This window comes from Heterodontus francisci, chromosome 47 (assembly GCF_036365525.1).
Source record: "Heterodontus francisci isolate sHetFra1 chromosome 47, sHetFra1.hap1, whole genome shotgun sequence".
Lineage (NCBI taxonomy): Eukaryota > Metazoa > Chordata > Chondrichthyes > Heterodontiformes > Heterodontidae > Heterodontus > Heterodontus francisci.
This window is the reverse complement of record NC_090417.1, coordinates 14,456,921-14,601,099: the sequence shown is the minus strand read 5'-3', so window position 1 is coordinate 14,601,099 and position 144,179 is coordinate 14,456,921. Positions and strand designations below refer to the sequence as shown.

Here is a 144,179-nt window from a genome sequence, read left to right as displayed (position 1 = left end):
GCAGGTTCTCCCCCCTGGTGTTGTCAGGGCTCCCCAAATTCGCCAATCCTTAATAAGCCAATCTGGAGAGATCACAGTGCAAAACCCAACACAAGGGGTTGAATTTTCATTGCAGGGTACCTGATGCCTGGAACTCTGCTGGCTTTCGACCTCGCACGGTATCAGTGTGAGTGATGCAATGCAATTTTCTAAGTGCTGCCATTCGAACAGATCATGGCTGATCCCCCACAATGCCCATATCCCATGATGTCATGAGTATTCAGATATCTATCGACTTCTCTCTTGAACATGCTTAATGACTGAGCTTCCACAGCCCACTAATATACAGAATTCCACAGATTCAGTTTCTGCAATCTCTCCTCCTAAGCCAATCCCGTCATCCCAGGGATTAGTCTAGTGAAGGTCCATGGCATTCCCTCTATGGAAGTATATCCTTCCTTAGATAACGAGACCAAAACTGTACACAATACTCCAGGTGCGATCTCACCAAAGCTTTCGACAATTGCAGCAAGACACCTTTACTGAAAACCTCTTGCAATGAAGGCCAGCATACCACTTGTCTTCTTAAATGCTTACTGCACCTGCCTCCTGGCTTTCAGAACACCCAGGTCTCTGAGGACATCAACATCTCCCAACTTCCCACCATTGAAGAAATACTCTGCCTGTTTCTTCTGCCAAAGTGGATCACTTCACACTTATCCACATCATATTCCATTATTGTCTTGCCCACTCACTCAGCCTGTCCAAATCCCCTTGAAACCTCCTTGCATCCTCCTCACAACTTGCATTCGCTCCTAGTTTTGTGTGATTGGCAAATTTAGAAATATTACAATTGCAAATATTACATCCAAATCATTTCTATAATTGTGAACAGTTGTGGCCCCAGGAATGATTCTCGTGGTACCCCACGAGTAACAGCCTGACATCCTGAGAATGACTCGTTTATTCCTACTCTCTGTTTTCTGTCTGTTAACCAATTCTCAATCCATTGCAGTATATTACCCCCAATCCCATGAGCTTTAATTTTGTTTACTAACTTGTGTGGGACCTTATCAACAGCCTTCTAAAAATCCAAATACATCACATCCACTGGTTCTCCTTCATCTCTGCTACAACAAACATCCTCAAACAACTCCAACAGGTTTGTCAAACATGATTTCCCTTCCATAAATCCAGGTTGACTCTGCCCAGTCATATCATTGTTATCCAAGTATCCAGGCCAGAGCTGGCCACGGACGCCAGCAGCCTTACGTTCCTCTCAAGAGTCCTCACGCTGTCTGCTCACAAGATCAAGCCTCTCAGCTCTCGTGATGGCAACTCTGTGCCACTGCATGAGCAATTAAATCTTCCCTTTTACTCAACTATTTCACACTGCAGTCAAGAGCACCAATGGCTCCCCACTCTGTTCCTGACAGCTATGCTTCAACATGTCCCAGACCCTCCGTGTTGCCCTTGCTTGCCATTTGAAAATTGCTAACTGTTACTCCCCATACTCTTAACAGCTCAACAAACAAGTGCAATGAAGGTTCACCAAACTCATTCCCGGGATGGAGGGATTGTCCTGTGAGGAAAGATTAATTAGACTGGGCCTTTATTCTCTGGAGTTTTTAAGAATGAATGGCGTTCTCATTCAAACACGTAAAATTCTTACAAGGCTCGACAGGGTTGATGCAGGAAGGATGTTTCCCCTGGCTGGTGAGTTCAGAAACAGGGGACACAGTCTCAGAATAAGGGGCAGGCCATGAAGGACTGAGTTGAAAAGGAAATTCTTCACTCAGAGGGCGGTGAATCTTTGGAATTCTCTGCCCCAGAGGGCTGTGCGGGCTCAGTCATTGAGTGTGTTCAAGACTGAGATCGATAGATTGCTACATATTAAAAACATCAAGGGATACAGGGATAGTGCAGGCAAATGGTCTTGAAGTATAAGATCAGCCATGATCTCATTGAATGACGGAGCAGGCTCGAAGGGCTGAATGGCCCACTCCTGCTCCTATTTCTTATGTTCTTAGGTGGAGGCATGGGGATTCCCGGCTCCCCCCCACCACTCCCTTTGAAAATCTAATGCCGTCATTGAGGTGTCTGGAACGAGTGACACTTTCCAAGTGTGATTTTCCGGGTCTGCCCACACCAGGACTCACCCCCATGGCCAAGGAATCTCTTGATTGCAGCTACATCTGTACCATTAATCTGTTTTCTTATGAAAGGTCACAGACATGAAAGGTTAAGGCGGTTTCTCTCTCCACAGATGCTACCAGACCTGAGTAGTTCTGGCACTTTCTGTTTTCATTTTAGTTTGTACCACTGTCAGTCAGCATCAAACCTCTGTACATCAAAGGGCTGGCCTTTCTGGCCACACAAAGTTGTGTTCTGAAGAAGCTTTCGGAATGGGCAGACCATGCAGTTGTTTTATTTCTCAAAGTCAAGTTCCCAAACTGAAGGAAGCAAAACTACTAAAAGGATTGCTTGCTATTTCACTATCGATCATTGTCTTGAGAGCCACAATTTGATTGTCAAATCTTGGCTATTAGTACACAGTCCCATCAGCTTCAAATTCTCTAATGAAGGCGATATTTCAGATTCATGGACCAGCCAGCAGATTGTACAAGCGTACTAAAGCTTTTAAAAATAATTGCTTGACATTTCAGCCTGGCCTAATTCACCTTGGAAATTGCAAAGGAAAATTCACATCAAGATATTTGTACAGGCCAAAATAAAACAAGGCGCCATTATATCACAGAGTATCGATCGGTCCTTTGTGTGAAATGACTGGTGTGAGATGGGGATAGTGCGCCATGCTATGCTGACTGATGGTCCTTACTTGGAAGGTTTAAATTAGCTTGCAACAATATTGAGTCTATTTGTAAACTTGACACCTGTCACAGTGTCACTGGGATAACATGAGGCACCAAATAACTTCGCTGCACTAATTCTTGATTTTAAAATCTTAAATGATAGCACTTAATGCCACTTTGGAGTCCTGCCCATTCCGATTGCATCAATGGTCCCCAGGTCTTTCACTCAGAACCTCGTTCCTGGGTCGCAGAGTTCCAGGTAAACGACTTCACCCAAATGCAGCTCCTGGTATCAAACTGTTGGCTATACTTTTCATGGAGCAGAGGTCAGTCTAGCTGAAAAGATATTAACTATTTTAATGGCATGGACCAAGAGAAAACATTAACCTTTTTAAGACGGTTCTCCTGAGCTCGATTCCTTTAACATCTTCATCTATCCCATGAAATTCTTTGAACATTTGGAATACCTCAATCAAATCACCCCTCAATCATCTAAAGGCACGTTTCTGCAGCCTGCCCTCATGGTTTAATCCTTTTAGTCCTGATATCATTGTGGCTCCCGCACCCCATCTTTCCTGAGATGTGGTGACCAGAACTCAATGCAATACTTCAGCTAGAGTTTTACCAAGGCTCTGCACAACACTTTTTAAAAAAATTATTTCATGAGATGTGGGCATCGCTGGCCGGGCCAGCATTTATTGCCCATCCCTAATTGCCCTTGAGAAGGTGCTGGTGAGCTGCCTTCTTGAACCGCTGCAGTCCATGTTGGGTAGGTACACCCACAGTGCTGCTGTTAGGGAGGGAGTTCCAGGATTTTGACCCAGCGACAGTGAAGTAACGGCGATATAGTTCCAAGTAAGGATGGTGTGTGGCTTGGAGGGGGAACTTGCAGGTGGTGATGGTGTTCCAATGCATCTGCTGCCCTTGTCCTTCTAGTTGGTAGAGGTTGCGGGTTTGGAAGGTGCTGTCGAAGGAGCCTTGGTGAGTTGCTGCAGTGCATCTTGCAGATGGTACACACTGCTGCCACTGTGCGTCGGTGGTGGAGGGAATGAACGTTGAAGGTGGTGGATGGGGTGCTGATCAAGCGGGCTGCTTTGTCCTGGATGATGTCGAACTTCTTGAGTGTTGGAGCTGCACCCATCCAGGCAAGTGGGGAGTATTCCATCACATTCCTAACTTGTGCCTTGTAGATGGTTGACAGGCTTTGAGGAGCCGGGGGTGAGTTACTTGCCAAAGAATTCCCAGCCTCTGAGCTGCTCTTGTAGCCACAGTATTTATATGGCTACTCCAGTTCAGTTTCTGGTCAATAGTAACCCCCAGGATGTAGATAGTGGGGGATTCAGCGATGGGAATGTTTGAGAGAATGAGAGAACTCATGCATAACTTTGGACCTTAGTATTCCAGACAAAGGCCAACATTCCATTTGCCTTTTTGATCCATTGTTGAACCTGTACACTACCTTTTAGTCATTCGTTGAAATGGTCTCCCAAATCTCTTGGTTCTTTCTCAGTGACTAACACCTTGAATGCAGCATAAACACGTGAGGGACCCAGAGGATTCATGAACCTTCCTTTCTCTTTCAGATTGTTATGGACTTGTCCGATGGCCGAGTGCTTGTGGTGATGGGCCGGTGCCTGGGAGAGCGGGGAGACATGGTGTCGGGGACAGGGGGGAAGCTTCACTGGTGATGGGCTTGTCGGTGCCGCTCACACGGGAGCTCATGATGATTGTGGTGAGATGTGGAGAACCTGCTTCATTGCTTTGCAGATGTTCGAGTGTCTCCAAGTCCGAAGGTTGTGGTCTGAAGTTGCACTTCTGGGACTTGAGCACAGCATCTAGACGGACACCTCAACACTGAGGAGTGCTGCCTTTCAGATAAGGCACTGAAGCAAGGCCCCGTCTGCACTGTCAAGATGCCACAGCAATATTTTGTAGAAGAGCAGGAGAGTTCTCCTCAGTGCTCTGGTCAATATTTATCCCTCAAACCAAGATTAAAAACAGAATTTGCCACTCATTCTCACATTGCTGTTTGTGGGAGCTTGCTGTGCACAAATTGGCTGCCGTGTTTCCCACATTACAACAGTGACTGCACTTCAAAAGTACTTCATTGGCTAAAAGTGCTTTGGCATGTCCTGAGGTCATGAAAGGTGCTCCAGAAATCCAAGTGCTTCATCTTCTCTGTGGTTTGTGAAGAGTCCAAGTCACCAAGCAGTCTGACTGACCTTACACTCTTTATCCTCTCGGTGAGACCATTAGCTTTCTGCACTCCGGCCAAGGAAGAGACAATTTATTTTATTATTTTTCACTGTGTACTCTTAACAATAAAAAAAGTTTTAAAAATACATTGAGTTGACTTGCCTCTCAATGGAAAGAAAGGGTCTTAGAAGATGGTGTGAAACCTCCATACACATGTTCTGCCTGTTATGCCATCCTCGGGTCCTAGTGTTAGCGGGTTGAAAGGCCAACCAAACAGAAGATGACAAGGGGGCAACATGAGTCATAGCACATCCTTCCCTCCTCAAGTCTTGACTTAAGGCCTAGCCTTTGTCCGACATGGCCACAGCAAAACGCTGGGTTTTCTTTCAGGACAATGGACCTTAAGCAGATCCTTGAAGCTAACTCTGAGCTATTGATTGAGGGGCCTCGGGGTAGGTCAGTTAGCCCTCTCCCCTCACTGGTTCATATGACATCAAATTTACAGCACACAAATAGGCCATTCAGCCCATCAGCTTCACACGAGACCCATCCCACCGGATCAGCATTTCCTTCAATTTCTTTCTCCCTCGTGTTTATCCAGCTTCTCTTCAAATCCATCCATACAATTCACCTCAACCACTCCTGTGGTCGCGAGTCCAGAATTCCCTGCCAGATAGTTACATATTCCATAAAGCAGGGCATTAATTCTTGAGTTGAATGAGATGAAAATACTTTCACAGAAACATACAAAAAAATCCCATCACAGTAAATATGTTACCAAAGAACTTCGATACACCAGTGACCACTGATCTACCGAGACTGGAGATCCCCCAACATGTCTGAGCAGTGAGCTCTGGTTCGAGAGTTTCGCACATTTTGAAGTAGTTAAAAAAAAAGATGAGCAGGATTAAATTTCCCAGGGCCAACAGCAGTGGCCCAGCCTTTGAATTTCAACAAACTCATTTCAAGATGAATTACCAGCTATCGAGAGCTTTGTTTCCTTCCTCACCGCCAGCCCACCTGCATTGCAATCAACGTTACATGACGTTAAGACGCCACTCATGACTGCACAAAGCAAATCCAGAGTCAGCACTGAAGCAAAAGATTATTAATCTCCAAACCGGGTTCTCACATCAACAATTCGTTCATTTGGCGTATTTTTTTTAAACTGTGCGGCCTGTGCGATCTAGGCCAAGAGGGTGGGACAGAAGCCTGAGCTTGGGCCTCTGCCAATGCTGTCCTGAGACTGGACACCAAGGCAGACCATCATCGGTCAAATGTCTGACCTCTGACCCGCACCTGCCCATGGTGAAGGGTACCAACTCTGATTTGTTGCATTTCTCCTTCCAACCGCCCTGTCAAGTCAAACTTTTTTTTTAACCATTTCCCAAGACTTCTGTAACTCATGAAGGCAAATGGTCAAAGAAAATTGATTGTATACAAAATTTTTTTTTTTGAAAAGGCCCAGTATTTTCCTCCCAAACTTGCTCGCAGCTGTGTCCATACAATTGATTTTCCATTCCTGGAGGCTCCAGGATATTCCTGGAGGACTGCCATCATGACTATGGTGGTATGGTTAGACTGCTGTGCCCTGCACAGTTCAACCCTGCAGCGCTGGGCCAATCCTTTCCCACTGGAAATAAAATTGGATTTCGAGGGGACGAGGTTAGAATTCCTCTCTTGGCCAAAGAAAAAAGGAGAACTTCCCTTTGCCGTAATGAGTGATTAAAATGATGTTGTCTGGAAGTCATGCAAATCTGGCACCAGGCCCTGAGCTAAAGAGAAGCAAATTTATATGAGCAACGTACTTCCCTGCCTCATATACAAACACTTGCTGAACTCAAATGTGAAAGGACAGACTGCATGAGGTTTGCTTGCAAGGATAAAACTGCAGCAAGGTGATCCAAGTCTCCACCAATCACGCAGAGGATGGTATTTCTGAGAAATTGCACTTTATTTACCTATCCCAGGAGCAATGTAACAAGAGAAGGCCATTCAGTCCATCAAGCTTTCTATGCCATTTTATCAGATCATGGCTAATCTATACCCTAAACCCTCCATGGCTCCATATCCTTGCCTAGCAAACATCTATCCATCTCCATTTGGAATTCGACAATTGACCCCTTGTCTCAACAGCTTTGTGGAGAGAGAGTTCCCGATTTCCACTACCCTTTATGTGAATAAGTGCTTCCTGACATCACCCCTGAATGGCTTGGCTCCATTTTTAATTTTCTGCCCCACGTTGTGGGCTCGTCCACCAGAGGAAACAGTTTCTCGCTGTCTACCTGAACGAATCCTGAACTGATCTCAAACATCTCAGTTAGGTCACCCCTGAACACTCCAGCCAACACAAACTGAGTCTTGCAACCTGCCCTCTCAATTTCACCCTCTGAAATGGCTGAGCAACACACACAACTGTACCAAACTGCTAGAGAAAAGTCAGCAATGAATGCACCCGAACGGACCACCGAGCATCGACCTCGGCACCGGAAACGACAAACCCAGCCCTGTCGACCCTGCAAAGTCCTCCTTACTCACATCTGGGGGCTTGTGCCAAAATTCCCAGACTAGTCAAGCATCATAGTCATACTCACGGAATCGGACTTTGTCACAGATAATATCATAGACACCACCATCACGATCCCTGGCGATGTCCTGTCCCACCGGCAGGACAGACCCAGCAGAAGTGGCAGAACAGTGGTACAGTCAGGAGGGAGTTGCCCCAGGAATCCTCAATATCGACTCTAGGCCCCATGAAGTCTCATGGCATCAAGTCAAACATGGGCAAGGAAACCTCCTGCTGATGAGCACCCACCGCCCACCCTCGGCTGATGAATCAGTGCTTCTCCATGTTAAACACCAATTGGAAGAAGCACTGAGGGTGGCTGTTAAGACCAGATGAGAAAGGGGTCTAGGGTTCCCTCTCAGTCTTCACCTGGTCTTAGTGTAACAGGGTTTAATTTTTAAATGCACCATTTTATTTTTAGCTCCCCCTTCGTGAATCCTTGTTTGCTAACTTCCAATTATAAAGCAAAAAAACTAGCCAACCAGGTTTTCTTCGGTTTAAAGAGAAAAGGTTAAACTTTATTAAACTTAAACTCTAATTCGGTTAACGCCTACTGATCTGCGACACACTCATGCCAGCATGCGTACGTGATAAACACACGTGCAGATAGAGACAGAAAAGAGTGGAAGAAATAAAGTGGAAAAGTTTGAGACAATATCTGAAGATGGTTTTGGTTACTGTTCTTCGAGCTCGCTTTAAAGTCCTTGATTAAGTTAGGTCTTGCTTTTCATTGGGGCCCACTATTCTTCTTAAGCCTTGTTCAAAATAGCAGACTTTTCTCTCTTGGGGTTCATGTGTCTTCAGTGGATTCAGAGGCTTGTGAGAAAGAGATAGGAGCAGACAGGAGAGGTCTTCTCACTCCAGGAGTAAACGGTCTTTCTCTGTTCAAACTCTTTGTACAATTCAGAAAAACTCAGGTTGCCAAGCAGGTTAGTCATGTGACTAGCTGGTCTGACCACGTCTGTTTGTGGATTCTCTTGCCTTAGCCAACCCTGGAATGTCTCTTCTTACACACAATACCTGGTGCTCAAAGTCCATTGTGGGTTAAATTGGAGCAGGGAATAGCCCCTTTGTCCTGCCAGGCACTGTCTGTTAGTATGCAAAAATGTTTTTCCAGCCAAGTGTCTGGTGATTTTTTTTAACAAGTCCTTTCTTCACTCCAGTAACAGATTAAAATCAATATTCATATGACAACATTAATATCATTCTTGGCAGGTGGGGGCCTGCATGACAGTAGCAAGGTCACATACTGTACTTTGGGTTGGGATTTCAACATCCATCACCAAGAGTGGCTCGGTAGCACCACTACTGACTGAGCTGGCTGAGTCCTAAAGGACATAGCTGCTAGACTGGGTATGTGGCAGGTGGTGAGGGAACCAAAAAGAGGGAAAAATATACTTGACCTCATCCTCACCAGTTTGCCTGCCGCAGATGCATCTGTCCATGACAGTATTGGTAGGAGTGACCACCGCACAGTCCTTGTGGAGACGAAGTCCTGTCTTCACATTAAGGATACCCTCCATCGTGCTGTGTGGCACTACCACCGTGCTAAATAGGATAGCCTTCGAACAGATCTAGCAACGCAAAACTGGGCATCCATGAGGCACTGTGGGCCATCAACAGAAGCAGAATTGTACTCAATCACAATCAGTAACCTCATAGCCCAGCATATCCCCCACTCTACCATTACCCATTATTCCGGGGGACCAATCCTCATTCAATGAAGAGTGCAGGAGGGCATGCCAGGAGCAGCACCAGGCATACCTCAAAATGAGGTGTCAACCTGATGAAGCTACAACCCAGGACGACTTGCATGCCAAACTGCATAAGCAGCATGCGATAGACAGAACTAAGCGATCCCATAACCAATGGATCAGATCTAAGCTCTGCAGCCCTGCCACATCCAGTCGTGAATGGTGGTGGACAATTAATTGAAGGAGGTGGCTCCACAAATATCCCCATTCTCAATGATGGGGGAGCCCAGCACATCAGTGCAAAAGATAAGGCAGAAGCATTTGCAACAATCTTCAGCCAGAAGTGTCAAGTGTATGATCCATCTTGGCCTCCTCCTGAAGTCCCCAGCATCAGAAATGACAGTCTTCAGGCATTTGAATTCAATCCACATGATATCAAGAAACAACTGAAGGCACTGGATACTGCAAAGGTTATGGGCCCTGACAATATTCCGGCAACAGTACTGAAGACCTGTGCTCCAGAACTAGCCGTGCCCCAAGCCAAGCTGTTCCAGTACAGCTACAACACTGGCATCTACCCTGCAATGTGGAAAATTGCCCAGGTATGTCCTGTCCACAAAAAGCAGGACAATTACCATCCTGTCAGACTACTCGTGAACATCAGTAAAGTGATGGAAGGTGTTGACGACAGTTCTATCAATCGGCACTTGCTTAGCAAAATTCTGCTCACAGATGCTCAGTTTGGGTTCCGCCAGGGCCACTTTACACCTGACCTCATTATAGCCTTTGTCCAAACATGGATGGACAAAAGAGCTGAACTCAAGAGGTGAGGTGAGAGTGACTGCCTTGGACATCAAGGCAGCATTTGACCGAGTATGGCATCAAGGAGACGCAGCAAAACTGAGGTCAATGGGAATCTGGGGGAAAACTCTCCATTGGTTGGAGTCATACCTAGCGCAAAGGAAGATGGTTGTGGTTGTTGGAGGTCAATCATCTGAGCTCCAGGACATCACTGCAGGAGTTCCTCAGGGTAGTGTCCTAGGCCCAACCATCTTCAGCTGCTTCATCAATGACCTTCCTTCAATCATAAGGTCAGAAGTGGGGATGTTGCACAATGTTCAGTACCATTCGTGACTCCTCAGATATTGAAGCAGTCCATTCCAAGATGCTGCAAGACGTGGACAACATTCAGGCCAAGTAAGGCTCATATATGGCAAGCAATAATTGCGCCACTAATGTGGCAGGCAATGACCATGTCCATCAAGAGAGAATCCAACCATCTACCCTTGATGTCCAATGCCATTACCATCGCTGAATGACACACCACCAAAATGCTGCATGTGATCATTTTGATCAGAAACTGCATTGGACCAGCCATAAAAATACTGCGGCTACAAGAGCAGGTCAGATGCTGGGAAGTCTGTGGTGAGTAACTCACCTCTTGACTCCCCAAAGCCCGTCCACCATCTACAAGTCAGGAGTGTGATGGAATACTCTCCACTTAACTGGGTGAGTGCAGCTCCAACAACATTCAAGAAGCTCAACACCATCCAGGAACCCCATCCACAAACATTCACTCCCTCCACCACCGACGCACAATGGCAACAGTGTTTACCATCCACAAGATGCACTGCAGCAATGCACCAAGGCTCCTTCGACAGCACTTTCCAAACTCACGACCTCTACCACCTAGAAGGACAAGGACAGCAAATACATGGGAACACCACCACCTGCAAGTTCCCCTCCAAGTCACACACCATCCTGACTTGGAACGATATCGCCGTTCCTTCACTGTCACTGGGTCAAAATCCTGGAACTCTGAACCAGATGGGTTTTTATGACCATTGATGATATTTTCATGGTACCATTACTGAGACTAGCTTTTAATTCCCTATTTTTTTAAATTAATTAATCGATTTTAAATTCCACAGCTGCCAAGGTGGGATTTGAACCCATGTCTCCAAGGCATTGTCCTGGGCCTCTGGATTACTAGTTCAATGACATTACCATGACATCATCGACTCCCATAAAGTCAGGGATATACATTGTCACAGAACTTCCTGGGTGTTGAAATCCTTGTTAAAAGATGCCTGAGCATGGAGACATTATTTTATTCTGTCAGTAGCACACGAGGCTGGTCTAATTTTATAATAGGAGAGCAATTGGCAAATTTTTAACCATGAATGACCCCAGCAGCTTCTGCTTGTAAACTCAGTGGTGAAATGCATTAATGCAGAGAGGTCAGAGGCTGATATTATTTGAGCTCTATTTGCCAAAACCAGTGACATCAGCTAAAGAGCTTGTTCTTCACACCAAACAGTTGCATTCAAGCCCTTTCACTGGCAGATCGGTTCTGTGCAGCATCACCAGGTACGGTGTGAAACACAAATAGGATCAAGACGATTGGGCTGGCTGTAGCAGGTGGAGTCCTGACTACACTTCACATGGACAATCACTTACTCACAATCATGGAGTAACATTCATCAGTGCCAGATCGCACAGGGTCATAGGTCATGAGTTAGGTCCTGCAGGATGGTGTAAAATGTCATAAAATGTGGGCGGGCTGCTCAGTTGCCATGGAAACAGATCCAAGATTCCCTCCCTTTGTGGACTGGAAAAAAAACAATGACCGGACTTGACCATTGCAGCCCCCGCAAACTCCCAGACAATGGGGCCACGTCACAGGGCTGGCTCACCAGGGAGAAGCTCAAACCTCACAGATGTTCTAACATTACGGGGCCTGCCCTCGAGAAAAGGTGTGAACAATTTATTTGCTGCGACAGCAGCGAGTCAGTCTTAAGTTGGCCGACCTCCCTGAATGCACAGTGACAGGCATTGTTGTGATAAACTGACTCGATACCATGACCCTGGGACAAAATACTGAGTTCTGATGTCTTGCATGCTGTGGTAAGACCTTTGCAGCCACAGTAATAGAGTTTTTGTGAAGAGCTCTGACCAATGAGGCTCGCAAACCAACTGTCAATCTGTATTGGTTTATGCTTGGGGGGGGGAAAAAAAATCAACTCATGGTTGTTACACCAAATCTCTTGCGTTTTTAGAGTTGTCTGTTGATGGATGAGATGGTGGAGCATATCGGTATAAGATTGCAGATTTCTGTGCAGACAGCCAGTCAAGTTATGGCTGGAACCATTCATCAGGGGAAATTCAATCCCTTTGTTCCTGCAGGCCATAATTTAATCTCGCCCTCTCCTTCCCCTCCCGCCTCATCACTCCTGCAGGTCTGCCTCTCTCCCTAAGGGTTGATCTGAATACAAATGGATGTGGGGGTGGGGAGGTACAAGCTTGTCGTACTGTCGTACTCCACAGCGACAGAGCAGCAAGCGAAGGGACAAAGCAGGGACATCCCCATCATTTTGGCAGAGGCATCTATATTTTGATATGTGTAGGTGTGTGTGTGTATTTGCAAGGAATCTACATAAACAGAAAGCAATTACCCCTGCCATTGCCTCTGGTTTCAGTCAGTATTGATGCCATTACCATCAATCCTGACGAGAGGACAGGAACAGCACGGTGCTAAATCATTTTAGAACATTTTGCAGGGAGGAGGAGTTAAACTACGGACCGGCCATGATCTAACCGAATTGTGGAAGAGGCTCAGAAAACTGGATGGCCTCCTCCTGTTCCTGTGTAACAGACAGGCAATGTGACTCTATGACATGTAGACGACACGGCTATTTGCCAGAATCCTCTTATGCGACTCACTTGTTCCTTGACCAGGCCACTCCTTATTGGTTCCCCCTTTGGTGGGCGTTTCTGTGATCCAGACCCACTCAGCTTCCCCTCGGGTGGAGAGGGCCACACACTCGCTGCATTAAAAGCAAACAAGGACTTGCATCTCAGGACATCCCTCAGAGCCGAACAGCCATTGAAGTCCTTTTGAAGTGTAGTCACTGTGGTAATGTAGGAAATGACGCAGCTAATTTGCCCACAGTAAGATCCCACAAACAGCGATGTGATGATGACCGGATCATCTGTTTCTTAGTGCTGTTAATTGAGGAATAAATATTACCTCGGGCACAGGGAAAAACTCCCCTCATCTCCCTCAAAAATAGTGCCATGGGTTCTTTTCCATTCATTTTAGAGGAAGACTGTACCTTGCATTACCATCTCATCCAAAAGGCAGCACATCTGACAGTGCAGCAATCCCTCAGTACTGCAGTGGAGCATCAGTCTGGATTTTTTTTATCCCCAAGTGTCTCAACACCTTGAAGCCGCAGCCTCCTGACTCAGAGATGAGAAGGCCACTCACTGAGCCATGGCTCACATCCATGTCGGCAGGTGAAAGCAAGACAAATGAGACACAACAAAAGCCTGATCCTTCTGGGAGCCTGTCATTGAAAGCCATTCTCAAAGGCCCTCATTCAGGCCAACACGTCCTGTCCGCAGCCAGACCCACTTTCAATTGGCTTTCCCATTGAGAAGTTGATCTCCGCCTGCTGGCTGTCTAACTTATGGTGCAGACAGGTCTGAGTCAGTGAAGGGGTGAGTCATGGTGACTCTTGGGCAGCTTGGCTGGGTTTGAGCAGGGCTGAGCATACAGGTGAACTGGGACAACAGCCCATTTGAGTTAAATTACAAAACCTGGAAAAGAAACAGCCATTGTGCCTGAGCACATCACCTGCAATGGCCAACTCCAGAGTCTCATTGACAATACACCATTGCACGTTATGTGAAATCGATGATCGGAGGCTGAGCTGAAACAGAGCAAAAAAAAAACATCTCAACTGTGCTGTTTTACAACGGACATAAAAGGTGCAACAAAAAAAAAAATTGCCTCATTCTGCAAGTTTAGGAGGATATTTCTTCAAGTCATAGCCTTTCCAAAGTCAACAACTGGGCAGGGATTTCAGTCTGGGAAATGCAGCAAGATTAACTGAACTGACTCTCAAGAGTGAGCATCACTCAGGCAAAGGGGGAGGCCAGGTAGAGGGGGTAGAGTGACAATATTCCTGTTGGTATTGCAGGCCACGTGCCAGGATCTTCCTGCACAGATTGGGCCAGTGGGCTCACCGTGCTTGTGCTGCCTCTCTGACACACTTATCCAATTAGTTCCACTCCCCACGTTCTGGCCTCACACCCCTGCAATTTTCTCCCCTTCAAGTATTTATCCAGTTCCCTTTTTGAAAGTTACTACTGAATCTGCTTCCACAGCCTGTTCAGGCAGTGCATTCCAGATCACAACAACTCACTGCAGAAAATCATTCTCATCTGCCCCACTATCTTCCTTGCCAACGACCTTTAATCTGTGTCATCGGGTTATTGACCCTCCGACCAATCGAAACAGTTTCTCCCCAACTACTCTGTTCACAAACTGGTCCAAGTCAAAATCCTTCCCCTGAGAAATGGTTCCCTCACTCTTCAGTCCATTCTTTGAATCCTGAATTCAGTAGAAAGTGGTGGGAGGGTCACTTGGCAGAGCACATAGATTGAAGGTCATTGACAAAAAGAGCAAGAGGTGAGAATGGCAGTGCCATTGGAATAATCTGATGAAGGTGATACAGCCTTCCTGCAATGGCTAAGCCCACATCCAGATTGATGGATAAACCAAGCTGGAATTCGAGTCACTGTAAGGAAGGTCAACGTTCGACGGTTGGCAGCATCAGTATTCAGATCTACTTCAAAGGACTCATTTCCACCTCCCCATTGCTGCAGTGTACAGCTGACGCTGCTATGTCCAGACTGGCCAAGAGTGTGTGGGAAAATGGCGCACTGACACGGAAAACAAAAGTCCGACTGTTTCAAGCCTGTGTCCTCAGTACCTTGCTCTACGGCAGCGAGGCCTGGACAACCTATGCCAGCCAAGAGCGACGTCTCAACTCATCCCATCTTCGCTGCCTCCAGAGAATCCTTGGCATCAGGTGGCAGGACCGTATCTCCAACACAGAAGTCCTCGAGGCAGCCAACATCCCCAGCATATAAACCCTACTGAGCCAGGGGTGCTTGAGATGGCTTGGCCATGTGAGCCGTAGGGAAGATGGCAGGGTCTCCAAGGACGCATTGTACAGCGAACTCGTCATTGGTATCTATACCCACCAGCCGTCCATGCCTCCGCTTTAAAGACGTCTGCAAACGCGACATGAAGTCCTGTGACATTGATCACAAGTCGTGGGAGTCAGTTGCCAGTGATTGCCAGAGCTGGCGGGCAGCCATAAAGGCGGGGCTAAAGCGTGGCGAGTCAAAGAGACTTAGCAGTTGGCAGGAAAAAAGACAGAAGCGCAAGGAGAGAGCCAACTGTGTAACAGCCCCGACAAACAAATGTTTCTGCAGCACCTGTGGAAGAGTCTGTCACTCTAGAATTGGCCTTTACAGCCACTCCAGGCGCTGCTCCACAAACCACTGACCACCTCCAGGCGCTTACCCATTGTCTCTCAAGACAAGGAGGCCAAAGAAGACAGCTGAGGACGGCGATCATCTGAAACGGCCCTCGGGTCTGTAGACAGAACCGCAGTCACAGCACAGGCGAGTCATGGAGCTTATTTGTAGTTTTGGAGTGTTACTTGAACGTGCCAGTATAAAAAGCCACATTGCACCCCACCTCCTGTTGAGACTCTTCATGCCACAACACATGGCCTGGTGTTCCCACTACTCAGTGCCTCCCAAATAAGAAGTGATCATCTTCACTTTCTTGCCAGCACATTCATCCTGTTACTAAAGGAGCACAAATACATTAATTTTAAGATCATTCTCTGTATTTACTGAATCACCATGATGACATTAATCTGAATCGGATTACCTATATTTATGGGCGAGCCAGTGGAATGAAACTTCTGTGCATTTCCTGGACTGCCCAATTGACACTGCCACTTGTGGACGTCAAGATCAGAAAAAAAAGACAGAATGAACTCTCCACATTGCTGGTTGAGACATCCCGTTTGATCCCACTGGCAACTCAAACTGTGAAAGCAATAGGCTGGAAAATCCTCTGAGCATTACATTATTGCCAGGAACTTTGTGGAGAGGAGAGTTTAGTGGCCTTCACAAATCATGGGCAAATCAGTTTGAATCACATATCAGATAGAATTACTTTGAATTGACAACACAGATATAGGCCATTTCTTCCAGCAGCTATCTGCCAGTATTCATCCACTAGCGTTTGCTTTAACTAACCCGATCGGCTACGTACACAACTAGATTTCCCTTAAATGCATCTCTGCAATTCACCTCAACCACTCCCTGTGGTACTGAGTTCTACATTCTCACCACTCTCTGGGCAAAAACATTCCTCATTCAAGTACCAAAGATAGCCACTAATAACTCCAATCATATCACACACGACTTTGGATATGAAAAATATTTTCATACATTGAAGGTTATTCTGTTAGCGTCAGAGCCACACAATAGAATGGTGTATAACATGCAGTGTCCGGAGAACTGCAGTCCAGGTAAAAGTGTCTGCTCAACTCCAGAGGTTCTTAATCCTCATTCTCCTTAACCTCCTGCCGTGTAATCCACACAACCATTTCAAAAACAAACCTTCAATAAACTATTGAGCAATTGGATTTTAGAAATGGTTTCAACAATTTCCCAAGAACAGTGTCAATACCAGACTCTGCATCACTAAATGAAATGCTCATTCATCTTTCATCCAGTTTAATTCATTCATGTCAGCTGGTAGCCTGTTGCTATTTTGGAGGCCGGAGCATCAGTGGCCTGAGGGTCTGCGGAGCAGTGGACTGGCCTTGTGCTGGATGCTTAGGCAGCAGACTCATGTCAGAACCCTACCAGTAGTCTGGTTAAGTGTTTGAACCTGTGACAGATTCTGCCGCAATGTATAAATCTGTCCTTGTGTTGGCCAGTGATGGGACAAATGACCTCCTTGTGCCTTGTTTTGAACGTTGGACTTTGGAGTATGGTTATAGTTTACAAACTGTGATCTTTAATGCAGCGTAAAATGACCATTCTGAGGAAACATGTGACCTCACATAAAATCTGCCCAGAGACAAGCCACAGGTCTTGATTACCATGAGAACAAGGAACCCAGATCAAAGACCCTTACGAAAGCTGGTTGCAAGGTTGTAACACCTAAAGGACAATGGGTTTCGCTCTCCCAGACTCTCAGATTGTAAACAGGGAGCGAGGGGCTCTAAAATGCACACTTAAGTTGCAAACCAGGTGCTTTGGCTATGGTCAGACTTATGGTCTCTGAGAATTATAAAAGGCAAACAACTAGTGACTTTTCATCTGGAGAAATTTGGAAGGGTTTTCTCGGTCTGAAAGGAAGACAAACACCAGCGGTCTGCGGCGCAGCCTAAAGAGAGGGCGAGAAAAAGAGAGAGAGAGAGAAAGAGAGAGCCAGTGAGCTGTTTCTGGGGAAACAGCTGCTCTCAGATCACTGATACACCAAAAGGCTGCGAAGATTTGAACATGGCTCGAAGGCTCGATGTTTGTGGAAAAGATCAATGGGGTGACCAGAGAATGCCTTAGTGATGGAAATCCAGTGGAATGTGCTCGGAAGAAGTGAGCCAAGAGGACATTGGCTTTGAGAAGGACACTGGGAGATCCAGCCCATTGCAGCTGGGAGGAGTTTGAGACTGTTAACTGCAAGGATACTTTATCGATGAGAACACTGTGCAAGGTATAAATGTGGTGTGGGGTTTTCAAGTGTGATCATAAGATAATCTGTAATTTAGTGTATTAGCTACCTCCTAAGTACTGTTTGGTTCATCTTGATCTTCAGTTTAGTTGCTGTGGTAAAAGTCTAAAAGCATGAAATTTTGTCATGTAATTCTTGAATAAAGTCTGGGAAGTTCATATCTCTTGTTTTAAAGTTTTCAGTCTCTGCTGAGGTTGTGACAATTGTAGGATTCTCTGAATATTGTCCCAGCCAAGCAGCCCATTGTGGTAGGCAGGTCCTCAGAGTAGAGCTTCCATGGTCACTGACAAGAGGCTCAGTGCTGTTTTCCGTGGAACTCCAAAAAATTGCACATCGAGCAGTGCTAGAGGTGGCGCTGGAAATCTCCTTGATGTAACTGAAGAGAACACCACAGGCAGAACAAAGAACAAAGAAAATTACAGCACAGGAACAGGCCCTTCGGCCCTCCAAGCCTGCGCCGATCCAGATCCTCTATCTAAACATGACGCCTATTTTCTAAGAGTCTGTATCTCTTTACTTCCTGCCCATTCATGTATCTGTCTAGATACACCTTAAAAGACGCTATCGTGCCCGCGTCTACCACCTCCGCTGGCAACGCATTCCAGGCACCCACCACCCTCTGCCTAAAGAACTTTCCACGCATATCCCCCCTAAACCTTTCCCCTTTCACTTTGAACTCGTGACCCCTAGTAATTGAATCCCCCACTCTGGGAAAAAGCTTCTTGCTATCCACCCTGTCTATACCTCTCATGATTTTGTACACCTCAATCAGGTCCCCCCTCAACCTCCGCCTTTCTAATGAAAATAATCCTAATCTACTCAACCTCTCTTCATAGCTGGCGCCCTCCATACCAGGCAACATCCTGGTGAACCTCCTCTGCACCCTCTCCAAAACATCCACATCCTTTTGGTAATGTGGCGACCAGAACTGCACGCAGTATTCCAAATGTGGCCGAACCAAAGTCCTATACAACTGTAACATGACCTGCCAACTTTTGCACTCAATACTCCGTCCGATGAAGGAAAGCATGCCGTATGCCTTCTTGACCACTCTATTGACCTGCGTTGCCACCTTCAGGGAACAATGGACCTGAACACCCAAATCTCTCTGTGCATCAATTTTCCCCAGGACTTTTCCATTTACTGCATAGTTCACTCTTGAATTGGATCTTCCAAAATGCATCACCTCGCATTTGCCCGGATTGAACTCCATCTGCCATTTCTCTGCCCAACTCTCCAATCTATCTATATTCTGCTGTATTCTCTGACAGTCCCCTTCACTATCTGCTACTCCACCAATCTTAGTGTCGTCTGCAAACTTGCTAATCAGACCACCTATACTTTCCTCCAAATCATTTATGTATATCACAAACAACAGTGGTCCCAGCACGGATCCCTGTGGAACACCACTGGTCACACGTCTCCATTTTGAGAAACTCCCTTCCACTGCTACTCTCTGTCTCCTGTTGCCCAGCCAGTTCTTTATCCATCTCGCTAGTACACCTTGGACCGCATGCGCCTTCACTTTCTCCATCAGCCTACCATGGGGAACCCTTTCAAACGCCTTACTGAAGTCCATGTATCTGACATCTACAGCCTTTCCCTCATCAATCAACTTTGTCACTTCCTCAAAGAATTCTATTAAGTTGGTAAGACATGACCTTCCCTGCACAAAACCATGTTGCCTATCACTGATAAGCCCATTTTCTTCCAAATGAGAATAGATCCTATCCCTCAGTAACTTCTCCAGCAGCTTCCCTACCACTGACGTCAGGCTCACCAGTCTATAATTACCTGGATTATCCCTGCTACCCTTCTTAAACAAGAGGACAACATTAGCAATTCTCCAGTCCTCTGGGACCTCACCTGTGTTTAAGGATGCTGCAAAGATATCTGTTAAGGCCCCAGCTATTTCCTCTCTTGCTTCCCACAGTAACCTGGGATAGATCCCATCCGGACCTGGGGACTTGTCCACCTTAATGCCTTTTAGAATACCCAACACTTCTTCCCTCCTTATGCCGACTTGACCTAGAGTAATCAAACATCTGTTCCTAACCTCAACATCCGTCATGTCCTTCTCCTCGGTGAATACCGATGCAAAGTACTCATTTAGAATCTCACCCATTTTCTCTGACTCCACGCATAACTTTCCTCCTTTGTCCTTGAGTGGGCCAATCCTTTCTCTAGTTACCCTCTTGCTCCTTATATATGAATAAAAGGCTTTGGGATTTTCCTTAACCCTGTTTGCTAAAGATATTTCATGACCCCTTTTAGCCCTCTTAATTCCTCATTTCAGATTGGTCCTACATTCTTTCAAAGCTTCGTCTTTCTTCAGCCACCGAGACCTTATGGGCTTATCAGTGATAGGACCTTTTTCCTCTTAGTTCGTCTCACAATTTCACCTGTCATCCATGGTTCCCTAATCTTGCCATTTCTATCCCTCATTTTCACAGGAACATGTCTCTCCTGCACGCTAATCAACCTCTCTTTATAAGCCTCCCACATATCAAATGTGGATTTACCTTCAAACAGCTGCTCCCAATCTACATTCCCCAGCTCCTGCCGAATTTTGGTATAGTTGGCCTTCCCCCAATTTAGCACTCTTCCTTTCGGACCACTCTCGTCTTTGTCCATGAGTATTTTAAAGCTGACGGAATTGTGATCACTATTCCCAAAGTAGTCCCCTACTGAAACTTCTACCACCTGGTCGGGTTCATTCCCCAACACCAGGTCCAGTATGGCCCCTTCCCGAGTTGGACTATTTACATACTGCTCTAGAAAACCCTCCTGGATGCTCCTGACAAATTCTGCTCCATCTAGACCTCTAACACTAAGTGAGTCCCAGACAATGTTGGGAAAATTAAAATCTCCTATCACCACCACCCTGTTGCTCCTACATCTTTCCATAATCTGTTTTCATATTTGTACCTCTATCTCACGCTCGCTGTTGGGAGGCCTGTAGTGCAGCCCCAACATCGTTACCGCACCCTTCCTATTTCTGAGTTCTGCCCATATTGCCTCACTATGCTCGAGTCCTCCATAGTGCCCTCCTTCAGCACAGCTGTGATATCCTCTTTGACCAGAAATGCAACTCCTCCACCCCTTTTACCTCCCTCTCTATCCCGCCTGAAGCACCGATATCCTGGGATATTTAGTTGCCAATCATGCCCTTCCCTCAACCAAGTCTCAGTAATAGCAATAACATCATACTCCCAGGTACTAATCCAAGCCCTAAGTTCATCTGCCTTACCTACTACACTTCTTGCATTAAAACAAATGCACCTCAGACCACCACTCCCTTTGCGTTCACCATCTGCTCCCTGCCTACTCTTCCCCTTAGTCACACTGACTTCATTATCTAGTTCCTTCCAGACTTTCGTTACTGCCTCCTTACTGTCCACTGACCTCCTCATTTGGTTCCCATCCCCCTGCCACATTAGCTTAAACCCTCCCCAACAGCGTTAGCAAAAGCACTCCCAAGGACATTGGTTCCAGTCCGGCCCAGGTGTAGACCATACAATTTGTAATAGAAGGAGGCCATTCAGCCCCTTGAGCCTGCTCTCCCATTCAACTCGAGCCTGGCTGATCAGCACTTCAACTCCATTTACCCAACAAAAATCAATCAAGTCTTCAATTGACCCCCAGCACCCATACAACACGGTGCGGAGAGTTTCAGATGCCCAATACCCTTTGTGTAAAAGAGTGCGACCTGATTTCACACAGCAGCAAGGTTAAAAATCAGTCATGCAAGAGAACAAAGGAATGTGAAGATCCAGGAAGGAGAGAGCGATAACTCAACCCTGAAGACAGGTTTGAATGCTGCACACAAAGCATAATCTAATGAAGATAAGACAGAAAATAAAACCACACAGCAGTGATAAAGAGAATCTGGCCACAGACAGAAATCATTGTTCTTTACAGTCTTTTGAGAAATGTTGAAGCACGCAACATTCCTCCCCACAGTTATTAAGTCATAAACACTGTGCTTCGTGCTTGCTGGCTTGTTCAGTCGTGGAGAGTTGATTCCTTTTTTATTTTTCCACTGTGTTTCATTTAACTGGGCATTCTCCAAAAATGCTTTCAGAGCGTTTTGACAAACAGTCTGGCCGCAAAATCCAATCAGCCTCTGAAATGCTCTTGTGGGGTTTGCTGCAGATCAATGTGAAGTAATGATTTGGAGAGTATCTCTTTATTAATCTGAGCTGTTTTATGTTTCATCCTTTCTTCCTCATGACTCTTACTTTCCACCTTCACTTTTTAAGATTTAAGAGATTTGCTGTGCTCTTTTGTTATTTGATATTCATTCCCGGGATGTGGCCGTTAATGGCAATGCCATCATTTGTTGCCAATGCCAAGTTGCCCTCCAGAAGGTGAGAGTGAGCTGCCTTCTTGAACCACTGTACTCCCAGAGTGCAAGGAGTCTCAGGATTTTAACAGAATGGCGATGAAGGAACAGTGATAAGCGTCCAAGTCCCCACAACCCTTCGGGAACTCTGCATTCCGCCAATTGTGACCTCTCGCATATCCCCCATTTTAATCTCTCCATTATTGGTGGCTGTGCTGCCTGGGAATACCCTCCTTAAACCTCTCTGCATCTCTACCTCCCTCTCCTCCTTGAAATCTACCTCTTCGGCCACTTCCACGATTACCTCAGACTCATGAGACTTGGTGGTTAATGATGCTCCTCTAAGCACCTTGAGATGTTGTAAACATGAAAGGCTCGATATAAATGCAGTATTTGAGGATTCCCACCAACATGTCGCTATCTCCAGGTATCCCAGATGAAACTCACCATTTTTAAAATCCAGGAGCTCTGTCAAATCTTCTCACATTGGCTGATAGAGAGATAGAAAGCATTTCGTTCACCATTGGATTTCCATACAATGGAATAGATCGAAAAGCAGGTTGTAACTCCATGGAAGGGAAGCCAATTAGTCTTCTGGAATGAAAATAATTGAAAGAGATTGGAATTCACAGCACTGGGAATGACTGGGAAGGGAATCAGACCTTGATAATTAATAACGGGAGTCATTGAGAAAGGGTTTGGTCCCCTGGAATTCACAGCAATGGGAATGACTGGGAAGGGAATTGAACCTTTGGACTTCAATAGAAGGGGAGCAAATGGAAAGGAAGTTTCACTCATTGGATTCGGAGGAAAATGTAAAGAATATTTTGTTCCTTGGAATTGAAACAATGATAGGCAGGAGACGGATGCCTGTTGGTATTTGGATCACAAATTGATTATTAAATGGAAACACATGCATTCCCAGCTCCACATCCCCTTCACTTCAGTGAACACAATGAAACAGAAAGGCAGCCACAATTGAAGAGATGGGAAGTGGAAGCTCTGAGCAGCTCCCTGTATAGATCGTGCGCCCTCTCTCCTTGCCAATCAGATATATCGTTAAAGGCAGTGCTTGCCTGCAAGGCAGCAACAGAACAAAACCTTTCCCAAAACATAAAATCATTCAGAAATTGTTGAATTTACAACAGGAATGAAATACGTTCCTGCTTCTGGGAATGAGGAACCATTACTCAACACCAACGACATAGCAGCACACAGCCAAGATGTTGCAAGTTTCAGCATCTTGTGGGTTGACTTTACTTCCTGGTTATTGAATAGGGAAAGTTCACCTTTGAACTCAATTCACAAGTAACGTTGGTCACATTCCCAGCTCTGGGCAGTCTTGTCCTCTAGGCCAGATTTTCCATGCTTCCCTTCTTGTCTGCTACTCTAGATTCATGTCTTCTACGCTTGGGAAATTGGAGTTTCTCCAAATCTCTGCTGTCCATATCCTAACTCATGTACGTCCAGTTCACCCATCAGGCCTCTGCTCGCTGACCTAAATGGCCTCTCAGTCAGGCAATGCCTGGATTCCAAAATTCGCATCCTTGACCTCACACCTCCATCCCTCTGTAATCTCCTCCAATTCCAGCCCCTTAAGCATCTCCGATTTTAATCATTTCACCATTGGCGGCCGTGCCTTCAGCTGCCTGGGCCCTGAGCTCCGGAATTCCTTCGCTAAACCTCCACCCCTCCCTCTCCTCCTTTAAGATGCTCCCTAAAGGCTCCTTCTTCAACCAAACTTTTGGTCACCTGTCATAACATTTCCTTGTGTGGCTCAGGGTCAAATTCTTTCTGATAACACTCCTTTGAAGTGCCTTATTACATGAAATGGAAATGACTGTTGCTCTTTTAATCATTTACAGCTCCTCTGGTCCCAACCTTTGTTTTTTTTTTACTTGTCCCATGACCATCTCCCTTTGCCTTGCATCATCATCCCTTTTGTCATTTAATGTGTCCTGCCTTTCATCCTGTCACAGACCTTCCCTATCTTCTTTCCTCCCCACCCACACTCCTTTTTCCTGGCTTTGTACTTGCTTATAAACTGTTAAGTCTCAAACATCTTCCAGTCCTGAAGAAAGTTTGACTCTTGTTTTGCAGGTTTACCAAACCATCAGTAGCATCCTGGAGTTGACAAGAATCTGATGTGAATTTTTTGGTGAGCAACACCCTGAAAGTAGTACTTTTTCTTAAAAAAAAACTAAATCCTTCTTTGAATGCTTTTATTGCTTCAGTCCAAAAATATTGGAGATGAGGGAAGTTGGCTGTTCGACTGGGTGAGGCAGTTGGAGATGGGAGGTCATGTGATGAAACCTCCAGAGTGCCAACTGTCCTCTTCACAGATGCTGCCCGAGCTGCTGAGCATTTCCAGCAATTATCTGCTTCTATCACCGGACTGCCCAACATACGGCCCCGCAGGCCAGGATCTGGCCCGCAGATGCAAACTGTACCCGGGGCCATTCCACATCCTCCCCAGGGCTCCGTGACTGGAGATTGGAAATTTCCCTTCGTCGTCTTGCAGAGCAACCTTTTTAAAAACATGGCTCTGTCAGTTTCACAGCTGACAGCTGCTGAAGCAAGAACGTGCTTCCCAACTCTGACAGATTCGGGGTTTTCCAACTTTTTTTTTTACAAGCTCGCAGGAAAACACCGAATCTGTCCGATGTTGGAAAGCAGGTTTCCGCTTCAGCAGCTGTCAGCTGTGAAACTGACAGTGCGTGTTTTCAAACCAACTGACCAACCACAAAGCTGCTGTGCTGAGTGCTCCTGCTCCCTGCAACTGTCAGAGCGAGAGGGCAACACACAGAGAGGGAGGGGAACAGGGTAAGAATGGGACAGACAAGTGGGGGGGGGGGGCGGGGAAGAACACAGAGGGAGGGAACAACACTGAGGGGAGGGGGAGAACACAGAAATGGGGGGGAACAGAGAGTGGGAGAGACAGAGACCGTGACAGAGAGAGAGATCAAGATCACTCCTGACAGATGGATATCTATCCAGAATACTCTGCATCGCTACAAGAAGTGTGTGGGCAGAGATTGATTACTTGTGTCAGCAAAAGCAATGCCAGATATGTCACTCAATCCATTTTCAATATGGTGACGAGAAAGTAAGTCAATAAATTAGTCTGATCATTTAAAGCTTCTTCACAAAAGTTCACTGTTGTCGTTTTCATTAGTAACTTTATCTTTTAATGCCGTTATTTTTCAAAATGTTCTCACCGGCCGCTCGGGCTGAACAAAAATCGCAATGCAGCTCTCCACCTGAAAAGGTTGGACAACCCTGCTCTGTCACAAACAGCCCTGACTGTCAACTTCAACGTGACCCACAGGATGATACAGCACAGAAAGAGGCCATTCAGCCCATCCTGTCTGTGCTGCAACTGCTGCCCAATTGATGCCACTTTGTTGCTCAGCAGATCTTTTCCCCTTGCAGTACTTTTGAAAGTTAGACTTTAACTACAACCACCGCCCTTTCAGGCAATGAACTGCAGATCACCCTTTGCTGCAGAAAGAAAGGTTTCTGATATCACCTCTGGTTCTTTTACCCATTCCTCTAAAACTGTCTCCTCAAGTTATTGATCGTCCACTTGTCCCTCTGTGTGCTATCTCTGGGGAAGAGAACTATAATATATCTTTCTACATTCATCTGCAGTGAAACAGGAGACAAAAGCTAATTACAGCAACAAATAAAAGGCCTGAATATTTGGAGTTGTGACAAACATTTATTGGTTTTGCTGTTCGATGTAAAGTGAAGATAGTTGGGCGCGAGTTGGTGGTAACAGCATTCTGATAAAGAGGGAGTGAGTGCAAGACCTTTCTGGCTCTGTTCACCTGGCAGGGTACTTGTCAGTGTACATCGGCCTCAATGCGACAGGGGACGAACAAGGGGCACAAACTGCAGAGAGTTGGGATTCAGCCACGAGCACCAGGGGTTTGAATCAACTCTCACTGGGGAACGGTTTCAACCGCCACCAGTTGCTTTCTGTCACCTTGCCCACTCTCAGTGTGCCAGCTTGAACTGTTAGCGGGCTATTGGACCTTGGTGGGCAGACAGCTGAGGCGAATCCTTGCAAGCAGCCACTGGATTACCATCGGGAGCCGCTCATTTCCTCTCTCTGACTTTAGCACAGAGGCACCGAGAGCCAAAAAGAAAAGTTCTTCCTCGAGATGAACGAATAATGCAGAGAATGAGGGAACAGCAGTGTTCTCAACCCCGCCTCATCCGTCAATAATGTTAGACGTTAATGTTCAAAAGACACCAGGCTCTTAAAACACAACATAGAGGGGTCTGAAACTAGGAAAGATTTAGATAGAGCGATGAAATACAAATTGTTTCCGATTGCAGAAAGATTGATAACCAGAGGGCACAGATTTAACACAATTGGCAAAAGAATCAGAGGCGACAGAAGGAGAATTTTTTTTTTTTTTTTACACAATGTGATCAGGATTTCAAAGGAGAAAAAATTTCAGAAAATGGGGAAAGAGATGAGGGAGCGGGAGTTACCAGATGGACTGAGTGGCCTCCTTCTGTACTGCAGTGTTCTCTTACACTATAGTGCTTCACTCTCAAAAGAAATAAAGATCGACCAATTCCCAAACACCATGATACTAGCAGAAAACCCCAAATCGATCACAGCACCAGCCAAACACACGCCAAGACAACATCCTCCACTCACTAAGATCGCAACATTCCCCATCGTTCAGCTTCTCCACCTTGAAGTATTCCAGCAGGTCGACAAGCCAAAATTGATGGCGGGGAGTTAGGATTGAAGCACAAAAATTAGTAGGCGGCCATTCGGCCCAATGTGCCTGCGCTAGCTCTCTGAAAGTGCTGTCCCCTTGATCTCATTCCCCAGCCCCTTCTTTAACAAAGCCAAGCGTGACTGCCATTCACAGTTCTTACTTTACTGAGACAAGAGCCCGTGAGTAGAAAGCTCAGGGGTTATGTCGAAAAACCTTCCAAGCTCTTCTCCTTTGAAGTACAATGTCCTGGCAACCATCTAACGACGCTGGAGCTGAATCAATCACTGTCTACCATCCAGTCGGTACGAATACCTGCCTCCAGCACCTCTGACAGTGCAGTGACCGAGGGAGTGCTGCAATGTCAGAGGAGCCATCTTTCAAACAAGACCTGCACTCTCAGATGGGTGTAAAAGATCTCACTGCCAATGTTTCAAAGAGGAACTGGGGAACTCTCCCCTGTGTCTTGACCACTATCCATCCCAAAACAACAGATTACTTGGACATTATCACATGTCTGTTTGTGGGATCTTGCTGTCCACAAATTTGCTGCCACGTTTCCGACATTGCAACAGTGACCACACTTCAAAAGCACTTAATTGGCTGTGAAGCACTTTGGGATGTCCTGAGGTTCTGTTTCCAAGATGCTATACAAATGCAAACTCTTTCTTTCTCACTGCACAAGCTCCTCTCTGAGTGCCCTCCCACTTCTTGGGGGCAAAGGTCATGGCCTTTTCAGTGACTGCTGGTCAGAGGTGGGGGCAGCTGCTCCACTGTGGGTGGCGCCACACCGTCAGTCAGGTTGAATGGAGGATGAGGCAGTCTGCAATGCATCAGCAAGTCTTGGCATTCCTGGATGGCCCAGGAACTGCTACGCCCCCTCCCCTCCTGTCCCTTCAATCTCTTCCCCTCCTCACTCTCTCCAGCAGCAACCAGTCTAACCACAGCTCGCCAGAAACGTCAGCCTTTACAGGAAAAGGAAATCAAAGGCTGCCCAGCTTTGAATTTCTTGTGGGAAGATGGAGTGGTGGAAATGTGATACTGAGAATGCCCTTGGACTGTGCAGAATGAGTCTGTGATCTCGCGCAGAACAAGCAGACATACAGGCAAATTCATGGCTAAAAATCCCTTTGCTATTGATTGACATTTCAAAGAATGAACAAGGTTTTTTGTGTTCTGCTGTGTGGCTGCAGTCAGGAAGCCTCTTTAGCACCAGGTCCACAAGGCAAGGAATCAGATACTGAGCCAATTATAGCAAGGGCAACAGAATCCATTCGGTTTAAGATCTTGGGACCAATTCATCACACATCCCCATCCCCCCTTGCAACTCTCCCGCACATACCAGCAAGTTTGTTTAACTCTCTCAGCACTGGCCACTTTGCTGCGAAGTGGAGTGTTCCAGAGTCTGGGAGTCACATCTCAAGAAGGTGTGTGTATGCGAGAGTGCCTTGGGGCGGGGGGGAGGGGAGTTTGATTTTTGTCGAGAGGTGTGGCATTGATTCCGAGGCCCCTTAGTGCTCCTGGTTGCTGTATTAAAGGGTAGATGGTGGCGTAGTGGTAATGTCACTGAGCTGGTAATCCAGATGCCCAGGCTAATGACACGGGAACTCAGGTTCAAATCCCACCCTGGCAGCTGGCAGAATTTAATTTCCATTAATTAATTCATGTAAGGAAAGAAAAAAAATTCCGGAACTGAAAGCTAATTTCACAAACAGTGCCATGAAACTATCGACTGTTGTAAAAACCCATCTGGTTCCGTAATGTCCTTCAGGGAAGGAAATCTGCCGTCCTTACCTGGTCTGGCCGAGATGTGACTCCAGACCCACAGCAATGTGGTTAACTCTTACATGCCCTCTGAAATGGCCTAGCAAGTCAGTCAGTTGTCAAGGGCAACGAGGAATGGGCAAAACAATGCTGCCCTTGCCAGCGATGGCCACATCCCATGAAAGAATAAACAAAATTAATGAGTGGAAATCCTTTCTCCAAGTCTGAGATGCTGAGCACTGCTCAGGCCTCACTGCTCTCCACCCCGTTTGCCCATCGAGTGGCCATCCCCTGCTCTCTCCACTGAGCTCAGCACCACTGGGTTTTGCTCCCTGGGTGACCGTCTCCCTGACGACTTCGCATTGCCCCAATATGGCTGTGAGATCCTTCACATGCAGCTGAGAGCGCAGACAGGGCTTCGGTTTCACTATGACATCCAAAGAAACGACCCTTCTGACACTGCAGCACTCCCTCACGACTGCACTCAGAGTGTCAGCCTAGATTTTGTGCCTGACTGAGCCCTGACTTTGTAACTTTGAGGCAAGAGTGTTCCCCAGTGAGCCACACTTCCGTGCGCCCACAGAAATATGTACAACTGCACGGGCACAATGCCAAGCCTCCGAGCCAATGAGGATCCCCAGGGAAACTAAGCAGGATCCCAGTTGGAAGGATCAACTGACCGGGTTCAGGAGCTCTGAACTGTGCCCGACTTTCCAACTCACTGAAGTGCATCAGATTGGCCAACTGGCTAAGGGACGAGGGAACACATCGACGATCACCAAGACAGTCACGGTTTTTAGAAAAACTCAGGCAGCATTAGTAAAGGCAAATAAATCCTGCTACTTGACTCCAGAAGCCCTTCCCAATTCCAGCAACACCTCAGAGCAGATCAGGAGCGATCGAGGATACCTTCTGAAGGGAACAGCCATGAGGTTTATGATTGAATGGGGAAGGCAAGCCCTGCACTGCAGTGCTGAAGTCTGAGCACAGCTGGAGTTCAGGGAAGAGCTGCGTTCAGTGGGAACTTCCCCCACCTCCTCTTTCCGGGTCATTTCTTCAACCAGAATCCATTTCAGAAATGGGCTGCAAATCCCCCAACTCCTCAGCTCTCCTTCCTGTCTCTGATATGATTGATGAAATCAGACTGCACATTTTCCTGCTTCTCAGTGGCGATTGGCCACTGAGCAGAATCAAATTACTCTCATGCGACTTATGAGACTTCTGCAGCTCCTTCTGACTGAGGGATGCCTGCTTTAAATAAGCCTTTGTGACGCGGACATGTACAAATGCAAGCAGACACTGCCACACAGACAGGCAGAGACGCACACACACATACAGACACACAAATAGGAAGATGAACACACAGACACACATGTAGATGGCCACTAACACACAGGTATGCACAGTCACGTTGTTCCCAAAGTACTTCAATTTTTAATTAAATTTTGAGGACTTTGCGTGCCTTTTTAAAAAATGGCCTTCGTAAGGTCTTTTGGACTTGGTTTGTTCACAACATGTACTGGAAGTCACCTGCTTTCAGATAAATACCCAGCAGGGGGCTTTTTTTTTTTGACTTGGAGAAGATGCTGATCGATAAGTGACAGGTCAAGATTTATAGGGGATAGGAGACTTGACTCTTGAGATTGTCCAAAGCAAAACCAAAAAGTCGGTTGGAGTTTTTAAAACAACCTGAAGGACAAAACCCTAGGTCAGCCTATTCATTTCTTTGAAAAGCCTGCCAGTTTTTCCATCTCTTTCAAAAGCTCTTAAAAGCGAGTGTAGGAAATACAGAAATACATGATGCATTCCTCCTGAAAGGCCTGCCTGAACCCTCAGTTACCGCATTTCTCCTGAGACACTGGAAAAACCTCGACGCCACCAGAACTGCTCCAGAAAAGGATCTCGGCGACCGCCGCCTGCACGTATTTGGGATGCCAAACCAAATAAAAGGACATCTGATGTCTTTCCATACCTTCTCTTTTTTTTTCTTCAAGAATTAGCAAGTATTTGGCCAAAGTATTTTGGTTTTGTAACAGAGCTCTAAAAAGAAAATCTCTGTTTTTTTCCAGTTAACCAGTGGGTGGGTGTGCTTCTGTGAGGGTAAGGTAAGAGGGAACTTTCATATTTCAATCAGTGTGTTAATGCTTTGCTTCATTACTGGTTATGTCTTATTTTATGATAAACTGATAATTTTGTTGTATCTTCAAGAAACCTGGTTGGTGTATTTTATTCTGGGATGACGAGGAGAGTATATGATTGACTGTCTCGGTAATTGGGTACACATTTAAATATTTTTGTTGGCTAAGGGTATAAAAGGTTAGCTAAAAGGTATAAAAGGCGGGTAGATGGAGATCAGACGTGCACGAACAATGGTGGAGCAGGCTCCGGGGGCTGTGAATGGCCTCCTCCTGTTCCTGTAACCAACAGAATACTGACGTTTTAGACAGAAAAACATTCAGGTCGAACAAAGCTAAGCTTCTGCCTGAGACGGAAGCAATGAAGTTCAAAGATGGGTATTTAGTGAAAGGCTTTCACAATGTCCCAAAGCACTTTGCAGCCAGAGAACTAATTGTGGATATTCCCCTTCAGTTTGGAGACAGCCCCTTCAAGGTGCCCCAACAGTGTAAGAGCCGTTAGCGCTGATCCAGACCCGGGAGAGGGTCGGGAACACTTCGTTCATGGAGGATGACATGGTATTAAAGCCAGAATCAGGTTTATTCCATATTATAAATCACAACAAGGTCCTGGAACAAGCTAGAAATTCAACACATCAGCACCAACATATCCTGTCCAAAGATTTAAGTGTTAATTGGGAGTTTTTAAAGCAACGTTAGTTGATCAAGGCAATGTCACTGGCCCCCTCCCAATTTATCATGCTGATGAAAAGCCAGACAGATGGAAAATTCAATTCATCCCCTCAATACAAATGAGTGATGGACGTTAAATTTGCAGCATATTGCACCGTTGTCAAGTCTACGATAGAAGCTGACAGAAATTGTTCTTCACACACAGATAGATGGATCGAATCAACTCTTGCCTGCAAAGGAGATTGCAGAGGGTATTTTGGCCAAGATGTCAGTCTGTTTTCCTCCGTGTGACAAACATTCCTTCGTGGTTTCTAATTGGACTTTGCCATCTTGCTGGACAGGCTACTGGAGTCTGTTTTGAGAGATGCTTTTTAAAAAAAAAGACTTGCAGTGAGATAACAATATTAAAATCCCAATCGCGTGGAGGCACACTTGCCACTTCAGTGACCGTGAGGTTGTCAGGATACATCCCACGTGGGTCTCCTTTCATCCCCCTCACCTCTGGTTAGACTCATATCTGGAGGCTCCCGATCGTGCTCCCTCTGACCACATGGCTCTTGCCCACAGGTTATTACAATGACTGGAGAAAAAGTTGGGTGCCCTCAGACCGAGAACTTGCCTCATCAGATGCCTGGTGAACACATTTAAGACAGAGATGAGGAGAAATCTTTTCTCTCTGAGGGTTGCGAGTCTTTGGAATCCTCTTCCTCAAAAGGCGGTGGAAGCAGAGTCTGTGAATATTTTTAAGGCAGAGGTAGATAGATTCTTGATAAGCGAGGGGGTGAAAGGTTATCGGGGGTTAGGTGGGAATGTGGAGTTGAGGTTCCAATCAGATCAGCCATGATCTTGTTGAATAGTGGAGCAGGCTCGAGGGGCCGAGTGGCCTACTCCTGCTCCTAATTCCTATGTTCTTATATAAGTGCGCCAACTGCCAACACAAAGGTCAAACTCCACATTACATCAGTGACCCCACTTCAAAAGCACTTCATTGGCTGAAAAGCAATCTGGGACATGCTGAGCTTGCAAAAAGCATGATATCAATGCAGTCTTATTCTTTTCACTCCTTTGAATTAAACCATGGTGTGCTCTGGATGTCAATTCAGATTTGACTATTTTAATTCAGTCATCATGACTGGCCCTCGTTGAATTTTGAGCACCACAGAGATCTGCTGCCTGTGGAGAGTATAAGCTCTCACTGAAAGCCAAGTGGCTCAGGCCAAACCTACAAGTCAAAATCTTTCACAATTAACCTGCTCATAATTCTCTAAATATTCTAACACCCAGTGAACATGAGGTCCAAACGTGGACTGTGAAATCATACAAACAGGTGCTCTATTTACATTGCAGTTTTTCTTTCTTCCTCTCTGTCTATTTCTCTGAATCAATTCTCAGGGCCCAGCTTTCACTGGCCTGTCTCAGTTCAGTGTTGTGCCCTTATTGCCAATATTTCCTATTTCCTGATTAAAGCAGTGCATCCATGAGCAGAGTTTGGCCAGCTCAAACTCTGTTCAGTGCTGACAATCAGCAACTCACGTTCACCAAACAAACTGTGTGCAGTCCTTCCTGCACTGAGGCTGACACAGAGGCCTCATCATCTCAACAGGACTGGCAAAGGACACAGAGAAAATATCCGATAGACATGGAGAGAGAGAAATAAGGAAGGAGATGGTGGGTGGAAGAGACAGTCAGGGAGAGAGAGATAGAGAGAAATAAGTAAAGAGAGGGTAAGAGATAGAGAGGGTAAGAGACAGAGATGGAGAGAGCCAGTGAGAGGGAGAGAGGGAGAAATAAGAAGAGGGCAGAGAGACAGACGATCAACCAGTGAGAAAGAACAGGTGAGAACTGGTGAGACAGAGAAACAGAAAAGAGAGAGAGTCAGGGAGAGAGAGGAATAGGTAAACAGATGGTCAGAGAGGGGAACAGTGATAGAAAGAGGATGTGCGAGAGAGAGAGAGAATAACGAAAGACAGGGCAAGTAAGAGGGGAACAAATAGGGATGTAGAGAGTCCGTGAGAAGAAGAAACAAGAAAGAGAGGACACCAGAGAGAGAGAGACCGATGATCAGCAAGTGAAAAAGAACAAGTGAAAATGAGTGAGAGAGACAGAGAATGAGAGACAGAGAATGTAACAGATGAAGCAGTTGGGGGAATGGAGCTGCTCCTGAAGCTGTTATTGACACAACAGCCCCTGAAAGCTCTCGATGTCCTGTTCCTGGAGTAGGAAGATGTCAGACTGTGCGCGAGCAGACAGTGCAGTTGGAGGACACACACTGCAGCACTCCGTGAACAGCAGCAAGAGCCCACTAGTGCTACAGCCAGCTCCTTCAGTCTGTCCCTCCTCAAACTAAATTCCTGGACACAGACCAAACACCTCAGCGGGTGAAAAATCTGTAATGTAACATAACAATCCCTCACCACCAGGCAACCATCCAATGAGGGACAGAACCCCCAGAGGAAGTGCAGACAAGATCATTCCAAGGTGGACAGGAGAGGTGGGGGGGAGAAAGACGGGGGGGGGGGGGCAGAGAGACGGGCGAGCGCAGAGAGACGGGGGGGCGCAGAGAGACGGGGGGAGTGCAGAGAGACGGGGGGAGTGCAGAGAGACGGAGGGAGTGCAGAGAGACGGGGGGAGTGCAGAGAGACGGGGGGAGTGCAGAGAGACGGGGGGAGTGCAGAGAGACGGGGGGAGTGCCAGAGAGAGGGGAGGTTTTGGGTGTGGATTCTGAACCTGAGCAGTAAGCACAACTCATTGAGTCGGAGACTGTGATCATGTGTTCTGTAACATCACCTATCTCCACCCGACCTCAGCTGAAACCCCCATCCATGTATTTGTTGCCACTCAACTTCACTATTCTCTGGCACTCTTGGCTGGTGTTAGAGTCATTTACGGCACAGAAAGAGGCCATCTGGCCCATTGAGTCCATGCTGGCCCTACAGTTAGTCCCACTCCCCCTACTCGATCCCCGTAGTCCCGCAAGTTTATTTCCCTCAAGGGCCCATCCAATTTCCTTTTGAAATCACTGATTGTCTCCGCTTCCACCACCCTTGTGGGCTGTGAGTTCCAGGTCATTACCACTCACTGTGTTAAAAAGTTCTTCCTCACATTCCCCCTGCATCTCTTACCCAAAACCTTCAATCTGTGTCCCCTAGTCCTTGTACCATTAGTTAATGGGAATAGTTTTTCCTTGATTAACTTATGTAAACCAGTCATAATCTTGTACACCTCTATCAAATCTCCCCTGAATCTCATTTGCTCCAGGGAGAACAAACGTAACTTTTCCAACTTATCCTTATAACTAAAATCCCTCATCTCTGGAACCATTCTGGTAAATCTCATCTGCACCCATTCAAGGACCCTCACATCCTTCCTCAAGTGTTGTGACCAGAAATGGACACAATACTCAAGTTGGGGCCTAACCAGAGCTTTATAAAGCTTCAGCACAACTTCCCTGCTTTTGTCTCTATTTATGAAGTCCAAGATCCCATATGCTTTGCTAACCATTCAATATGTGCTGTCACTTTTAAAGATGAATACATATGCACCCCCAGGTCCCTCTGTTCCTGTACACACTTTCGAACTGCACCATTAAGTCTATATTGCCTCACCCTATCCCTTCTACAAAAATGCAACACCTCACACTTGTCTGTATTAAATTCCATCTGCTCCTTGTCTCCCCATTCTGCAAGTCTATATATGTCCTGTTATAGGCGATTCATCTCATCCTCACTGTCTGTCACACCTGGTATCATCGGAAATTGTTGAAAATCTACTCTGTATTCCAAGATCCAAGTCATTGAGATATAGCAAAAAAAGCAGCTGCCCCAGCACTGATGTTTGAGGAACACCACTATCTACCATCTTCCTGTCTGACAAACTCCGACTCACTGTTGTCTGTCCTTCAACTAATTTTTTATCCAATTGGACACTGACCCTCCTATTCCATGAGCCTCAATTTTGTAAACCAGCCTTTTAGGTGGTACCTTGTCAAAGACTTTCTTAAATTCCATATCAACAACATCCACCACATTCCCTTCATCAACCTTCTCTGTTACTTCATCAAAAAATTCAGTTAGATGAGTCAAGCATGATTTGCCTTTTACAAATCAGTGTTGGCTGTCCTTAATTAACTCAAACTTCTCCAAATACCTGTTTACTTTTTCCCTGATTATAGTTTCTCAAACATTACTCACCACTGGTGTTAAACGAACTGGCCTGTAGTTGCTTGGACTATCCTTACACCCTTTTTTGAATAAGGGTGTCACATTTGCCAATTTCCAATCATCTGGCACCTCCCCCATATCGAGGGAAGTTTGGAAGCTTATGGCGCTGTCTCCACCTCCACTTCCTTGAGCATCCTGGGTTGCAAGCCATCTGGACCAGGAGCCTTATCTACCCGAAGCATATCCAGCCTTTCCAGTACCTCCTCCCTCTCAATTTTTACCCTATCCATTGCCTCTAATCTCTTCACGTCTGCTGATATTTTGTCAGATTCCTCTTTCTTAATAAACACCAATACAAAATATTATTAAGTATTCTAGCCTTGCCCTGTGCCCCTAAGCAGACATTACCCTCTTTGTCCCTGATAGGTGCCACTCCGCCTCTTAGGACCTGCTTACTATTTACATGCCAGTAGAAGATTTTTGGGTGCTCTTTTATATTGTCTGCCATTCTATTCTCATATTCTCTCTTGGCCAATCTTATTTTCCTCTTCATCTCCCCTCTCAACTTAGTGTATTGGCCAGGTTTTCACCTGAAGAATTCACCTGACATGCATCATACACCTGTTTTTTGTTTTTGTTTCACATAATCTCTACCTCCCTCATCATCCAAGGAGTCCTGTTTTTGTTTCTCCTATCTTTCACCCTTGCTGGAATGTACCTAGCCTGTGCCCAATGCATCCTTAAAGATAACCCATTGTTCTGATACAGCTCTTCCTGCCAATCTTTGCTTCCATCTGATCCGAGCTCGATCCCTTCTCATTGCATTGAAATTAGTCCTCTTCCAATTTTGCCATTTCCTGTGTTCCAGCCTCCGTAAACCCCAGGTCATGCAAAACTCTGCTGCCTGCGTCCCATCTCACACCAGATCCCAGGCACCCATCACCCCTGTGCTCAATGACCTACCTTGGCTCCTGGTCTGCCAATAAATCAAGTGTAAAATTCTCATCTTTGTTTTCCAATCTCTCCATGGACACGCCCCTCCCTACCTCTGTAGCCTCCTCCGGCCTCAGAACCCTACTCCAATTTGGACCTCTTGAACCTCCTGCATTTTCAATCACTCTGCCTTTGGTGCCTTCAGCTGCCTGGGCCCTAAGCTCTGGAATTCCCTCCCTAAACCTCTCTGCCTCGTGTTCCTCATTAAGTCTCTCCTCAAACCTACTCCTTCCACCAAGCTTTTGGTCATCTGACCTAACATCCCCTGATGTGGCTCAGAGTCATATTTTGTTTGATAATGTGCCTGTGAGGCATTATTACATTCAAGATGACAGAAATATAAATAGCTATTGATGTAGATTTCGAAAGTGAATGCTACTGAAATCGGGTTGTCAGCTGTGGCTGGGTGATTTAGGGGTTTCAGTAAAACCAGAGTTGGGAGGAGCAGGGAGCGACATCAAGTCCTTGACACTCAAGTTTTGCTTCAGCAGTGATGAAAACTAATTTTAAATGTGAGTAAGTGATGACACAGAGATAATGACACATCAATACCTCGTTCCAGTCCAGTTTACATTTTACAATATTTAAACTTGTTCAAAAATCCAGATGCTGGGGGCCTGGGCGACTTCTTGTGACAAGTTCATGACAAACCTCACCCTCGTCCCCTGCCTGCTGTGGATGGCTGCGTACTGAGTGTTCTGTCAAAACCTGCACCCCCAACAGGCCCTTTGTCCTTGGGTTGACTGTGGAGATCGAAGATACTACCACCCAAGCTCGTCCCAGAGAAAAGAAATTCCATAAGCAATCATAAACAGCACAAATAAGGAAATGAAAAAAGCTCAGATTCGAGCCTGGACATTTATACCGTTAACGATTGGAGACCGTGGTCACTCTGGAGTGAGAAGGAACACCGCTGTACGGCACACTCAGATCGCACACTTACATCCTAAAACCCGACTCCAGCCATCAGCCCTTGATCCACCAAGGCCAGAAAGCCTAAGCAACAGGCGCCCATTGGGGTGCCTTTGTCCCATTTTGTGGCTGCATCGAACGTCAATCTGTGCTCAGACAGTGACTTGAATTAAAAGAGGTGGAGAAGACCTTTGTTGTGTGGAGGGGACCCCCCCCCCCGCACCCCCTCATTAACCCAGCCAGCAACCCACCGCCCAGAGCATTGCAGAGGCATCTGGGCAGACATGCCACCCCCTCACACTAGACAGAAAGCTTGGACACTGTGCTATGAAAGGTTTCTGGGCTTGAGACAGATTGATACCCCTCACCTGCTCAGCTCAGCAATTTTCAATCTTTTAAATCAAGCCGACACACACTGATCAATAACTCCCAGCAGGGATCACCATCAAAATCCATTTTATGCCTGGCCCATCAATAAATGTCTTCTCAACACAATCAGATGCAAATTGCTTCTCGATGCCTGAGGCTGCCAGATTTGATGGCGTTGCACTCGTGATGGGGGTGGGAGGAGGGCGGGGGGTGAATTCAGACTCCAAGTCCCTGATGAAGGGGGCAATGGCATCATTTCAGAAACCGGTCCCGGCACCCAATCGCCCTTATTCTCATCAACAGTTTCCAGAGCCGCATTTACGGCTAAGTGTTTTCCCGATGGGGCACTGGCTGACCGCTGCACGAACACGCCTGACCGTAGACCGAAGCGGCCTGGACTAGATTCGTGCCTCTCCCGCTGACCCCCCCCACATCAAAGCAGGCCACAAGGGTGAAAGGTCAGCGACGGACCTGTTGCACCATCTAGTGCTGCAAAGCTACAGCTGGCATTTGTACTGAGCCTTTCGTGAACTACCACGTCCCGGCGATACTTCTTTGGAGCACAGACAAAAACTGACACCGAGCCAAAAACTGGGCTCAGTTTTTGTCAGGCAATAGAATCTTCCAATTGTACAACACAGCAAGAGGTAATTCAGCCCATCAAGTCTGTGCTGGCTCTTTTGAACAACAATACAGTTCGTCCCACTCCCCCACGTTTTTCTGACAATTTTTTTCTCCTTCAAGCATTTATCCAATTCCCTTTTGAAAGCGACTATTGACTCTATCCACCGTCCTATCAAGCAGTGCATTCTCAAGGAAAGAACTTCAGCTATCACCTTGTGTGACATGAGCTGTTTATGGCCAAGTAAGTACATTTGAAGTGAAGACACTTATTTTACAGGAAACACAGCAGCCAATGTCCAGACAACAAGCTCCCACAAACAGTGACATGACAGTGAGCCGATAATGGCGATGTTGGTTGATCCAGGAGCTCAGGGAGAATTCCCCTGCTCTTTGGAATAGTGCTATGGGATCTTTTAGGTCAACCTGTGAGGGGAGATGGGGCCTCATCGCAAAGACGGCACCTCTGACAGTGCAGCTCTCCCTCAGTCCTGCAATGGAAGCGGAAGCCTGGACTGTTGTGCTCAAGCCTCTGGACCCCACGGCCTCCTGAGTCAGAGATGAAAGTGCTACCCACTCTGAGCCACGACTGACACCGTCAAGGGCGGGACAGGCTCGGGCTCGGGCCGGGGGAGGGGCAGAGGCTGAAATGTTAACCCAGCTCCTATATCCCTCATCACTCCAACACTTCCCTCCCTCTCAGGAGGGAGGTCACGACTGCAGCATTCTCGCTGGCCGCGGCAGCGTCGACTGTTGGCTTTTGAATGCCACCAAACCTGAGAAGCTGAACCTGTCACCGTGCCTTTTTTTTGGCAGGCCCGTTCCGCCACAGGAGATTTGATATCGGAGTGGTGAGGAGCGGCCGATAATTGTGTTTCACAGCCTGCAAGCTACCATCCCCCGAGAGATGAAATAGCTGTGTTGACAGAAAGCCAAGATTACCATCAAGGCAGTGAGGTTGAAACACTGATGTCAAGCTGCATGAATTAAACATCACGGCAGAAGGCTGGGTTCCCAACAGTCATTTTTTATTCAGGTAATTAAATCAGAGCAGGTTGTGCATTGACTGGACAGGCAAATGCAGATCAGGTTGAGAGCTGCTGGAATGGTGCATTTCCCATGCAGACGATTGCAAGCTTTGCTGCAAAGGGCACCTAGTTATTGATGAGAGAGTGGGAGGTGCGGGCACTGAGACAGCATGTCACTGTTTGTCTGAGTGGCCCATTAACCACTGGCTCACATACATGGACAGGCAGGAGCAGAGACCTTGAGAATTGAGACACAGAACTGCCAGTAACTGAGAAAACAAGCTGGAACTTTTCATGTGATTTCAGAATCATAGGAGGTTTATCACAACAGCATGCATGAGGCTGCTATTCCAGGGAGTGTAGAAGATTCAAGGGTGAGCGAATTGAGGTGTTTCAAATGATAAAAGGATTTGATACGGTATAGAAAGAAATAGCTTCTTGGACAGGACCAGTCCTGGGATGGTTTACTGTGTTGCAGTTGCTAGATAAATGCAAGTTGTTGTGACAGTAGCTGTCATACCAAGCTGAAGTGGTACAGGGGATGTGAAGCCTCTGGTTGAGGCCTGGATCCCAGTTGTTGGTGAGTGAGCTATGGTGGCAGCTCCAGACTCATCCGCTGCAGCGAAACAAGACTCCTCTTTCTCCGAGCCTTCCAAGTAAAGAAAATAAAATGTTTGAGCCTACCTTTCGCATCTCCCTGCCCCCAATGAACCATGCAGGAAGCTCACCGTCTCTCTTCCCAATGGAGCTCCCCAATTCAAAACAAGATGGCAGCTAGGCCCCAATGATGTCATCAAACTCCAACACACATCTGGTTAAAAAGGACCCCACCAGGTTTAGGTAGCTGTCTTTGCTACCTGCTCAGGAGAGCAGGTTTAAACCAAGTAACCTGGGTGATTTTAATCAATCACTCCCCCTGTCTCATAACTCCTGCTTTGCTGCATTCCGTAAAGAGTTGCCAACTCTGAACGGATGTATTCCTGGAGGTTTTGTCACATGACCACCTCACTGCTCAAGCAGCCTTTCACACACACACACACCTACCTCTCTACCACCTCCAGTATTCTAATAACTATTGGCAGAAGGGTTCAAAGCAAATGAAAAATGTCCTGGACGTGAACATGCCGTTCAGGGCAATGGTGCAGGGAGTGGCAACTCCTCCAATCGTCCTTACCTCAATCAGCAGAAAGATACTCATTCAGCTTCAATTGGAGACGCGAGATCAACTTTGAGCACCACATTTTCTGAAAGATGTGAAGGCATTAGAGAGGGTTTAGAGAAGATTTATGAGAATGGAACCAGGGATGAAGGACTTCAGTGATGTGGAGAGATTGGAGAAAGTGGGGCTGTTCTCTTTGGAGGAGAAAGCTAAAAGGGGATTTGATCGAGGTGTCCAAAATCACGACAGGATCTGGACAGAGTAGATAGGGAGAAACTGCTCCCGTTGGTGGAAGGATCGAGAATGAGGGGACACAGATTTAAAGTGATTGGCCAAAGCGACATGAGGAAAAACGTGTTCATGCAGCGAGTGGTTTGGATCTGGATAGCACTGCCCAACAGTGCGGTAGAGACTGGTTCAAGCGAGGTCTTCAAAAAGGATTTGGATTATCTGAAAAAAAAAATTACAGGGCTGCAGGGAAAAGGTGGGGAAGTGAGATAAAGTGAGTTGCTCTTGCAAAGAGTTAGCACAGAAGCGATGGGCCAAATGGCTTCCTTCTGGGCTGTAACCAGTCTACAATTCTATTCTCTGTTCTTCGTTACGTCAGCCCCTCTTGTGCGTTTTCTGGAACAAAGTCGCTTTGAATTATAAACTAAGCATCGCCTCTCGGGAGCAAGGAAAGCTTGAGCTCTCAGTTCCTCATGACAGCTGATCTGATGATTGGACAAATGGATTTCTTATTCCTGGAAGAGACCATACTCAGTCTGTGTGACAGATTTCTGTTCATCAATCAATAATCTCTGTCCTCACCTCCGGGCAATTTTACATCTCCCATAAATAAGGAAGGAACGAGTTGGGAAATCTGCCCTGGTCTCCTGGCTCCACAATATTCCCACTCTCCTGACTCCACAATGCTTATTCCTCTTTCCTGACTCCACAATATTCCAATAAAAGCAAAATACTGCGGATGCTGGAAATCTGAAATAAAAACAAGAAATGCTGGAAATACTCAGCAGGTCTGGCAGCATCTGTGGAAAGAGGAGCAGAGTTAACGTTTTGGGTCAGTGACCCTTCTTCGGAACTAGCAAATATTAGAAATGTCAAAGGTTATAAGCAAGTAAAGCGGGGGTGGGGCAAGAGATAACAAAGGAGAAGGTGTAGATAGGACAAGGTCACAGAATATCTGACCAGAAGGTCGTGGAGCAAAGGCAAACAATATGTTAATGGTGTGTTGAAAGACAAAGCATTAGTACAGATAGGGTGTTAACGGACTGAAGATTGAACAGCAGCAACTGCAAACATGAGAAAAAAACAGTGGGGAAGCAAACTGAACAAACTAAGATGAAATGAAATAAACATACAAAAAAAAAATTGTAAAAAATGTAAAAAAGAAAAAATAACTAAAAATAAAAGTAAAATGGGGGGCCCGTCATGCTCTGAAATTATTGAACTCAATGTTCAGTCCGGCAGGCTGTAGCGTGCCTAATCGGTAAATGAGATGCTGTTCCGCGAGCCTGCGTTGATGTTCCACAATATTCCCGCTCTCCTGACTCCATCATGCTTATTCCCGCTCTCCTGACTCCACAACATTCCCGCTTTCCTGACTCCACAACATTCCCGCTTTCCTGACTCCACAACATTCCCGCTCTCCTGACTCCACAATATTCCCGCTCTCCTGACTCCACGATGCCTGTTACCTGAGAATGAATAAAAAAAACTGCACCATCTTCCAGTGAAATTCCTCTTCATTAACAGGAGGAAATCTTGTATAGAATGGTCTTGCCGTTTGAATATGTGGAATTCCATGAATCCAAAGCAAGGCCTTGCTTTGCTTTGAAGACAGTTGTAAAGTTTGCCCAAGTCTGGAGTAGATTTGTGCACTGGTGTTTCCTGGCTATAGGTGAGGAATCAAATGGAAAGCCAAGAGAAGACAAAGAGAGAAAGCAAACTGTCTGACACATGGAGTGAGGATTGACGAGGAATTGGTCTCCAATCTTCATTGTCACCTGCTGTACTGTTGGGTTGATGAATGAATATATTTGCTGAAAAGAGTATCCTGGAAGACAGCGATGCAGAATGCAACCAGTCCCAGGCACCTGGGTATTGTTTGGAGTCTGATTCTGATGTTTGATGTGAAAGTTGGGTGCTGGCACCCATCAGCACTCTCCCACACTAGGAGCTGCAAACCATGAAAGCTACAAGCACCTCTTTGAGTCGAAGAGGCTCTTCTCCGGGCATCCCTGGGAACAGCCTGTCGACCAGTGAGCCATGCGTTATGGAGCTGCTCGGAATGAACCATCAATTCAGTGAAAGACACTCTTTGGTCTGCCCGAAACTTGCTGGTCTTCCAGTGCAAAGAGTTGTCCACGACCGAGTGTTGCAGACTGGCACATTCCAAGATCCAGGACTACGTGCTGAGGGACGCACTAAAGCTTGGGGCAGCCACGGCAAAAGCTCAATGGGGAAAGACCACAGTGTAAGGTCCTCCTGCCAGAGTGAACTGAGGGGCTGGAACCTGTGTAGAACTCCTCAGGCTGCACAGACCAGAGAATGTTTGACATGAAATGTAAACTTACATTGTAAATATAACCTGCAATAGCAAGTGGAGTGAGTAAAACATATTTTGGGGAATAAAACAGCCTCTACTCTCAGCTCTGCTTGTTTTTTTTTACCTTGCAGGGATAAAAGGGAAGCTGCAAATCTCAGGAAATGGTAGAAATTAGCTGCAGCTGTCCATCAAGGGAAAGAATAAGGTAAGAATTCAGGTGGACAATTCTCATCAGACAGACCGAGAGAAAGAGAGTGAGAGTGATAGAGATACTGAGCGTGTGAGAGACACAGAGAAAGATAAAGGATCAAAGACAAACAGAGACACAGAACCATATGACAGAGACAGACAGAGTCAGAAGGAAAGAGAGAGAGAGAGAGTCAGAGAGGGACAGACACACAAATGTCGATCTGAAACACAAGAAAAAAAGAACCGAAGAAAGAGGGAAAGAGAGAATGATAATGAGAGAGAGAATGATAGTGAGAGACAGAATGATAATGAGAGACAGATGCACACAGGTATAAATATGGAACAGGAAAAAGTGAGAGGGATGCATACTCTCTAGGGTTCAATGCAAACAAATGAACTCTTGTAGCACAGGAACAATCTAATTGTATTTCTTTGGAGAGTCACAATGGGACTTGATTCTTTCCTGAAATTTGTGCAGCTGAAGATAGGAGGCCATGTGACCTTCTGTAACACTGCAGTGCACCCAAGCCTAACATTGGAAAATCAATCCTGCAATCTCTTTCTGCAGCCTGAGGCAGCAAGATAGTAAGTCCTGGAATAGCCAGCAACAACACACTCAGTGTCGGCATAGCTCACCACAGGACAACACTCTGGTTGGTACAGCACGAGAAAAAAATAACATGAAGAAGTTGATTTACAAATCTCTGTGTGTGCTTGACGATTTTTTTTTTGTAACACATTCTTGGGATGTGGGCGTCGCTGGCCAGGCCAGCATTTATTGCCCATCCCTAATTGCCCTTGAGAAGGCGGTGGTGAGCTGCTCCCACATTCTACCCTTCCGAAACTGAGGTCATCCAAAATTCTGCTGCCCATGTCTTAACTCGCACCAAGTCCCATTTCCCTATCACCCCTGTGCTCGCTGACCAACACTGGCTCCCCTTTGTAATCACCTCCAGCCCCACAACCCTCAGATATCTCCACACCTCTAATTCTGGCCTCTTGTTCCTCCCTGATTTTAATCTCTGTGCCTTCAGTTGCCTCAGCCGGAAGCTCTGGAATATCCTTTCTAAACCTCTCCGCCTCACTTTCCTCCTTTAAGACTCTCCATAAAACCCAGCTCTTGGATCACGTGACCTAATATCTCTTTATGTGGCTCGGTGTCAAACTTTGTTTTCTCATGCTCCTGTGACATGCCTTGGGATGTTTTGTTATGTTAAAGATGCTTTATTAATATAAATTGTTGTTGTTGTTGAGAACTCTTTCCAAGTGCAATCTAGTCAGTCCCTCTGCCCTGCTCTTTCCCCAAATCCTTGCAACTTTTCACCTTCAAGTGTTTCTCCAATTCCCTTTGCAAAGCTCTGACTGAATTTGTCTCCACTGCCCTATCAGACAGTGCATTCCAGATGCTAACCACTCGTTCCACACTTATGTCACCTCTGGTTCTTTTGCCAATCATGTTATACCTGCGCCCTCTGGCTCTCGACCCTTCGCCCACTGGCAACAGTTTCTTGGTCAAAACCCTTCACGATTTCAAACACCTCGGTCAAATATCCTTTTCTCTGCCCCAAGGAGAATTTGGAAAAAAGAAAGAGGTGCACTCTGTATGTTTGTGGAAAAGGCAATTATGCGATAGCAACACCCCCCCCCACCTCCCCCCCGCAACCAAGTATGACTTGAAAGATTAAACTCTCCCTTGTCGTGACTGTGTAGCTGAATGCTGTCATATCGCGTGCTTGTGTCTTGTTGGGCACAAGATGATATAAAGCAGCAGAAAGCTTTAACATTTAATAAGTGCAGTCCATTCGACTGGAGGTGATGAAAAACGACTTAAACAAGGGAGCAGAAACAACAGACAGACTTGGTTTTTCAAGGCAAGTTTGCAAACCTCAAGTCAAAAGAGATATTTCTCAACATTTATGGCCTCATAAGACACAACGGCAACAACAACGAGACAGCACAATACCTTCCCGCAGAATCTCCAAGGATTTTATCCGTCAAGATTTTAGACTGGCTGGCTCAACTGAAGCACAATCGGAAATCAAGACAGAAAATGCTGGAAATACTCAGCAGATCAGGCAGCCTCTGTGGAGAGAGAAACGGAGTTAACGTTTCAGGTCTGTGACCTTACATCAGAACAACAGAAACAATAATGGACTCTGCCTCTCCTCTGCCAAAACTGCACACTAGCCCAAGCTCATCATAGAATGCAAACATTAACCTTGGTTTCTCTTGTCCACTCCCCTTAAATCCCTCTCCTCTGCCCTCTACAGCCTCATCTTCAACAAGTGTGAGAAGCAGCTCATGGATTCCTTTGTCACTGAGATGAAGGCCCTGTCTCCAGTTGCCTCTGCTACTTCCATTTTTCCCGAGCCCACGACACCACACTTCACCCCCCCTACCCCCACCTTCCCCGCTACCCTAGCCCTGAGCTTCGATCTGCTCCTGTGAGCCCTCCAAGCTCATCTTTCCAGGAGATTCAACTCCAAATCCTTGGACTGTCTCACTCGCACTAATATTGCTGACCAACCAATTGACCTTCCTGAGCTGATATTGCAAACAGTTCCCTTCTCCTCTATTACTGTCCCACTTCCTTTCAAATTCTCCTCCCGACCCCTTGGTCATTGCAAACAACCAGACAATCTGCAACCTCTCTTTCCTTCCAAATTGCTTGACCATGTTGTTTTACAGTACTCCGTACTGGAGTCTCTCCGAATCAGGTTTCCACCCCTGCCACTGCAGTAAGACAGGATCTTCTCGTTGAGCTGTTGGCCGTCTTTGACACGGCCGGCTGCACCATCCTCCTCCAGCACCTCTCCTCTGTTCCTTGGATGAGTGGGACGGGCCTTGCCTGGGGTTTCACCCTGACTGTGCCAATTGTCATATCCCACACCAGCCATCCAAATGGCACCCTAACTGCGACCTGAGTGAAGTCTAGCCAGCTCTCTGCTGTAAATAGGTCCCCGTTTGGGGAATAGCCAAACGCAGTTTAACCAGAACCTTCCATGTCAACCGTGGCTCAGTTCGTATCACTCTTGCCTCTCAGCTAGAGGATTGCGGGTTATGTCATGTTTTGAAATTGCATTGTGCATTTTTTCCACTTGAGGCTACCGTATACACACTCCTCAGCCAGCAAAGGGAAAGTGAAAGTAAAAAGGAACAATGGAGAGTGCACTGTTGTTTCAACAGGCATGCTGTCGCTCTCTTTGTCTCACATCTCTGACTAAACTTGGGTAAAACCTTACTGCAGTCCCGAGATCACAGGTTCAAGTCCCACTCCAGAGGCTTGACCACTGAAATCTGGACTGACACGCCAATGCAGTGCTGCACTGTCGCAGGTGCCATCTTTTGCTTCAATGGTAGATCGAGTCCCCATCTAGCCGGTGGGGTGGAGATGAGAAATCCCATGGCACACGGAAGGGGAGTTATCCTCAGTGCCCTGGCCAATATTTATCCATCAACCAACATAATGAAAGAAACAGATTAGCTTGGAATTTATCTCATTGCTGTGTGCAAAGTGACAGCCACATTTCCTGCAATGCAACAGTGATTCCACTGCAAAAGGCACTTCACTTGCTATGAAGCACTTAAGGATGTCCTGAGGTTGTGACATGTGCTAGAGAAAAGCAAGTCCTTGCCTTACAGCTTAGCAGAGAGAAGGAAGTGTCTATCAGCCTGTGTTTGTGGCCAACAGGTGAGAAGCTTGGGTCATAACCAATGTGCCAACCCATCCCTGAAACCTTGCTCAGAGATTTGAAGTCTGATTGGTCGAAGTAGATTTGTCCTCAGTGCCCTGGTATTCAATTTGTAGTGGAGTCGTCCAACAGCAGGGAAGCATTCATCACCTTCCCATGTACTGTTCATATTAAGAGCTCCCTTTCTTGTTTCCTCGCTGCTGTTTCTGGTCTATTGTAATAAATATTCTATATTTCTATTTATACATCCAGTCCCAGGCTGCTGCAATCCAATTCTCATTACATATTTATATGCAACAGAATTGTCTGACCCATGATCTGATTCTACAGTTCTTTTTGCAGCAGCTCAGAGCAGATGCAATAAAAGCCTCTTGTTACAGCACAAAAGGAGGCCATTCAGCCCATCGAGACCCTGCTCAGTTTCTGCACTTTTCCACTGTAGATGGTGGACACAGTTAAGAATCCCAGAATCCATGGTATGCAGGTCCGGATGGATCCGAATCAAGTTCGACTTCAACTTGGTTTAACTTGGATCAAGGATTCCATCTCTTTGCCTTCCACCTGTCTCAGGCTGAATCAGACTATCAGCAACTTGGTGTCGTGTGTGACTCTGAGGTGAGCATTTGCCCACATATCCACACCATCACCAAGACCCCCGCCTACTTCCACCTCCGACACATTGCCCCAATCTCAGCTCATCTGTACCTGAAACCCTCGTCCATATCATTGTAAGCTCCAGACTTAACCATCACAATCCTCTGCTAACTGGCCTCCCACCCTCCAAGACGCTGCGCTGTCGGAGGTGCCGTCTTTCAGACGAGACAGTAAAGCCAGTCTCGTCTGCTCTCACAAGTGAAGGCCAGGGTGGGACTTGAATCCAGAACCTTCCGATTGTAATGTGAGGGTGCTACTCTCTCAGCCATTCTTGATGCTGGCTGTCATAGTTTCCATTCTGCACAGCACAGGTTCAGAGGGGAAGTGCAGCTTTCTGGAAAAGCCATTGAAAAGCACCAGTCCAAGAGCACAGCCTCCACTGCAAACACAGCTAAAAGGAACAGGCTGTCTATTATACCAGAAGCAGCAGACACAAACAGGTACTCTCACGAGCTGACTCTCCCAGGGTACGGAGAATGCAGGCTGACAAGATTCCACAGCTGAATGACCTTTCTGGACGAATCATTGCCAACTCACTGATAACTGGCTCACTGCCAAAGGGTGAGGACCATTAACTAACGGTACAGGGACTAAGGGATATAGATTGAAGGTTTTAGGCAAGAGATGCAGGGCGAGTATGAGGAAGACGTTTCTTTTGCGCAGCGAGTGTTAATGTCCTGGAACTGACTGCCCACGAGGGTGGTGGAAGCGAAGACAATCAATGATTTCACAAGGAAATGTGATGAGCACTTGAAAGGAGATAGATGTGCAGGGCTACGGGGAGCGAGCAGGGGAGGTGGGATTGACTGGATTGCTCTGTGGCAAGCATGCATGAATGCGATGGGCCCAATGGCCTCCTTCTGTACGGTAAATGACTCAATGATACTGGAAGGACAAGCTTTAAGAGAGCACCCGAGCCCTGATCCCAGCATCACACTGCAAAAGGCTCTAGTTACCGTGCCTTTGTTACAGTCAGACTCAATTACTCCAACGCTCTCCTAATCAGCCTCCTGTCTTCCGTCCTCCATCACCTTCAGCTCTTCCAAAAACCCTCACACCAATTCCTGTTCACCCATCGGTCAGTGCTCGCTGACCAACACTGGCTCCCAGTCCAGCAACACCTCACTGTTCAAATTCTCATTCTCTTATTTCCAATCCCTCCATGGTCTCACCCCTCCCTATCTCTGGAATCTCCTCCAGTCCCACAACCCTCTGAGATCGCTGTGCTCTTCCAATTCCAGCCACTCGTGCACCCTCGATTTTAAGGGCTCCCACATTGGAATCGGTCTCGAGTAGTCAGGGGAGGGATGGAAGGTAAGGGGTGAGATGGAGATCCTGAATACTGAGGAAAAGGTTTACATCTGCTTGGATGCAAAGCGATTTAATTGGCAGTGAGAGTAACTTACTTAGATACAACCAAAGCAACAGCTTCATTTATCTCACCTCTTTAATCTACTAAAATGTCCCAAGGTGATTCACAGGAGGGCTGTCAGACAAAACTTGACATCTACCAACACAAGGCGATATCAGGTCAGGTGACCAAACACTTAGTCAAGGTGGTAGGTTTTAAGGAGCATCTTAAAGGAGGAGAGAGACATAGAGAGGCAGAGATGTTTAGGGCAGGAATTCCAGAAAACTGGGGATGTACAAGAGGCTAGAATTCGAGGAGCACGGATATCTTGCAGGATTGTAGGGCTGGAGGAGATTACAGCGAGAGGGAGGGGATGAGGCCATGGAGGGGGTGATTGTCAGGGTGAATCAAGGCAATGGAGGCATGTCTTTTGTACCAGTAACTCACTGCTGTCTGTTAATGGGTCAGCAGCTAATATTTTACTTTTAAGAGCTCATGGTGGTTTCTGGCTGCAGATTGACCTTCCTTCAAATCAATAAGTCCGTGATTATTCTCTGTGCCTGAATCTCTCAATCCATTGGGAATAGTCACGAGGAAGATTTAACCTCTGCACAGCCAGAGAGGAGAGCCATCCTGTTACATAGTGTGGTACAGGCTGCTTGGTATGTGGCACTGCATGCATCAAGACCTTCTCTTAGTCGATTAGCCCATTCCTCTGCCGGATTTGAATACTGTGGAGATCTCAACACTCAGTCAATATTCTTCAGCCCTCTCCATTCGATTGGCAGTTCCAGCTCTGACAGAGCACCGCTCCGTCTTCCCAGATCTCATTTAGGAAGCTGCTCGACTAGAAGTTTGATCAGGAATGAGGCCAATCACGGAGGCAGTGCTGACCCCACCCCACTTTTCCTCTTGCGGAGGAGGAACAGGCTCGAGGGACTGAACGGCCTACCCCTGTTTCAAGATTCCTGAGAACACGAGTGAACTAAGCCAGGATCTCCTGACTGCCAGTTTGGAGGACAACTGACGGGATCTATCCGGGCTGAGCTTCCAGAACAACGCTGTTCACAGGAGCTCATCTGTCCGTTTCTCCGCACCAGTTCTCAGGCCCGGGTCAACCCTGGAAGAGAACAGGCCTCCGCCTGGGCTGCCATGGCTCGGGTGCCATTTGGAGTCAGTGCAACCCGTTGTGAGTGAATCAAGGTCTGCCTCCAACTGAAACACAAGCAGTTGGAATGTGGATGGATTCTGTGTTGACAGTTTTTTTTTAGCTAAAAGACCCCGTGAGATGCAAGCATTGCAGGTCAGGCTGCGATCTCCATTCACGCTTCAAAAGGACCTCAAGAGAAACAGTGTCCTGCAAAACATATTTGTTCTTCATTTGAAAAGGTTATCCTAATAATAAGAGTCAGTCGGGGACTGAAAAGCCCTTTACAATAGCCCACGCATCAACACTGGCATTACGTCCCAACATGGGGGAAACATGGCATGGTTTTGCCTGGCCCATGAGTCCCTGCTATAACATTCCCCATTCGGAATTCGGGGCCTTGTTACCGCACACAGAATGTGCCAATTTCTGAAGCGACAGAGGGACTGAGAAAGACTGCTTGGGGACAGAGGGCACAGAAGGAAGAAACCTGGCACCAAAGTAAAATGTCAACTGTCCAGACAGCTGGGAAAGCAGCCAGTCAGAGGTAAAAACAACGGCAACAGAATGTGCGAAGAAGGGACAGCTGGCAAGTGCACTTTGGCTGATTGCAGGCCAATTCAGCATTTGCCTTTAAGGCATCAATTAGGATCTGTCAAAAAGTCATGCGATGAGGGTCAACGATCAGCAGGTTTGCTGGCACCGACTTTCAGTGAGTTCCGTGCAGAGAATGGGAGTTTCACCGCTCACCAGCTGCCTGGGGCCAAGCTACTCTCCACTCTTACTGAGGCTCAGCAACAAAACTGACAGGCCTCTTGTCTTTCAATCTGTATCACCCTCTCTGACTGTTTCAGTTTTCCCGATGCCAGTGACTCCCTCCCTTTCCAGCTTCATTGTCCCTGACTGAAGCAGCGGTGAGGAAAAGGCTCCTTCAGGAGAGTCCTGCTATCTTCCCATTGTTTCAGCTGCCTACCCTGACACTGAGCAGCTCCAACCGTCTGATAATGCACAGGCCCGTGACACAACAACAACCTGCACTGACATAGAGCCTTGAGTGTCGTAAAATGACCCAAGGCGTCTCACAAGAGCACTGCCAAGCAAAACCTTACACCGAGCCGTGTAGGGAGATATGAAGACAGGGGACCAAAAAGCTCGGTCAAAGGTTTTAAGGAGTGTCTTCAAGGAGGAGAGCGAGGTGGAGAGATGGAGAGGTGTCGGTGGGTATTCCAGAGCTTAGAGCTGAGACAACTGAAGACGCAGCCACCAAAGGTGCAGAATTACAGGCGCGCAGAGATCTCAGAGGGTTGTGGGGCTGGAGGAGATTACAGAGATAGGGAGGGGAGAGGTCATGGAGGGATTTGAAAACAAGGATGTAAATTTTTAAATCAAGGCATTGCTTGACCGGGAGCCAACGTTGGTCAGCGAACACAGGGGTGATAGGGGAACGAGACTTGGTGTGAGTAAAGACAAGGGCAGCAGAGTTTTGGTTGACCTCAAGTTTACAGAGGGTAGAATGTGGGAGACCAGCCAGGAGTGCATTGGAATAGTCAAGTCTAGAGGTAACTAAGGCAGGAATGAGGGTTCCAGCAGCAGATGAGCTGAGACAGGGTGAAGTCAGGCGATTTTACAGAGGTGGAAATAGGCGGTCTGAGTGATGGTATGGATGTGTGGTGATAGTTAAAAGATGAAGGCACCAGTGAAATCTCCCACCCAATTGGAGGAAAAGACCACAATAGTTTGTATTCGTGGATCTTCAAGAGTTGGGATGGCATTTAGAAAAAAAAGTATTCGTGGCCCTGCAGCCAAAGAGGTTTTATTGATACATCATGGCTAGAATTTCTAAAATAAAGTGTTTTCTCCTTATTAACTTTCTCTTTACATCCATTCAGATCGAGCCGCAAGCTCAGTCTCAGGCCTCCCAAACAAAAGAATCATTAAGGCACCCAGTATAAAACTGGCCCATTAAACACTAACATTTGCAGTGTTAGATTTTCAGTAAAAGCAGAGAATCGAGACTGGTGCTTGTGGGAGAGAGAGGTTTGAGTATTGATTTCATGCGGACTACGAGTTCAACGGTTGCTGTGTCTTTCTGCAAAGGATGCAGGCTATTCCCTTCCTTGACATGTCATGTGTGGGGGTCAATGCACTTTTAAAAAAAATTCATTCATGGGATGTGGGTGTCACTGGCTGGGCCAGGGTTTATTGTCCATTCCTAATTGCCCTTGAGAAGGTGGTGGTGAGCTGCCTTCTTGAACCGCTGCAGTCCATGTGGGGTAGGTACACCCACAGTGCTGTTAGGGAGGGAGTTCCAGGATTTTGACCCAGCGACAGTGAAGGAACAATGATATAGTTCCAAATCAGGATGGTGTGTGACTTGGAGGGGAACTTGTAGGTGGTGGTGTTCCCATGCATCTGCTGCCCTTGTCCTTCTAGGTGGTCGAGGTTGCGGGTTTGGAAGGTACTGAGGAGCCTTGGTGAGTTGCTTCCCCCAGGGAGCGTGAGGAAATGAACAGAGTGTCATGAGGCTGAGTCAGGCTCAGCACTCCAGGTATAAAACTGGCAGAGGCCTGTGCACAGTACTGTCCGGAAATACCAGCGTTCGATCAGAACCTTCAGCTTGCTTCCTCAGAGGGTTGGAGCGCTCCCAACTGAGCGAGACTGACAGTGCACCCCAGGGCATGAAATGGAAGAGGAATCAGCAGCCACTGTCCCTCTTCCTAACTGCCGTCCCATTCCCCCCTATAACCTGTTCCCGCTGCAAGATTCACAATTCGGGTGAGAAGAAGACTGGCAATACTTTGATGACAGTCAGTAACTGTTGTCCAAACCCTTGCATGAAGAAGGAACATTTGGTTGGGAGACAGCAGCTGGCTTATTAAGGACTCGGGACAGGGTGCGGCAATTGGGAAAGGTAGAGAGATCAGAAAGAGGAATATCTGGGGTAGGGTGGGGGTGGGTAGTCTGGGAGAGAGGAAAGGCTGTTGGTTAAGTGGCAAGGCTCCAGCTGTGAATTGTCATGTTTCCTGAGCCCATGACTGCTGTCTGGCCGTCCCAGCTAATTATAGAGTCCAGGCAGGGGAAGCTGCCAGCCTTAATTATTTCTGACTGAACACAAAATAAATCTCTCCAGAAGAGGCGCAGCGAGGGGCACGAGGAGCAGACAGTGTCTCATTCACAGCCACTGCACTGCGGAGAGCTGCTCAAGTCAAGGGGAAGGGAAGGACAGAGGGGGTTTCCTCCTGGGACAGCAGTCAAGCTCACTGATGCTGTTCACAATCGTGAAACCAAACAGCTCAAACCTTACTTTCTCTCCTTCAATTCCCGTTAACCAGCTCTGCACAAAAACGTTTCAAAGAAAAAAAAAACAGGATTTTTCTTTCAATATAGAGCTCTGAATGCTGAGGAATGAAAAACATATGCACAGATTTAGCATCAAATGCACCCCAGGGTCAGCATTAACCACATCCCAGGGTCAGTATTAACCATATCTCATAGAACCATAAAACAATTACTGCACAGAAGGAGGCCATTCAGCCCATCGTGTCCGTGTTGGCTGAAAAAACTAGCATCCCAATCTAATCCCACCTTCCAGCACTTGGTCCGTGGCCTTTCAGGTTACAGCACTTCAGGTGCATGTCCAGTAACCTTTTAAAGAATTGAGGGTTTCTGCCTCCACCAACATTCCTGGCAGTGAATTCCAGACACCCACCACCCTCTGGGTGAAAAAGTTTTCCTCATGTCCCCTCAAATCCTTCTACCAATCACCTTAAATCTGTGCCCCCTGGTAATTGACCTCTCCGCTAAGGGAAACAGGTCCTTCCTGTCTACTCTATCAAGGTCCCTCATAATTTTATGCACCTCAATTAAGTCACCCCTCAGCCTCCTCTGTTCTAAGGATAACAACCCTAGCAGATCCCAACTTTCCTCATAGCTGCAACTTTCAAACCCTGGCAACATTCTTGTAAATCTCCTCTGTACTCTCTCCAGAGCAATTATGTCCTTCCTGTAATGTGGTGACCAGAACTGTACACAATACTCCAGCTGTGGCCTAACCAGCGTTTTATACAGTTCCAGCATTACATCCCTGCTTTTGTATTCTATACCTCAGCCAATAAAGGAAAGGATTCCATATGCCTTCTTCACCACTCTATCTACCTGTCCTGTCACCTTCAGGGACCTGTGGACATTCACTCTAAGGTCTCTCACTTTTTCCACTCCTCTCAATATGTTCCCCTTTATTGTGTATTCCCTCACTTTATTTTCCCTCCCCAAATGTGCTACCTCACACTTCTCTGGATTGAATGCTATTTGCTACTTTTCCGCCCACTCAGCCAAACCATTGATATCATTCTGGAGTCCACAAACATCCTCTTCACTGTCAACTACACGACTAATTTTTGTGTCATCAGCAAATTTCCCAATCATGCCTCCCAAGTTTCAGTCCAAATCATTAATATATACCACAAACAGCAAGGGTCCCAACACTGAGCCCTGTGGAACACCACTGGAAACAGCTTTCCATTCAGAAAAACATTCATCAACTACTTCCCTTTGTTTCCTGTCTCTGAGCCAATTCTGGATCCAACCTACCACATTACCCTGTATCCCCTGGGCTTTCATTTTACTGCCCAGTCTGCCATGCTGGACCTTGTCAAATGCCTTACTAAAATCCATGTAGACCACATCCACTGCACTACCCTCATCAATCCTCCTTGTTAATTCCTCAAAAAACTCAGTCGAGTTAGTGAGACATGACCTTCCCTTAACAAATCCATGCTGACTATCCCTGATTAATCCGTGCCTTTCTAAGTGGCAGTTTATCCTGTCCAGCAGAATTGATTCTCATAATTTACCCACCACCGAGGTCAGACTCACCGGCCTATAATTATTTGGTCTATCCCCTGCCCCCTTTTTAAACAATGGTAAAAGGTTTGCAGACCTCCAATCCAGACCTCACCTGTATCCAGTGAGGATTTGAAGATGATCCTCATCACATCCACTATTTCCTCCCTGGCTTCCTTTAACAACCTGGGATGTAATCCATCCGGCCCTGGCGATTTATCCACTTTCCAGGATGTCAGACCCTCCAGTACTTCCTCTCTCATTATGCTTATCGTATCTAATATTTCACACTCCTCTTTAACTACAATGTCTTCATCATCCCTCTCCTTTGTGTAACCATACCCCAGGGTCAGCATGAACTGTATCTCAGGGTCAGTACCAATCCTAGCTGAGGGTCCCTTGCAAACTTTGATGTTAACTTTAACAGGCAGACAGGCCCATTGTTTCACGTCTGATCCAAGTGACAGCATGTGGCGGGATATCACTCCCTCAGTATTGAAGTCTGACCCTGGAAGATGTGCTCAAGGTCTGGAACGGGGCCTCATTCCCACGACATTGTATCTACAACGAGTGTGCTCCCAAATCAGCATTAACAGTGGTTTGAAGAATGAAACTCACCCACGTCTCCCAAGATTCAGCCAGAGAACCGGTCGGCAAATGGGCCATAGCTTTCCAGCAGGCTCAGTCCCCATGGGCACAAAGTAGGCCTCAGAAAGAAATCACTGGCTGCTCTTCTAGATTCTACTGCAGTCTTCAAAGCGTTGATGATGGTGACGAGGGAAACGAGAAGAGAAAGAGAGAGAAAGAGAGAATAAAACCATGATCAGAGAAGCCAAAGCTAAACGCCAAAGACTGCGGTTGCACCATGAGTCTCGGCTCTTATTACAGCTGGCTAGACATTGTCCTTGCTGCAAGGAAGATCAGTACACGCGTTCAAACTTCCCACAGAATACCACAAGCAAAGCTTGTAAGAGTGGCACCCAGCCCAGAGCATGTCAGCTCATCATTATGTTCAAAAATAAAACAAGCAAAGAAATGGAGAAATTTCGTTCATTCAACCACCATATCAATAATGTGATCAGACATATGGAGGAACAGGCAGTGTTGAAGGGTGACTGTGGGCCATTAGTTTAGATCCAGATGGTGAGTGGATGAGCTGGGGGCATGGAGGGACAAGGAAAATCTTTCTGTGCTCACAGAAGTGAATTAGAGTGGTTGCAACCTGCTTTCAAATCCCTCCATGGCCTCTCCGCTCCCGATCTCTGTAACCTCCTCCAGCCCCACAACTCTCAAGATATCTGCCCTCCTCTAATTCCGGCCTCCTATTTTTAATCTCTCCACCATTGGCGGCCGTGCCTTCAGCTGCCTTCAAGGCCCTGAGCTCTGGAATTCCCTCCCTCAATCTCTCCACCTCTCTCTCCTCCTTGACGACGCTCCCTCAAACTGACCTCTTTGACCGTGCTTTTAACCGAGACACATCAGAAGAATTCAGTCAGGTGACCAAATGAGCCCCTGGATTTGCTACATCACAACAATGCCTACACTTGATTTGCTAGCTGGATAGTGATTTGGGACATCCTGAGGTGCTTTACAAATGCAAGTCACTCTTTCTTACTTGAGGTTTTCAGGAAGTAAAGATTAATTTTCTGGGCACAGTTTGTGAGTTCTCTTTGTTTTGTTCTGACAGTTCAGTTCTTTCATTCTGTTGGACCCCTCTAACAGAGGGAAGTTTTGTTTGAGATGCTGGGGTATCCCAGTGTGCCCTTATTGACTCAATTAAAAAGCACAAAGCCAAGACAAAGAATTACCATTCGAATTTGATGGCAATTACGTCAAGCTGTATCGCCTGAAGTTTCACTCCATCTTCTCTTGTCACTCTGCTCTCTCTTTTGCACCCCATGTCCCCACAACAATAGCACAGAAGGAATCTGAAGTCTGCAGCTCAAGGTCACCGAATCTCCTTCCATTAGCATTGCTAATCTGATCAGACTGCAGCATCCAGTGAAATCCTGTATCCAGTCTGAGCTCATTTACAGTCTGATTGTATTAGCCATGTCAGATAAACAGGCTGCAGCCTCAGGAGAATGGGAACACAGTATACCTGCATCTCGAGGGAAGGCTAGCAATCAAACAAGCACACTGATGTCACACACCAAAGATATAGCTAATGAAGAGTAGCAGGAGAGGGAAGGTGGGGATGGGTTTTAGATCCTACAGTGACATCAATGCAGCTGTAGTGCAAGTGGGCAGGGGTGGTGAGGCAGTCGGTGGCTGCAGACCAGAGACATTGGTCAGACCTGCTCCTGCCCCATGGCTACCTCCTCTCGTACCAAAATTCTGTGGAAGATTGGAAAATATCTCCAGTATCTCAGGTCTCCTCAGCAATTGCACCATTTCACACTATCTCTCCATTCCCTCCAACTCACGGTCACGCGCCAACAGCAGCACCGCGGAGGGGATTTCAACGGCAGCAGCCAATGAAGAGGTGCCGCTGGGACTGCTGCCCGGTTGAGGATGCAGACTGCCTCTGCGAGCTGCCGGCCCAATCAGAGGGCTGACGGCTTGACAGCCTCGGCGGTGTCACTCAGGGGCGGTCACTGCTGAGGCTGCAGGGAGAAGCAGAGGCTCCTTTGAAGGGCTGGAGAGAAGTTTTGTGAATGGGCTGAGGTCAGGCAGTCCCTGACTATCAGAGGATTGAACCCTGCAGCAGTGGTATCAGTGCTTCTGAGGGGCTGGAGGGAGGGTGAGGGGTGCCCTCCAGGGAACTTGGAGACTCCGGCAAAGAAAACCACACCCACCCTCCCTGGGAAGCTGCTGGAAGGGCCCCTTGAGCCAGGGAGAGGCCGTTCCAACACTGGAAAATCCCACCATCCTGGGAAAATGGCCATTGATCGGCCATTTATGACATTAATTGGCCGGCCAGCACTGGGTAGAAGGTAGCTGGGCCGCAACCCTTCCCACCTTGGATAACATCTTACGGCAGAGGGAACATGTCGGGCTTCCCTCCCCATACCTTCCGTCACCATCTTCCCAGGCCTCCACCCATCCCCCCTCCCCCCCAGGCCATCTCCAAAGGGCTCTGCTAAAATCCAGCCCATAACCTCTGGTTGTCTCTCCTGCCTGAGCTGAGTTGCAAAGTGTTCAATCCATTGTGTAAAATCCAACATCAAACACCAAACATTTCAAAATTTAAGAAAAAAACATTTGCATTTCTATAGCAGCTTGAGCCATCTCGGCATGTCCCAATGCACTTTCCAGCCAATCAGCTCCATTCAACATGCAGTCACTGTTGCAACATAGGAAACGCAGCAGCCAATTTGTGTACAGCAAGCTCCCACAAACGGCAATGTGAGAATGGGCAGATAATGTGTTTCTGTGATGTGGATTGAGATTGGTCAGGACACCGGGGATCACTCCCCTGCTCTGCCTTGAAGGGGCCATGGGGTCTTTCATTTCTACCTGAAATGGCAGGGGGGACCTCGATTTGTTCAACATCCCATCGGAAAGACGGCACGTCTGACAGTGCAGCACTCTCTCAGTACTGCACTGAACTGTCAGCCTCGATTTTTGCTTCAAGTTCAAGGAAGGGACATCTCTGAAGATTGAGCTGAAATTCAGGTTTTAGGGGTGAGTTTACACTCGATTTCTAACTTAAGGAAACTTCCTGCATCGTTTTCCAACAGCCTGAGGAAGTTATCCATGAGAATATTTTTCATGATTTTCATGTTGGATGCTGCGATGATCTTGGGTCTGCTTTTTCGTGTTGTTATCATGAATACTGTATTTGCTGTGGATGGACAAATATTCAGGTCAAACCCACAGCATCTTGTGCAGTGAACATCAGCCCATTCAACCTCTGCCTCTGCCTGACAGCAGTGGCTGCATTTCATCAATACAAAGCCAGGCATCAGGGAAGGCAGGAAAAGCAGGCAGCTGACAGCATCGCACTGCAGCTTCATCAGAATGGATCAGCAAGCAAACAAAAAAAAAATCAGACACCACCTCCCAGAGGCTTAGCTGAATTTCATCTGCTTGGAGGGCAATTGAGGACACCTTGCAATCAATTCGCGACAGGCTTGGTCCTGTTCAGTTCAAACCCAAGCAACAAACCTGCCCCCCATTAATCCAGGCTGGCACTCCCAGTGCCAGTACTGAGGCAGCGTTGTGGGATCTTTGCCATTCACCCAAAAGGGTGAAGTACAAAGTCTAGCACACACTGTTGGACCTGTTTCTCTGCTGTAAATTCTCGATAATCCTCCAGGGTCTTGCCAGACTGGATGTTGTGTGTGTGCAGGTCTGGCCAGAAGGTGTGATTGGGACAGACATGGAAGAACATTCACAGCTGAACCTCAGTAACAACCACACACTCACCCGCACGGAGACACATACATGCTTTCCAGAATACGACATTAGAGAACAACGCTAAGTGTGAAGCTTTCCCTCATTGCTTTCACTCTCTCCGTCCGACAAGTCAATTGAAAGCTTCAGTTGTGTCTGAACTGTGACTCAGAAGCACAAAGACAATGGGGTCAAGCTTAACCTGGGGTGGGGCTTCCTGGCGTAATGGGTGGGAAATTTGTCGAGTGACACACAGTGGACCCATTGGCAGGGCAGTGCTTTATAAATCTTCAGCACAAATACATGCAAAACACCCGCAAGACTTGCAAGATTGGAAGTCTGCTGTTCACTGCAAACTTCCTGCAAAGTGTCACAGTGACTTCCTGTATCACTTAGCCGATTTGACAAGACAACAAACCATTCCCTTTATCAATCTGACTCATCTGCAGGATCTGCTCGCTTAGAAAGGACCTTCTCGCAGCCGTGCCAGGTCGGTCTGTCTGGCTGTCTGCCTCCCTTGCTGTCATGTCAGAACATAGACTGCAGTCTGCTTTCTCTGAACTGAAAGCACATGCTTTCCTCGTCATCTTCCCTCGTCAAAGTCACTCCTTAATGCACCATCAGTGGGTGAGGAAAGCAGCAGAAACATTTCAAATTATCCCAATTGCAAAAACATTCAGCACTTGGAATCTTTCAATGACTCACAGCTCACTGAATGGTGTGATGAAGAAGTGCAGGCTGAATAATTCTCAAATGGATTGCGAGAATCCTGCTACCATTTCAGAGCTTCCCAGCCACAACGCGATCCCCAACTTGTCTGAAAAGTGGCTGTCTGGACTCACAGGGGAATGCATTCCAGGAACTGACTTACAGTCTCCAGGAATTCACAATCAATCGCCAGGGGAACTGCTGGCAGAAAATCATTCAATCCGCACACTTTGTATTCTTTTCTTTCAACACTCCTGTTTATTCAGTATGAAAAATATTGGGGCTGTGGAGGAGAGAGAGAGAGAGGAGGAGAGGGGCAATTGCTGGGGGTAAAGTTGAGCTATGTTTGGAGGGGGAGGATCTGCGAACTCGGGCTGGGAGTTTGGAGTTGGGTTGCTCCGTTCCGAGTGATACTCATTCCTGAATGCACCATCAGTGGACGAGGGAAGAAGCTGTTATTTATCACAGTGCTAGTGGAGAGAAGCCATCAGATCTGCTCGGAACTGTTTGCCTGTCAGATTTCAGCAGATGAATGCTCAGGGTCGAGTTGCAAGATGATGTTTATCTGGTCATCCTGTCGGAAACTGTCCTGACCCTCACCCTCTTGGCATTGTCAATCTAAGTTTCGACTCTGTTGCCAGGTCAGTGATTTAATGACCTTGGTGTAGCTGTAAGGACAGTTTGTGTGGCTCAGACTTGGGCTGAATGAAGTGTTAGGAGTGGCAAGTTACATCACAGTGAATTGTCAAAGCCTGTATGTTAGCAATGCTGTATTTTGTGCAGAGTTCGGTGACTGTGAGTGTTTTTGCTGCATTCCATGTAGAAATGCAGCAAGACCTGGACAATACCCTGGCTTGGGCTGAGAAGTGGCAAGTAACATTTGCGCCACACAAATGCCAGACAATGACCATCTCCAACAAGAGAGCATCTAACCATCTCCCCTTGACATTCAACAGCATTACCATCGCTGAATCCCCCACTATCAACATCCTAGGGGCTACCATTGACCAGAAACTGAACTGGAGTAGCCATATAAATACCGTGGCTACAAGAGCAGGTCAGAGGCTAGGAATCCTGCAGTGAGTAACTCACCTCCTGACTCCCCAAAGCCTGTCCACCATCTACAAGGCACAAGTCAGGAGTGTGATGGAATACTCTCCACTTGCCTGGATGGGTGCAGCTCCAACAACACTCAAGAAGCTCGACACCATCCAGGACAAAGCAGTCCGCTTGATTGGCACCCCATCTACAAACATTCACTCCCTCCACCACCGACGCACAGTGGCAGCAGTGTGTACCATCTACAAGATGCACTACAGCAACTCACTAAGGCTCCTTCGACAGCACCTTCCAAACCCGCGACCTCTACCAACTAGAAGGACAAGGGCAGCAAATACATGGGAACACCACCACCTGCAAGTTCCCCTCCAAGTCACACACCATCCTATATCGCCGTTCCTTCACTGTCGCTGGGTCAAAATGCTGGAACTCCCTGTTAAATACCATTGTGGGTGTACCTGCACCCCAAGGACTGCAGCAGTTCAAGTAGGAAGCTCATGAACACCTTCTCAATGGCAATTAGGGATGGACAATAAATGCTGGCCTGGCCAACGTCGCCCACATCCCATGAATGAATAAAAAAATAAAAAAAATAGTTTAGGCACTGTTGGAGGGAGAAGTGTAACTCCAGTCCCAGGGCATTTAGGAACAGAAAGAGGCCATTCAGCCCCTCGAGTCTGTTCTGCCTTTATAATTGATCCTGGCCAAGCTGTATCCTAACTCCACTGACCAGCCTTGGTTCTGAAACCCTGAATACCCACGCATAACAGAAGTCTGATCTCAGTTCTGAATGCCTCAACTGAGCCCCAGTCTCAGCAGCTTTCTGGGGGAGAATGTTCCAGATTCCCACTCGCCTTCACTGTGTGACGAGGAGCTGGACTTGGTGCTGGATGTGGGGCCCCTGAAGCCAGGCCAAAAAGGTGGGAGAACCCCCACATCGGCCCTTTCGTGCCTCCTCCCTCTGGAGCAATCCTCTGTTGAGCCTCACAGCTCCAGGGACCCGGGTTCAGTTCTGGGTGCTGCCTGTGCGGAGTTTGCAAGTTCTCCCTGTGACCGCGTGGGTTTTCCCCGGGTGCTCCGGTTTCCTCCCACAGCCAAAGACTTGCAGGTGATCAGTAAATTGGCCACTGTAAATTGCCCCTAGTGTAGGCAGGTGGTAGGGAACATGGGATTACTGTAGGGTTAGTATAAATGGGTGGTTCTTGGTCAGGACAGACTCGGTGGGCCGAAGGGCCTGTTTCAGTGCTGTATCAATAAATAAATAAAATAAATTTGCTGCCAAAGTTCTCCCCCCTGGGATTCCCCCATCCCTTTGAAGACGCAGATCCCGCCTCCAAGAGCTGCTGGCCAGTCAGAGGGACGGCAGTTCAGCAGTATCAGCACCATTAGCGGTGGCCACTGCCGATACTGCAGAGGCTTCGGACCCAGGCCCAGCACTGGAACTCCGGGGCTCAGGTAAGTGAGGCGGGCTCGCAGGGGCCAGTCTGTCGATGCCCCGGGGAGGTGTGGCTGGGGGTGGTTGTGCAGTCCAGGGGATTCCCAGGGCAGGGGCGGGTAAAGTGGTTCCCCCGCCTCCGATCCCGCCTCAGGCGGGTGCCAGAAAATCCCAGCCCTAATTTCTCTCTATCTGCCCCGTCAATGATCTTAGACACCTCAATGAGATTACCCTTTAATGTTCCCACACAGACACACTGGAGCCCTGTTTCTGCAGAGAGATGTTAGTGAGGGAATTATACTGCAGTGACTTTGCTGCTTGCACTGAGAGATCAGTGGGTCAACACGTTGCTCCTGCAGATTGCTGCACGTTTCTGTCATTTACAACAAAAAAAATCCTCATTTTCAGTCCATTTGCTGGAACAGTCAGAAAGCAGATGCCAAGTTAACAATCACCAGGGCAACATCACCCTCTCCTGGACACATCAGTCAGACGCAATTCATCACTTACTGCTCATTGTCACCTCCCATTGACCAATGCCTGCTGGATGGAGTGTGTGTAAGATTATTGCAGCTTTTGCTGTGCAAGGGTCTCTCTTTACTGTGTCTCAGTGACTAACACTCTTGCAACTGAGTCTGAAGATTGTTGGTTTGATCCCCATTCCAGAGATTTCAACACATCTTCTAGACTGCCACTGCCAGTGCAGTACTGAGGGAGTGCTGCACTGTCAGAGGTGCTGTATTTCCAATGAGACGTTAAAGCGAGGTCCCGTTTGCTTTCTGAGGTGGATGTAAAAGATCGCACAGCTACACATGGAAGAAGAGCAAGGGAGTTCTCCCCAGTGTCCTGGACAATATTTATCCCTCGATCAACATCACTAAAACAGATTATCCACTAACTGCTACATTCCCTGCATGACAACAGTGACTACACTTCAAAGGTACATCATTGGTTATGAAGCACTTTGCAATGTCCTGAGGTTGTGAAAGGCCCTATCTCTACACAAGTTCTTTGCTTCAGTCTGCTTTGTACAGGCAAGTGGACATCCTCACTTCCTCAACATTGGGGTTCAGTTTGGAGGGATACTAATGGTTGAGTTAGGGGCCTCCTGTTGTATGAGCCTCTCAAAGTCCTTCATATTGTTATGGAGTCACATTCCGGGGATTTGCGTCTCAAGTCTGGCTGGTCACTTGTTTTTATGTTGTCAGCCAGGCCCAAAAACCATCTCCTCATACATCCACTGAACTCACTTTCTCAGCTCCTGCACCCTCACCGTTCAGACTGCGGAGCTGGCAAGAGCCCCACTCAGCAGTGTCTCCCAGACTGCGACCTCTGCCACATAGAAGGACAAGGGCAACAGACGCGTGGGAACACCACCACCTGCAAGTTCCTCTCCAAGTCACACACCATCCTGACTTGGAACTATATCACCATTCCTTCACTGGGTCAAAATGCTGGAACTCCCTGTTAAATACCATTGTGGGTGTACCTGCACCCCAAAGACTGCAGCGGTTCAAGAAGGCAACTCAAACACCTTCTCAAGGGCAATTAGGGACAGGCAATAAATGCTGGCCGAGCCAGCGACGCCCATATTCCCCGAATGAATGAGATAAAACGACACCAAAAGGACATGGCTTTCTCAATCGAACCTCGTGGGTAGGATCGAACATCCCACCATCTCTAAAAGCCCAACTCAGCTAATTGAGATCCCCCCGCACAAGGGCACCAATTGGTTTGAACCATTCTGAGAAGTCGTCTGGAATCAGGGAGGGAAATGGTATTACTGATAGGATGACAGCTTTCCAATAATGGCAGGAAGGTGGTCTTCCTGAGGGTGGTTTAATCACTGCTGTCAGTGGAATTCCATTTGCATTATTTAATCCTCAGGAGAATTTGGGAACCATTTGATCTTGTGGTAACATCCTGCTGTTATTGATAATCCCACTCAAAGGATCAAAGTACTCAATACTTTGAGAGTAGTGTTGTTAAAAACAGACGGAAACCAAAACATTTTCAGTCATTCGCTGAAGTGGAATGAACCCTGAGTAGACATGCTCTCACACACACTGACAGACACGTACAAAGAGAGACACAGACAGACACAGACACACATGCACACACTTAAAAAGATACACACAGAGACACACACAAACGCAGGAAAACAGGAGACAGTTGAATGGATGAAATGACCTTATCCTGAGACGATAGGGGGTGTCGAAATTATGAAATGATTCAGAGGAGATGGACAGAGTGTGTTGATGGGCCGAGCGAGGTTGGGAGTGAACAGGTGGAAACAGTGAAAGGAAAGCATCAGAATGGAGTTGGTTCCAGTGAAAAACAGAGCCTGGAGTTGGAGAACATTCGAGCCGGGGTGTTCAGGAGAAATCTCAGAGAGCATTTTTAATTGTGGAAGAGTCTCCAGCCAAAGGCTGCGTATGCCAGAGGACACTTGGAGCTTTCAAGATTCAGTTCAATACATTTTTTATTGGGTAGGATTATGAGGCATAGGAGCATAAAATAGAGTGAAGATACAAACCGGCCACGCTCGAATTGAATGTCAGAAGAGGCTGGAGGGGCCGAATGACCTCCTTCTGTTTCGAATGTACTTTTCACGTAGCTGTTCCTCTCAATATTTTGACAATATATCGACTGTATTGCAGCATTCAGCCTATGTCTCAAGCTGATGTTGAACTTTGCAACGTGAAGTCAGATTTTACTTGCTTCACAACACTCCTCTGCACAGTGGGAGATTTCAAATCCTTTGTTTCTTAACTCGTGGTATAAGTCAGCCTGATGCCAGGGTGAAATCCAAGTCCTGACACCAGTTCACAGGCAAGGATAAACTTATCACAGGCTCTGAGACTGAACATCATGGTAATAATCCAAACTCCTTCAACTTCAATCACTGCTCTCTCACACTCAGTCCTCCTGTCCCTTGTCTAGTTTGAGCTGTTTGTTCTCTCTAATTGAGATCACTGTTACATATCACACACCACTCCAAACACCTTGCCAGTTTTTTCCCATCCATTCCCAGGATACAAAGCCATTCTAACCCCTTTCACTTGTGCAGTTCAGGACATCGTACAGCTTTAAGCGAGTGGATTGCACTCTCGCCTCTTGGCGAGCGGGTCAGGGGTTGAAAATCCCCTCCAGAGACTTGAGCACATAATCTTGCCTGATTTCCCCAATGCAGAACTGAGGGAGTGCTGCACCATCAGAGGTGCTGTCTTTCCGATGAGACGTTAAACTGAGGTCCTGTCTGCTTTCTTCGTTGGTTCTAAAAGGTCCCACGGAGAATATTTCCACGAAGAGCAGGGGAGTTCTCCCTGGTGTCCTGGCCAATAAATATCACTAAACCAACACCAATAAAAAAAACAGATTATCAGGTCCCTTATCTGCGTCTGTTTCTGGGATCTTGCTGTGCAAAACTTGGCCATCTGGTTTACTTGCAAAAACAACCAACGAGGACAAATCAAGCAATACAGGAGCAGGCTGAGAAGAGGTAATTCAAGTGATACGTGGTGCATATGGAGTATAAACACCAGCGTCCAACAGTGAGACCATTTCTCAACTCTCCATTCAGTGAAAAGATAAAAGTGGTAATGACAGACATCACAGGGAACGCTATCCTGGCTAATCTCCCATCTTCCACTCTCCATGGATCTGCGGTCACCTCAAACTCTGCTGCTCCTCTCCTAACTCGCACCAAGTCCCATTCACCCAGCACCCCTTTGCTCACTGACCTACACCAGTTCCAGGTCCAACAACACCCCAATTGTTCAATTCTCATCCTTCCATGGCTTTGCCCCTTGCTATCTCTATAACCTCCTCCAGCCCGACAACCCTCCGAGATACCTGCACTCCTCCAATTCTGCCCTCGAGCATTCTTGATGTTAATCACGGCACCACTGGTCATGCCTTCAGCTGCCTGATCCCTAAGCTCTGGGACTCCCTTCTTAAACCTCTCCACCTCTCTCTCTCCTTTTAAAAACTTAACTCTTTGATCTAAGCTTTGGTCATCTGTCTTAACATCTCCTTACTTAGCTCAGTGTCAAATCTCAGTTTGATTACACTCTGTGAAACGTCTTGCAATGTTTTACTACTGAAGACGCTTTATAATTCCAAGTTGCTTGTGAGAATTAAGTGCCTCTTGGCACACAGTTCATCTTGCGTCCACGAGGTGTCAGCTTGAACCATGAGAATCCCCAGGCAAAGCAGATAATGGATTCAATCCAGCTCAGCTGAAAACACAGGGACTAATCCAGGGAAGCTCTGAACACTGAAACAGGGGTATAATCAAACCGGTAACTCAGGAAGCAATCTCAGGTTCAAGACAATGACAAAGGAAAATTGAGTGATTGTTGAGGTTGGTCTTAAATCCTGATCCCACCTCCCTCATCGAGGGGGAGTCATCAGAATGTTGGGGCTGAGTTTTTATCATCTTTTACCAAAGTGAACTTCATCCAAACTACACACCCATGAAAAGATCATCATTAGTAAATGAAATTTAATTGAAGGATCTTTTTCCAAGTTTGATACCAGAACAGGTTTGGTTAAAAATAAATAAATTGAACTGTAACTCCAGAATAATTCACTCTAAACACTCTCCCACTATATAGATTAATTCCCCGACACTTTTCAAACAAGATGTAAAGTAACTCAATCAGGTAGGAACCCTTAGTCTCCCAGTCCAGCCACATCTCAATTTTTAAATTCAAATCTTTCCCTGCCCTCTCCCCTCTCTATCTCTGTAACTTCCTGCAGTCCCGCACACCTCCAATTCTGGCCTCTTACGCATCCCCGATTCCCAACGCTTCACCATTGGTGGCCGTGCCTTCAGCTGCCTGGGCCCTAAGCTCTGGAATTCCCTCCCTAAGTCTCTCCGTCTCTCTACCTCTCTCTCGTCCTTCAAGACTCTCCTTAAAACCGACCCCTTTCACAAAGCTGTTGTTGACCTGTCCTCATATCTCCTGGTGAGATTCAACATCAAATTTTAGTCTGGTTACACTCCTATGAAAGGCTTTCGGATGTTTTACAATGTCAGAGGCACAACATAAACACAATTCTTTCTTCCATTGATTGATAGGATGTCTCATGCAGAGAGGTTCCAAGAACACAAGTCACACACACGGCCTCCGCTGAACTGTGCAGAAAAACTGGAAATGCTTTCCTGAAGGGGTGATATTGGTGGCAGCTATCGAGTTACATTGGAAGCACAGACTTGCTCAGACTGCAGTATGGAAAGTGAGCAAGAGCTGAATTTTAACCTTAGCTGGCTATTTCTCTGGGGGTTTTCAATCTGCTGACAGGGTTTGAAGTTGTTTACAGAGGTTTACAGTATCTCTCGCTATCTCTGTGGGCTGCAGCCCATCTCCTGGCTGATTGAGGGAAGTGGGGTGGGAGGATGGTGGCAGAGAGGTGTATCGCACCTTTCACAACCTCAGGGCATGCTGAAACCCTTTACTTCTAGCCCCAGAACTGTACAGCTGGGACGAGAGGGTATTGAGAGTTCATCCAACTGGAGGCTGTTACCGTGACTCTAGCCTCCTTCCTCTCCTGAGTTTTTCCTCCATTGTAAATACCCTATCTCTTGTCTCTTATCAGACAAGTATGAAACGAGGCAGTTTATTCCAAGCACATTCGATAAATATACCCATTTGTTGAGGGCCTCTGGCTCAATTCCTCCAAACGTTATTGGATTCTGTTGCACCCTTTGACACAGTCACTGAAGGTCATTTCAAACGAACGCTCGGCACTTCCCCTGTTCCTCATTTTATCAAACCAAATACACATCAGCCCGACAGAAGAACCAGACAAATCCTACTCAACTGTGTGCTTGAAAAAAAAACAAGTCGCTGTGTCTCGCTTTATATTGGTGACTGTCTCTTTAAATCCAGAGCCCAAGCCAGGAGGTATTTGGAAAAGAATAGCTTTGAGCAGAATCTAGGTCTGAACTTGAGTCACTGCAGTGATATTCAAGTTAGCCAAAAGCTTGGAGGAGGAACCCAGACGGAATTAATTAAAAACTTAAATTTATTTGTTCTGTTCACCTCAACCACTCCCTGTGATAGTGAGTTCCACAGTCTCACCACTCTCTGGGTTAAAAAAAAAAGTTTCTCCTGAAATCCCAATGAGATCTATTGGCGACTGACTGATATTTATTGTCCCTCGTCTGGGCTCATCAGCAAGAAAAAAATCTTTTCTCTGAGTCTATCCGAGGTTGGGAAGTGTTGAATTTCAAAGGGACTCAGGATTCCTTGTTCAAGAGTCACTGAAAGCTAACCTGCAGGTACAGCAAGAAATTAGGAAGGCAAATGGTATATTGGCCTTCATTGCAAGGGGTTTTGAGTACAGGAGTATAGAAGTCTTGCTACAATTGTATAAAGCCTTGGTGAGACCGCACCTGGATTATCATATACAATTTTGGTCTCCTCATCTAAGGAAGGATATACTTGCTATAGAGGGAATGCACCGGAGGTTCACCAGACTAATCCCTGGGATGGGGGGGATTGTCTTAGGAGGAGAGATTGAGGAAACTGGGCCTGTATTCTCCAGAGTTTCAAAGACTGAGAGGGGATCTCATTGAAACTTACAAAATTCTTAAAAGACGTGACAGGGTAGATGTGGCTAGGATGTTTCCCCTGGCTGGTGAGCCGAGAACAATGGGACACAGTCTCAGAATAAGACGCAGGCCATTTCAGACTGAGGTGAGGAGGAATTTCTCCACTCAGAGGTTGGTGAATCTGTGGAATTGTCGACCCCAGAGGGCTGTGGATGCTCAATCATTGAGCATGTTCAAGACAGAAATCAATAGATTTCTGAAGACGAATGATATCAAGGGATATGGGGATAGCATGGGAAAGTGGCCGAAAGGTAGATGATCAGCCATGATCAAAATGAATGGTGCAGCAGGCTCGATGGGCTGAATGGCCTACTCCTGCTTCGAAGTTGCTAAACCCTGACATAATTTTAAAGATTTAAAAATTTAAAATAAAATTCATAATTTCTCAAAAGGACAATCTCGTATTATTTTGCAACAAAGTGTTACTAACTGTATATCAGTCTCACATATCCCCTTTTGTATGTTCAATAACTCAAAAACAACGTCTGAGTTGATGCTTTCTAAAGCGGCAGAGTGCCTCAGGAGGGAGAGGATAAACTTACACCAGCTTCCAAAAAGAGTCGACACGAGACAGAAGTTTCTGATCATTTCCCAGGAGCATTGTTGAAATTTTCTTGGGTCAGGAAGCAAAGACAGACAATCAAAGAAGAAAAATGTCAAGCTGCCCAGCACTCCTTGTAGCGCCTTAACATGCTGCCCCCTCCCCTAAACAATCATTCCCTTCACTTTGTCCTGATGTTTGGACAGCACCGAAAAACACTGCTTCCAAATTGAACTGGGGCTTGGTCTGGTGAGAAAGATCAGGAAATTCTGCACCTTCCATCAATGTGATACCCTGTATCTCTCATTCATTTCCGTGCTCGTTCAACTCCATCACAAGTCTCTGCTGGAAAGCGTTTCTCGCAGTAACGCTAACCCAGAGATTCCTATTTCTCTTGAGCAGACGTTTCCTTTGCTCTAAGTTCTACTATTAAGTCTCACAGTCATTGAGTTCAATCAAGTCCAACTTGATGTGAAACCCAAACTCACAACGGTGCACTTACCGACAGAGGGTCAGTCCAAGCATTTCCAAGGGTCTTCAACTGACTGTTGAGATTCCCTGAGGCTCCCCGCACCACGTCATTGGTTCAAAAAGCCAACACCACGGAAAGAGATCAGCCGGTTATCTGTGCACTTGTGGGATCTTGCTGCGCACAAATTTGGCCTGCCATGGTTACCGACAAAACTCCTCGACAACATCTCAAAAGTACTGCATGGGCTGAGAAACACTTCAAGACGTGCTCAGGTTGTAGTAGGCGCTTTCTAAATGCAGGTTATAAATAAACACATTGAAAACTGATCAGTGCCCTACCCACTGGGGTGAACATCCACTTGTTCCACTGTCAGTGTGATAGCGATAAGCTTCTGCAACAACTACTCCCAAACCTGCAGCTTCCACCACCCAGAAGAATGGAAACTGGTGCGTGGGAACACCATCACCTCCAGGACAACATGCAGCATCCCCACTTGCACACATGTCCTTCACTGTCACTGGGTCACAATCCTGGAACTCCCTTCCTAACAGCACTGTGGATGCACCTACACCCCACATGGACTGCAGAGGTTCAAGAAGGCAGCTCACCACCACCTTCTCAAGTGCCGAGCCAGCGATGCCCACATCCTGAGAATGAATGTGAAAAAGGGTTCTTTCTTTTGCCCCTCAAACCAAATGAAGGGGCATGGCAGTGGATTACAGGAGAGGAAAAGATATGTTAACAAAGAGGAGACAGATGCAGTTTAATGGAGAGATGTGTGTGAAGATATACATCTTAGATAAACGAAAAATGAAAAGACTGTATTCTAAATGTAATGAAGCTTGGAAGAGTGAAGGATTGATGGTTGGGTTGGGTGTGTGAAAAGGTAAATGGGATTCATATACCGGGGCGTGGAAAGGGAAAGCAGGGAAGTGATATAGAACTTGTTAAGACAGTGGTTAGATCGTACTTGGAGAAATGTGCAATTCTGGGCATTGGACGAAAGGAAAGATATTGGAGACATGAAAGGGGACAAGTAAGATTCAGGAGAAGGAAACCAGGAATGAGGAGCTACACGTCGGCAGAAAAGTAGAAAAATTGAGTCTTATTGCAGTGAACTTCCTCAACTGAATCCTGGTTGATGCTTTCAAAATGGTGAACTGTTAGCATGGGTTGGTGAGCTCTGAAAACAGGTGACACACAGAGGATTAATGTCTGTCAAATGAAGAGGGTGACCAGAATCTGGAGTGACTCAGCACATGTAACCAATGTCACATTGGAAAGGGAGGTGAATAAGTCATTGAACTTTGAGTATGAAAGATTGAAGGAGACATCTGCAGTTCAACAGATTGCATCAGCTCTGATACGTGCACTGCACCGTACCGAGTACGGATGGAATCACAGCACAGTTCACACCCACTCCTTTATGATGCACACTGTCCTGAATTGTAAAAAAAAAAGTGAAGTGGACCAAAGAAGGAAACAGAGAAGTTTGTTTCTGTCTGTGAACTTAAGTTTCTCCGCAGCTGTATGTGTGCTGAAGCTCCTGGACAGACCACGAGGGGTTGCATCAGTTCGGATTGGCTTGGTCACCAAGGCAACTTTGGGGACGACCGAACCACTTTTTTTTTTCATTTTGCTGAAATTGATTTTATCTCCTCCTTCTTTGTTGCGGACTGATTGAAGGCCAGAAGCAGCACAAAGAAAGACTCAAACATTCAGATGCTGGGCCTCACATCTCCAGGAAAGAAAAGGCTGACGGGTAACCTGATAGATGTGTTAGTTTGCAAAGAGCTTCCATGGGATGGACAGAGCAAAGCTCTTGTGTCAGAAACCAGAACAAAGGGTCGTAAATAAAAGATAGTCACACATAATTCAGGAGAAACTGTGATGAAACATAGGTCTAAATAGGGAGAATTAGGAAAGAATATAGATAATTAACACATACACTTAATTAGGTAGAATTCAGATATAATTAATACATTACACTTTAGGAATAAAGATTTATTTGATACACTTAAAGATTGAATAAATTGTCAGTTTTCAAGATTCACTGGATTCCCTTTTAAGAGCAGAGTTAAAAATTCTCTTTTCGTTAAAAGATCTATCCCAACATCACTGCTACACTGGAATGTGGAACAAAAACACCTTTTAGTTCCCTAAAAAATCCATCCTAATGGTCAGAATTTTACGCCCCCCCCCCCCAAACGAACGGGCTGGTTGTAGGGGGTGGGGTAAAATTGAGTGGGAGTCAGGGGGAGGGTTGGAGCCGTTCCAAACCTCCTCCCATCCCCGCTGCAATTTTACCCGGGTGGGGGGCAGCAGCGAGAAAACGCCCGCCCACCCCAGGCCAATCAAGGTCCTTAAGTGGCCAATTAACTGGCACTTAAGGGCCTCCTCCTGTCGCCACGCGTATTTTACCCTTGGCGGCCAGACGGTCAAAACCCCACCTGGTAAAACCAGGCGGCCTTCTTGCGGGCTGGTGTTGGGGGGGTGGGGGGCCCTCCTGATCGGGCACCCTGTGCCCCACGAATGGTCACCCCTGAAGCCCCAACCGCTGCCACTGCACAACACTCCCCCCGACCCCTAACCTCGCTGGGGCCCCGACCGATTGTCCCCATGGGGCCCTAATAACATACCTCACTTCCGGGGCCGTCCTTCACCTTGCTTGTGATGGCTGGGTGCAGTACCAGCAGTGACCACTGCTGCCGGTGGTGCTGCTGGGACCAAGAGCTGCCGGCCTCCTGATTGGCCAGCCGTGCCATGAGGCGGGACTTCCTCCCTCAAGGAGGTGAAAGTCCCGCCCAAGGCCAATTATCTCCTGCCCAACAAAATATTCCAGCTAATGTCTCTGCCATATTGGAATTTATAAACTAATTAGAAAATGAGACAGACTGAGACATACTGTACATGGTACACAGTGATAACTATAATGCGAATTAGTTGATAATGATATAGACTATCTGAACAAGATGGTACAAGGTAGCACCAAAGAACCATTACAAATGATCAATTGTAAAATGGCACATTATGTACAAAAAACAGATGCCATGTAACCCTGTTAACCCGAATAGAAAAACACAGTTACTGCAGATACGCTTGTTTCAAAAGCTTTTAAGAATAAAACACATTTATGAAATGAAGTAGCCAATAAACCAAAGTCATAGCATTCCGATCAAACACTACAAATGTTTTGACTGGATTAAAGCTCAACTTCATGAGCAGGCGATTCTCAACAATTTAATAATTCAGAATAATAGTCAATGATACAACCATATCTGGAGAATGAAAGAGGGAGAGCAGCATTCACAGAAAGCTATCACCCACATTTGCAGAGGACGAGCTAATTGATTCGCAAGGTGAGAGTTTTGAATTGAAAAATTAGAAGCACTGAATTCCTCAGCAATGCTTCTCAACCCATGGCAAAGGAGGTTGACTGCGAGACAAGAGAATTTTACTCTTAACCGAGAGTGCTTTGTCTTATTCAGCACAAGGCTTACTCGGGAATTTAAGGTAACAGTTTATTTTGATTTTTGATGGATATTCTAAGATATCTAGCTGTAACGTTGTCAAGGTTGAACTTTTGGATTCTATTTTAGAATTAAGGTTGTGTTTTCCATCTTTTAGTCATCTTTCACGTTGTGATATGCTGAGCCAGTTAAAGTGTACTGCATGTTCAATTCTTTAATAGATTTATAAATAAGTTGGTAAATCATCTCAGGTAGTATTCTGTGTACAACTACAAGAACCCCTCTCTGCTTCTACTTAAATGGGGAGACACGTATTGAAGAGAGTTTCCCAGACTCGTATAATATCTGGGATCTTAATGACCTATCACTTATTTAACAAAATCGGAAAGATGGTAATAGTCTCTGTTGATTTCTTTCTTGGAGGGAAAGCGAGTTCAGCTTTTCAGACCCCAAAACAAGTGTCCGTGGGAATCTGTCTGGTTTAAATTTAATTGAGGGAGGTGAGCGGATTTGGTTTAGCCCCTGTAGGGGGTTAAGGTGATAAATCACTTCAAAGTTTCTTTACCCAGAGCTGCCCACACAGGGTACTTGAGGTCAAGACAATAAATGACGTTCAGGGGAAGCTACATAAACACATGAGGGAGAAAGGAAAAATAGGGTGAGTTGAAGAAGAGTGGGAGGAGGCTCGTGTGGGTCACAAACGCTGGCACGGAGCAGATGGGCCGAACGGCCTGTGTTGTTAACCTGCACCTCAGATCCTCCCAAAGATGGTAGTATCTGTCAGAATATCAAGCAGTGCACCATCGCATTACTCTAACCTCCTGACCAGAGTGCTTTAAGAGAAGCCCTCACACTGTTCTGGTCCGTTAGTCATCCTAATGATAGCGATAATTCATACTGCATGACCTCTCACAGTAGGACACAGATTTGAAAAAGCATTTCAGCTTCCTTCTATTTGGCTCAACACTTCCCCTGTAGTGGCCAGAGTAATGCTGAAGTCATCAGAGGGAGGGTGAGCTCATTCAAAACTTCTGGGGAAAAAACCCTTCACAGCAGGGAATTTTTAAACAGAGTAAATAAAGGAGAAAATGGTTTGGGTGGTCTCGAGGCCAGTTCAGACAGTAGTGGAGAGTTGACGGCTCTACAGCCACATATCGGTCCAGACCGGGTAAAGATTGCTAAAAGGACACGTGTGAGTCAGTTGGGTTTTTTTAAAACAACAAACCAACAGCTTCGAGGCCACTTTTTACTGGGTTTTATTCCCAGATATTCTGAACGGAATTCAAATGATCACAGTTGCCATGAGGGGGATCTGAACTCCTGTTCTCCGGATTAGTTCAGACCTCTAGATCACTACATAACTACCAGACCACTCTGCACACCTTCCCGCACATCAAGAAAATGCTGCAGTGCTCTGGTAAATCTCCCCAGGATCAAACCTGATGCCTTGTCTGCCGGGTCTGAGGAGGACAGGCAGATGGCATGAACAATGACTCTGTTAAAGAATTCAGTCGGCTAGCATCTACAGTATATTAATTTAAAGCAACAGGTGGACAACTGCAGGAAACTGGAAGAATGAGTTGCTTTGGGTTTATTTTTATTGAAGAATAAATGGGCTTTCTACCTGCACCTTTAAATACAAATTCCCACAGTGCCAAGAAGCTGGAAAAGTTCAAGAAAATCCTATGTACAATTCTCCTGATTAACAGCAGAGCATATTATGTCCCAAGCTCTCTCCCACCTTGCTTCTTCAAGAGGCCGACTGAACATTCCTGGCACTTCTGCTCTTTACTTACAGCTCAATGGAATAAATGGAGACCCTTCAGAAAGCCAGGGTCCATGTTGTACTTGTATGTCAATTCACTGAGCATGTCCATGGGCCTGAAATGAAGATAAATCCTTGAGGACTTGGGCTGTTAATTCTCTCCCCCCACCGCCCCGTATTCTTTAGTTTCGTGGTTTGGTCGGAGGCATCAAAACCTAAAAAAAATTTTTAAAATGAACATGTTCAGTATGGTCTTTCACACAAAAAAGTGCCTTTGCCACATCTGCCCTCTTGGTCCCATCAGCTCTTGAAACGTCACTCCCCACCTCATTGCCAATGGCATTCCCGTCATGTCACAGTATACCCTTCGACTCACTGTGAATGGGACCACAGGATATTTGCTGTGTGGCTTCTCACTGTCCTGATTTTGTCTCCACCATGTTTCAAGTTATTTTATTTCGTCATGATCCCTCCCTGCCTCTCCCTCTGTCAACCTGAGAATAAGTGGCACTTTCCAGTCAAAGAGTGCGACTGCCAGAGGTGTGCTGAGTTTGCTGGCAGTCTTCAGCAGAGGGGTCGAGATGGGTTGGCGTGGCGGACTCCTCCTGCTGCTACTTGGAGCATGACTTGTGACTTGGATTCAGCTGCCAGGTAGAGCAGTGATGAACAACACGCTGGGCTTTGTGAAGCTTGGAGGAACACACACTCATGTTCTTTGTCATTGCTGGTGGGACTGGAAACAATCATCTCAGGTGAGGGGGAAAAAGCACGAGACTGGCAGATGCCAAATGACATGAACAGAAAGACAGACTTGCATTTTCACAGGGCCTCGCATGGCCTCAGGACATTCCAAAGGTGTTTGCCAGCCAATCAAACACCTTTGAAGTCGATACACTGTTCTTATGTCGGGAAAGATTGCAACTAATTGGTGCACAGCAAGCTCCCACAGAATAACCACACAATGTTTCCAAGACATTGGTTGAGGGATCACTGTTGTCCAAGTTAGAGGGGAGAACTCCCTTACTCTTCCTCACAATAGCAGCTGTGAGATCTTTTACATCCACCCGCGAGGGTAGATCGGGCTTGGTTTAGTGTCTTCTTCCAAAGACAGCAGCACCAACATTGCAGCACTCCCTCAGTCGAGTGCCAGCCTGGATTCTTGTTCTCAAGTCTCTGAAGTGGCGCTTGACCCTACAACTTTCTCTCGCTTAGATGCAAGAACGTTACCCCATTGAACCACTGCGACCCCTCGGGTGACACAATCATTTGGTGAGGTAGAAATGGAGTTTACAAGAAGAATCTCTGTGACTTGCATCAAGTCCAATGCCTTTACCTTGGACGCAGGTGGCTGTGGGGGTTTGAATGCTGGAGCCTGTGGGGATGCCCTCAGACCAGGAGGCTGCAAGAAAGCAAAAGAATGAATGAGAGACAAATCGACCAAGAAGGGAAAACCCAGTGATATTGCACACGCCCAGGTCTGCAGGCCCATTCATTTCACCCGGTCACTAATGCAAACCCCGTAAATCATTGCTGATTTGGGTGCAGGTTGTTAGTGGTGGGAAATTGGAATCTTTCCCCACTTTTACACTTGGGGGCTAATTTTAACCTGACCCATCCAATGTGAAACTGATGAGATGGGATCAGTCGCCCATCTTATACCCACCTCCGGCCCTTTCTACCCTTTGTACCCTGCCTCCTCTTATACACCCCAGGGGCCACAGATTAGGAATGTTTCAAGTCTGCCTAAACCCCAAGCTCCGCAGACTGCACTGTGATCAACAGTCCCATTCATGGTCCCACTCGTGACTCACTCACTCACTCACCCACCCAGCCACTCACTCCACAACCAGGGATAGTCCAACCCAAATCTAACATCATACCCCTTGGATAATTCGACTCCATTCATTTTGTACTGATGCCAGACGCTGGCCCAGATTTTGCTGCTGAGTTTAACAGCATTTGCTGTGATTTTTGTGGCAATGCCAGCTCGTCCTCAAGCTCCCAGTCAGTTTCAACAAATTGATGCATTTGCACATTTACAGCCAATGAAAACTCACTTCACTAAGTTGGGACTGGTACTTAACAGCCTAAGTACCCTTTTTATGACAAGATTTGTGTTCCTCAACCTCTCTGACCCAGAAACTGTGGAGTCTCAGACAAGTGGTAAATTGTTTCCAGAGAAGTTTAAAATTTTAAACATTTTGGATTTCCCCCCCCACCCCCACGTCAAAACATATCCTGTCTCTGTTTTTCCTCTCTTTCTCTCTACTTCTCTTTCTGTACCTGATTTCATTCTAATTCAACTCCAATATTCTTTCTTATTTCTTGGTCCTTCAATCTCTTTGATAAAGATGAGAGAGTCTTGGTCCCGCCATTCACCAAGGTCCCGTTGCCCTTGGTATCAGCTCACACCTCCAGTGACTGGCAGGATAAGAACAAGGAAAAAGTCTGAAAAAAAACTGAATCTGCCATCTGTCTGCCCCTTTGCTCAGATGATGCAAGTTCTTAGCTGCACCTTGGGTGCTTCCTATCAGCCTATTTTAGTGCAAATCAATAACAGGGTTGACATACTTTGCCTGACGGTAAAAGTGGTTTACTTGACGGAACTTGAGGAGGAGGTGCCTGCAAGAACAAAGAAAACTGGATCAGTGGACCTGTTCGTGTTTCAGTGTGGACTTGTCATAGGTGATGCATGCCGAGGCACTGACAGGAGCCAGTAGTTACATCCCGTTGTTGTGATGGAGGAGTTACCTTGCTCGGAGCATAGGGTGCTGTTGCTGGCTTGACGTATGGTGGAGGGGGTGGCGCAATCCTCACTGGACCCTGAAAGATGATGTAAAGATTAGCGACGGTGGGAACCATATCAGCAAAATGGGATTCATTCTCAGGATGTGGGTGCCACTGGCAAGGCCAGCATTTATTGTCCCATCCATAGTTTTCCAGAGAAGGTAGCGCTGAGCCACCCTCTTGGAGGATGGGTACAATTGGGTAGCCAGTCACATTGCTGTGGGACTGCAGTCAGACGTAGGCGAGATTCATGAAGAACAGCAAGCTTCCTCCTCTGAAGGAGGTGAGTGAACCAGTTGGGTTTTAACGAGAATTCGACAACTCCATTGTCACTTTTTTTTTGCGCCGATGCCAGCTTTTTCATTCCTAGATTTATCTACTTAATTATTTTTTTGAAACAAAATTCCAATTCTCAAACTGCCCTGGTCGGATTTGAACTCACTAATCCAGCAAGATAACTGCTACGCGGTCACTGAGGAATGCAAATGCAAGGCTTGCCTTTGGATTGTGGGGTCCTGTCCTTTGCGGAGTGCCCGGTGCACTGTCAGTAAAGGCTGGGTTCGAGAGTCCCGACGTTTGATCCTGTTGAGTCCTAAAGGCACAATCAGGAGGTTACAGGCTAGAAGCCATCAACACCACACCACTTCACAGTTCAGGTACTGAAACCAAGACTTTCCAACTTGGAAGGCAAAAATTATTGACGCACAAAACAACATGACAATGGGGATGATGTTGAAGACGATGTTTCCCATCAGACTTCCTGAAGAAATCACTGAGAAAGAAACACAAACCCCTCAGAGCAAAGTGACTACAAAGATAGGAATTCCTGCATTTCAAAGACAACCCCACTGGGAAAGGTTTCAAGGAAGAAAAGCCGGGAATCTATGTGGAAATAGAGTGGTGTAACACCAACACAAAACACAGTTCTCATTGCCCAGTCAAACTGTGATGCTTGAGAGGCACCATACAGGATCCGTGTGCACTCTTCGAGAATGCAAACAGCAATGATCCAACCAGGAACTTTCAGTGCTCGAGGCTTGTTGAGGAATGAAGGGTACCTGTATGAGCTGTGGGCTCATTTACCCAGTGCAATAATTTCATCTCTGCGTGAACGTATACCTGTTAGCTCTCGCTTTGCCTGAGGTCTGATGGTTTCGGATTGTGTTTATACTGCCTGTTTCCAATCAGTGCAGAGTGACAGTGCAGATTCACAGTCCCTGTGGAACTGGCAGGGGTAAACTCCCTGGAGGGAGCAGGCTCCCAGTGTTGGCACCAATGAAGAACAAATCCAATGGCCTGTTAAACAAGATCTGGAATGCGCCCAGGGTGCTCGACGACACGACAGACAATGAAGTACTTTTTTTGAAGTGTAGTCACATTGTAAGGTAGGAAATACAGCAGCCAATTTGTGCACAGCAAGCTCCCACAGATAGCAATGTGACAATGATCAGATAATCTGTTTCAGTGACAGTGGCTTTAAATATTGGTCCAGGACGCCAAATGGTAACTCACTTTCTCTCCTCCGAATAGTGGCCGCAGGTACTTACTTGTACATTCAACCGTGAGGGCAGACAGGACCTCAGTTAAACATCTCATGTGAAAGACAGCACCTCTGACAGTGCAGCACTCTCTCAGCCCTGCCACTGGAGCGTCAGCTCAGATTTTGCGCTGAAGTCTCTGGAGTCAGGCTTGAAGTCAGATTCTGGCTTCTTCCTGGGCCAGAGTTCAGACCCAAGATCTGAAGCTTGACAAGCTGGTTGTACACACAGCTCGCTCTGATTCAAGGTTTGGCAAGGTCACAAGCCTTGACTGGTATACCTGCCAATGTCAATCAAATACCATTTACCTTGGAGTGGCTGTGTTTTTCACTGCACGTTTCTTATACCTGAAGACTCCTATTCCGACAGCGACCATGAGCAACGCCGCAACCAAAACCACAATAATTACTGCTGCAGGGAACAAAATAGAGAGAGATTTACCATGATGACACTGGCGGGTGAAATTTTAACTTTTAAGCTGTCGGGATTAGTTGGCACAGAAACTTCGACACTGGGCTGTTACTGTGGGACCTGAGCTTCAATCGAGCCAAAGATAATGGGAAGGATGTCTCTTCTGTCAGCTGGCTGGAAAAAATCCATGATCGATGAACTTAGACAGTGTCAATCCAAATCACTCGCAAGAATGGAGCTACAGCATCACTGTCGCTATCTCTCTACCAAATTCAGTGTGGAAGATTTCATATTTCTGCAAACCAGAGGGAAATTTACTCCAACTTGTGTTCTCTTGGGAGGGTGAGTATTTATTTATTTTTTTAGAGATACAGCACTGAAACAGGCCCTTCGACCCACCGAGTCTGTGCTGACCAACAACCACCCATTTATACTAACCCTGCAGTAATCCCATATTCCCTACCACCTACCTACACTAGGGGCAATTTACAATGGCCAATTTACCTATCAACCTGCAAGTCTTTGGCTGTGGGAGGAAACCGGAGCACCCGGCGAAAACTCAAGCAGTCACAGGGAGAACTTGCAAACTCCGCACAGGCAGTACCCAGAACCGAACCCGGGTCCCTGGAGCTGTGAGGCTGCGGTGCTAACCGCTGCGCCACTGTGCCCGCCCACTTATTGCCTAGGCCAAACACAGTCTCATGTTTCAAAAGCTGCTGGAGTAGTCAGTCACAAATATGACAGAACAACAGTTTACATCCGCAGTGCATTCTCTGTTATCAATGCACGTTAACAAACCATGACTGCACTTGCAAAGTAATCTACGGCTTGTAAAGCACTCTGTGACACCCAGAACACGACGAGATGCTGGAGAATCACAAGTTCTGGTGGCCCGCCCAGGAAGGCTTAGGTTTGGAATGAGGGAAGGAATAAATTAAAACAGAAAGTGCTGGAAATACGCAGCAGAGAGAGAAGCAGAGTTAACATTTCAGGTGGGTGACCTTTCATAAGAACTCACCTGAAATATGAACACAGCCGTGTTGTCTCGCACAGTCAAATAGCTTGTTGACGCTCAGTCTCTAGGACTTGACATTTAGACAATTCCCTCCCCACCCATGGAACAAAACCCCACTGCCAACAGGACAGGAGAAATATGTTTTCCAATTCCCAGGAGAAAACCATGCTGATGGCCACTTGCTGACTGTTGAAGGGAGTAAATTGTAATTGTGAAGTTCATACCAACTGAAGGAAATGTACTGGCAGCAGGTGATCCAAAGACCTTTTCATACTGGCACTCCCGCAGGTGATTACAGACCTGAAGAATGAACACAGAGATGTATTAGAGACAGAGTGCTGACTGAAGGCTGGGACCACACTGGGCAGAGTTGCCAACTCCGCTTTGCTGTATTCCTGGAGATTTGAACACACAACCCCCGCACCCCGACCACCTCCAGGCCTTTCCTCCGACACATCAAAAATACTTCATTGGCCATGAGGCACTTTGGGACACCCGCAAGTTGTGAAAGGTGCTGTAGAAATCCAAGGCTTTTTGTTCCCCCGAACAGCTTGCCTGACATTTCCAAGATTGCTCCGACTTAAGGAACAGATTTTTCCCCAATGATTTTTCTCCTGGGCTTTGGCCAGTGTCCAGGGAGTTTTATTTTGAATTCCTGCAGACTACTGGAAGGGGTTGGTAGGGGCCTGCAGCTGGGCCAAGGTGGCATCCAAGAGTGCATTCACACTCTGCACGTTTAGCATTGGGAGTCGAGGTAAGCTGCCTCACACTGACGTTACATCATATCAAAACAGCCTGAATTATGCAAAAGCAGGAGAGCATGCACAGAAAACAGAACACTTTGGAAGTAACAAAGAGAAATAAGAAAGGGCCTCAGCTCCTGACAAAATACTGCACAGACAGGCAGATGAACACAGCGTGATAATGCAAAGATTCTCCAACATAATGTGCGGCACATGTTCCTTAATCTGCAGACACGTCACAATGTTCAGTGGAATGCAGATCTTGCTGCCTCTGCTTGGTGCTAGCTCTTGGGGTCTTCCCCCGCAGTGTCCTGTCCTCTCTCAGCCAAAGACACAGGAGCTGAGTGTTGCAACAGCAGTGCACTGAATGGCATTTCCCAAAGGAATAACAGTCGGTGTGTTTCAGAGTGACTCATTCACTCTTTTACTGTCAGGCACTTAGGACCCAGCAACTAAGGTACCATGTCGCAAGGCGATGAGATGAAGGTGAACCTGTCAGTCGTATTGTGTGAAAAGTGGCTCCAAGTAGCAGGGCAGGTACAGAGACTGAGATACAGAGAAAAAGGGAGACAGGGAAAGACAGAGAGAGGGAGATGGGAGAGACAGAGAGAGAGAGAGAGAGACAAGGAGACAGGGAAAGACCAAGGCACAGAGAGAGAGTCACACAGAGGAAGAGAGAAGGAGAGTGGGTCAGAGAGAGAGAGAGAGGGGGAGAGTGAGGCAGAGAGAGAGACACACACAGAGGGAGATAGGGAAAGACCCAGAGACAATCATAGAATCATACAGAGTTTCGGGCACAGAAAGAGGCCACTTGGCCCATCGTGTCTGTGCCAGCCGGAAAAACGATCCACCTATTTTAATCCCACCTTCCAGCATTTGGTCCATAGCCCTGCAGATTCTGGCACTTGAGGTGCATATCCAGACTCTTTTTGAATGAGTTGAGGGTTTCTGCCTCAACTACCCTTTCAGAAAGTGAGTTCCAGACCCCCACCACACTCTTGGTGAAAAGGTTTTCCCTCATCTTCCCTTTAATTTTTCTACCAATTGCTTTAAATCTATGCCCCCTCGTCACTGACCTCTCTGCTAAGGTGAATAGACCCTTTACACCCACTCTATCCAGACCCCTCACAATTTTGTACTTTTCAATCAGATCTCCCCTCAGCCTTCTCTGTTCCAAGGAGAACAACCCCAGCCTCTCCAATCTTTCCTCATAGCTGCATTTTTCCAGTCCTGACAACATCCTTGTAAATCTCCTCTGTACCCTCTCTAGTGTAATGAGGTGACCAGAACTGCACACAGTACTCAAGTTGTGGCCTAACCAATGAGTTATACAGTTCCAGCATAACCTCCCTGCTCTTATATTCTATACCACAGCTAATAAAGGAAAGGATTCCTTATGGCTTTTGAACCACCTTATCGACCTGTCCTGCTACCTTTAGGGATCGGTGGACATTCACTCCAAGGTCTCTCACTTCCTCTACACTGCTCAGTATTCTCCCATTAATCGTGTATTCCTTTGCCTTGTTTGACCTCCCCAAATGCATCACCTCACACTTCTCCAGGTTGAATTCCATTTGCCACTTTTCTGCCCATCTGACCAGACCATCAATATCTTGCTGCAGCCTGCACCTATCCTCCTCACTAGCTACCACACAACCAATCTTTGTGTTGTCTGCAAACTTCTTGATCATTCCCCCTACATTTATGTCCAAATTGTTAATATACATCACAAAAAGCAGGGGACCCGGTACTGAGCCCTGCGGAACGCCACTGGAAACAGCCCTCCAGTCACAAAAACACACATCAACAATAACCCTTTGTTTCCTGCCACTGAGCCAATTTTGTATCTACCTTGCTGCATTTTCCTGGATCCCATGGGATTTTATTTTAACCTGCCTGCCATTGGGGACCTTGTCAAAAGCCTTGCTAAAATCCATGTAGTCCACATCAACCACACTACCCTCATCGATCTTCCTTGTTACTTCAAAATAATTCGATTAAGTTGATCAAACAAGATCTTCCCGAAACAAATCCATGCTGACTATCCTTGATTGACCTGTACCTTTCTAAATGACAGTTTATCCTGTCTCTCAGAATAGATTCCAAGAATTTTCCCTCGACTGAGGTTCGACTGACTGGCCTGTAATTATTCGGTCTATTTCTCGCTCCCTTTTTAAACAGAGGTACAACGTTAGCAGTTCTCCAATCCTCCGGCATCACACCTGTAGTGAGGACTGGAAAATGATGGTCAGACCTTCCACTATTTCCTCTCTTGCTTCTTTAAACAGCCTGGGATACATTACATCCAGCCCTGGTGATTTAGCAACTTTCAAGGATGCTAATCCCATTAATACTTTCTCTCTCCCTATGTTTAAGACATCCAATAATTCACACCCCTACAATATTGAACTACAATATCTACATCATTCCCCTCTTTTGTGAAGACAGACGGAAAGTATTCATTAAGAATGAGGGAGACAGATGAAGAGAGCAAGGGAGACAGATAGAGGGAGGGGAAGAGAGGGAGAGGGAGACAGAGAGAGGGAGAGGAAAATAGAGAGAGAGAGAGGCAGAGAGACAGAGAGACAATGGAGGGCGGTGAGAGAGAGACAGAGAGAGATAGAGAAAGAGGGATGCAGAGAGGGAGGGTGACAGATAGAGAGATAGAGAGAAAGAGAGAGAGAGAAAAAGAGAGAGAAAAAGAGAGAGGGAGAGAGACAGAGAGAAAAAGAGAGGAAGGGAGACGGAGAGAAAAAGAGAGGGAGGGAGACAGAGTGAGAGGGGGGAGACACAGAGACAGAGGGAAGAGAGAGAGAAGCAGATAAAAAAAAACAAATGTGAGGAGCTAAGGATTGTCCAAGTGTGGAGGAGGAGAGAGATGTGCAGCAAGCGCACAGGTGGCAAGTGTAGTAACTCCACAATCAGGCTGAGGTGGGTGAGTTGGGGGGGATTGGACGGGGAATGGTTACTCCAGTTTCACCATTAATCAAGCTCCGGTATGACAGAAGCCTCAGAATGGAAAGGGAACCAAAAGGACACAATGAAATGACAATCTTACCGCATGTTCAGGACACTTAGCAGAACAATCGTCAGGTTGAACTTGAGCACATTTTGAGTTGAGACACATCTGTGGAGAGGTCAGATTTGTTGAGAACATCTGCTTTACTGACGGGGTCAGCCCAGTTCACATTCACCAGATTTAAACCTGAAAGAACTCTTGTGGTTGGAAGCAATGCAACAAGGAAACATTTTGACACAGGACCTAAGCAGAAACAGACAGCATTGTTCCCTCTATTACAGGAATCCAAGTGTTCACTTTACAAACAGCTTCATTCTTACATCTCAGGTATTCCGGACTGAATCACCAAATTTCCAAACCTGAGACCGGGAGAGGGTCCCAGGGTACGGCTGAATTTCCAATGCCAGGTCCTGATCCGGCTGTTTGCAGGAAATGCAGGTCAGAAACACACATATGCCAGGACCCTGAGGGCAATTTTCGAGGAGGTGCCCAATGAGGTGCCTGCCTCCAGGGACCCTATCCGATTAAGGACTGGTTCTCAAGGCTGGATGGCCAATAGGAGGACCTGCTGCACTGAAAGAACAGCAGACTCAGCGTCAGAGTGGGGATGGGGACGGCAGACAAGAATACCAACAGGTAGCAACCAATTGTGGCCTCGCACACCACCAGTCCAGACCCTGCATCCCAATGAAAATCCAGCGCCTGGAGGGAGGGAGCTGATTAATGTATCCATTGGAGTTAGCAGTACATGGTGACAGTGTTGGTGATGGAATAGATCGAGAAAGGGTGTTCCCATTGGTGGGTGCATCAACAGTACGGAGGTCTTAGATTTCAAATCTAGAGGGGAAGTGGGAGAAATTTCTTCACCCAGAGTTGTTAGCTTCTGGAAAGCTCCAGCTGAAAAGGTGGCGGATTGCGATTCCAGAAGTGATTCGGAAAGGGTGTTGGACAGCCAACTGAGGCTGAGGAACTTACGGGATTGCGGACAAAAAAAAACAGGGAGTGGGACTCAGCACGACTGCTCAGTCACGCAGCCAGCGCAGGCTTGACTGGCTGAATGGCCCCCGTCTGTGCTTTAAGTTCCTACAATTTTATGAAAAAGATGAGGAAAGCAAAAGCAGTGTCAATCTGAGGGAGACAAACACAGAGGAAACACGAGGGACATGGTGTCAGGAGCCCAACTGGAAAAGAACAGGCCGAGACCCATCGCCCAAACAGCCACAGGGGTCGGATTCACAGCGTTAGTCTGTCTTCCACTCTCTCAGTTGATGAGGTTAGTGAATGAACATGCTGAGGACTCGTCTTTCTCATTTCACCATCATTGCATTACCTTGTTGTCTCCGCACTTCATTCCATTTTCTACCAACCCACTGACTGCTCCACTCTGGTCCACTACTACTCGACAAACAGCTCGTCCGATGTGAAGCGTGCCAGCAGTGAAAGGCACCCTTGCATTCCCACCAACACAGTTTAATTGTCCGCACATTACATCCCTGCAGGGACAGGAGAATGTAACAGGTTAAGACGATCATCCCAGGGCCCAGAACCTTCTTTCCAGCTATCCTCAAGGTCGATTTGCAACTCACTCCCACATAAAGCTGCTGGGGACCAACTGAAAAGTTCAAACCTAGGAGGTGATAGATTTGTGTTCAGTAAGAGTATTATGGGATACAGAACCAAGGCGGGTCGATGGATACCAACTTGACTGTGTGACAGGGAACAGGAAGAATCAAAGAATCATAGAAGGTTTATGGCACTCAGAGAGGCCACTTGGCCCATCATGTCTGTGCCAGCCGCAAAAAGAGCCCCCCAGTTAAATCCCACCTTCCAGCATTTAGTCCGTAGCCCTGTACATTACGGCACTTGAGGTGCATATCCAGACTCCTTTTAAATGAATTGAGGGTTTCTACCTCAACTACCCTTTCAGGCAGTGAGTTCCAGACTCGCACCACCCTCTGGGTGACAAAGCTTTTCCTCATCTCCCCTCTAATCCTTGTATCAATCACTTTAAATCTATGCCCTCCAGTCACTGACCTCTCTGCTAAGATGAGTAGACCCTTCACCTCCACTCCATCCAGGCCCCTCACAATTTTATACATTTCAATCAGATCTCCCCTCAGTCTTCTCTGTTCCAAGGAGAACAACCCCAGCCTATCCAATCTTTCCTCATTGCTGCATTTTTCTAGTCAGGCAACATCCTTGTAAATCTCCTCTGTAACCTCTCTAGTGCAATTACATTCTTTCTGTTATAAGGTGACCAGAACTGCACACAGTACTCATGCTGTGGCCTAACCAATGAGTTGTACAGTTCCAGCATAACCTCCCTGCTCTTATGTTCTATACCTCGGCTAATAAAGGAAAGGATTCCATATGCCTTCTAAACCACATTATCGACCTGTCCTATTATCTTTAGGGATCTGTGGTCATTCCAAGGGCCCTCACTTCCTCTACACTTCTCAGTATTTTCCCATTAATTGTGTATTCCTTTGCCTTGTTTGACCTCTCCAAATGCATCATCTCATAATTCTCCGGGTTGAATTCCATTTGCCACTTTTCTGCCCATCTGACCAGACCATCAATATCTTCCTGCAGCCTACACCTATCCTCCTCGCCATCTACCACATGGCCAATCTTTGTGTCGTCTGCAAACTTCTTGATCATTCCCCCTACATCCATGTCCAAATCATTAATATTTACCACAAAAAGCAGAGGACTCAGTACGAAGCCCTGTGGGACGCCACTGGACACAGCCCTCCAGTCGCAAAAACAATTACCCTTTCTTCCCTGCCACTGAGCCAATTTTGTATCCACCTTGCTGCATTTCCCTGGATCCCATGGGATTTTATTTTTTTAACCTGCCTGCCATTGGGGACCTTGTCAAAAGCCTTGCTAAAATCCATGTACACCACATCAACAGCACTACCTTCATCTATGTTCCTTGTTACTTCTTCAAAACATTCGATCAGTTGGTCGGACAGGATCTTCCCTTAACAAATCCATGCTGACTATCCTTGATTAACCTGTGCCTTTCTAAGTGATAGTTTGTCCTGTCTCTCAGAATAGATTCCAAGAATTTGCCCAAGACTGAGGTTAGACTGACTGGCCTGTAATTATTCGGTCTACCCCTTGTGCCCTTTTATAAACAGAGGTACAACATTTGCAGTTCTCCAATCCTCCGGCACCACACCTGTATCCAGTGAGGGCTGGAAAACGATGGTCAGACCCTCTGCTATTTCCTCTCTTGCTTCTTTTAACAGCCTGGAGTACATTTCATCTGGTCCTGGTGATTTATCAACTTTCAAGGATGCTAATTCCATTATTACTTCCTCTCTCCCTATGTTTATCACATGCAATACTTCACACCTCTTTTCCTTTACTACAATATCTGCATCGTCACCCTGTTTTGTGAAGACGGACGGAAAGTATTCATTAAGAACAATACCAACATCTCCTGCCCCTGCACATAGGTTACCTTTTTGGTCTTTTATGGGCCCTACTCTCTCCTTAGTTATCCTCTTACTCTTAATATACTGATCAAACATCTTTGAGTTCTCTGTGATTTTGCTTGCCAATATTCTTTCATGCCAGCTTTTAGCTTTCCCAATTTCCTTTATGATTTCACCCCTTCATTTTCGATCCTCCTCTCAGCTTTCTGTAGTATTGAGTTCTTGGTGTCGGACATAAGCTTTCCTTTTCTGCCTTATCTTACCCTGTAGGCACCTTGACATCCATGGGGCTCTAGATTTGGCTGTCTCACCCTTTTTCTTTGTGGGAACATGTTTACTCTGAACCCCTCGAGTCTCCCCTTTGAATGCCTCCCACTGCTCTGACAGTGATTTACCTTTAAGTAGTTGTTTCCAGTCCACTTTAGCTGAATCAATCCTCAGCTTAGTAAAATTGGTCTTGCCCCAATTGAGAACTCTAACTCCTGTTCTATCCTTCTCCTTTTCCATAATTATGTTTGAACTGTCTGCATTATGATCACAACCACCAAGATGGTCTCCCACTGCCACTCCTTTCACCTGCCCATCTTCATTTCCTAAAACTGTGCCCTCTCTTGTTGGACTTTCTACCTGCTGGCCAAGAGAGTCGTGTTTAATGGGTGTTCTTGGAGCTCGAGGAAGGTTTGTACTGGAGTTCTCCAGGGGTCAGTGTTGGGACCCTTGCTCTTCCTGACATAAAATAATAACCTGGACTTTGGCAACCAGGGGACAAATCAAAATTTGCGGATGATAGGAAACGTGGAAACATTGTGAACTGCAAGGAGGATCGTGGAGAACTTCACAAGGACATTGACAAGTTGGGAGAATGGTTGGACAAGTGGCAGATGAAGTTCAATGCGGAGAAATGTGAAGACATTCATTTTGGTAGAAGAACATGGAGAGGCAATATAACATCAAGGGTACAATTCTAAAGTGGGTGCAGGAGCAGAGGGACCTGGCTGGAAATGTGCAAAAGTCATTGAAGGTGGCAGGACAGGTTGAGAGAGCGGTTAATAAAGCAGACAGTATCCTGGGCTTTATTAATAGGGGCATAGAGTACAAGAGCAAAGAAATTATGTTGAACTTGTGTAAAACACCAGTTCGGCATCAACTGGAGTATTGCGTCCAGTTCTGGGTGCCGCACTTTCGGAAAAATTTGCGGGCACTGGAGCGAGTGCAGAAAAATTGAGAAGAATGGTTCCAGGGATGATAAACTTCAGTTATGAAGATAGATTGGAGAAGTTAGGGCTGTTTTCCTTGGAGAAGAGAAGACTGAGATTTGATAGAGCTGTTCAAAATCATGAGGGGTCTGGACAGAGTGGACAGGGAGAAACTGTTCCCACTCGTGAAAGGATCAAGAATGAGAGGGCACAGATTTAAAGTAATGGGTACGAGAAACAAAAGTGACACGAGGAAAAACTTTTTCACGCAGTGAGTAATTAAGGTCTGGAATGCACTGCCTGGGAGTGTGGTGGAGGCAGGTTCAATTGAAGCATTCAAAAGGGAATTAGACTGTTATCTGAAAAGGAAGAATGTGCAGGGTTACGGGGAGAAGGCGAGGGGAATGGGACTGAGTGAATCGCGAATTCGGAGAGCCGGTGCAAACGCAATGGGCTGAATGGCCTTCTTCTGTGCTGGAATAATTCTGTGATTCTGAGTTTAGTTGCAGACCAGCCAAGATCTAATTGAATGCTAGAACGAGCTCAAAAGGCTGAATGGCCTCTTCCTGTTCCTGAATCACAATTGCTGCTTTGGGGTTCTTTTGTCAATGTCAATGACAGGCACCGTTGAACTTAGTAACATCATCTTGACTACAGATCAGTGCTGTGCCCAGCAAATGCTTCACTCCATGAGGTGCCACCTGTTTGACAAGATGGCAATCTGCAGTCGCACTTTTGAGCTCAGGAGGATGGTAAGAATCCAAAAAGAGCAGCTGTCCTGACTAATATTCATCTGTCAACCAAAACCAATGACGGAACTACACAGCAGTGTTGTCAGACACGATATCACTTTGAGCCACAGAAGCAGATATCAGGACAGGCTTCTGACCAAAGGCTTGGTCAGCAAGGTGGGTTTTAAGGATTGTCTGAAAGGAGGAGATAGAGGCGGAGAAGGTTCGGGAGGGAATTCCAGAGCTTAGGGCCCAGACAGGAAGGGATTTGAACACGAGGCTGAGAATTTTGAAGTTGAGACATTGCTTGATGGAGAATCAATGTGAGTGATGGGGAATGTTCCCGCTATGCTGCACGAGGGTGTGGCTGCACAGCAGTCTGAAAGGTACCACGCAGGCCTCTTACTGGGATCAAGAATTCGCCGACACAGCTGCCATGCAAAACAATTTAAATGGATCGTGCATTAACAAAATGGGATGCGCACAGCAACTAAATGTGAAAGGGAACATTGGTGATGGGTGAACAGGACTTGGTGTGAGTTCGGCTTGAGCTGAAGTTAATGGAAGATAGGAGGCTGGCTAAGAGAGCCTTGACAACCAAGATTTAAGTGGTGAGAGGATTCCATTCCATCCCTTAAGGATTGCGCAGCCGAAAAAAACCTGACTCCAAATTCAAACTCAAACCGAGAATGCAGAGCACCAAGGGAACTGAGCACCAAGCCTTGTTCAACACTGAACAATGAGTTAGAAAGAGGAATATCTGGTGCTGATACTTACTGCTGACTGCAGGGTTCATAACGAGTTGTCTTCTTACAATGACTGTACTCATCGCCCACTTTATTCCTGCTGAAACAGACTTCAGGTCCCCGCTGTGCGCCTGTTGGGGTAAAAAAAAACCCAGAGTTAAATCAGAATTATCTGGCAAGGAATTTTACTCAACAATATGAAAATTGAACTGTATTAAGAACATAGAAATAGGTGCAGGAGACGGCCATTTAGCCCTTCGAGCTTGCTCCGCTGTTCAATATGATCCTGGTTGATCTCCTTTCTCAATTCCACCTTGCCTGGCCATCCCCACATCCCTTTGTTCCCTCCGCATGCAAAATGCTAACAAACTCCGCCCTGAAACACACCTGACGTCTGAGCAGTCACAGCTTCTGGGGTGAAGATTTCACCCTTTGAGTGAACAAATTTCTCCTCAGCTCAGTTCTAACTGGCCGCCCCCTTATTCTGAGACTGTGACCATTATTTCTCAGCTTCCCAGGCAAGAGAAACTGCCTCTCTGCAGCTACCCTGTCAAACCCTTTCAGAGTTTGATGTCCCCATGAGATCACCTCTCATTATTCTAAACTCCAGGAATGTAGTCCCATCTTACTCAATCTCTCCTCGGAGCACAATGAGCAATCAGTCTATTTTCTATTCTCCATGTGTTTTGATTCAGAAGGTACTACTGATTTAATCCTATCTGTGGTTCTGAATGTATGGCTGTGTCTGACTTTAGGAGTTCATGTTTGATGATTCTGGCAAATAGCAGTGACCTCTACTTGACTTAGTCTCACACTGCAGTACGATTGAGACTGAATTTAATAGCCGTGTTCACAACTATTCGGGGGCTTGAGAGAGTGGAGAGGGAGAACTGGCAGGAGGATTCAGTAACCAAAAGGGCAAATGTGTAAAACAACCAGCAAAAAATTGCCAGTGAGGGAGCTGAGGTGAATTTCCTGTTTCAAAACACGGTGAGTTGTTGTGATCTGGAACGCATTGCCTGTAAAAGAGGTGGAAGTAGATTCAACATGAACTTTCAAAAGGATCGCAACTCTGAAAAGGAAGAAATTTGTCAGGCTGATCCATTAACCAACATCTAGTCAGTATCATGCTGCTTTTTGTGGGAGCTTGCTGTGAGCAGACTGACGGTGACTTTTTTTTTCAATCACAGAAGTGGTTTCACTTGAATCAGTATTACACGCGATGTCCAGAGGTCAGAAATGGTGCTTTCATAGGAAGAGAGGAGCAGGCCATTCAGCCCATCAAGCCTGTCCCGCCATTCAATACAATCATGGCTGATCATCCACTTCAATGCCTTTTTCCCCACACTATCCTCATATCCCCTTATGTCATTTGTATTTAGAAATCTGTCAATCTCTGCTTTGAACATACTCAATGAGGGAGCTTCTAAATGCAAGTCTTTTTTTCAGGTTTTTCAGATCCAGCACTCGAAGACACAGCATTCAACTCAAGCATTAAGAGACCAGTCAGCCAGTTCTGATTGGCATTTTTCTCGCCCTGTTCAGCCAGACCCATGCTTCATATTTCCTCTCTTCTCCTTCAACAAGTGAATCTCACGAAACACTGAGGTGCAAGCATCATATGATACAAACCAACTAATTCAAGTGAGATGTGAAGAATAGCTAGATTACTGTCAAATAAGCATGTTCAGCAAATAGAAAGAAAGGAAGGTCAAAAGTTGAGTATCTTCTGTCAGTCATCTCTTCTTTAATCACTCTTTTACTTCCTTCCCGATTTGAGAATCTCCATTTCATCACTCTTTTGAAAGAAGTAATCCATTTCTAACTGTCCATACTTCTGTTCTTTCTCAACTCCTTGCTGCAACACTTCCTTTCCGTGCTGGTGTTGTAATGAGTTTCAACAGAGCCACACGAGATGAGGAGAATGGTTTTCTGCAGCCAATCGTCGTGCTCTGGAACATGTTGTCTGAAAGCGCAGTGGAAGCAGTTACAATAGCAATCTTCAAAAGGGAATTGGACAATCCTTCAAAAGGTAATATTAACAGAGCTATGGCTAAAGAGTGGGACTCATTTGGTTAGCTTTTTCAAAGAGCTGCCAAGGACATAGAACCTAATGTCCTCCTTCTGTGCGACAGAATTCAAGGCAAGTGGGCCTGACAGCAGACTTGCGAACCTCCCCTTGAAAGAGCTGAAGAATCTCTCCAGCTGATTGTTGCTCCGAACTTGGTGAGTTCTCCTGAGAATGGCACTGGTTTCAACAGTGTTCAGATCATTTACAGAATTACAGGGTTGGAAAGCTTGTTTTTTTTTGTGGGACTTACCTGCTCCCCACAGCGAGACACACTGTTCCTGAAAAGTTGGGCACTTCCCATTGTAACAGAAGCCGATCTTTCCCCGACAGGGAGTTCCGTTCAGGCGGAATGTGTCCTTTGGGCAATCACTGGACTTGCCATCGCAGTTTTCTGGTAGGTCACAGTCATCCTTCACCCTCCTGCATAATGATCCTGCTGCCGTGAACTAGGAACAAGAAAGGAAAGCAGATTATTCGCGTTCCCTGCACAAGTCTCAAGAAGACTGTTACTTTGTGATCAGGGTGGTGGATGCTCAGCTTCAGTCACAGCATTCAAACTGATAGCAAACGCATCGAAAGAAGGAATAACTTGGGGAACAGGTACAGATAGGCAGCTAATGAAAGACACAGATTGAGAGGAATGGAGATTGAATGGAGAGAAAGAGAAACACAGATTGGAACAAAGGACTTGGTAGCAGGAGAAGGCCATTCGGCCCTTCGAGCCTGCTCTGCCAATCAATAAGATCATGACTGATCTGGTTGTGGTCTCAACTCCACTTTCCTGTCTGCCCCCCCATAACCCTCGACTCCCTTCTCTATCAAAAATCAATCTCAGCCTTGAATAAATTCAATGACCCAGCTTCCACTGCTTTCTGGGGAACAGAATTCCACAGACTAACGACCCTTTCAGAAAAAAGAATCCTCCTCATCTCGGTCTTAAATGGGGGCCTCTTTTTTTTAAACTGTGTCCCCTAGGTCTAGTCTCACCCAGAAGAGGAAATATCCTCCCGGTAACCCACTGTGTCAAGCTCCCTTAGGATCTGATATGTTTCAATAAGGTCACCTCTCATTCTTCTAACCTCCAATGGTGTCGGCCCAATCTATTCATCCTTTCTTCAGAAGCCAAGCCCCTCATCACTGGAATTAGTCAAGTGAACCTTCTCTGAACTGCCTCCAATACAATTTATTCCTGTTTCAAATAAGGAGACCAAAATTGTACAGAGTACTCCAGATGTGGTCTCAATAAGATCCTGTACAGTTGCGGCAAAACTTCCCTGCTTGTATACTTGATTCCCCTTGCATTCATGTGCCTTCCGAATCACCTGCTGTACCTGCATACTAACTTTATATGATTCATGTATCAGGACACCCAGATCCCTCTCTACCACCGAGTTCTGCAATCCCTTGTCATTTAAATAGTATACTGCTTTTCTCTTCTCCCTGCCAATGTGGACAAGCTCACATTTTCTCACATTGTACTCCATCTGTCAAATTTTTGCCCACTCACTTAACCTATCTATATCCCTTTGTCGTCTCTTAAGCTCCTCTGACAACTTACTTTCCTTTCCTATCTTGGTGTCATCAGCAAATGTAGCGACCATACATTCGGTCCCTTCATCCAAGTCATTGTTATAAAATGTAAACAGTTGAGGCCTCAGCACTAAATCCCTGTGGCACTCCAATAGTAATGGCTTGCCAAACCTAAAAAGACCCATTTATCCCTACTCTTTGCTTCCTGTCAGCTCACCAGTCCTTTATCCATGCTGATATGTTACCCCCGACACCATGTGTCGCAACTTTTGATGTGGCACCTTATCGAATGTCTTTTGGAATTCTAAGTACACCACATCTACTGGTTCCCCTTTATCCACCTTGCTTGTTACTTCCTCGAAGAACTCGAATAAATTAGTTAAACATGATTTCCCTTTCACAAAACAATGTTGACTCTGCCTGATCCCATGATGCTATAACCTCCTCAATAATGGATCCTCGTAATTTCCCCATGACAGATGTTAGGCTAACTGCCCTATAGTTTCCTGCTTTCCGTCACCCTCCTTTCCTGAATAAAGAACCATAGAAAAGTTACTTCACAGAATGAGGCCATTCAGCTCATCATGTTTGCGCCAGCTGAAAAATCTAGCCATCCACTCCAGTTCCACCTTCCACCACCTGGTCGGTGGCCTTGCAGGTTACAGCACTTCAGGCACATGTCCAGGTACCTTTGAAATGAGTTGAGGGTTTCTGCCTCCACCACTGATCCAGGCAGTGAATTCCAGACACTCACCACCCTCTGGCTGAAAATGTTTTTCCTCATGTCCTCTCTAATCCTTCTCCCAGTCACCTTAAATCTGTGACCCCTGGTAATTGACCTCTCCGCTAGGGGAAACAGGTCCTTCCTGTCTACACAATCTCGGCTCCTCATAATTTAGTACACCTCAATTAAGTCATCCCTCTGCCTCCTCTCTTCGAAGGAAAACACCCCTAGCCTAGAAAGGTTTTACATTTGCTGTTTTCCAATCCGCTGGGACCCTTTCAGAATCGAAGGAAATTTGGAAGATTATAACCAAAGCCTCTATTACCTCTGCAACCACTTCTGTTCAGACCCGAATACATGGGCCATCTGGTCCTGGGGACTTGCCAGCCTTTAGGTCTAATAGTTTTCTCAGAACCTCTTCCTTGGTGAGGGGGATTAGTTGAACTTCTTCCTTCCCTTTCACTTCTTACTTTTCAAGTATCTTTAGGAACTTTTCTAACTCTTCTGCAGTGAAGATAGACACAAAATACCTGTTCAACGACTCGGCCATTTGCTTGTTTTCTACGATCAATTCCCCAGACTCACTCTCTAGAGGACCAACACTAGCTTTAGTTACTCTACTTATGACACTAACAATCATGAGTTTGTAAAGATAATGTATGGCAGGGCAGCTCGGCCGAGTGGAATGTAGAGTCTGTGGCATGTGGGAGGTCATGGACACAACATGGAAGAGCAATAGTGATTGGGGACTCGATAGTCAGGGGATCAGACAGGTGTGTCTACAACAGTGAACGTGACTCCAGGATGGTGTGTTGCCTCCCTGGTGCCAGGGTCAAGGATGTCACAGAGTGGCTGCAGGACATTCTTCTGGGGGAGGATGAACTGCCAGAGATCATGGTCCACATTGGTACCAACGATAGAGGCAAGAAGAGGGATGAGATCCTGAAAACAAAGTTTAGGGAGTTAGGAAAGAAATTAAAAAGAAGGACCTCAAAAGCATTAATCTCAGGATTACTCCCAGTGCCAGGTGCCAGTGCGCATAGGAATAGCAGGATTAAGCAATTTAACACATGGCTGGAGAATTGGTGTAGGATGGAGGCCATCAGATACCTGAGGCATTGGGACCTGTTCCAGCATCGGTAGGGCCTGTACAAGATGGAGGGTTGCGCCTTCGCGGGACCAGGACAAACCTCCTTGCGGGGAGATTTGCTCGTGCTGTTGGGGAGGGTTTAAATTAAATTGCCAGGGGCTGCGAACCTAAGAGGGAGCTCAGATTGGAGCAAAGCAAAAGTGGTAACAGGAAAAGAAACTAGAAGGCAGATGAGATGAAGACCGACATCAAATAGGATCGGAATGAGGAAGACCGTGAAGACAAAGTGAAGGGCACTCTCTCTGAATGCACGCAACATTCACAACAAGGTAAATGATTTGAAGGTACAAATAGACATAAATGGGTCTGATTTAATTTCTGTGACCAAGATGTGGTTACAGAGTGACCAGGACTGGGAACTGAATATTCAGGGATATTCATCATTTAGGAAGGACAGGCGGAGGGGAAAAGGAGGTGCAGCAGCACTGTTAATAAGGGACGAGATCAGTACATTAGTGAGAGAGGATCTTAGATGGAAGGACCGAGATTTCGAATCAGTTTGGGTGGAGCTAAGCAACAGGAAGGGGCAGCAAACATTGGTGGGAGTTCTTCATAGGCCACCATACTGTAGTGGTAATGTTAAGCATGGTATTAATCAGGAGATTAGAGAAGCATGTAGCATGGGTAATACAGTAATCATGGGTGACTTCAATTTACAGAGAGATGAGGTAAACCTAATGAGCACTAATGCTGTGGAGGATGAATTCCTGGACTGTGTACAAGATGGGTTTCTGGAGGAGTACGTTGAAGAACCAACTTGGGATCGGGCTATTTTAGATTTCATATTCCGTGATGAGAAAGAGCCTCCGAGGCAGAACAAAGCCTCTGGTGACAAGTTGAGCCGAGAGGCAACCAATCAGCCCATTGAGCTTCCAATTTGGTTTTGGGTTTGGTTCCCCCAATTCTGATGGGGATGTATTGTGAATGCTGCGAGTCTGCACTGTGGGAAGAAGGAGCAAAAGCAAGAGGAGATGGTGAGCTGAGTGAACTGAATCCAAATACCTTGCAGTTCTGGCAGCATGCTCCATCTGCACACTGCGCTCCTTCTTGTAATTTGCAGGTCTTCGCATCACAGCAGGGATTTTTGCAATCCTGTGGATAACAAGACAGCATTAGGGTCAAACACCATCACTGTGGGCCTTTATACATGTTGGCTAAAAGACAAGACAGAAGGAGTGTCTCAGAGAAATCCTCATCCTGATTGCCCAATGTCTGCTCTTCTGCATTTTTATTCGCAAAGCATAGCTCCCAAGTAATTCTATGTTGACAACTCTTACATCAAGTACCTGCTCCGTGCCCTGTGAAGGCAGCTGGTGCCACTGTAATACACCTCAGAGTGATCTGAACAAAGAGCTGTCAGTACTTTGTCCAAATCGGATATCATTATGAGATTCAAGAACAGAAAGGGATCAGACAGCAAACAAGAAGGAATCTAAAACCCAGAAAAAGTTATTGAAAGGGCTAAAAAAATTACTTTCAGGTTACCAAGACATGACAGGCATCATGTCAAAAATTAACATTGGTCACATTTTTGTGATCCCTTTCTCCCATGCCATATATCAATAGACCAAAAGGGTTTGTCAACTGTAAAAATGGGACAAAAATATATTCAGTGAATACATTGAAAGTTAATTTTTAAAAACCAAAGAGCTGAAGTGATTAGCCAATTTTTACCTTTGGGTAACCACAATCACACTCTTCTCCTTTCTCCACAAATCCATTGCCACAGACCGATTTTGACACAATATCATCTTGGTCAGGAGCATCACGTAGACATGAAGCCACACGGGTCAATGTGAAGCTCTGGAAATTCTGATGACTGCAGGAACTGAATTCCGTCGGGAGAACAGAGCTGTAATAAGGAAAGGAAGAACTTCAATTCGACAGCAGGTTTCACCACCTCATAATGAACTGCTTTTGAAGTGTTGTCAATGTTGACACATAGCAAAGAGACAAAATGAATTTGCATGGCCTGCCAAGCCATTCACACTCAGGGCAAGATGGGCAAACACCAACTGGGCGAGTCAGTAACCCGCTACTGCAGTTGAAGTAGGGTCTGAACCCTGGCCAAATTCAGAACTCTCCCTTCATCATTACATCTTGGACCTCTTCAAGACATCCGAATTAGGAATAGGCTATTCGGCCCCTCGAGCCTGTTCCGCCATTCTATAAGCTCATGGCTGATCTGTTTGTGGACTCAACTCCACTTTCCTGCCGACCCCTGACACCCTTTGACTCCTTTGTTTGTCAAGAATCTGCCTACCTCTGCCTTAAAAAACATTCAATGACCCTGCCTCCACCGCTCTCCAGGGAAAGAGAGTTCTACAGACTCACAACACTCGGAGAAAAAATTTCACCTCATCTCTGTCTGAAATGAGAGACCCCTAATCTTTAAACTGTTCCCCCTAGTGTTAGTCTCTCCCATGAGGGGAAATCTCCTCTGAGCATCCACCCTGTCAAGTCCCCTCAGGATCTTCTATGTTTCAATAAGATCATCTCTCATTCTTCCAAACTCCAATGAATGTAGAACCAACCTGTCCAACCTTTTCTCAGTAGGTAACCCTCTCATCCCAGGAATCAGTCGAGCGAACTGCTTCCTATGCAATTATATCCTTTCTTAAGTAAGGAGACCAAAACTGTACACAATACTCTGGATGTGGTCTCACCAATGCCCTGGACAACTGTAGCAAAACATCTCTACTTTTATATTTCATTTCCCTTGCAATAAACAACAACACTTCATTTCCTTCTTAATCACTTGCTGTACCTACATACTAACGTTTTGTGTTTCGTGTACTAGGACACCCAGATCCCTCTGCATCTCAGAGTTCTGCAACCTCTCTCCATTTCAATAATATGTTGCTTTTCTATTTTTCCAGCCAAAGTGGACAAGTTCACACTTTACCACATTATACTCCATCTGCCAAATGTTTACCCACTCATTTCGCCTATTAATATCCATTTGCAGACCTCCTTATGTCCTCTTCACAACTTAATCTCCTACCTATCTTTGTGTCATCAGCAAATTTAACAACCATACATTCTGTCCCTTCATCCAAGTTATTGATATAGATTGTAAATACTGTTCTCTGTGGCACTCCACTAGTTACAGCTTGCCACCCTAAAAATGACCCATTTGTGCCTGCTCTCTGTTGCCTTTTGGCGAACCAATTCTCTATCCATGCTAATGTGCTACCCCCTATACCATGGGCTCTGATTTTGTTGAGTAACCTTTGATGTGGCACCTTGTCAAATGCCTTCTGGAAATCCATGAACACCAGATCCACATGTTTCCCTTTATCCAATTGTTGCTTGTTACTTCCTCAAAGAACTGTAATAAATTAGTCAAACACGATTTCCCTGTCATAAAACCATGTTCACTCTGCCTGCTTGCATTGAGATTTTCTAACTGACCTGCTATAACCTCCTTAGTAATAGATTCCAGCATTTTCCCCATGACAGATGTTAAGCTAACTGGCCTGTAGTTTCCTGCTTTCTGTCTCCCTCCTTTCTTGAATCTAGGGAATTTTGGAAAATTAAAACCAATGCATCCACTATCTCAGCAGCCACTTCTTTTAAAACCCGAGGATGAAGTCCATCAGGACGTGGGGACTTGTCAGCTTTTAGCTCTAATAATTCTCTCAGTACCCTTTCCCTGGTGATGGTAATTGTTTTAAGTTCCTCCCTCCCTTTCAACTCTTGTTATTTCTAATCTCTAGTGATGACAGATGGAAAAAAGCTGTTCAATTCCTCCCCCATTTCCTTATTTTCCATTATTAACTCCCCATACTCACTCTTAGAGGACCAACACTCACTTTACTTACTCTTTTCCTTTTTATATACCTGTGGAAACTCTTAGTATCCACGCTTATATTTTTAGCTCGCTTTCTCTCATACTCTAAATTCTCTCTCATTATTTTATTGTCATTCTTTGCTGTTTTTTATATTCTGTCCAATCTTCTGACCTGTCAATACTCGTCGCTGAATTGTACGCTTTTTCTTTCAATTTGATACTATCTTGAATTTCCGTTTTTGGCCACGGATGGCGTGTCCTTCTCCGAGAATCTTTCTTTCTCAGTGGAATGTATCTTAGCTGAGTGTGATTAAATATCTCCTGAAATGTCTGCCACTGCATCTCTGATGACTGATCCTTTAACCCAATGTCCCAGTTTACTTTAGCCAGCTCTGTCTTCAAACCCTCATAATTAGCCTTCCTTAAGTTTAAAACACTAGTTTTAGATCCACTCTTTGGACCCCCAAACTGAATTTGAAATTCAATCATGTTATGATCACTGTTACCTGGGGGCGCCTTTACTATGAGATCATTAATAAATCTTGTCACGTGACACATTACTAGATCTAGACTAGCCTGCTCTCTGGTTGGCTGTAGAACATTCTGGTCTAAGAAACTGTTCCGGAAAACATTCCATGAACTCATCATCCAGGCTACCTTTGCTAATCTGATTTGTCCAATCTATATGTAGATTAAAATCACCCATGATTATCGCTGATACTATTGTGCACCTATTATTTCTTCCTTCTTGCATAACCCGTCCGACAGTGTAGTTACTGTTAGGGGTCCTAGAAACTACTCTCACAAGTAAATTCCTACCTTCACTGTTTCTTTTCTCTATCCAAACTGATTCGACATCTTGATTTTAGAAGTCAGGTCACCTCTCTATTGTACTAATGTCATCCTTAATTAACAGAGCTACCCCTCCACCTTTTCCTACTTTCCTGTCCTTCCAAAATGTCATATACCTTGAATATTCAGGTCCCAGCCTTTGTCATCTTGCTTCCAACTCTGTAACATGGCCTGCCTCTGCTTCCACTCAGTCCATTTGCCACCACAACCCTCCATGTCTAGATTACACCACTGCTCTCCTGGGTGGCACCAAGGAGAAAGCAGTGTTTAAAACCACCCTTTCCAGGCCTCCAGGCCAAATAATCCAAGCAAGGTCAAGTAGTGAACAAAAGACTGGACTGAGTTAGCTGGATTTGGTGGGTTGGATTGTCAGGACTTGCTGACTGCATGAGGCGCACAGGTGATAGCACACCCAAGCTTTACAACGTAGAGCACTGACCAAGTGTACAGGAGACATCAGGGGGCACCGAGAGAGCGTGACCTTCCTTCGTACAGCATGTGATGACATTTTTCTCCTGTTTATCAGACTCTGCGATTGGACAAATTGATTCCCATCAAAACAATGAGTCTGTTGCAAGGAAAGTGTGACTGTTTTATTTGAGTGTGGAGTAGTTAGAATAAAAGGCAGTCGAGCATTTCCAGCTCTTGTGCAAAGATGACATCCATTTAACTCAGCCTTTGTCTGCATTTACCTTTGGTTTTCTGGTCTGTGAAGAATAGAGATTTCTACTCATCAAGGAGCATGAGTGGGAAGAGAATTATTCTGGTCATGACGCGTAAGCAGGTTGTGAACACAAACTTGGTTTCTGAATGCCTTTGTAATATTGCCACACAGTAACCTCTTACTACAATGTGCCTTCAACAATGCAGGGAAATGAATCATACTTGCCTCAAGACTGGAGACATGATGCAGGATTCGGAAGTACATAAGCAATTGTTGTCATCGTGATTCATGCCGAGATTGTGGCCCATCTCATGTGCCATAGTTGATGCAACCCCATGAACATTACTTGTGTGATCCTGGAAAGAAGTTTCTTTTTAAGCACAGCAGCTCCATGTCCAACAGATCAGAATGCAAGCTGATAGGAATCTCCCAAGCTGGCTCCCACTCAACACACTGCTCACCATAAAACCACCATTCTGCCTCTCCCATCTATTTTTTCTTGACACAATGATATTTGGTGTCGCTTCAGACAGTATCACCCATCTCAGTTCTGAAGAAGGGTCACTGACCCGAAACGTTAACTCTGCTTCTCTCTCCACAGATGCTGCCAGACCCGCTGAGTATTTCCAGCATTTCTTGTTTTTAATCACCCACCTCTGCTCCCAACCTCAGCCCATCTGCTGCTGAAACCTGCATCGATGCTTTTGCTACCTTTAGATTGGACCATTCCAACATTTCCCCGGCTGGCCTACTGCCTTTCACCCCTTGCCAACTTCAGCTCACGTAAAACTCTGCTGCCCTATATCCTAGCAGGCACCGAGTCCCATTCACCCATCAGCTTTGTGCTCACTGGCCGACATTGGCTTCCGGTCTGGCAATGCCCTGAATTTAAAATTCTCATCCTTGTTTGCAAATCCCTCCATTGTCTCACCCAACCTCTGTAACATCCTCCAAACCCTAGAACCCTCTAAGATCTCTGTGCTCCTCCAATTCTGGCCTCTTGCACTCCCTGTTTCCATCGCACCACCGTGGGCAGCCATGCCTTCAGTTGCCTGGGCCCTCGGTTCTGGAATTCCCTCCCTAAACCTCTCTGCCTCTCCACATCTCTCTGATCCTTTAAAATGTTCCTTAAAACCTACCCCTTTAAGCAAGCTTTGGTCATCTGCCCTAATGTCTCCTTATGTGGCTCAGTATCAACTTTTGTCTGAAACACTCTTGTGAAGCACCTTGGGAGTTTTGACAATGCTAACGGGATGATGTAAATGCGAGGTTGTATTCTTACGATCATGAATGATCGCAACAGCCAACTGTGATCAAAACTCCCAAATTCCTGCTGGTGCGAAGGGTGGGAGAGGGTCAGGGAGAAAGGAAGGGGGCCTGGGTCTTCCGATCCTGCAACCAAGAGGTTACTGTTCACTGGGAGGTGTCTGGGAGCCATCAACAACAGTTAAGATGACTTCCTTTTCGAACACTTCCACAAAGCCAGCATTCAAGGGAAGTACATTCCACCTCAGCAATGAGAGTTAACGCATTTCCAAGTCAGAAAACTTATTATTACCAACAAGGACTGTTGGGTTAAAAACTATTTTAAGTAGAACGGCTTTTCTCCCCCAACTTGGTGCAGTCCATGATTCAGACAGACTGGCGATTTAACTTCTCCCCTTTTTAAAAAGGACATTTCTTTCTCACTATCTTCCTCATCCCCTTGACACCATCCTGAATACAATAGCCAAATCAGTGATTGAGTGTCCAACTCGCAGACACTTCACAATGCTACTCCTGAGCTGGCACAGTGAGAGGGTGTCTCTATTTATGGGAAAGTCCTGGACTCGCAGGTCTTCAGCACTCCCCTCCCGACAGCCTGATCAACATTGCAATCTTCACTTGATCAGGATGCACAATGTGTTCTTCTGGGACGACAAACATCACATTATATGAACCAAATTTCTAACACAACATTCTCCGAATGGATGATACTTTACTGTCCGCCCTAGTTACTAATCAACCACCTTTCTGACTTGAACTCGGAATATTTGCGCTGGTCATTGACTCAACCTATTACTTATGACCAGGACATCAGCAACAGCAATCAAAGTAATGATCGATGAAGATTCCAGCACTGGATGACGACACCATAGCGCTGCCCGCAATCAAACACTTCATTGAGTCTTTTCAATGATGCTGGGACCAAGCATAGCACCTGGATGAGGCCATTCAGCCTGTTCCACAACAGGATTCATTATATCAAGTTGAGTTGAGTGTGGAACGTACCTGATTAATAGCTCCGGAGTTCCCTGTGCACATTGCACTTACTTGGGCCAAGCCGATTGTACTCCCAGTGAAGTCCACATAACTGGGGAAAAAAGGGGAACAGATGTTAAATGGATCCAAGCCAAACAGTAAAGAATGAAACTCGACACAGATCCTTTCCTTGATAGTCAGTTTATTCACAGAATGCAGCATTACATATCCCTGCCTTCTGTTCACCAACAGCACCTGTGTCCAGCAGGCTCTCTTGAGATTCACTTCAAATCCTTCAGCTTTTTACCTTTAAAACAGAGACATTGTGATTTTTCCCCCTTTGTGACAATCATTGTCTTTCTCAGAAAATAACAAGTCGCTCATCTTTTCAAAGCTAACGGTTTTGTTTCTGAAATGTTTGGGTTCTTGAAGAGGAGAGATGGCACACTTTCCTGGTTTGATTTTGGCAGGTGAACATTGCGTAAGATTTTCAGGCCAAATCCAGTGGACACAAACAGAAGGCTCTGCCTTGGTAATGCACCCGAACCTTGATCTCAATTCAGCACCATTGATTTGACTGGCTCTGACACTGAGGCAGCTGTGGCTCAGTGGGGAGCACTCTTGTCTCTGAGTCACAAGGGTTCCAGGGTTCAAGTCTTATTTCACAATTTGATCCCATAAATCCAAGGCTGACCCTCCAGTGCAGTACTGAGGGAGTACTGCAGTGTCGCAGGTGCTGTCTTTTGGATGGATGAGGCCCCTGCTGCTCCCTCAGGTGGATGTAAAAGATCCCATGGCTCTTATTTTTGAAAAAGAGCAGGCCAGATATTCCTGGTGTCCTGCTCAATATTTATCCATGAATCAACATCATAAAAACAGATTATCTGGTTGATAACAAATTGCGGTTTGTGGGATCTTGCTGTGCGCAAATTGGCTGCTGCATTTATAACCTTACAACAGTGAACACACTTCAAAAATATTTAATTGGCTGCAAAGTGCTTTGAGATGCCCAGGGGTCATGAAAGGTGACAGAAAAAAGCAAGTTGTACTTCCTTTCTTGTCTTTTTTGACAGAATAGCTGTGGCAAGATTTGAAACCATGCAGGTTGGTTCCTGTCAGGACACCTGTGCCCATCTTTCGAGTTTCCCCATTTGGGAAGGAGAACCTGAGGGTTTGGAGGAAGTGAAACAAGCAGAAGAGGACATGTACAAGCTGTTAATTCATACTGGTTACTGCACACAAGAACATAACAAACAGCAACAGGAGTGGAACATCTGGCGCCTTTAACCTACTCTGCCATTCACTCAAATGATGGTTGATTTTTTGCCTCAACTCTACTTTTCCACCCTATTCCCAGATCCTTTGATTTCCTCAGTGTCTAAAAATCTAGCGATCTCAGTCTGCAAAAAAAACACAAAGAGTCAACGAGGAGCAGACCAAGCGTTTTGATCGAACAGCAGCGCTGCCCTTTCTACACAACTCCACATTCACAAAACACCAGCCGCAGATGGGAGGGAAAACCTTTCCCAATGGCACTGCTACTTACGTTAAAAATTGGATGTTGTCGTGTTTCCTTTTTGGGAGCAACTGTGTAACACGCCATGTCAGTATGTTATTCAGAGTTTGACCAGAATCCGCCTCGACAGATATTTTATCTCCAGACGACCAGATCTCCAGACCAATCAAAGCCACGTGTGTTTTTAATGCTTTGTAGAGCTATGGAGAGAGAGAGAGAGAGATAGAGAAAAGGCTTTGGATTTTCCAAATGATATGAAAAAGCTTCCAGTTCATATTGCCAGCATAAGGCAGTCAATGGGAAATGCTGCAGTGATAATACCTGTTATTCTTACTGGCTCCAGAGACGGGACTATCAGCTTGCTCAGCCTTTTGCAGAATAACATGTCAGAACGATTGACGAACTTAGCATGAGGAAGGTTTTAATACAATTTTAAACAGTTGGAAGAATCTACTAAGATTGGAACTGCAGCTGGAAATGTTCTAGGCACAGCCCTGTTGCTTTGGATGCAAGTGCCCGTGTTTTTTACGATCAGCACTGCCAGTGAGCAAGGCTCCTCGCCAGAGAGCCCAGAGGTCAGCCTCCGAGCGACAAGGAGACCAGGTGAGCAATACACAGTGGGTCAGTCAGCAATTGAAAGGGAAAATGCAGGTTAATGCAACGGGTAAGAGCCTTCATCAGGATTGGCACAGGCGGGCAAGCAAGTCCCCTGCACTGAGTCTGGCAAGGAACAATCTCCCTGGCATTCAAACACACACATAAAGGCTGTATATCTGCAGTTAGAGATCAATACTTCCGCTACATCATGCACACTCACAAGAAAGCAGCTAACATGACAACAGTGACTGCAGTTCAAACTTTCTTCATTGGCTGTCAAGTGCTTTGGGATGTCCTGAGATTGTGAAGGGCGTTACAGAAATGCAATTTCTTTCTTCTTGCTTAATGGCTTTGGAAACTTGGGAAGTTGGATTTCCAGATGTGAAGAGGTGATCAGGCGCTGTACATAAATGTTGAGGAATATTTTCCCGATTTCGGCAACACTGTCAGGAATATTTCCACACTGGCTGCAGCACAGTAAGATACAGCTTTAAATCCTTCTCTTACTGTCCTCACAATGTGTCTCAGTCAGAATCTCGCAAGACGACCCCCGACAACTGTACAACACTGTGACAATTCTCCATTTCCTTGCTCTGACAATCCACACCCAATGAAGAGCAGAGATGAGATTACAGGAATTCACAGCAGGCATCATTTTAGCTTTAAAAATTCTCATCCTTGTTTTCAAATCCCTCCATGGCCTCACCCTCCCTATCTCTGTAATCTCCTCCAGCCCCACAACCCTCCCAGATATCTTCATTCCTCTAATTCTGGCCTCTTCAACATCTCTGATTTTAATCACTCCACCATTGATGGCTGTCTCTTCAGCTGCCTGGGCCCTAAACTCTGGAATATCCTCCCTAAACCTCTCTGCCTCTCCACCTCGTTTTCCCCCTTCAAGACACTCCTCATAACCTACCTCGTTGGCCAAACTTCTGGTCATCGGACCTAATATCTCCGTTTGTGGCTCAGTGTCATGTTTTGTTTAATAATGCTCCTGTCAAGTGCCTTGGGGCGTTTTATTATGTCAAAGGCGCTACATGAAGAGAAGTTGTTATTGTTACTAAGTTAGCTTATCATTGGAACCGCGCCCTATGAAGCTTCAACAAATGTCTAAAATAAGCACAAGGAAAGCCTTAATTTGACGCAGAAGTTCATCAGAAAAATGACTCACTGTGCCAAGCAGAGTTTTACACTTTGGGTGTTAGCAGTTTGGATAAACGCCTGTGGACGATGATTTGGCAAGGCTAAAAGATTGCATTTCAAGGCAAATGAAAAACGTTTAACCAACATCGAGGGCTGAAGGGCCTGTACTGCGCTGTAATGTTCCAATTCTAATTAACCAAACGGGAGCTTCAGGTTGTTTGTACATTTGTACTGTCATGGGAACACCCTCGAGCTGCAAGCCAAACACCACCTGGACTTGGACAGATATTTTCGCTCCTGCATTATCACTGGGCCAAGATCTTGGAACTCCCTGCCTAACACCTCCGTGGAAACACTTTCAACCATGGGGTTTAAGAAGACAGCTCAGCACGACCTTCTCCAGGCATCTCGGGACAGGCAATACATGTGGTCTAAGCAGTTCTGCTCATGTCCCGAGGACAGACAGAATATTTATAGAGTCACAGAGTCATAGAGTTGTACAGCACAGAAACAGGCCCTTCGGCCCATCGTGTCTGTGCTGGCCATCAAGCACCTTTCCATTCTAATCCCATTTTCCAGCACTTGGCCCGGAGCCTTGTATGCTACGGCATTTCAAGTGCTCATCTAAATACTTCTTAAATGTTATGAAGGCTCCTGCCTCTACCACCCCTTCAGGCAGTGTGTTCCAGATTCCAAATTCACCCTCTAGGTGAATTTTCTTTTCTCAAATCCCCTCTAAACCTCCTGCCCCTCACCTTAAATCTATGCCCCCTGATTATTGACACTACTGCAAAGGGAAAAAGTTTCTTTCTATCTAACCTATCAATGCCCCTCATAATTTTGTAAACCTCAATCAGGTCCCCCCTCAGCCTTCTCTGTTCTAAAGAAAACAACCCCAGCCTATCCAGTCTCTCTTCATAGCTGAAATGCTCCAGCCCAGGCAACATCCTGGTGAATCTCCTCTGCACCCTCTCCAGTGCAATCACATCCTTCCTATAGTGTGGCGACCAGAACTGTACACCGTACTCCAGCTGTGGCCTAACTAGCATTTTATACAGCTCCATCATAACCTCCCTGCTCTTATATTCTATGCCTCGGCTAATAAAGGCAAGTATCCCATACGCCTTCCTAACCACCTTATCTACATGTGCTGCTGCCGACAGTGATCTATGGGCAAGTACTCAACAAGCACTTTCACTTTGGATAGGCACATTCCAAAAAATGCTCAATAACTTGATGGTGCAAACTGAAATGAAACTTCACTCGTCATTCCTGTGCGAAGCTGAGTCCTGAATTAGAAATCTCCGAAAAAACAGACAATGCATCTCATGGCTCCTGCAGCATTTTCCGAACAGTGGAGCAGTGCGTTAGGTACAGAGTGTGCTCTCAGTCCTTGGGCTGAAACACTAAAGGGAGGTGTGAAAAGGAGCTTCCCAATAAATGAAGAATCGGATAGGTTCACCCAGAAGCTGTGAGTGAGGGGCAAGGTTATCGAATCGGATCTTCAGCCAAGAGTGCTAGATAGCAGGAGAAGAAAGCGATGACAAAGGGATGACCGAGGAATTTTTTTTAATGTTTCAAGCGTTTGGGTGACTTACCAGGTTAATGTGATTCACTGCCTCAAATACCCTGCTCCTCACTGCTTCCACAGAACCCAAGTATCGGAACTGAAAAGCAAACACAAGGAAATCGTCATGAAACACAGGATAAACAGCCACAATGGCTGTACTTAGTGCAGCAAATGAGCACAAGAGTGTTCCATTTCACCACTGCAGTGTGGCCATCGTCCAGTGCAGTACTGAAGCAGTGCTGCTCTGTCAGAGGTGCCGTCTTTCGGATGAGATGTTGAACCGAAGCCCCAGTAAAAGATCCGTGACGCTATTTCAAAGAACAGCAGGGGAGTTCTCCCCAGTGTCCTGGCCAATATTTAATCCCTCAACTAACATCACGAAAAAAAACCAGATGATCTCACTGGTCATTGTCACACTGCTGTCTGTGGGTCTGCGCTGTGCACAAAATGGCTTTTCTTCTTGTCGGCAGCAGTTGAAAGACCAGCATGAATTGCCCATCCTTGCCACATTTTCAACATTGTAACAGTGATGACACTTCAAGGGGAGTGATTGGCTGCCAAGTGCTTTGGGATGTCCTGGAGTCATGAATGGCACGACAGAAATGCAGATCTTTAAGAGGAGGAAGAATCATATCGTAACGAAGGTTCGGAAGTGAGCTAAGGTCAGAGTGGTGAGCAAGGTGGCTCGAAACCTGATGGCAGACAGCAGGGGGGGTGAAGGACAGTTACTCAGACTGGTAAAAGATGGAAAGTAGTGTCCCATAAGGATTGGTGCTGGAAACACTGCCCTTCACGTGAATGAATTGGACTCGAGAATCAGAAGTATAATTTCAATATTTGCAGACGGCGCCAAATTGGGAGGTGCAGTTAATACAAAATATTACACTCATGTAGCAAAATACAGGAAGACATTAGCAGACCTGTAGAATGGGTATGTAATTCTCAAATGAATTTCTATATAGATAAGTGTGAGGTGGAGACTGTTGGTAGGAAGACTAGGGAGGTCACATGCTCCTTGAAAAATAAGAGTCTGAATGGTGTAGAAGATCAAAGGGATTTGGAGGCGTCGAGACAGCAATCACCACATGTTGACACAGGTTAACAAGACCATTAAAAAAAGCAAACCAAGTACGAAGGCGCATTCGAGAGGAATGGAACTGAAAACCAGAAGCGATGTCTGGTATTGTCCAGAATCAGGGTGAGGCCACACTTGCAGAACTGTGCACACTGCTGATCTCCATCTTATAAAAAAGGGTGGAGGCAGTGGAGAAGATGCGAAAAAAGATTCACGAAGATGGTAGCTGAAACGAGCATATACACTGATCTGGAAAGGCTGGGCAGACTGGGCATCATCTCTCAAGAAAGGAGAAGGCAGAGGGGTGACTGGACAGAGGTCACGAGCATCGTGAAAGGGTTTGGGAGGGCAGATGCAGAGGCAATGTTTCCACTTGTGGGGGAGTCCAGGACTAGGGACTATAAATATGAGAAAGTCAGGAATAAATCCAATGGGAAATGCAGGAGAAAGTTCTTTGCCCAGACAGTGGTGAGAATGTGGAACTCACAACCACAGGGAGTGATTGAGGTGAATACCATAGATGCATTTAAAGGGAAGTTGGATAAACACAAGAGGCGAAAGGGATAGAAGGATATGTTGATAAGCTGAGACAAAGGGGGTGGGGGAGGTTCATGTGGAGCAGAAACATGAGAATGGACCAGATGGGCCGAATGGCCTGTTTCTGTACTGTAAACACAAAGCAAATATCTAATCAGATTCCTCATTCTCCTCAGCTTTTACCACAGGATTTCCGTCAGGACACGAATAAATATGGAATGACCATTCCCAGGCATGACTGCCCAGGGACTCAGTGGTGCTGCACCAGTATGTCCACAACCAACATGAGACTGGGGAATGAGCAGCAACAGAGACAACAGAAACGTCATTAGCTTGATGCAGTGAAAACTCTACTCACCTCAGAGTAATCTGCCACCACATACAGTTCAATGTATTTCTTCGCCTTCAGGAAGTTGCTTCTCTGAAAGGAATAGGAATCAATGAATGAAACACACGCAAAATCGATTCTCCATACTGCCATCACTCTCACAGTTAACAGTTAGAAAAGATTTCAGCAAATAAACAGTGGCCACAGATTGCAGCTGCATCTGAAGAAGCTGCTTTGAAGACGTTGGATACCCGGGAGTGAATTACAGACTGGAATCTAATCGAGGGGTTCAGATGGTTTATATATAGAATAATGGATACCTGGGAGTGAGTTACAGACTGGAATCTAATCGAGGGGTTCAGATGGTTTATATATAGAATAATGGATACCTGGGAGTGAGTTACAGACTGGAATCTAATCGAGGGGTTCAGATGGTTTATATATAGAATAATGGATACCTGGGAGTGAGTTACAGACTGGAATCTAATCGAGGAGTTCAGATGGTTTATATATAGAATAATGGATACCCGGGAGTGAGTTACAGACTGGAATCTAATCGAGGAGTTCAGATGGTTTATATATAGAATAATGGATACCCGGGAGTGAGTTACAGACTGGAATCTAATCGAGGGGTTCAGATGGTTTATAAATAGAATAATGGATACCCGGGAGTGAGGTGCAGTCTGGAATCTAATCGAGGGGTTCAGATGGTTTATATATAGAATAATGGATACCCGGGAGTGAGTTACAGACTGGAATCTAATCGAGGGGTTCAGATGGTTTATATATAGAATAATGGATACCCGGGAGTGAGTTACAGACTGGAATATAATCGAGGGGTTCAGATGGTTTATATATAGAATAATGGATACCCGGGAGTGAGTTACAGACTGGAATCTAATCGAGGGGTTCAGATGGTTTATATATAGAATAATGGATACCCGGGAGTGAGTTACAGACTGGAATCTAATCGAGGGGTTCAGATGGTTTATATATAGAATAATGGATACCCGGGAGTGAGTTACAGACTGGAATCTAATCGAGGGGTTCAGATGGTTTATATATAGAATAATGGATACCCGGGAGTGAGTTACAGACTGGAATCTAATCGAGGGGTTCAGATGGTTTATATATAGAATAATGGATACCCGGGAGTGAGTTACAGACTGGAATCTAATCGAGGGGTTCAGATGGTTTATATGTAGAATAATGGATATCCGGGAGTGAGTTACAGACTGGAATCTAATCGAGGGGTTCAGATGGTTTATATATAGAATAATGGATACCCGGGAGTGAGTTACAGACTGGAATCTAATCGAGGGGTTCAGATGGTTTAGATGTAGAATAATGGATACCCGGGAGTGAGTTACAGACTGGAATCTAATCGAGGGGTTCGGATGGTTTATATATAGAATAATGGATACCCGGGAGTGAGTTACAGACTGGAATCTAATCGAGGGGTTCAGATGGTTTATATAGAGAATATTGGATACCCGGGAGTGAGTTACAGACTGGAATCTAATCGAGGGGTTCAGATGGTTTATATATAGAATAATGGATACCCGGGAGTGAGTTACAGACTGGAATCTAATCGAGGGGTTCAGATGGTTTATATATAGAATAATGGATACCTGGGAGTGAGTTACAGACTGGAATCTAATCGAGGGGTTCGGATGGTTTATATATGGAATAATGGATACCCGGGAGTGAGTTACAGACTGGAATCTAATCGAGGGGTTCAGATGGTTTATATATGGAATAATGGATACCCGGGAGTGAGTTACAGACTGGAATCTAATCGAGGGGTTCAGATGGTTTATATATAGAATAATGGATACCCGGGAGTGAGTTACAGACTGGAATCTAATCGAGGGGTTCAGATGGTTTATATACAGAATAATGGATACCCGGGAGTGAGTTACAGACTGGAATCTAATCGAGGGGTTCAGATGGTTTATATATAGAATAATGGATACCCGGGAGTGAGTTACAGACTGGAATCTAATCGAGGGGTTCAGATGGTTTAAAGATAGAATAATGGATACCTGGGAGTGAGTTACAGACTGGAATCTAATCGAGGGGTTCAGATGGTTTATAAATAGAATAATGGATACCCGGGAGTGAGTTGCAGACTGGAATCTAATCGAGGGGTTCAGATGGTTTATATATAGAATAATGGATACCCGGGAGTGAGTTACAGACTGGAATCTAATCGAGGGGTTCAGATGGTTTATATAGAGAATATTGGATACCCGGGAGTGAGTTACAGACTGGAATCTAATCGAGGGGTTCAGATGGTTTATAAATAGAATAATGGATACCCGGGAGTGAGTTACAGACTGGAATCTAATCGAGGGGTTCAGATGGTTTAGATGTAGAATAATGGATACCCGGGAGTGAGTTACAGACTGGAATCTAATCGAGGGGTTCGGATGGTTTATATATAGAATAATGGATACCCGGGAGTGAGTTACAGACTGGAATCTAATCGAGGGGTTCAGATGGTTTATATAGAGAATATTGGATACCCGGGAGTGAGTTACAGACTGGAATCTAATCGAGGGGTTCAGATGGTTTATATATAGAATAATGGATACCCGGGAGTGAGTTACAGACTGGAATCTAATCGAGGGGTTCAGATGGTTTATATATAGAATAATGGATACCTGGGAGTGAGTTACAGACTGGAATCTAATCGAGGGGTTCGGATGGTTTATATATGGAATAATGGATACCCGGGAGTGAGTTACAGACTGGAATCTAATCGAGGGGTTCAGATGGTTTATATATGGAATAATGGATACCCGGGAGTGAGTTACAGACTGGAATCTAATCGAGGGGTTCAGATGGTTTATATATAGAATAATGGATACCCGGGAGTGAGTTACAGACTGGAATCTAATCGAGGGGTTCAGATGGTTTATATACAGAATAATGGATACCCGGGAGTGAGTTACAGACTGGAATCTAATCGAGGGGTTCAGATGGTTTATATATAGAATAATGGATACCCGGGAGTGAGTTACAGACTGGAATCTAATCGAGGGGTTCAGATGGTTTAAAGATAGAATAATGGATACCTGGGAGTGAGTTACAGACTGGAATCTAATCGAGGGGTTCAGATGGTTTATAAATAGAATAATGGATACCCGGGAGTGAGTTGCAGACTGGAATCTAATCGAGGGGTTCAGATGGTTTATATATAGAATAATGGATACCCGGGAGTGAGTTACAGACTGGAATCTAATCGAGGGGTTCAGATGGTTTATATATAGAATAATGGATACCTGGGAGTGAGTTACAGACTGGAATCTAATCGAGGGGTTCAGATGGTTTATATATAGAATAATGGATACCCGGGAGTGAGTTACAGACTGGAATCTAATCGAGGGGTTCAGATGGTTTATATATAGAATAATGGATACCTGGGAGTGAGTTACAGACTGGAATATAATCGAGGGGTTCGGGGGGTTTATATATAGAATAATGGATACCCGGGAGTGAGTTACAGACTGGAATCTAATCGAGGGGTTCAGATGGTTTATATATAGAATAATGGATACCCGGGAGTGAGTTACAGACTGGAATCTAATCGAGGGGTTCAGATGGTTTATATATAGAATAATGGATACCCGGGAGTGAGTTACAGACTGGAATCTAATCGAGGGGTTCAGATGGTTTATATATAGAATAATGGATACCCGGGAGTGAGTTACAGACTGGAATCTAATCGAGGGGTTCAGATGGTTTATATAGAGAATATTGGATACCCGGGAGTGAGTTACAGACTGGAATCTAATCGAGGGGTTCGGATGGTTTATATATAGAATAATGGATACCCGGGAGTGAGTTACAGACTGGAATCTAATCGAGGGGTTCAGATGGTTTATATCTTGGATAACAGATAGCCAGGAGTGAGTTACAAACTGGAATCTAACCGAGGGGTTTAGGTGGTCTGTGTGTAGATGACTGAGATATTGTTTATATTTAACCACACCATGTGATATTACATTGTTCCATGTATCTAAGGACAACACTTTTGAGCTGAACTTGTGAAGGTACAGCTCTGTGGAGTTTCTCTTTACCAAACAGTGGTATGTTGAGCTGCCGGACTATCACGCCTTCACCAGTCATGACCTGAATTAAAAGATGACATCCCTCTCCTGAAGTCTCCCCATGGATACCTGCTCCCGAAGGCTATGCACTGTCCCACTCCAGGAACATGAGCACAAAATCTTGGCTGATGTTCCAGCACAGTGCTGACGGAGTGAGGCACTGTCGGGGGTGAAGTCTTTCAGATGAGACATTAAACCACAGTGCCGTCTACCCTCTCAGGTGGATGTTGTATATCCCTGAAGAACAGGGAAGATTCTCCCTGCTGTTCTGGACAATAATGACCCTTCAAGCAGCACCATTATCTGGGTCAATATCACATGGTGGTTTGTGGGAGCTTGCTGTGCGCGTGTTAGCCACTGCGTTTCCTGCAGTACTACAGTGGCTACACTTCAAAAATACTTCAGTACCCACAAAGCACTTTGGGATGTCATAAGATGGCGAAAGGCACTATATAAATGCAAGTCTTTCCTTTTCTCGTCTTCTCCTTTCATGTTAACACACAATAATCTCACTAATAAAGTCGTCACTTGGTTTGAATACCTCACTCGCAGAGCCAAATGTTTCTTCCACTCTTGGTTCCAGAATGTCCCACGTAGTGTTTACTACACCACAGGTTTTCAGTGGCAGTCTGAGCTCCTCATATTTGTAGAGTGCATGCTCCTTGCTGACTGATTCTTTCAGAGGCTCCATCAGATATCTTTGGCCATTGGTGCGGATATAGCCACTGGAAAAGAGGCAAAAGGGAAGAGTCAAGGAGGATATTTGTGTCTCAAGTTGGATGAAGAGCCTTCAGGACTGAAGAAAGCCCAAAAGCAGCAACAGTCATTCAGCTTCCCAACTCCAGATCTTCTGTTCACCGTCTATCATCCAGGAGAGCCGGAATAAGCTGTCTGTTACTGGTGCAGCTCTGGGTTGGCAAGTGTTGCCCCAGTGTCCTGACCTTACCTAAATCCATCACAGGTGCTGAAGCTAGCCGAGGAATCTCCTTCGCCCTTTATGTAACCATGGTAATAGCAGTGATCCTGGAAATTAGGGAGGGGGAAGAAAAAGGAGATGGTCAGTCATAAATATCACCCAGAAAGCTTTCATTTAAAAACAGGGTCAATCCAGAGGTTTGCTGCTGTGAGAGCCAGGTACTCTACACAAGCTATCAGGAAACACTGCCCTTGAGCCTCATAACACTGTGGCAAAGGATACCCAACTTTTTAAGAGCTTGGATCCAATCCAATGATCCCAATTCCTCAATTTCAATTCCTCCTAAATTAAGCCCAATCCTGAGCAGTTCAGTTAATACTGAGTGTGAAGATTGTGGGTTCAAGACCCACTCCAGTAACTTGAGCTTGTAACCCAGGATGGCAGTACATTGCAGGACTGGGTGGAGGGCTGCATGGAGAAGGTGCAGTCTTTCAGATGTGACATTAAACTGAAGCCCTGTCTACCCTTTCGGATGGGCTTGAAAGATACAACAGCACAGTTCAGAGGACATCAGGACAATTATCCCAGTGGCCGAGTGAATATTAACTCCCCCAACCAACACCTAAAATAGATGATCTGATCCTTTATTTTGCTGCTGTTTGTGGGAGCTTGCTGTGCACAAATTGGTTGCCGCGTGTCCTACAGTACAACAGCGTCTATACACTCATTGGTTGTAAAGCACTTTAGAAACTCCTGAGCTCATACACGTTGCTGCATAAATACAAGTTAGTCTTTGTTTAAATGAAGCAAAGGTAATGCTTTTCACTGTGATGTTGGATCATTTCCCCGATTGATGATGTTCGAAAAGGCCAAACACCAAGTTTTCCCATTTTAGACTCACCTTTACATAAAAGGATAAAACACGCCCAAGAGGTTGCAGTGACTGTAAAAGGAGGGGTAGGGTGAGAAAAACCATGAAAATGAGGACCTCAGAGTTTGCACGGTTGTACAAAGACGGCCGATGAGGGCACAGTGATGGACAGGAATTGAAGTTCCTGGTAGTTTGTTGACAGGGGGAAGGAGGAAGTGATCGATCTGATCAACATCGAGGCAGGTGTGCGTGTGAATTGATGTTGATTCAAAGAACATATCTCCCAAGCCAGCGACGACATTTCACTGAGATGAGGTCTCCATGACTTGGAGCCGACAGACTGCGGTGTTTGTGTGCTGACTGCCACCGAGCAAGGGTTTTTGTTGAGTGGATTATCTCGTTGGAAACAGGTTTCTCCATCAGGTTGCAACATATCCTGGAATGTACCTAGTATCACTGTCAACAACAGAGACAGTCTCACATGCACTCGTCTGTAAATTCCTGTGTTCTATCCTCCATAAAGCTGAATTCATGCCAAACTATGTATCCCATCCTGTAAGTCGCAACATGTCCCGTTCCCCTATAACCCCTGTACTCACTGACCGACATTAACACACACCAAGTCCCGTTCCCCTATCACCCCTGTGCTCACTGACCGACATTAACACACACCAAGTCCCGTTCCCCTATCACCCCTGTACTCACTGACCTACATTAACACACACCATGTCCCATTCCCCTATCACCCCTGTACTCACTGACCTACATTAACACACACCAAGTCCCGTTCCCCTATCACCCCTGTACTCACTGACCGACATTAACACACACCAAGTCCCATTCCCCTATCACCCCTGTGCTCACTGACCTACATTAACACACACCAAGTCCCATTCCCCTATCACCCCTGTACTCACTGACCTACATTAACACACACCAAGTCCCGTTCCTCTATCACCCCTGTGCTCACTGACCTACATTAACACACACCAAGTCCCATTCCCCTATCACCCCTGTACTCACTGACCTACATTAACACACACCAAGTCCCGTTCCCCTATCACCCCTGTACTCACTGACCTACATTAACACACACCAAGTCCCATTCCCCTATCACCCCTGTACTCACTGACCTACATTAACACACACCAAGTCCCGTTCCTCTATAACCCCTGTACTCACTGACCTATATTAACACACACCAAGTCCCGTTCCCCTATAACCCCTGTGCTCACTGACCTACACTAACACACACCAAGTCCCATTCCCCTATCACCCCTGTACTCACTGACCTACATTAACACACACCAAGTCCCGTTCCCCTATCACCCCTGTGCTCACTGACCTACATTAACACAATCCCAGTCCCGTTCCCCTATCACCCCTGTACTCACTGACCTACATTAACACACACCAAGTCCCGTTCCTCTATCACCCCTGTGCTCACTGACCTACATTAACACACACCAAGTCCCATTCCCCTATCACCCCTGTACTCACTGACCTACATTAACACACACCAAGTCCCGTTCCCCTATAACCCCTGTACTCACTGACCGACATTAACACACACCAAGTCCCATTCCCCTATCACCCCTGTGCTCACTGACCTACATTAACACACACCAAGTCCCGTTCCCCTATCACCCCTGTACTCACTGACCTACATTAACACACACCAAGTCCCGTTCCTCTATCACCCCTGTGCTCACTGACCTACATTAACACACACCAAGTCCCGTTCCTCTATAACCCCTGTACTCACTGACCTATATTAACACACACCAAGTCCCGTTCCCCTATAACCCCTGTGCTCACTGACCTACACTAACACACACCAAGTCCCATTCCCCTATCACCCCTGTACTCACTGACCTACATTAACACACACCAAGTCCCGTTCCCCTATCACCCCTGTGCTCACTGACCTACATTAACACAATCCCAGTCCCGTTCCCCTATCACCCCTGTACTCACTGACCTACATTAACACACACCAAGTCCCGTTCCTCTATCACCCCTGTGCTCACTGACCTACATTAACACACACCAAGTCCCATTCCCCTATCACCCCTGTACTCACTGACCTACATTAACACACACCAAGTCCCATTCCCCTATCACCCCTGTGCTCACTGACCTACATTAACACACACCAAGTCCCGTTCCTCTATCACCCCTGTGCTCACTGACCTACATTAACACACACCAAGTCCCGTTCCCCTATCACCCCTGTGCTCACTGACCTATATTAACACACACCAAGTCCCATTCCCCTATCACCCCTGTACTCACTGACCTACATTAACACACACCAAGTCCCGTTCCCCTATCACCCCTGTACTCACTGACCTACATTAACACACACCAAGTCCCTTTCCCCTATCACCCCTGTGCTCACTGACCTATATTAACACACACCAAGTCCCGTTCCCCTATCACCCCTGTGCTCACTGACCTATATTAACACACACCAAGTCCCATTCCCCTATCACCCCTGTACTCACTGACCTACACTAACACACACCAAGTCCCATTCCCCCATCACCCCTGTACTCACTGACCTACATTAACACACACCAAGTCCCATTCCTCTATCACCCCTGTGCTCAGTGACCTGCATTAACACACACCAAGTCCCGTTCCCCTATCACCCCTGTACACACTGACCTACATTAACACACACCAAGTCCCATTCCCCTATCACCCCTGTGCTCACTGACCTACATTAACACACACCAAGTCCCATTCCCCTATCACCCCTGTACTCACTGACCTACATTAACACACACCAAGTCCCGTTCCCCTATCACCCCTGTACTCACTGACCTACATTAACACACACCAAGTCCCATTCCCCTATCGCCCCTGTACACACTGACCTACATTAACACACACCAAGTCCCATTCCCCTATCACCCCTGTGCTCACTGACCTACATTAACACACACCAAGTCCCATTCCCCTATCACCCCTGTACACACTGACCTACATTAACACACACCAAGTCCCATTCCCCTATCACCCCTGTGCTCACTGACCTACATTAACACACACCAAGTCCCATTCCCCTATCACCCCTGTACTCACTGACCTGCATTAACACACACCAAGTCCCGTTCCCCTATCACCCCTGTACACACTGACCTACATTAACACACACCAAGTCCCGTTCCCCTATCACCCCTGTACTCACTGACCTGCATTAACACACACCAAGTCCCATTCCGCTATCACCCCTGTACTCACTGACCTACATTAACACACACCAAGTCCCATTCCTCTATCACCCCTGTGCTCAGTGACCTGCATTAACACACACCAAGTCCCGTTCCCCTATCACCCCTGTACACACTGACCTACATTAACACACACCAAGTCCCATTCCCCTATCACCCCTGTACTCACTGACCTACATTAACACACACCAAGTCCCATTCCCCTATCACCCCTGTAATCACTGACCTACATTAACACACACCAAGTCCCGTTCCCCTATCACCCCTGTACTCACTGACCTGCATTAACACACACCAAGTCCCATTCCGCTATCACCCCTGTACTCACTGACCTACATTAACACACACCAAGTCCCGTTCCTCTATCACCCCTGTGCTCACTGACCTACATTAACACACACCATGTCCCGTTCCCCTATCACCCCTGTACACACTGACCTACATTAACACACACCAAGACCCGTTCCCCTATCACCCCCTGTACTCACTGACCTACATTAATACACACCATGTCCCGTTCCTCTATCACCCCTGTGCTCACTGACCTACATTAACGCACACCAAGTCCCCTTCCCCTATCACCCCTGTACTCACTGACCTACATTAACACACACCAAGTCCCGTTCCCCTATCACCCCTGTGCTCACTGACCTACATTAACACAATCCCAGTCCCGTTCCCCTATCACCCCTGTACTCACTGACCTACATTAACACACACCAAATCCCGTTCCCCTATCACCCCTGTGCTCACTGACCTACATTAACACAATCCCAGTCCCGTTCCCCTATCACCCCTGTACTCACTGACCTACATTAACACACACCAAATCCCATTCCCCTATCACCCCTGTGCTCACTGACCTACATTAACACAATCCCAGTCCCGTTCCCCTATCACCCCTGTACTCACTGACCTACATTAACACACACCAAGTCCCATTCCCCTATAACCCCTGTGCTCACTGACCTACATTAACACAATCCCAGTCCCCCATCACCCCTGTACTCACTGACCTACATTAACACACACCAAGTCCCGTTCCTCTATCACCCCTGTGCTCACTGACCTACATTAACACACACCAAGTCCCGTTCCTCTATCACCCCTGTGCTCACTGACCTACATTAACACACACCAAATCCCATTCCCCCTTCACCCCTGTACTCACTGACCTACATTAACACACACCAAGTCCCGTTCCTCTATCACCCCTGTACTCACTGACCTACATTCACACACACCAAGTCCCGTTCCCCTATCACCCCTGTGCTCACTGACCTACATTAACACACACCAAGTCCCGTTCCCCTATCACCCCTGTACTCACTGACCTATATTAACACACACCAAGTCCCGTTCCCCGATCACCCCTGTACTCACTGACCTACATTAACACACACCAAGTCCCGTTCCCCTATCACCCCTGTCCTCACTGACCTACATTAACACACACCAAGTCCCATTCCCCTATCACCCCTGTGCTCACTGACCTACATTAACACACACCAAGTCCCATTCCCCTATCACCCCTGTACTCACTGACCTACATTAACACACACCAAGTCCCGTTCCCCTATCACCCCTGTAATCACTGACCTACATTAACACACACCAAGTCCCATTCCCCTATCACCCCTGTACTCACTGACCGACATTAACACACACCAAGTCCCGTTCCCCTATCACCCCTGTACTCACTGACCTACATTAACACACACCAAGTCCCATTCCCCTATCACCCCTGTACTCACTGACCTACATTAACACACACCAAGTCCCATTCCCCTATCACCCCTGTGCTCACTGACCTACATTAACACACACCAAGTCCCATTCCCCTATCACCCCTGTACTCACTGACCTACATTAACACACACCAAGACCCATTCCCCTATCACCCCTGTACTCACTGACCTACATTAACACACACCAAGTCCCGTTCCTCTATCACCCCTGTACTCACTGACCTACATTAACACACACCAAGTCCCATTCCCCTATCACCCCTGTACTCACTGACCTACATTAACACACACCAAGACCCATTCCCCTATCACCCCTGTACTCACTGACCTACATTAACACACACCAAATCCCGTTCCCCTATCACCCCTGTGCTCACTGACCTACATTAACACAATCCCAGTCCCGTTCCCCTATCACCCCTGTACTCACTGACCTACATTAACACACACCAAGTCCCATTCCCCTATAACCCCTGTGCTCACTGACCTACATTAACACAATCCCAGTCCCCCATCACCCCTGTACTCACTGACCTACATTAACACACACCAAGTCCCGTTCCCCTATCACCCCTGTACTCACTGACCTACATTAACACACACCAAGTCCCGTTCCTCTATCACCCCTGTGCTCACTGACCTACATTAACACACACCAAATCCCATTCCCCCTTCACCCCTGTACTCACTGACCTACATTAACACACACCAAGTCCCGTTCCTCTATCACCCCTGTGCTCACTGACCTACATTAACACACACCAAGTCCCATTCCCCTATCACCCCTGTACTCACTGACCTACATTCACACACACCAAGTCCCGTTCCCCTATCACCCCTGTGCTCACTGACCTACATTAACACACACCAAGTCCCGTTCCCCTATCACCCCTGTACTCACTGACCTATATTAACACACACCAAGTCCCGTTCCCCGATCACCCCTGTACTCACTGACCTACATTAACACACACCAAGTCCCGTTCCCCTATCACCCCTGTCCTCACTGACCTACATTAACACACACCAAGTCCCATTCCCCTATCACCCCTGTGCTCACTGACCTACATTAACACACACCAAGTCCCATTCCCCTATCACCCCTGTACTCACTGACCTACATTAACACACACCAAGTCCCGTTCCCCTATCACCCCTGTAATCACTGACCTACATTAACACACACCAAGTCCCATTCCCCTATCACCCCTGTGCTCACTGACCTACATTAACACACACCAAGTCCCATTCCCCTATCACCCCTGTACTCACTGACCTACATTAACACACACCAAGTCCCATTCCCCTATCACCCCTGTACTCACTGACCTACATTAACACACACCAAGTCCCGTTCCTCTATCACCCCTGTACTCACTGACCTACATTAACACACACCAAGTCCCATTCCCCTATCACCCCTGTACTCACTGACCTACATTAACACACACCAAGACCCATTCCCCTATCACCCCTGTAAACACTGACCTACATTAACACACACCAAGTCCCGTTCCCCTATCACCCCTGTGCTCACTGACCTACATTAACACACACCAAGTCCCATTCCCCTATCACCCCTGTACTCACTGACCTACACTAACACACACCAAGTCCCATTCCCCTATCACCCCTGTACTCACTGACCTACATTAACACACACCAAGTCCCGTTCCCCTATCACCCCTGTACTCACTGACCTCCATTAACACACACCAAGTCCCATTCCCCTATCACCCCTGTACTCACTGACCTCCATTAACACACACCAAGTCCCATTCCCCTATCACCCCTGTGCTCACTGACCTACATTAACACACACCAAGTCCCATTCCCCTATCACCCCTGTACTCACTGACCTACATTAACACACACCAAGTCCCGTTCCCCTATCACCCCTGTACTCACTGACCTACATTAACACACACCAAGTCCCGTTCCCCTATCACCCCTGTACTCACTGACCTCCATTAACACACACCAAGTCCCATTCCCCTATCACCCCTGTACTCACTGACCTACATTAACACACACCAAGACCCATTCCCCTATCACCCCTGTAATCACTGACCTACATTAACACACACCAAGTCCCGTTCCCCTATCACCCCTGTGCTCACTGACCTACATTAACACACACCAAGTCCCATTCCCCTATCACCCCTGTACTCACTGACCTACACTAACACACACCAAGTCCCATTCCCCTATCACCCCTGTACTCACTGACCTACATTAACACACACCAAGTCCCGTTCCCCTATCACCCCTGTGCTCACTGACCTGCACTGGCTCCCAGTCAAGCAACCTCTTAATTTAAAAATTCTCATACTTGTTTTCAAATTCATCCATGGCTAGCTTTCTGACATTACAACAGTTACTACATTTCAAAAGTACTTCAGTGAATGCGAAGAGTTTTACAATGTCTTGTGGATGTGAAAGGTGCAGGAGGAAAGGACAGAGAAATATGAAAAACAGGAAGCAAAATATTCACACAATAATTCCATTGAAGGGTGGCTCGGAGTGGTGATTTCTGCAGGCTGTTTAAACAAGCTATGTTGCCAAATGTGGTTATTCTAATACTTCCAGTCATTCAGAGCAACTAAGTAAAACTTGCTGGAGGTGGGAATGGCACGGGGAATTTTCTTTGAATTTCTTCCCCCTCCTTGTGTGTCTATCAGACACCAACCATATCCCACCCAGAGACTGACCTGCCATTCCCTGTATGTTGATCAGACACCAACCATATCCCACCCAGAGACTGACCTGCCATTCCCTGTATGTTGATCAGACACTGACCATATCCCACCCAGAGACTGACCTGCCATTCCCTGTATGTTGATCAGACACTGACCATATCCCACCCAGAGACTGACCTGCCATTCCCTGTATGTTGATCAGACACTGACCATATCCCACCCAGAGACTGACCTGCCATTCCCTGTGTGTCTATCAGACACTGACCATATCCCACCCAGAGACTGACCTGCCATTCCCTGTATGTTGATCAGACACTGACCATATCCCACCCAGAGACTGACCTGCCATTCCCTGTATGTTGATCAGACACCAACCATATCCCACCCAGAGACTGACCTGCCATTCCCTGTATGTTGATCAGACACTGACCATATCCCACCCAGAGACTGACCTGCCATTCCCTGTATGTTGATCAGACACTGACCATATCCCACCCAGAGACTGACCTGCCATTCCCTGTATGTTGATCAGACACTGACCATATCCCACCCAGAGACTGACCTGCCATTCCCTGTGTGTCTATCAGACACTGACCATATCCCACCCAGAGACTGACCTGCCATTCCCTGTATGTTGATCAGACACTGACCATATCCCACCCAGAGACTGACCTGCCATTCCCTGTATGTTGATCAGACACTGACCATATCCCACCCAGAGACTGACCTGCCATTCCCTGTGTGTCTATCAGACACTGACCATATCCCACCCAGAGACTGACCTGTCATTCCCTGTATGTTGATGAGACACTGACCATATCCCACCCAGAGACTGACCTGCCATTCCCTGTGTGTCTATCAGACACTGACCATATCCCACCCAGAGACTGACCTGCCATTCCCTGTATGTTGATCAGACACTGACCATATCCCACCCAGAGACTGACCTGCCATTCCCTGTATGTTGATCAGACACTGACCATATCCCACCCAGAGACTGACCTGCCATTCCCTGTGTGTCTATCAGACACTGACCATATCCCACCCAGAGACTGACCTGCCATTCCCTGTATGTTGATCAGACACTGACCATATCCCACCCAGAGACTGACCTGCCATTCCCTGTATGTTGATCAGACACTGACCATATCCCACCCAGAGACTGACCTGCCATTCCCTGTGTGTCTATCAGACACTGACCATATCCCACCCAGAGACTGACCTGCCATTCCCTGTGTGTCTATCAGACACTGACCATATCCCACCCAGAGACTGACCTACCATTCCCTGTATGTTGATCAGACACTGACCATATCCCACCCAGAGACTGACCTGCCATTCCCTGTATGTTGATCAGACCACAGACTATATCGCATGTCTTTTTCCAACACTAAGTTAGGAACTGTCTGCACACAAATGATGGGTATCCAGTAACCCTCAGAAAGGAGGTCCCCTGCAATCACATAGAGAACATTCTCAGCTTTTTGGACAAGCGACATTGTGAATTTCTCACCCTTGCCAACAGTGAACAGAGGCAGAGAAATAAGCAGCTGGATCTGGAAATTAGAAATTAAATTTAAAATGTTAAAGATGCTGGAAAGAAGCAGTGAACAGCTGAAAGAGGCTCTGATGAAGTGTCCAATTGAAAACATGAAGCCACTTTTTCTTTGCATTTTGCTCAGTTGGATGTGGGTGGAAAGATGTCGTGGTTATGTTGCTGGATTAGTAATTAGAGGTTTGGAGGAATTATCCGGAGAATGTGTGTTCAAAGCTCACCGTGACAATTGACAAAACTGTTGGATTGTGGTTAAAAACACAACTGGTTGACTGGCACCCTTTAGGGAGGGAAACCTGCCAGGCAATATGTGACTCCAGCCCAGCACCATCATAATTGGCTCTTAACTGCCCTTTGAAGAGGCCGAACAAGCCATCATCCTGACAATGAGTGTTTCTTTCCCAGTCTTCTCTGTTTTTACCTCCAAGAAGGTGAGGTCCTGGTGGCTGTTGGTTCAAGAAGAACTCCCACCACGATACCAGGTATCCAGAACAAGGCGGCATCTTGTGTCCCACTGTGAGCACCATACTTTTGGAGGATGAGTGTTAAATACTGGCCTTGCCAGCTGCACTCACATCTTAAGAATCACTCTGATTTTTCTCCGGTATTCTCTCAGTTTTTACCTCCGTGTAGTCAGCCTCCTGGTGGGTTTTCCTTTGAACAATGTCTTGCCAAGAACATGGCACCAACACTGAAAGCTGTCCTGTCTTTGACAATGTATTTACTGATCTTTTTCCCTCAAAGTTTCACACCAGCATCAACAATCAACAGACACTTGCATTTAGGAATGAGTAATAGTTCCAGTGTGGACCAGGGCAGTGGAGAGGGTGTGATTTGAAAAAAATCAATAGCTGCCAAGATATGCTGATGAATTAAAGGCCAAATATTGCACGGTTGGGAATATGAGAGAGCAGAAGTCTGTGCTGCATTCACACCAGCAGAGACCAGCTGCACCCAATGGTCCGTTTCTGTCCTGTAATATTGGATGTAACTTTATGTTTCGTGATGTGTGACAGAGTTTTGGCAATGAGACATTCTGGAGGCATCTTCCACTGTGTGAAATCCATTGATGCAGAGTGTGTCGGTGATGCAGTTGTTGTGATCTTGATATTTGGAAGGAGATCTGATGTTGAGACACTGTTAAGATGGTGAGTGTTAAATGACAGTGCTGCAGTGACGATACTGCACTCGGTTGTCAAGCACTCAGGGACATCCTGAGGGCGTGAAAGGCATTCCAAAAATGCCAGTCCTTTCTTCCAAAGGAAATGTGACAGGAGTTGCAAAGGGTTCTTAATGTTACAGAAACACAGTGTACTCTGGGACTCAGTCACCTATTACCTGAAATCCAGTACAGACCAATGAGAGACTGCCATACTCACCGGATAGAGGGGAGAGCTCATCACCTCAGTCCCATTTTCCAAATAGTATGTCTCTGAGTAGTTATTAGCAATCAGGTGCCTATAAAATTGAGAGAAAATAAAAGATAAAGCATTCAGATGGGAGTCGTTGCTGTGCACCCCCAGACCGTCAGTGTCCGGGTACAGTCGGTGCTGTGTACCCCCAGGCCGTCAGTGTCCGGGTACAGTCGGTGCTGTCTCCCCCGAGGCCGTCAGTGTCCGGGTTCAGTCGGTGCTGTGTACCCCCAGGCCGTCAGAGTCCGGGTACAGTCAGTGCTGTGTACCCCCAGACCGTCAGTGTCCGGGTACAGTCGGTGCTGTCTCCCCGCAGGCCGTCAGTGTCCGGGTTCAGTCGGTGCTGTGTACCCCCAGGCCGTCAGAGTCCGGGTACAGTCGGTGCTGTGTACCCCCAGGCCGTCAGTGTCCGGGTACAGTCGGTGCTGTGTACCCCCAGACCGTCAGTGTCCGGGTACAGTCGGTGCTGTGCACCCCCAGACCGTCAGTGTCCGGGTACAGTCGGTGCTGTGCACCCCCAGACCGTCAGTGTCCGGGTACAGTCGGTGCTGTCTCCCCCCAGGCCGTCAGTGTCCGGGTACAGTCGGTGCTGTGTACCCCCAGACCGTCAGTGTCCGGGTACAGTCGTTGCTGTGTACCCCCAGACCGTCAGTGTTCGGGTACAGTCGGTGCTGTGTACCCCCAGACCGTCAGTGTCCGGGTACAGTCGGTGCTGTGTACCCCCAGACCGTCAGTGTCCGGGTACAGTCAGTGCTGTCTGCCCCAAGACCAGAACTGTCTGGGTACAGTCGTTGCTGTGTACCCCCAGACCGTCAGTGACCGGGTACAGTCGCTGCTGTGTACCCCCAGGCCGTCAGTGTCCGGGTACAGTCGGTGTTTTGTCCCACCTGGCCGTCAGTGTCCGGGTACAGTCGGTGCTGTGTAATCCCAGACCGTCAGTGTCCGGGTACAGTCGGTGCTGTGTACCCCCAGACCGTCAGTGTCCGGGTACAGTCGGTGCTGTGCACCCCCAGGCCGTCAGTGACCGGGTACAGTCGGTGCTGTGTACCCCCAGGCCATCAGTGTCTGGGTACAGTCGGTGCTGTCTACCCCCAGGCCGTCAGTGTCCGGGTACAGTCGGTGCTGTGTACCCCCAGGCCGTCAGTGTCCGGGTACAGTCGGTGCTGTCTCCCCCCAGGCCGTCAGAGTCCGGGTACAGTCAGTGCTGTGTACCCCCAGACCGTCAGTGTCCGGGTACAGTCGGTGCTGTCTCCCCCCAGGCCGTCAGTGTCCGGGTTCAGTCGGTGCTGTGTACCCCCAGGCCGTCAGAGTCCGGGTACAGTCGGTGCTGTGTACCCCCAGGCCGTCAGGGTCCGGGTACAGTCGGTGCTGTGTACCCCCAGACCGTCAGTGTCCGGGTACAGTCGGTGCTGTGCACCCCCAGACCGTCAGTGTCCGGGTACAGTCGGTGCTGTGCACCCCCAGACCGTCAGTGTCCGGGTACAGTCGGTGCTGTCTCCCCCCAGGCCGTCAGTGTCCGGGTACAGTCGGTGCTGTGTACCCCCAGACCGTCAGTGTCCGGGTACAGTCGTTGCTGTGTACCCCCAGACCGTCAGTGTCCGGGTACAGTCGGTGCTGTGTACCCCCAGACCGTCAGTGTCTGGGTACAGTCGGTGCTGTCTAGCCCCAGACCGTCAGTGTCCGGGTACAGTCGGTGGTGTCTACCCCCAGACCGTCAGTGTCCGGGTACAGTCGTTGCTGTGTACCCCCAGACCGTCAGTGTTCGGGTACAGTCGGTGCTGTGTACCCCCAGACCGTCAGTGTCCGGGTACAGTCGGTGCTGTGTACCCCCAGACCGTCAGTGTCCGGGTACAGTCAGTGCTGTCTGCCCCAAGACCAGAACTGTCTGGGTACAGTCGTTGCTGTGTACCCCCAGACCGTCAGTGACCGGGTACAGTCGCTGCTGTGTACCCCCAGGCCGTCAGTGTCCGGGTACAGTCGGTGTTTTGTCCCACCTGGCCGTCAGTGTCCGGGTACAGTCGGTGCTGTGTAATCCCAGACCGTCAGTGTCCGGGTACAGTCGGTGCTGTGTACCCCCAGACCGTCAGTGTCCGGGTACAGTCGGTGCTGTGCACCCCCAGGCCGTCAGTGACCGGGTACAGTCGGTGCTGTGTACCCCCAGGCCATCAGTGTCTGGGTACAGTCGGTGCTGTCTACCCCCAGGCCGTCAGTGTCCGGGTACAGTCGGTGCTGTGTACCCCCAGGCCGTCAGTGTCCGGGTACAGTCGGTGCTGTCTCCCCCCAGGCCGTCAGTGTCCGGGTTCAGTCGGTGCTGTGTACCCCCAGGCCGTCAGAGTCCGGGTACAGTCAGTGCTGTGTACCCCCAGACCGTCAGTGTCCGGGTACAGTCGGTGCTGTCTCCCCCCAGGCCGTCAGTGTCCGGGTTCAGTCGGTGCTGTGTACCCCCAGGCCGTCAGAGTCCGGGTACAGTCGGTGCTGTGTACCCCCAGGCCGTCAGGGTCCGGGTACAGTCGGTGCTGTGTACCCCCAGACCGTCAGTGTCCGGGTACAGTCGGTGCTGTGCACCCCCAGACCGTCAGTGTCCGGGTACAGTCGGTGCTGTGCACCCCCAGACCGTCAGTGTCCGGGTACAGTCGGTGCTGTCTCCCCCCAGGCCGTCAGTGTCCGGGTACAGTCGGTGCTGTGTACCCCCAGACCGTCAGTGTCCGGGTACAGTCGTTGCTGTGTACCCCCAGACCGTCAGTGTCCGGGTACAGTCGGTGCTGTGTACCCCCAGACCGTCAGTGTCTGGGTACAGTCGGTGCTGTCTAGCCCCAGACCGTCAGTGTCCGGGTACAGTCGGTGGTGTCTACCCCCAGACCGTCAGTGTCCGGGTACAGTCAGTGCTGTATACCCCCAGACCGTCAGTGTCCGGGTACAGTCAGTGCTGTCTGCCCCAAGACCAGAACTGTCTGGGTACAGTCGTTGCTGTGTACCCCCAGACCGTCAGTGACCGGGTACAGTCGCTGCTGTGTACCCCCAGGCCGTCAGTGTCCGGGTACAGTCGGTGTTTTGTACCACCTGGCCGTCAGTGTCCGGGTACAGTCGGTGCTGTGTAATCCCAGACCGTCAGTGTCCGGGTACAGTCGGTGCTGTGTACCCCCAGACCGTCAGTGTCCGGGTACAGTCGGTGCTGTGCACCCCCAGGCCGTCAGTGACCGGGTACAGTCGGTGCTGTGTACCCCCAGGCCATCAGTGTCTGGGTACAGTCGGTGCTGTGTACCCCCAGGCCGTCAGTGTCCGGGTACAGTCGGTGCTGTGTACCCCCAGGCCGTCAGTGTCCGGGTACAGTCGGTGCTGTCTACCCCCAGGCCGTCAGTGTCCGGGTACAGTCGGTGCTATGTACCCCCAGGCCGTCAGTGTCCGGGTACAGTCGGTGCTGTGTACCCCTAGGCCGTCAGTGTCCGATACAGTCGATGCTGTGTACCCCCAGGCCGTCAGTGTCCGGGTACAGTCGGTGCTGTGTACCCCCAGGCCGTTAGTGTCCGGGTACAGTCAGTGCTGTGTACCCCCAGGCCGTCAGTGTCCGGGTACAGTCGGTGTTTTGTACCACCTGGCTGTCAGTGTCCGGGTACAGTCGGTGCTGTGTAATCCCAGACCGTCAGTGTCCGGGTACAGTCGGTGCTGTGTACCCCCAGACCGTCAGTGTCCGGGTACAGTCGGTGCTGTGTACCCCCAGGCCGTCAGTGTCCGGGTACAGTCGGTGCTGTGTACCCCCAGGCCGTCAGTGTCCGGGTACAGTCGGTGCTGTGCACCCCCAGGCCGTCAGTGACCGGGTACAGTCGGTGCTGTGTACCCCCAGGCCGTCAGTGTCTGGGTACAGTCGGTGCTGTCTACCCCCAGGCCGTCAGTGTCCGGGTACAGTCGGTGCTGTGTACCCCCAGGCCGTCAGTGTCCGGGTACAGTCGGTGCTGTCTACCCCCAGGCCGTCAGTGTCCGGGTACAGTCGGTGCTATGTACCCCCAGGCCGTCAGTGTCCGGGTACAGTCGGTGCTGTGTACCCCGAGGCCGTCAGTGTCCGATACAGTCGATGCTGTGTACCCCCAGGCCGTCAGTGTCCGGGTACAGTCGGTGCTGTGTACCCCCATGCCGTTAGTGTCCGGGTACAGTCGGTGCTGTGTACCCCCAGAATGTCAGAGTCTGGGTACAGTCGGTGCTGTATACCCACAGACAGTCAGTGTCTGGGTACAGTCAGTGCTGTGTACCCCCAGACCGTCAGTGTCCGGGTACATTCAGTGCTGTCTACCCTCAGACCGTCAGTGTCCGGGTACATTCAGTGCTGTCTACCCCCAGACCGTCAGTGTCCGGGTACAGTCAGTGCTGTCTACCCCCAGACCGTCAGTGTCCGGGTACAGTCAGTGCTGTCTACCCCCAGACCGTCAGTGTCCGGGTACAGTCAGTGCTGTCTACCCCCAGGCCGTCAGTGTCCGGGTACAGTCAGTGCTGTCTACCCCCAGGCCGTCAGAGTCCGGGTACAGTCAGTGCTGTCTACCCCCAGACCATCAGTGTCCGGGTGCAGTCAGTGCTGTGTACCCCCAGACCGTCAGTCGAGGAGGTCAGAAGAGTACAAATAATCCCTTGTACTTCAGTCCGGAAGATGATTCGAACTGAATGTGAACATTTTGTAGATCAGGACGCAGGAGGTTTTTCCCCCTGGCTTTTTGCCCTTTAAAATGCCTCCTTGTCTTCACGCAGCTCTCCCAAATGGCGTTCACCGCTTGCCCTGGGTCTTATGCTGCAGTTAGTTTTATTGCTCCAAGTGCTGACACTGTTGAATTGACTTGAAGCCTCTGATTATCCTTAGGGGAGTCATGAGCTGGGAACTACACGGTCCAGCAGTGTGACAACAACACCAGAATAGCCAGGAAGGATCGGCTCAGTCCCACAACTCTCAGCCCATCCTTCCCAACACTGAGCGGCTGGGTGAAGGACACTTACCCATTCTTCTCAAGATGTAAGACCCTCTCTTTGCCTTCGACAGTGACTCCAAACTGAAGAACCGCTGGATAAAGACCCTGGCAGAGAATAGATAGCAGAATGAAAGAAGTTTCCGAGTGAACTGGGAATTTGTTACGTTTGTTTGCTGTGATTTCGCCCCAATCAAATTTGGTTCCCAGCTCCCGTCGGTTTCTATGCCTGTTGTTCAACTGTTGCATAATTTCTTGCTCTCCATCCACAATGCCTGCTATCCCAGTCGCCTGCAAGACCCAACAGTGTAACAGTGCCTGTCTCATTGCTCAAAACACTGTGCTCCCCCCACATTATAAACCACTCTCACTATTTGCCCCTCTCCCTGTCACACTACCTGTGTTCCACTCTCATTATAAACCCCTCTCACTATTACACTGCTATTCTATTCTGCTTGTTTGTGAACTCCCATCTCCCAGAAATACCATAACAAAGAACAAAGAACAGTACAGCACGGGAACAGGCCATTCGGCCCTCCAAGCCTGCGCCGATCTTGATGCCTGCCTAAACTAAAACCTTCTGCACTTCCGGGGTCCGTATCCCTCTATTCCCTTCCTATTCATGTATTTGTCAAGATGTCTCTTAAACGTCGCTATCGTACCTGCTTCCACCACCTCCCCCGGCAGCAAGTTCCAGGCACTCACCACCCTCTGTGTAAAGAACTTGCCTCGCACATCCCCTCTAAACTTTGCCCCTCTCACCTTAAACCTATGTCCCCTAGTAACTGACTCTTCCACCCTGGGAAAAAGCTTCTGACTATCCACTCTGTCCATGCCGCTTATAACTTTGTAAACCTCTATCATGTCGCCCCTCCACCTCCGTCGTTCCAGTGAAAACAATCCGAGTTTATCCAACCTCTTCTCATAGCTAATGCCCTCCAGACCAGGCAACATCCTGGTAAACCTCTTCTGTACCCTCTCCAAAGCCTCCACGTCCTTCTGGTAGTGTGGCGACCAGAATTGCACGCAATATTCTAAGTGTGGCCTAACTAAAGTTCTGTACAGCTGCAGCATGACTTGCCTATTTTTATACTCTATGCCCCGACCGATGAAGACAAGCATGCCGTATGCCTTCTTGACTACCTTAATCACCTGCGTTGCCACTTTCAGTGACCTGTGGGCCTGTACGCCCAGATCTCTCTGCCTGTCAATAAATAACAAAAGCAAAATACTGCAGATGCTGGAAATCTGAAAGAAAAACAAAAGTGCTGGAAATACTCAACAGGTCTGGCAGCATCTGTGGAGAGAGAAACAGAGTTAACGTTTCAGGTCAGTGACCTTTCATCAGATCCCATTAATACCAAGTTTAGTCTGATTGCTGGGAACACCCATGTGTTGAGAAGTTATGAGAAGCCGTGACTGGGTCTGTACCTCACTCTCTCGTTTCTGTCTTGTGTGGATTAGGCGTGGTTTCACAACTTGGTAACTTTGTACGTCTGGCAGTTTGGAAGCTGAGGTCACTGCAAACACACAAGAGACACTGATCAAACTCCCATTCCAGAAACACAAGATTAAACTAAAGGGATAATGACCATTTGAATGAGGTTGAACCAGGAAGTCCTCTCTCACAGGCTCATTACTCTGAATCAGCCCAGTGTTTCTTTCTTCTCTCCCAAGGACGCGACCTGGCTCACAGGTGGTTCGGGGAGAACTGGGCTCTGTCATGTTCAATTGTATCATGACCGGACGGGACAGGCTTGATGGGTTGTCATTTCATGTCCCTCGCTTCTCGATGTTGTTCTGTTCTTCATCTGAAACTGGCCTGGACTCAATTTGCATCCATCCGCTGCTCATTTTGTTGAAATCAGGCATTTTGCTTGATTTGCACGCTCACCACCAGCTGAGAATGGGATTTAAACACAACAACAAACACAACAACAAACGTGCCCTTCTTTATAGAATACTGGAATTGAAAACTGCAGTGGCAGGAAGGGGGGAAAAAAAGAGTTCAGTAATCCAGTCACTGGCTTCCATGTAAACATACTGTGACACTCGTGTGAATCTAAAGATCAGGCCTAGTGTATTAATCTTAACCGGTTAGAACATTTAATAACTTGCTCCAGTGCCTCTGACGTGGGATAGGGGTCAGAGGTTTTCCTGATATTGATTGCTCCACTGTAACGCCTGCTTCTGTGTGTTTCAAACAGACGGTCAGTGCTCACTGCCTTCCTTTAAACAGTGACCAACAACGGAGAGGGAATGTAACCCCTCCAGAATAAATCAGAAGAATAGCTCAGGTGGAAAGAAGGCTGCTATTGAGGAACATTCAGCCCATCGAGCCTGCTCCACCATTCAATCAGATCATGGCTGATCATCTACCTCAACACCACTTTCCTGTGCTATCCCCATATCCCCTGATGTCATTAGTATCCAGATATCTATAGATTTCTGTCTTGAACATGCTGAATGATTGAGCTTCCACAGCCCTCTAGGCTACAGAATTCCACAGATTCCCCACCCTCTGAGTGAAGAAATTCCTCCTCATCTCAGTCTTAAAGTGGCCTACCCCTTATTCTGAGACTGTGTCCCCTGGTTTTAGACTCACCAGCCAGGGGAAACATCCGAGCTACACCTACCCTGTCACGCCCTGGAAGAATTTTGGAAGCTTCAATGAGATTACCTCTCATTCTTTGTAACTCTGGAGAATACAGGCCCAGTTTCCTCATTCTCTCCTCATAAGACAGGGATCAGTCTGGTGAACCTTCATTGCACTCCCTCGATGGCAAGTCTAACCTTCCTTGGGTAAGGAGCCCAAAACAGTGGACAATACTCCAGGTGCGGTCTCACCAAGCCTATAGACAAATGCATTGAAGGCCAGACTGGATAATTACCTCCTGGAAATTCAACCTCTTCCAACCAACCAATCCAAGACAAGCTGATGGAAGACTCCCAAATATTGGTCAAAAGATTTGGGTGAATGTGAAAGGTGCAGCATGTGATAACCGAGTTGGGAGGAGTGCACTATTAATTCAGTCCCATTTCTCCACAGGTCACAGCATTCCCAATTACTGAAATAGCCAGTCAGGTACTCTATTTGTCCCCAGAAGAAAGCACACCAACCAGGTTACTTGAAGAAACAGCAAAATTATCCAATTATTATCAAACCAAATCTTAACCAATAACGAAGTAAACATATACGCAAATTGAGATTTTAAAGTCCCATTTATCCTCGCCCTCACGCACACACATCCAAAAACTGTGAACCGGGAAAAAGGGATTTTTTTTTTTACAGCTGTTACAAAGAAATAGAAAGAATAAAAAAAAAAATTAGACTGCAAAGATCTGGAAAGAACTCCTTTGTTTTGGTGAGGTGTCTCAAAGTCGAATAGCAGGTTGCCACGAGGAATCTTTCCAGGCGAGGTTGACAAACAGTCTGTTTGGGTCGGCGTTCAAAGAAATTCAACTGCAGAAGGCATCACATAGGTCTTAAAGCAGCTGCGCAGCAAAAGAGGATTCAGAACTCACACCTTTGATGCAAGGATTCTGAAAATTCAGGGTTTCTTCAAAATGCAGGAGGCAACAGTAGAACCTCACACAGGCTTCTGCTTTTTAAGAGCAGGGATTCTTCAAACATATTCTTCTGAAGTCTTGGCAGGCCCACAAAGAAGTACCAATGGCCTATTTTAGTCCAAAAACAAGCATCTTTCAAAGTGAAACCAAAACAGTTCTCAGGCTCAGTCCGATGATAATTATAATTATGGGCGGCGCAGTGGTTAGCACCGCAGCCTCACAGCTCCAGCGACCCAGGTTCAATTATGGGTACTGTCTGTGTGGAGTTTGCAAGTTCTCCCTGTGTCTGCGTGGGTTTCCGCCGGGTGCTCCGGTTTCCTCCCACCACCAAAAGACTTGCAGGTTGATAGGTAAATTGGCCATTATAAATTGCCCCTAGTATAGGTAGGTGGGAGGGGAATATCGGGACAGGTGGGGATGTGGTAGGAATATGGGATTAGTGTAGGATTAGTATAAATGGGAGGTTGATGGTCAGCACAGACTCGGTGGGCCGAAGGGCCTGTTTCAGTGCTGTATCTCTAAATAAATAAATAAAAAAATTCTGTCTCGTCACAACTCAGAAATAGCTCTGATGTTAAACCCCCTGTGGTGTTTACTTAAAATCACATATTTTCCAGTACTTGTTGACTGGTCAACCTTCTGTTAAAAAAAAAACACGCAAAGGTCAGCCTCTTCAGTTTTCAAATGCAGATTCCAAGTTTCAACAAAAAAAAAATGGAAATTCCATAACAAGTGCCTTTAACCTGGCCTTGTCAGCACAGAAGCAAATAGGCCGCAAGATTGCCGGCCCCACAGCTCTGCTAACCATGTTGCAGCAAAGATGATGCTCAGAAAATCAGCCCCTCGCTGATGAAGAGTGTTGAGATCATTTTGATTAATTGAAGGGCATAAGAACATACAAAACAGGAGCAGGAGTTTGCATTCATTCAATACAATCATTGTTTCAGCTGATTCAACTTCACTTTGCAGCCCGTTTCCCCATATCTCTAACGCCCTGAAAGATCAAAAAACTGTCCATCTCAGCCTTAAATATATTTAGCAATGGAGCATCCACAACCCTCTGGGGTAGAGAATTCCAAAGATTCACTTCCAAACGTCTCCTCATCTCAGTCCTAAATTGTCATCCCCTTATCCTGAGACTGTGTCCCCATGTTCTAGATTCCCCAGCCAGGGGAAACGACCTCTCAGTGTCTACCCTGTCAAGCCCCTTCAGAATCTTTCATGTTTCAATCAGATCACCTCTCATTCTTCGAAATGCCACAGAGTACAGGTCCAATTTACTCAGCCTCTCATCACAGGACAACCCTCTCAATCCAGGGACCAATCGAGTGAACAATAATTCACGGTAATTCAAGCTGATCATTTATTTTTGAAGCGATTCTAAAAGGAGTTTTAATAGTCCAAATCCAAATAATGGTCCTTGAGGTTTAATGCTTGGAATCCTCGAACAGAACAGCACAGTCGAAGGCCATTCGTCCCATTGAATCTGTGCTCGCTCTTTGAAAGAGTAATCCCGTTAGTCCCATTTCTACTCCCTTTCTTCAAATCTCTGCCATTGTTTTCTCCATCAATTATATAACCAACTCCCTGTTGAAGTCTACTCTTCAATCTGTTTCTAACACCCTATCAGGCAGTACATTCCAAATCCTAAACATTCGCCGTGTAAAAACATTTTTCTTCATGTCGCCTCTGGTTATTTGGACAATCGGTGCGATTGACCCTTCAGCCACTGGAAACAATTTCTCTTTATTCTCTCATGATTTCAGAAGACCTCTATCAAGTCTGCTGTTAACCTTCTCCAACCGCAGGAGAACTTTGACAAGCCACAACAGTGCGAAGATGTTGCCATGTTGCACAACACAAGACTTTCAATGAAAACTTCAACATGGATATTTCTGGGTTTAATCTGAATTTCGGAAGCTACTTCAAAGCCAAACTGCTTGCTTCAACCCCTACAATCAGATGGCATGAAATGGAATCAGCTAGGGTACAAAACCATATCGTTGGAGCCACATGGTCAGTGCAGTAAATTACCATGGAACTCACTGTCTAACAGGTGCGGGTGCCATGGTCACCAAACTAACTGGCCATCAGATTCGACCTCACTGATGCAACATTCCTGCAGGACAAGAGCTGCACGACATGCAAAGGTGCTCCAGAGGCCTTGAAATTTCCCGGGCAAGGGTCAGGGAAAGAGAATCAGAGAGTCCGCACTCCCAGTCAACTTCCAGAAACACCTGCTGTGAGTACACGAGTGGGCAAGTTAGTTAAAGATGGGATCAGGCTTGGCTGTCACGCCACTGCTGTCAAACACTACTCAGCCACGACGAAAGGCTTCTTGGTAAAAGCAGTAGAGGGTGATCAGTGCCCAGGGAATAAAACCTCGGCTTGGAGTCAAACCCTCGGGGAAAGGAGTGATAACATTGGAGCTTCATGGTTCAAGTACTGGCAGAATTTACTTGGAATAACTCTAATGTGGGATAAAAGAGGGTACAACAGCTTACCAAACTCCAGAGCAAGAGAACACAAGAGGAGAGAGCAGAACAAACACCTGGCGTTAACCATACTTCTCGGTGGCTTCACCTGTGTCGTCGGCAACAGGCAAATAACACAAACACTCCTCCCAAAGAATTTGTACTGCTTTGCCTACAAGTGCTCAAAGTCTGTTTCTGCTTCCTCATTCTGCAACTAGGTTGTCATAACTTGCTCAAGGAGGAGTTTGATCAAGTGATTTTGCTTCAGCTCATTGTCAGGAGAGAGAGTTGCAACACACAGAAGCCTCACCACCCACAAAGAACAATTACTTCACATGAAATGGTGAAAATGAGACACGCGCATGAAATGGAAGCTTTTTTTTTGAAGAAACTATACTGCACTGTAATTTAACGTAATCTGGCATCCTTTTCCAAAAAGTACCAAGCCACTTCCTCTTTCTGCCCTCAGCCCTCCCCGTGACAAAACTGGCTGAATGCCAAAACCACAGAAGTAAGCAAAATGCCTAAGTGACTCAGTCAAATGCCAGTTGGCCCCCAGCAGATTGCCATTTCTGTGGCATGACTTAACCTCTGATAGGCGTACATCTGTATCTCAGTAGAAACAATTAACATTTATTCACAGCCTCCAAGAGTAATGCAGGTAATCACAGAGGAACATCGGTGTTGACACTTTCTGATAAACTCCAAGAATATCTCACTCTCGTCCCATCTCAATGGATTCCTCCCCTCGTAATAGAAATCAAAGTTGCCTCGCTAGCCCTCACCATCCTGACTAAGTGTCGTCTGCATTCATTGTTGCTCACTTTGGGCAAAGCACAAGTGAGCTGCTCCAAGTTAAGGGTTGCTTGAGAGAGAGCGAGAGAGCGGGAGACACTGAGCTGGCAGTGAGAGATAGAGATAGGTAGATATGAGGGAAGAGAAATAGAAATGTGGTGGGGAGGGGGGGGGGGGGGAAGAAGGAAAGAAACAAACAGACAAAAAGAAGAAATGATAGCAACGGGAGAACAGAAACTCCCGCTCATTGCAGTGCTTTGGAGGGAATGTATGAAGAAGCTTTCGTGAACAATTATGTCCACTTGACTTGTCAACATTTCTCACTGGATCTCGGAAGGTGTTTTGGACATGAATTATTGAAATGCATGATTCTCCTTCAAGAACCGACCCTGAAAAGTTGGAATGCTCAATGTCTACATCTGAGAAAGGAATCAAGCTAACCCTCTTACTCAGAAATAAAAACGTCAAGTGCTGGAAATACTCAGCAGGTCTGGCAGCATCTGTGGATAGAGAAACAGAGCTAACGTTTCAGGTCAGTGACCTTTCATCAGAACTGGCAAAGGTTAGAAATGTAATAGGCTTTGAGCAAACAAAAGGGAGGCGGGGGAAGAACAAAAAGGAAGGTCTGTGATTGGACGGAAGGCAGGAGAGATTTTGACAAAGACATGACAAAGAAGTCAGGTGCTATGGCCAGGTGAGGAAGGGGTCTCAGCTCCCCTTTCACCCCTTCTCTGGTTTGACCGCAATAGGGTTTATTCTTTTCATATAGTGATTTAGCTTACCACCTCAGTGAGCACTTGCTCACTGTTCCTCTCATAGAATTGTCAAAGAACCTATCAGACAGGTTTTCCTGGAGTTTAAACAAGAAAGATGTAAATTTGTGTCTGTTGATACTAATCCGATTAAAAATTACTAAAATGCGCTACACGTTCACACACACATTCACACGAGAGTCACGCACACTCAAAAACAGATTACAGAGGGAAAATAGGGTTGGGTGGTTGGAGTAGACTCTGGAATAAACGGAATTCAAATATGGAACATCAGTCCCAGAGTCCTCAGTTGAACTTGTAGTCCTGAGGTTCTCGCTGGGCCACGTGCACAGTTGTGGGCTTGCTTCTCAGGGCTCCGGAAGGCAGAAGAGGGGATTTGATCCTTGTCCCCTCGTTGTTGTTGGTGGTGATTCTGTAGGCAGGAGGCTTTACCAGTTGCAGCCAGGGCTCTCTGGATCAGTACTGGGGAGAGAGAGAGAGAGAGAGAGAGCTGCTCTGTGGATGGCTTCTCAGTTACTGTTCTCTACTTTCTAAGTGACAAAGCTTAGTCTCTCCATAGCTGCACAAGCAATCACATGATATCACCAAACATCCTTGTGTTTTTATGACGTCCTGCTGGTAGCTTCTATGATATTCAAGGCTTTACCCCTCAAGCTGTCCAGATACACTTGGTGGGGGTTGGCTCTGTCTAAGTCAATGGGTGTTGATGGCCCTTGACGACCGGACTGATAAGGCTATTTCAGGTAATTTAATCAGAGAACACACCATTGTTATGGTTCGATGACTCAGTCATGTTGTTGCCAGTCTGGTCTTCTGGTGTTTCAAATGTAAATTGCAGTTGCCCTCTTGGCTGCCAGTTTGCTTTGTAAAAGAAGTTATTTGTAAGAATTTCCAGAAAAAGTCGAAGGCACGGTTCCAACTGATGAAGTTAATATTTCTCATTTGGCGTGTAGGGTTTTCGTGACACGAGGGAACAATAGGCAAAGGAAGTATTAACAGCTGTTGTAAAACACAAACACTTGTCGAGAGACAGTATTAGAAGGGCTTTTTCACTTGAGTGATTGCTTTGCCCAGGGCAGTGGTTAAAACAGCGTTGCTCGTAGGATGTGACACTGACAGAGACCAGCAAAACATGTGTGGTCAAATTTGTATCTTTAATGCAACACTGCATTTTTAAATATAGCATTTCTGGTTATTCTTTGACCAAAGAAGTGAACTGAATCTAAAGGTCTCACCCTGGAAAAAGTTACATTAAACTGTCCATGTGTCATATCAGGCCTTGTGACTTGGTTATCATGATAGAATATAAAAGTCTAATAGGGAACTGTTTTCTCCTGAGGTTGAAAAGGCAGGTTTCCCTCCGATGGACCCAATGTTATTCGATGAATAAACAGTCTATTTCCTTGAAATCTGCCTGTATTAATTTCAAGATCTGCGCCATCCCCAGCCCCTGCTATTCCATCCTTCCCATGCCATCCCTTTCACGCCATCCCCATCCCTCCCATCAATCTCAACCAATTCATGATGGAAACAATCTGTCCTGGCAGGGTAACTTTGTTCTTGGGCTCCCTTACCTTCCACTGTTTCTGTTCTCCACCAGCTCCTCCCCCACTTTGCCACTGAAGCCGCCACCAACCATTGGCAGTTGCACGTGTCATGGGCTCCAATAGTCTACATGCCCAGGTGCCCTCCATGTGCACCAGGCACCGTCCACCGAATAAACCTACCAATGGACCCGCCCCTTAAATTGACCAATCAAAACAATCCAGAAAGACTCGAAAAAAGTATTAGTGCAATAGATTTTGGAGCAGCTACTTTGCAGAGCTTCTGTGCACACCTGCCAAATATATTTGCAGCCAAATCAACTGGGTAGTGCAGGTCACATTCCCACTGTTCATTAGGCATTTTATACAACTGTTTCTGGTCCAGAGGACCATACTTGCCAGTCTTATATTGTTTCACATCAGTCAGCAAAACCTCAGACACATGTTCAATATGTTTGGGCAGACAAGTCAATCTATACCAGTGTCAGCCAACGAGTGAGAGTTGGGACGGAGCTTGCATCAAAAGCCACGGCAGAGTCTAGTTAAGCAGTACATCACAACACACCACCCACAGAGTCTATTTCAAAAGAATCTTTCCATACCACAGCAAAAAGAACTCAACTCATGACTGAACTGCAGCAACCTCTCCCGAGAAAAGCAGGGTGATTTCTCTGTTAAATTGCAGTAAGTGGAGGATAGTTACCAAGTCCAAATTATGTCCATTAAATCAGTCCCAGACACTTCCAGCAGTGTGGTCTGCAGGTGTGACTGACAGGGGAATTATTCAATCATCTCCATTCTGTCCGGGACTTGTGCTGTCACGACATGCAGTTAACTCTGGGATTGTGTTTTCACTGCTGTTCACCTGCTCTCCCCTGAGCAGAATACGCAGGCCTTGAAAGAGCTGCAGCAGCACAGGAAAATCCCTGGTCACGGTGCTTGTAGTCAGGTGAAACCTTCACAAAGAAGGAATTGGGTTCCGGCTGAAATGGCTGCGTGTTGCCAGTCAGCAGGATATTCCCCAGTGCGATGAAGCGAACTGAGACATAGGCAGCTGGGAAAGAAAGGCAGAAACCCATGGAAAGGCCATCCAAGAGAGATGGGTGCAGTGGGTGGGAGGGAATAGAAATTCATCACTGAGGGAAGAGAACTAGGCAGACAGATGGGAGGATTATCTTTATGAAGAACACTTCGGATCATTCATTGTCGGATTTCATATTGGGTACGGTAAGATCATTTCTATATGCTTCCATAAAATTACGGGTGTAAATTTATGATGTCTAATTTATGAATGAATTAAGGTGTATATTTGAACACTGCCTTGACGAAGTGTGATGGTAACAGGATATTTCTGCATTAGCAGCAGCCACATCTCGCTGTGTGTACTAGACTTCACAGCTGCGACTGCAGATTCAAGTACAGCTTCTCTTATCAAATTCAGATCTATCAAAGGGATTTTCAAAGATGCCGGTACAAAAAAAACCTTCTTACTCTATCTCGCCATCTCTTGTAGAGCCTCACAGCCAATCCAGAACTTGGTGAAGTGCAGTCACTGTTGTCGCGGAGAAAACATGACCGCTGGCACAAAGAGCAATGTGTTCATGACCCAGTTAATCTGTTTCAATGATGTTGGGTGAAGGGTAAACAGTGGTCAGGACACCATGCAGAACTCCACCTTGGTTTAGTATCTCATCTGAGAGTCAATGAAACAGAAGGGATGAGGTCAATCAGTGACCCAAAGCATCTGGTGATGTGTGACTGTACGCTGGTACGTCTTTATGTCACAAGGACAGCGTGGAACAGGCTGATATGCTCGAACAGGTTGAGGTTAAGAGGGAGGCTGTGCTGGAAATTTTGAATGATATGAGGACAGATAAGTCCCCGGGGCCAGACGGGATAGACCCAAGGATATTACGGGAAGCGAGGGAAGAGATTGCTGCGCCTTTGGCGATGATCTTTACGTCTTCCCTGTCCACTGGAGTAGTACTGGATGATTGGAGGGTGGCAAATGTTGTTCCCTTGTTCAAAAAAGGGAATAGGGATAACCCTGGGAATTATAGACCAGTCAGTCTTACGTCGGTAATGGGCAAATTATTGGAGAGGATTCTGAGAGACAGGATTTATGATTACTTGGAAAAGCATGGTTTGATTAGAGACAGTCAGCATGGCTTTGTGAGGGGCAGGTCATGCCTCACAAGCCTTATTGAATTCTTTGAAGATGTGACAAAACACATTGATGAAGAAAGAGCAGTGGATGTGGTTTATATGGATTTTAGCAAGGCGTTTGATAAGGTTCCCCATGGTAGGCTCATTCAGAAAGTAAGGAGGCATGGGATTCAGGGAAAGTTGGCTGTCTGGATACAGAATTGGCTGGCCCATAGAAGTCAGAGTGTGGTAGTAGATGGAAAGTATTCAGCATGGAGCTTGGTGACCAGTGGTGTTCCACAAGGATCTGTTCTGGGACCTCTGCTCTTTGTGATTTTTATAAATGACTTGGATGAGGA

At 46.7% G+C, this 144,179-nt stretch overlaps 1 protein-coding gene across 2 annotated transcripts; it reads right to left on the bottom strand.

Annotated features, from left to right (window-relative positions):
• Positions 1 to 73,455: 73,455 nt before the first annotated feature.
• LOC137357072 (zinc metalloproteinase-disintegrin-like MTP4) lies at positions 73,456 to 138,877 on the bottom strand. 2 transcript variants are annotated; one of them, XM_068023056.1, is made up of 24 exons: positions 138,594 to 138,877; positions 133,951 to 134,039; positions 132,551 to 132,627; positions 127,541 to 127,619; positions 116,080 to 116,156; positions 115,675 to 115,858; positions 111,049 to 111,111; positions 109,107 to 109,175; positions 105,796 to 105,965; positions 104,280 to 104,361; positions 102,234 to 102,364; positions 98,374 to 98,551; positions 97,702 to 97,791; positions 93,546 to 93,741; positions 91,256 to 91,355; positions 86,436 to 86,598; positions 85,145 to 85,213; positions 81,568 to 81,643; positions 80,226 to 80,328; positions 78,878 to 78,971; positions 78,344 to 78,415; positions 78,164 to 78,214; positions 76,926 to 76,991; positions 73,456 to 75,807 (listed from the first exon to the last, which is right to left on the bottom strand). In XM_068023056.1, the coding sequence occupies exons 1-24, from the start codon at positions 138,652 to 138,654 to the stop codon at positions 75,775 to 75,777; spliced, it is 2,373 nt and encodes a 790-aa protein (XP_067879157.1). In that variant the 5' UTR covers positions 138,655 to 138,877; the 3' UTR covers positions 73,456 to 75,774. The 2 variants fall into 2 exon arrangements, with proteins under 2 accessions (XP_067879157.1, XP_067879158.1); XM_068023057.1 differs by lacking the exon at positions 78,164 to 78,214.
• Positions 138,878 to 144,179: the final 5,302 nt, after the last annotated feature.

Coding starts and splice junctions, on each gene's coding strand:
- LOC137357072 (XM_068023056.1), bottom strand. CDS start 138,654: ATGGTTAACGCCAGGTGTTTGTTCTGCTCTCTCCTCTTGTGTTCTCTT. Junction 109,176..111,048: donor TGGTGGCAGATTACTCTGAG/GTGAGTAGAGTT, acceptor TTTGCTTTTCAG/TTCCGATACTTGGGTTCTGT. Junction 78,215..78,343: donor CACCCTATGCTCCGAGCAAG/GTAACTCCTCCA, acceptor TTGTTCTTGCAG/GCACCTCCTCCTCAAGTTCC.